Source organism: Amblyomma americanum, chromosome 10 (genome assembly GCF_052857255.1).
Source record: "Amblyomma americanum isolate KBUSLIRL-KWMA chromosome 10, ASM5285725v1, whole genome shotgun sequence".
NCBI lineage: Eukaryota > Metazoa > Arthropoda > Arachnida > Ixodida > Ixodidae > Amblyomma > Amblyomma americanum.
In genome coordinates, this window is record NC_135506.1 from 111,185,010 (window position 1) to 111,329,188 (window position 144,179).

The following is a 144,179-nucleotide window of genomic DNA, read 5'->3' on the forward strand; positions in this document are numbered from 1 at the left end:
GATCATGGAGTTAAGACTGCCATAGAAAACCAATAGGAAACGATTTTGACGATGGCAAAAACGTTAACAGCAAAAAAATTCAAGCCCGCCGACGAGAGATCTGCGGATATATTGATTGTTATAGCGAAATCTTACACTTTATGAAAAATTTCGCTCATAATCTGTTTCCTGTTCAAAAATGCTTTTGTCCAGAATTTTTGGGTATGGATTTCGTTGGTTACTTCTCCGATTCTCACGATAAAATCCTGCTAAGCACGATGTAATCTCACGTTAAAAGCGTTTTCTTCGGTTTTCTGAGCACGACGAAAGTTCCGCGCGATACCGCTATTGGATGGAACATCGGGCGTTTCTCTTCATTTTCTCATGGTAGGCGATGGCATATGACGTCAGTTTCAATTGGCTCATTGATGACCCTCTCACCAATTAAGAACGCAAAAATGAAAAGTTCTGCTCATGGCTGAGGTGAGTGGTCCCGTCCGAACAATACCGACGTGGCGCTGTTTTATTACACCTACGTTATAAACTCTTGCACAAAATCAGACATCAGTACGTTTAATCTCCACATCAGGCTCTTTCGCCTCCCGGTGCTTGCAGGCTTTGTAGTGGAGTTTTCTGTTTTAGAAACGCAAGCAAATCACTGTCATTTCTCACGGCCGCAAGAATTTCAGTGGGGACTCGTGAGTACTGTTCCGTAAGGCTAAGTCGCCTATATTATTCTTACGACGTGAAATTGACATGTGGCCTCAAGCACCCTTGCCGAACATACGATATCTCCGAGCCCTAATATCAGCTTTCCGCCAACACGTGCGCTTGCGCGCGAGAAGTAGATGATATCACGGCTTTTCTTGAATCTTTAATTAGACAGACAACAGTGCATGCGCTCATCTGCCGCGGAAAAAAATCTACCAATTGTATAAGCAAGACATCTCGATCCTTTCATGAAAGCGGCGTCATTTTTGTTTTTGCATTTCATCGTGAAGCACTCAACAGTGTGGAAGCCGATACGTCAGACCGTGGTGCCTTTTGGTCAGGGTTTTTTCTTTATTTTTTGTCAAAGTAAAGCACCTTTCCAGAATTGGGAGCTTCGAGTGAAACTTAAAATTTTGTTTATTCGTTTAGGCACTCAGTATTTCTTGAATTCTTTACTGCAGGCGTATGCATGGTAAAGGCTGTTTTTAAAAGTTGATTCTCATTCTTAAGATCACGAAGTTAACTTCGCATTTCTAGTTCCACCGACTCACATGCACCATGATGTCAGGGCTCATTCCATCGCTTACGCATAGGAACGGACGCTCCAAGACCCAGTTCATTTTTACTGCAGAAACCGTGTTAGGTGTTGTTAACAACCTGGTCGCTATTGCCAAGTTTCCGGGAAAGATACAGCTGCCATCGCCAATTAAAGAGAAGACGTAATAAAAGGCTGACTTGCGACAGGTTTTTGTTTGAAAGACCCGCAGTGTACACGTGTCAATGAAATAGTCTAGACCCTAAACACGAATTAGCCTAATATATAGGAGTGAAACAGGTGTAGTGGCCTCTAGCACAATTCGTTTTAAGGGCAGGTTATTCTGCCCAAGCCCTGGAGTAGATTTCCATCACTGAAAACAAGGAATACTTCAGGTTGGCAACGGAAACGAATTTCCTCTTCAAAACATGCGAAGTTCTAGCAGTTACGAAGATTTTAACCGAGGTTTCAATATCCTCCATTAGTTAACGTCAATACCTTTGGTGCCTCGTTTAAAAGCCCACTGTCAGTGCTAACTACATAACGTTACTATGTGACCGCAGGGGTGTACTTGTCGTATGTGTTACTTTGTTGTGTACTGTGTTCTTTGCGCAAGTACATTCTTTGTTAGTACTGGTTTCAGCGCAATCCTAGCATGCGAGAGGTGTGGGGTTCGATCCCCAGCCCCGCCAGGTGCCCGCCGGTGATACAACAGGTTCAAGCTTTTCCCTGGCCTGGTGCTCGGCTCCTTTACGGTGAACTGCTTGCGAAATGGATCGTTGGCCTCCCCTTGAGTAGGCAAAAACACCCTGTTCTATGGCGCTCTTTGACCACAGATGCCCTTAATTGCGACATAAAAATTTATCACCATCATCAAGTTGCTATGCTTTGCTGTTGGAATGCGCATCCATTGCCAAGTGTAAGCAGTCCGTATAATTATAGTGATCGAAATCGGTCCCAGGACTTGGGCAGCATACCCTGCCCCTAAAAGTGAGTGCACTAGAGTAGTTTACTCCCTTTTCACTCCCATATGGAATAATTCGTGTTCAGAGCGCAAGGTAGACGCTGGTTGTCAGCCGCTGTCAACGCGTTAGAATTATAAAAATATACCATATTTCAAAAGGTGACGAAAGAATGGAATGAAACAGTAAGGTGGGAAAGAGTAGGGGTGTGCCAATAGAGCTTTATCGAAACGGAATCGAATACGTGCCGATTTTTTGTGTGGTTATTCAGTATACCTCTGCAAATATTCGTGCCAAACAAATATTGATGCGAAACAGGAAACCGCTATCGCCGACGCTAAAAGTCATGGAACTGCGGCTGTAGCTGTCGAAAGGCTCAACACTGACGTCCACTGTGCGACACGCAACACGTTCTGTTTACTAATTTTGTGACCTTCGTGCAATATGCATAGTAAAGTAACCTTTTGCTAGTGATGACGACAGCGTACAAACTAGCACCATATACCAGATGGTGAGAGGAACTAGGTTTTAAGCCATGGCCATCGAGATTGGGCATACCGCTAGGGTTTGCTTAACCTGGCTGAACCCTGTCACGTCGCGCTGTCTTGAGTACCATATGCAGAGTGTTTCACCAAAGGCTTTACAAATATATCTTTTTTAAATATAAGTTTTTTTTCACCAGTCCGTCCGTAACTGTAAGCGTTCAAGTGCTAGGTGCAAAGCATCTTTCCGTGTTCGGCCGACGGCCAAGCTTTCGTCTTCTGCATGGCCCGAGGCGGGCAAAACGTGAAGTGGGGCCTGCAAGACCAGCAATCACAGTTCAAAACTTTTCACCTGGACAACTCGGCCATTCCCTACATTTTCCACAATGAAACACGGTTACGGGCACCGCTACTACGTCGAGCGCCACCCCTATGGTGCGAGTCGAAGTGCAGACGGGACGCACACATTGCTGGGGTGGCATGTGAACCTCGCCTGATCTTTAAGGCCCACATGCAGTGCAATCCGGCCGTGCACTATGCTATGTCGGGAAGTGCTCGAACGCAGTAGTGCGGCACTTAGCCCTGCACCGCTGCCACCTTCTCGCCGTGACGTCATCGCACGCGCAGGGTCGCCGAGGACACGACCGTGGGCGGCTATCATGTCCCGAAGGGCACCGTGCTCCTCGCCAACTTCTGGGCCGTCCACCAGAGTCCGCGGCTGTGGAAGGACCCCGAGGTCTTCAACCCGTCGCGGTTCCTCAGGCCGGACGGCAGCGCTCCGACGACCAGGCCGGAACACATCATCACCTTCTCCTTGGGTGAGCACCAAAAGCGAGGACCGTAAATAGTCATAAAAACCATGAGGCAATTTTCTCGGCTCTTGATCGACTGCAGATTAGTCAGATTGTTCGCATACGTAAGGGGGCGAAATTTTACTTTAGCTAAGAGGCTTTTGACGCGAAGCGCGACGAAATTACAAGAGGATGGTATTCGTTCTGTTCTTTAGAGTGCTAGTTGTTTGTAACAATGCCACCGCTCTGGAGATCACCATCATTATCAGCCTAACTACACATACTGAAGGACAATCCCGTATGTCTCGAGTTAATCCTGTTCTGTGCCAGCCTTCGCCACCTATTTCCGCAAACTTATATAATCTCATCCGCCCACCTGGCTCTCTGCCACCCCCTACTACGCTTGCCTTCTCTTGGTATCCAGTCCCTTCCCTTAACGACCATTGGTTACCTTGCCTTCTCATTACATATGCCCTGCCTATGCCAGTTTCTTGTGCTTGATTTGATTTCGACTAGCATGTTAACTCGCTTTTGTTCCCTGACTGACTCTGTTCTCTTCCTCTCTCGCTGCATTGTCCTCGATTTAAGTTGAATACTTTCCGTTAGCCTCCACTTATCTGCCCCATAGGTGGGTATCAGTAAGATACAGCTGTTATATACTTTACTCTAGAGGGATATTGGAGATCACCCCCTTCGTATACGTCATAAAAACCTTGAGATAAATTCTCCGTTCCATAACATTATCTACACGGAGGACTTGGCATCACTCGGACTCTGCGTGTGATCAGCGGGCCTCATCGGAGGAAGTGTTCTCGCCGCGTTCGCTCACTGGTTAAAGCACTCGGCTTCTGAGCCTGTAGACACGGGTTAAATCCCAGCCGACGTAGCCGCTCGATGGAGGCGAAATGCAAAGGACGCCCGTATGCTGTGCGATGTCAGTGCATCCCCTGGTGGTCAAATTGTTCTGGAGCCCTCCGCTATAGCACCTTCTTCTTTCTTGCTCCTTTCAATACCTCCTTCCTGCCATCCTTCGCTGAGAAGTTGATGTGTCTACCGAGATGTGAGACAGTTGCTACACCATTTCTTTTCGTCAAAAACCAATTTACCGGCTCTTTTTTTTTCCTTCCTTCCTTCTTATGAACTTGAGAGGTTCAGTCTCGAAAATGTGAAAAACCTCTGTTGTCTTGAAAATGTGGAAAACCTCTGTTAAACTGACTTGTTTTTGTTCACTCTTGATTTTAAAGTTGCCACAAAACATGACAGAATACAAAGGTGACAGGATGTTGAACGCGTCATCCTGTGGAATCTTCTTCCTTGGTGTTGAGTCGTGTTGTTTTTTTGCGCCTTTAGAATCAACATTAAGGAGAAAGGTGTCACCAAAAACAAAGTCGTCACGAGACGAAGAGTGTATTTTAGTAAGTGTCGTAGTGATAGGCTGGCTGCACCAGAAACGAAGTCATGATGCCGTAAGGCATCTAGGGAGAGAGGGAGGAGTGCAAGGGCCCAGAATCTTGGCTTCTGTAAGCCGATGAGGTAGACCATGACGTCTTCCAGGGGTAGACCATGACGCTATAGGGTCTCGTTTCGGCCAAGCATTCGCAGATGTTTTGCTGCGTTGGCTCTCGTCAGTGGCATCTGGAAAATGTTGGCACTGCTGTGGGCCGATCAAGCTGCATCGTTTCCGGCAATGCCGCTGTGTCGTAGTAGCTACTGGAAGTTTATGTCATGAGCCACTACCAGTGCCTGGTGTAGTAGATGTCGCATCTCTGCTAGCATGGCGTAAAGCAGAATTGGGGCATTGTATGGCAGATATTGAATCGCAGAACACAGCCCATTTATGGGGTGTGCACCGAGGTACTGCACGTCTGCACGAAAAGCGGCCAATTGTGACCTCGCAACTCGCCGCGTAAGCCGGTGTTCCGCTGCCAAGAGCCCCGAGAAGATGGGAGTTCACAGACCCTGTTGGTAATCCTCTGCATAAAACAAAGCACTACTAATATGATGTATCGCAATGTTGTGACCGGCCCTCGAGCACCCTTAGCTGTACGTATTTCGCTGTTTGCTGAGAATGGCCACCTGAGGGCTGGATTTCTCAGAGAGCACATGTAACCACGTTCGTACTGCGCCTCTTTACAGGTAAGCGAATATGCCCTGGAGAGAGTCTGGCCACGGCTGAAGTCTTCCTCTACTTGACCATGCTCCTTCAGAAGTTTCGAATATTGCCGGAGGAGGGCAGCACTGTGAGAATCGGCTCCTACCAGCCTATGTCTGAACTGGCGAAGACGAAGCTACGCTTTGTGCCTCGCTTCGAGTAAGACAGGGAACATGTGCCATTGTATGAGGGTAACAGCAACAACAAGACAGGGAATCGGCTGGGTATGCCGCTTCTACAAATTGTCATCGTAACCTCGACCGAAATGTTTCCACGCGAGCCTAGGCACGCTGTTCACTGCGATTACTGCCGCAACATCGTGACGTCACAGGTTATTTCTGTGGTTGATGTAAATAAAACGCATGAACCCTTTTCGTCGAAAAATTGGTGTGCAAATGAGAAAATGAATGGGGCAAACGATGAATACAATTTAGCAGTTAGGTTGCAGGTACTTCTTATTATAAGAACTGTATCAGTCTTGCCGTGTTTGCCAAATACGCAAATGTTCACATGGATACATTTTGTGAAATTAGACCGACCAGTTGGGTGCAATTAGTAAGACCACTTGGACTCACCATTTGGCGAATACTGATCCAACTGAATACCCAGTTGGAACGTGACCTACCACTTAGACTACTGCTGTGCCCAACAGGCGCTCTATTTAGTCTTTCAAATAAAGCAACACTTCCGTTTGGAACCAGTTGGGTGCTCAACTGGTCCAATTGGGACCATTATGCTGTTCAATTGGAACATCATTCCAAATGACACCAGTTGGAAACCCAATTGGTCCATTGGGTGTCCATTTAGACTAACCTGTTGAAACACCGTTCCAAATAAACTAGTTGGAAACTCATTTAGTTCAACAGGAACCGGTTGGAAAGCCAACTAGTTCCAGTTGTTTTTTTTACTGGAACGGGGACCAAGCGGAGTGTGGTTGCGTGAATTTATTGATGGTAAGTAGGGCAAGAGCTGAGGAATGTATAGCAGGATACAACTTCCGTCTGCAGTAAAGCTCCGCCCACATACTCAGAAACACTGTACAGAATTCCTCCACGGCAAAAGAAAAACGTAGTCTGTTATGAAATATTTTCTTTTTACTTCAGGAAGACGTTAGCCACCATGAAAACTATAAGGTCAAGAATTTTGATGCCAGACTAACACAGTTAATCATTAAAAAGTTGATTTCGTCTTCGATTGCGATTGGTCAGCGGGACGACGCGAACCATGTCCCATTTTTACCAACTGCTGCTTTTTTTTTAAGTTGTATCCTACTGCAGCGAAACGGCACCTGCTGCGAAATGCGCCACCCGAGGGGAGGGAGATCGGTGGAGCCGCGCTTCCTGGTTCGAAGAAGCATGTCGAAAAACGAGAATGTGTTAAAAACTAAAAAGAGTGTTACCGATATGAAGTCGCTCTCATGTTTTCTACCTCAACCTATGCAGGGACCCCGGAACAGGGGGGGGGGGGGGGAGGGGGGTTCAAGAAGGGCAGGCGCCCCCCCCCCCCCCCCCAATATTTTTTCCAGAAGAGGCCGTGCATCTTTGCCGTGAATCTTTTTTTTTTTGCACCGTTTGATTGCTCGCATTCAAAACCGCCGGCACACGGCTTTATCATTTTGTTTTGTAATGCTAGATGCAACCAGAATTATCTGCCTTGATCGTGGCCACGTTCAAATGCTTCCACATTTTTGCAGATTGTTGTAGTTGCTGTTGGTTCTGTACCTCGAAGGTTCCTTGCGAGCTTTAAATTAAGAGCGGCCAAGAACTGCATGCATTCAGTTCGATGACCGCCCAGCGCACTTGTGACTATTGCCGCCGCCGAGTCATTCAGTTCTTAGTGGTGTTACGAACGGCGACAGTCAGACTGGATTAGCAACGGCGACAGCAAGACTCGCCTGCTGGCAGCCAGCACTTATACTGGGTGGCTCCGAGCAACTCGATGGTGATCGCTCCCAGGCTTGCCGCCGAGGACCACGCGAAATGGACCCAGGTGTCAGCTGGTTCCGATTTAGCAAGCGTTGCCCAGTCGGAGTGTGGGACCCCGAAGAGCGGAGGCCGGAAGGACGAGCAAGCGGACGTTATCTTCCCCAATCGCCGCGACTATCTGGGCGCTTACATGAGCCCGACAAAAGTCGGGTCGACTAGGCTGTCGGGCAGAAAATCGGTCGTCGGGCACATGTAAACGCTAAGGGGTCGAGTTAAGCGACCATCGAGTCGAGCTGGGCCAGCCCGACTGCCGGGCCCGACCTGGCTAAAAGGAGCGTGTATACGCTACCGGGTCGGCTTAGCGCCTCCTCTCTGGTCTGGCGGCGCTCGCCTTCGAGGCCACCTTTTGTGCCACCCCGCTCCGCCGTTTCCTCTTCGCGGTGGCATGTTGGGTCCCACGCGCCGGTCCTGCACTGCGCGCTGTGCGTGTGGCACGGTTTCTGTGCGGCCGCGTGGCGACTGTAATAATGGGAATGAACTGGAAATGGACTGTACATACTTGTTTCACTCGTGGCAGTAGTGTTTTGGCACTTCTGAGTGCATTTTATGCGTGATGCACTCGCTCCGACTACATGACAATCGAAAAGTTGTGACGGACTGCTGTGTTTCCAAGTCGACGGCTGCATTTGGTTTTCCTTGATAATGGTAATATGGACTATATTAGGGTCATCAAATTCCATAGTATTATGCTGCTTTTGTTGTTTTGAACGTAAGGACTGTTAGCAGCCCCAAGATTCTCGTGTATACAAGCAGCTAACGTCCACTTTTCCAACATTCTCTGAGGTGCCTTTGTCTTGTTGCTGCACCGTATGTGAAAAGTTCCACGTAGTAATGCGAAATTTCTCTTCCAACTGGTCAGTCACCTCACTGCTCTGGAGTGAAAAGCTGAGTGCACGTCTGATACCAAATGGCCATATTTTCCGAACTGCTTCCCTCAGTGGCCTGTACCGCAACAAAATAATCCTGATGGTTGCGTTTCTTTTTGAATGATGCTTACTACACGCACGTAGGCTGATGATGCGATGCGACGATATCTTCCTAATTCGCACTAAGTCGCTTTATTCGAGGACAGATTTAACTAAACAATTTGTTTTTGTTCTTTTCAAAACATGAACAAAAATCATTAAAAGCTACTGATTCACCAAGAGATCTCACAAAATCAACTCCTGATGACTACTTATTTTTAATTCCTCTGTCCCCGCCAGTCTAAACTAACACAGAGGAGCCGGAGCAACACAGACCGCCTTACTCGCTTCCGCGCAACCGTCTGCTCCAGTTGCTAAGAGGCGCTGGCTTGCTGCATCACTCAATAGCCGTCGGGCAGGGCAATAGACCTCTCATTACGGAATGGGTCTGGGCTAGCTGGAGAACCACGTTTGAGGTAAAGCGCGCAGCAAGACGCGGGCTAGTGAACACGACCGACAAGCTCTCATCCCTGCTGCTGCTGCCATCGAAACAGGCAAAAAAAAGTGATCTATAGGATATGGTTGTCCAGGAACACGCGTGACAAATTTTACTGATGTGGCTGCGCGACGTCAATGAAAAGAGTGTTTTTCCCCAGTTGTGGTTTCTTTAAAAATGATGCGAAAATGAAGGAAAATAAACCATTACTGGAGAAAAGGCCGCCTTTTGTTGGCGTCACGCAGCCACGACTTCTTTGCTTACTGACGCACAGAAGATAGGTTTGGCGCCATGATATTCATAGTGAGCTGGCGCAAGGAAGTAGAGAGATGGGGAGGGGGTTCTAATGTCTTCGTGCCATTTAGATGAAAGAAATAATAAACTGAATAAAACGCTGCGACGAGAGTTTCACATCTTCGCTTACCCACAAGAGCGCCTAAATAATACGGCTGCCTTATTGCGAGAGGTGCGGGGTTCGATCCCCAGAGCCACCACGTACCCACCGGTGATACAATGGGTACAAGCTTTCCCCTGCCTGGTGCTCGGCTTATTCATGGTGAAATGCGTGGGAGACCGGTGTTTGGCCTCATCTTGTGCAATGCAAAACTACCTTGTGCCATGACGCTCTTTGGTGAAAGCTGCCCTTGCGCCATAAAAATTCATCATCATCATCGTCATTTATTCAGAAACGTTGTATTCAGTTTGGGAAGAAGCCGCTCGGCAAATTTTGATGTGGTCTGGCAGGTTTTAACACTCGCCTGTCAGCTTTCCTGGCCTACGTTATCGGCGCAAGTGCTTCTGGTCTGGTGGGCAAAACATGCCACTTTTGACAGCGTGATGCAGGTGCGACGTGTACCGAGGTGGCTGTAATCTGCAGAAGAAAGGCCGCGACGCGCAACGAGGCGCCTCTAAATCGGGAGAAGAAAGGCGGCGAAGAACGCACGAAACTTGTAAAACTTAGGCTAAAACAGGCAATTCACCCATCGGGCCACGCCACTTTGCTTAAAGCGAGCTCGTGTTGTGTGTGCTGCACCATTAAGAGATCTAGCTATGAGGGACTGTCGTGTTCCCGGGTGTTCTGCCCGCATTATTAACGGGTACCGGCTATTTCGCATTGCTCGTGACAGCCCGCGCCGAAAAAAAAAATTGGCTATGGCAGGTCAAACCAGACGGCTGAACCAATTCAGTTGACGCCAAAGTATGCGAGGTAAGGCATGCGAAACGCATGATTTCCAGAGCAGCTTCTGCTGGGGTACAACACTCGTCGCCTGGTCTAATACACCACTTAAATTTGCATCCTCAGAATTATTGAAATTGGCAGCCGTAAAAGGCGCTTTATCGCATTGATTTCATGGCAAACGAGCTTTTCTTGGCTTTGCGAATATGCAACTGCAGCTCGAAGTAAGTTATCCTGATTGTTGCAAAAATAATTTAAATGTAGAGTATCCGTGTCAAGAGATTGCACTAGAATATGCTACGCACGTTGTAAGATTGCTATTATGAAGGAGAAGGAGGAGAGAGAGACTTCAGTGAAACAGCGCAAAAGGAACGGGACAGAACAGAACCAACACACATGATCGCACATCGACTGTTCATAAGGCGCCGACTTGGTGAGCAGATTAGCTGCGAATGGTGGTATACTTTAGAGTAACTAACTCTGATTCACTATTCAAACAATCTCTGGTGCCACCCTGTCTTGGTAGAATACCGAATTTCCTGAGTTATAAGCAGCAGCTGCAGTTTTCTCTTCGAAACGGCGCGCCGCCGCAATGCGCTGAATGCAGCCGAACGGTGTCTTCACCCTGAAAGCGGTACTGACCATTAATTGGGTTGTAAAACATTTATTGCGACGAGAGCAGGTTGTAGGAGACACATAGTAGATAGCCGCTAGCCCATGGCTGGCGGCAATCTCATTGGCCCGCTCGATCGCCCGTACTTGAATGTTAGGGTTCGAGCTGACCAGTACGGCCTCCCACCGCTCGTGAGCAGGGAACTGTATCAATCCGCCGGATCATCATTTGCGCAGTTCCAGAGAATGTGGTCGTATGTGGCCCTTTCACCACATTTATGGTAGTTTGGGTCGTACTGGCCAGGGCACATGAGGGCAAGCACTGCCGGATTCAGAAGGGAGCATGTTTGCTGTCGGCGCCAGGTAACTTCCTGCGCTTTCCTTAACGATTTGTGGGGAGGGGGATATGCGCGCCTCTCCAGCCTAAAGTGATGGGTGATGTCATGAAATGAGATCAACCCGTCCCTCGTGAAATTCGGGTCTGAGGGCGCGGTCACTGCCCGGCCGAAGAAACCTCGGGCTTGCGCGTCAGCCGCCTCGTTCTCTGGATTAGACGAGTGGGCCGGAATCCAGATCAATTCAAACTTCCCTAATCGGAAGGGGGGTGTTTTGAAGATGCGGAGTGAGGTAGATGTGATGCGGCCCCTCGCGAAATTGTGAATGGCTGCTTTGAACTCGCTGAATATAATAGCACGCGTGTTCGCTATAGCTAAGGCTATTGCCGCTTCCTCCGCCGTATCGGAGGAGGTGGTTTCTATCGACGTGGCCGCCAACGGGGCGCCGTTCCCGTTCAGCGCGTGACAAGTGCAAGCGCTTTTCTCTGGGTTTGCCGGTACTCCCCTGCGTCCACGTACGCAACATTGTCGTTCCGGACGTATTTGGTGTGTAGGGCGCGAGCCCTCGCTGTGCGTCGGCCTTCGTGGTGCGCGGGGTGCATGTTCTTGGATAGGGGTTTAATCAAAAGAGCTTTCCTGATGTGCGTGGGTAACTGCGTTTTCGAGTCCCTCTCTGCGTGCTCTTCGCACGTCCTTAGTCTGCATAGGATGGCCCTTCCCGCGCTCGTACGAGTGATTTGTCCGAGCTGGGAAACGAGGTGCGCCTCGCACAGCTCCGAGAGTGTGTTGTGAACCCCAAGGGTCAGCAACCTATCCGTGGACGTACTGTGCGGGAGCCCAAGGGCCGCCTTGTAGGCCTGCCGGATTGCAGCGTCGACCTTGTTCCTTTCCGCGAGCTGCAGTTGCAGGTAAGCGGGGAGTCTTTTGCTGGAGATCCATCTGATGAGCCGCACAGCCTGATTGACCGCGACTGTGGCCATTAAGGCACCCTTCTGGGCGTTCCTCCTCCTCCTCTGGCGTCCGAGCGTGGTTCGTTTTCTGAACGCTACGGGCGGCGGCGATCTCTGTCCGACAGAAAACGGGTTCATATAAACGCGGTCGGGCCGGGCTGGGCTAGCCCGACATGTGGCGCGCCCCGACTCGACCCGCAACGTCGGGCACATGTAAACAAGGCTATGTCGGGAAACACAAGAACCTCGTTTCCGGTGGCTCGTCGGCATTGGGAGGACAGCGGCGGGCTGCCGGTCATCGTCCGCAATCTTCGCAAGCATCTCAACGGACAAACGACCCCTTTCGGCTTCTCTACCCGACCTTGCGTTCTGGCCTTGCGCGCCGGCTGTCATTTGATGAAGAACAGGTGTCAGCGGCGCGTGGGAATCTTTGGATGGCCAGTTGACGGCACCTGCCGCAGTCGGCATGACCCCGACGGCATCCTTCTCTCTCTCGGGCTCGACATGTGACGGGGGCGCGTCCATATGTGCGGTGGCGTGAGTTTGTGCGCGTGAGTGAAACTTTCAGGCCACTCCCACCCCGGCGAGGGTGTCCTCAACCTGGGGAATCTATGGACGACGAACGATACAAAACTCGACAGCGAGTGCAGTGAAAATCACCGTCCCTTCTGATCTTTCCACTTGTAAAAATGCAAATAAACCCACTGTACAGTTTCCTTCTTAACGGAGTCCGACAACGTCCTTCGGAGCCGGGACCTGCGGTGCTGAATGAGTCAGCCAACTCAAGGGCCCCTCCATCTCCAATAGTGGGCGGGAGTCAGCCCCTTGAACAGTTTCTTTTGGAAGCCTTTTCGTTGTCTTCCTGACTGCTCGAGTTTCGTCACCACAACGTGACAGTTTGCATCAACCTTTGAACAATGAAAAATAAAAATATAAAATTTATTATGTAAATTAGCATTAAATAAATAAATAACAAAATACGCCCCTCAAAAAAGTTCCGGAGTCCCTGACCATGGGGTTTGGCAACCCTCCTATCAATTTTTCTTTTTAGATTTTCTCTGATCAATGCCATGGTCAGTTACGACGGCCCAGCCAACACCAAACGTCCTGATGACGTCTTCAAATGGTCAAAACGTCCTCATCCCAATAAAGGACATTCTGAATGCTTTTTGAGTGCACCACGGCCAAATATCCTCACGGGGATGTCCTCAGTTTCTACTTTTCTGGACGACTCGAGGATGAAAATTCCTCAAATGTCCTACAAATTAACGTCTTATCTCAGGACAGTATTGTGGCATTGAACTGAGATAAAACCGGTTTTATCTCTCGCCCTCAGCTTTTATTGAAAACTGCAGTTTTATTAAAACAGATTTGTGTACAATATCGATATAAGAAAGGCAACTATTTTGACACAAAGAATTATGAGCCTTGATGAGATACCTTATATGTTTGCTTTTAAACGTGGTTTTTAAGCATGCATGCTTAAAATCGGGTTGGACTGTTTGATTTTCGCGCCACTCGTCTGCCTAAGCAGAAATGGCCGACTACCGATGGTCGGCCGATCACCGTTTTTATGTCGGCAACCGACTTTGTAGTGCAGGCGAACATTGTAACGGCGTCGAGCCATCGTTCAACGCGCGCATAGCTAGTTAAAGCCTAGCAATGAAGGTTGAGTGGACGACTTGTATCGATGGCTTGCGAATAACATTTTGAAGGATATGCCAGTACATGACGTCGATGTCGGGTCGACAAAGAAGGGTATACAAAACTGTGCCTAAATTCTATTACCACTGTTCAGCTTACAGATATAGCATGTCGTAAGGCATTTAATTACAGTTTTTTTTTACAATAAAGGGATGTAAACTTGGACGAGTAGGAAGGGATCCATTATGTCTATTTATTCATTACTTCAAACCCTGTGCAGGTCCAAACGGAGTGGGTAAAACGATAAACAAAGCAAATATAAACAATGTTAATATTATATCGACGTATCAAAGCTTGGCGAGAGGCAGTAAAGAATCAATCCAATCAGTTACAGTGCAAGCTAGGAAAAAAAAATGAAAATTTGAGTAAATTTATTCCTGCAAAATAGGGCGTCATAACATGTAAATATGCACAAAAAATAACGAGATACCTAAATATTAATAGAATTACGATGCCTAAGACAACATATCTGTAACAAACACGTCATGTGCGAGACATAAAAATATTATTTAAATGCATTGTAAAGGATTTTTGTTGCCGGCAAAAAGCGCGCAGTAAAAAATCATAGGCAACCATATGTGTTGGTTATTCTTTGTGTTGTTTTTGTGAACATAAGATCCACTGAATCGTGTTCTGCTTTGCTCATAAGCACGCTGCATGACGACCGGAAGTGATTTATTCTCAAACCTAGCCGGTAAGTATTCACCGAGCTGTATTTCCTATGTTGCTGCTAGGCAAACTGCATGTGCTTTTAGTTTTGCCTTTGTTTCGCCCGAAACGAGCTTAAACGGTCTCTGAAAGGGAGTCTCAACAAAGATGCGATGTGCGTAGGATACTAAAGGATGCCGCTTCGGAAATATTTTCCAGCAAGAATTCTTTTAGATGCGTTTTGTGGAAGCTGAATTATCTGTAGTCAAAATTTGAATTTCTGCGTCTTCGCGCCTTTACCTCTCTACTGGCCCCCTACGCGGCTGCCTAAGCGCGCGAACCCATGCTAGCAGTCCGCAGCTGGCGAAACGAACGCTACATGACGTAACAAGAGCGGATGCTGACGCAACTAGCGCGGATTCGGGCGGTAGACTGGCGCAGACTACAAACCGGTACCTACCCGCACCTGCACAAACTACACAAGATTCTCCCTACACATATGCAGACGATTGTCCGTAATGCCAGGGTAAACATACACTAGAGCATGCCACATGGACCTGTCCTAAAGTAGACTTATACCGGTTTCCATTGGGCGAATAGAAGCACTCGAAACTGCACTGAAAGTGCTCTCGCGAGTTCCAGCGCCTGCCATTGGTAGAACAGGAGCACGAGCGTCGTGTTCCATTGGCAGAGGAGGCGCGCTTTGGCGGCGCCGAGAGCAGCCGAGAGCAGCTCTCGGTGCTCCGTCGTCAACGGCGGAGTAGGTGGGAGAATGAACGAAGTCACATGACTTTTGGATGTCACTTCTGGTTTCATCCCGGGAAAGCCGTGCAAAATGGCGGATGGTGGTAGCGGTGACAGTCGGCCGGTGCAAGCAAGCGGAATATCAGTAGCTAAGCGCTGTCGTCTGGACGAAGAGTTGTTAATGCTGTTTGATGAAGACAGCAGCTGTAGCACAGATTCGAGCACAAGCTCCTCTTCGGACAGCAGCGGCGACGACGAGGATTTAGCATTGTATGAGCAGATGTTCGAGCAGCTTTTTACCTCGCCGGAGAAGCGACACAAGGTCGAGTCTTATGTGGAAAAGACGGTCGCCGCTTATTCGGACGAAGAGGTGAGTCGTTGCATCCTAGTTAGAACCTGTAATCAATAACCGACCTCTGTTTTTCCGTTTTACCTCACTAGTTTCGTAGGAATTTCCGACTGTCACGGCCGGCTGCAGATTCCCTTGCTGCTGAGTTCGCGAAATCGCCGCACTACCCTTCAAGAACTGATCGCGGAGGCCTGCCCCCAAAGTCGCCTCAAGAGCATGTGCTGTCCTTTTTGTGGTAAGATATCGAAATAAAAGTTAATAAGGTATATTGTTGAGCTAATTGGTGCATCAGTCACTTAAAACTGGCATTAGAGAAGAACCAGACACACGGAAGAAACACACAGACGTGGACTAAGCTGCTCGTTCACGTTTGTGTTTTTTCCGTGTGTCTGGTTCCTCTCTGCTGCAAGTTTTAAGTGATAACACATCGAAATTATTTACCATTTAAGAGAGAAGAGTTGTGATTTAGGATGAGTGATTGGAGGCATCTGATTACAAAAGCGTCACGGCACATCTAACCTGGCGCGAAGCATGAAATTGAATGCACTTATACACTGCGCGAGGGTTTAGCAACCGATTTCTCAAATGCTTATGATGGCTGGAAATTCCTTTTACAGGTCACTGCTCTTCTGCATGCGAAGGACTCAAGGGCTCAATCTTCCCACCTGTGAAAATAAATGGGTTTGATCACACTTTTAATTCAATGTGCCCAGTTTTTTTTTTATTTCTGTTCTTGCCTATGGTTTTTAAAGGTATTTCATGGGAAAAATACCGCATGGCTGTACTAAAGGTGCCTGATGAACACACGTGAAGCTTTTTCAGAGAACGGGGCAGATGTAAATTTTTCCTATACTTTGCCGCAATGCTTAATGGTAACATGAGATGCTAGTTTAACAATTTCGCATCAATAAAAAATTATCCCATTTCTTGCAGGTATGCTGCCAATAAATCCTGCATACGGGATGTTGCAGGCCGATTTGAGGTTGGGGAAAGCACACATCACAGGATGATGTACCGCGTTATGGCGTTTCTTCTGGACATCGCACCCCGCATCGTGACCTTCCCAGATGACTTGCAGAAGCTTGCTAATGCGTTTGAGCAGGTGACCAAAATTTTCTACTTCTAATTTGCGCCGTGCATAGGCTTTGACATTAATCAAACCAGCATGTCACTTGCCATCTATATTACCCTTTAAAGCTGTCTTTTCCTTCACGAAACACTTTCAACTCTGAATGCTTTTGTTATACTTCTGCATGCTTACGCGCTAATAATTTGATCTTTGTTGTCACTATGCTATAAAAAAAATTTTAACTATCTTTTTGTGTGTTCTGCTGCTAATGTATTGTTGAGGGCCAGGGGCTCCTCAAGCCATCCTAGAACGTTTTCCTTGGCCTCCTGTACGTACGCCCTTGTGTATGAATAAACAGTCTGGATGAATGAACTGGGCATGCATTTCATGCCTTCCTGCACATGTAACAATGTCAATGGATGTATGTTGCTACGAGGGGACTTAACATACCTAACTAAATAAAAACACGTCTATATACTACTTATAATTTGGATCTCTGTGTTCTGACCTCGTGTTACTGAGCATTAGCTGCAGTCTCTTCACACATTGCCCTAATGCCGAGATTGTTTTGCGGCATGCATGTGTATGCCAGTAAGGTTCTGGCATCCGGCAAACAATGCTTCCATGTTAGTGAGGGCCATTGTTTTAATATAACCGCGTGAACATTGGGCTTGTCGGTCATGCTGGGCAACTTGCAGGCCATCACCATTTGTAAACATGTTTAGCAGACTGTTACAACCATATAAAGCCAACAGCCGAGGAAAGCATGGGGACATGAGCTGTGCTTGAAGCTGAAATGAGAAAAAAGGGAGGAGAAAGAGAAGGGAGGAAGGCGGATGGAAAAATAACTTGCCACCGATGAGAGCTGAGGCCACAACCTCCACATTATGCATGTGTTGTACATGAATTGTGCTATTATGACGGCTATCAATATCCGTCTTCTCGTAACATTTTTTTTTCAACTTCCAGGTTTCAGGGTTTCCAGACACCATTGGCTGCATTGACGGGAGCTATATTCCTGTTAGGTGCCCTGCTGGTAAGGTGCGGTCAGTGTACGTGAATAGGCACCATTACCCATCCTTGACGCTGCAGGGGATATGTGATAACCGGAAGAGGTTCCTTGATGCCAGCACTGGTGCACCTAGTAAAATTCACGACTCCAGGATCTTTCGGCTCTCAAACATTTCGAAGAAATTGCCTCAACTCTGTGCTGGAAAATACCAAATACTTGGGGACGCTGCATACCAATCTCGAGAGTTTTTGATGACTCCCATTCGAGACTATGGAAGCCTGGGTGCCTCTGACAAGGCATTTAACACCAAACTTTCAGCTACCCGTGTGCTAATTGAAAACGCATTTGGGGAATTAAAGGGTAGATTTAGGCAGCTACAGCGTTTGGACCTCATGACTGTAGACAACATGTCAAAATTTATTCTCTCTTGTTGTGTCCTTCACAACATCTGCATCGACAACGGGGATTCATATCATAGTCCACTTCAGGACATGCGTTTGAGCTCCCAGGTTAACAATGATCAGAGCCCTACTGTAGATGAAGTCTGCAGTGGAATATCTAGAGAAGAGAGCCTTTTACGGGCACTTGCAGAAAAACGAGAAAAAATTAAGTCCAAGATTGGACTGAAGAGGAGGTACCCACAAAGCCTGTAGTGATGCAAACACAGGGCTAAACATATGTTCAGAGCAATGCTTCGTGAATACTATGCACAGAAACGTTTTGTCTTGCGCAAAATAAACACTCATAACAACATGTTCATCCAAAGTGCACTGTTTTATTGCTTGAGCCCCAAGGCCTCGCGGATGAGCTGAAGTTTATCTTCGTGCATCTTGCGCCGTTCCTGTCAGTCTTGAATGCGCTCAGCTCGCCGCTCAGCACGCCTGTTCTCTTTTTCTTCTTCTTGCTTTTCCCTGTGAGCTGTTCGCTCTGCGCTTATAGCCCTGATTTGATCCAAAAAAAAAATTGCATCTGCTGCATACGACTAGTACTGGCACGGCATTTCCTTTTCTTCACCTCTGTTGACATTTTCATAGTTTCATCATTTTCTGAATTGCTCGACAGAGTACTGGGCATTTCAGGCATAGGGGAAATTAGATCAGCTGAGCTGTCAGAGCTTGATGGTGTTGACTTGTGGGTCACTCCAAAAGAGTCCCTTTGAATTTCTGGCTCGAGACTGTCATCAATGCTTTGGATTTTTCGCATATCGTCAAATGGGACAGGATGAGGTGAAGCACCTGATTTGTTGTTGTCACTTGCCCTTTTCTTCTGCCTCATTACTGTTTTATAGCGATTTTCACACTGCTGTGGCGTTTTGTTACATCCAAGAACCTCAGCCAAATCCTGTGAAACCTGCTTGAAAAGCATCTTTTTGTTTTTAAACTTTTTGAATGGGCCCACCTGCGGAAAGTATTTGTAATAGTAATCTAATAGCAGTTTGGTTTCTCCTGGTGTCCATTCGGGAGCTGAAAAATAAATGCGGATACTTTACTAAAAGCGTCGAATTCGTCAAGAAATGCAGGCAGCAGAAGTTCGACACTAAATACAAAAACAGCGCTGAGACAGGGGACAACTGGGGAGGAGAGGCGCTGTCGCACTCCTCTTGCAGCACTGTTTTTGTATTCAAAGATGTACCAACAGCTCAACTTTCCGTTTTACAAGCTCACCTCCGCCGCCTCTTTTCACTTTTGGCGCTGGCTGCGGTCCCCTCTCGCCCACGTCCGACGCAGCGGTGTTCTCTGCAAGTGAACATAAAAGTTGCAACTGTAAAAACTGTACCGAGGTGCCTAATCTGTGCGACCTGAAATGGTAAGGTCTTTTTTTCTTCTTCAGGTTACTAAGCGCCTGATGTTTGCGACGGACGAAGCATGTCATGAGCCCTTGCCACGGGCAAAAATAAAGAGGCTTGCTTTGATTGGTCAGATGCTGCACAGCAAAACAGGCATATACAGTAATCTGAAGGCATCAACAGACAGAAGTGACGGTAAACCGCAGATGACAAAAAGCAAGAAGGTGCGGCATCATGACCAGTAATGTTACAGTACGAATATTAACGGCTGCGTTCTCGCCCGTTGTTGCATCACACGCAGCGATGTCCCCGGCCGTTATCCTAATACTCCATTCGCCGCAAAAAATGGCAATAAAAGAAATCAATTGAAATAATCCTCAAATATGCCCCCATGCATAGTAGTTATTGTCGCTTACCATCGGGTATCTCTCCAACGTTCTCAAGAGTGGCCAAGGCATCGACGACAGCTGTGGTGAGCACAAAATGATATTGACGCTGCTATCTTTCACAGCTTATTTCTGAGAGAGACGACGCTTACCTGGTGCTGCGGGTAGCGGTGATTCCTCTATCATGGTCATGAACAGCCGTTGTGCTCCTTCACCCATCGTCATGCTAAACGCAGCGACGAACGAAAGGCCGGCGCAGAATATGCTGCGTGCGCGAGACGGGATGCAGGCGGCAACGCCAGCGCGGGAAAAGTTTGGTCACGTGATTCATGGCGTCACATCCTCCTCATCGCTGCGTTGCCCCCGGAACAGCGTGAATTAGAGATGGGCAAAACGGCTCACTTCAGTGAGCGGCTCAGAACGGCTCCGCTCACTGAAGTGAGCCGGACCATTTGAACGGCTCACCCGCTCACTTGGGTCGCTCAGAAAAGAGCCGGGTCTTTTGAGCAACTCCTTTACCGCCAGTGTCAAACTTCAGGCCTGTACGTGGCTACCTTCATTGGTTATCGAAACTTAGGACGGGCTTCGAAATACGGCCGCTCTAACTTCTTTGTTTATAAAACGTACAAAAACGCAAGCAAATACATTACAAATCACAAGTCGATATTGCCTAGTTTAGCTAGAGGCTCCGTGCAGTGGCTTGTAATTCTGCAAATATACCTAGGCTTTAACACGTGGGTCGATAAGTAAGGTCTTGTAGTGTATGTTCTCTGTGTGAGAATTACCTTTTTTTACTTACAGTTAGTTCGGCCGTCTGTGTGAGATCTGCTTCTGTAACTCAGTTTGCTTTCGCTGGGTCTTCTGCCTGGTACGATTTGCGCGCCATCTGTTAGCAGTGCGAGAAAGCTGGTTTGTCGTTCAGTTAGCCGTGTCGAACCGTCCGTCAGAGCTGCTGGGTTAGAGTGCCTCGATGCGCGGCGCGCGCATCGAGGCACTAGGAACAGTGGCAGGCAAGCAAACACTCCTTGGCTTTGTATACCTGTAAACAGGGGTTAATGCCAAAGAGGAAAGCAGGAAAATGTTAGAATGTATTGCAAGCGACATTGATGAGCTAGGAGGACAGGGCGAGATAATTATATTAGGCGACATGAATGCACACATAGAAGACCTGGATGGGTACACGGATTCGACAGGAAGCATGCTGCAGGACATGTGTGACAGGCATGATTTAGTTGTATGCAACAGCACCGAGAAGTGTGAAGGGCTCATAACATGGGAGGCGGGGAGTCTGCACTCGACAATAGATTATGCACTAATGTCACAGAGGATGTATAACAGATTAGGGGTAATGAGCATAGATGAAGATGGTTCCAGAAGTCTAGGTAGTGACCACAAGCGTATCAAGTTGAGCTTCAGAAGAAAAAGCAATGTAGGACTGAATCAAGATAAACAATCAGGGGGAAATTTTGCTCAGAAAAGCAATTGGAAGTAGCAGCCAAACAAATCGAGAAAGTAATTTTTGAGGATAGTGAAACAGAATGGACTTATACCAAATTAACTCGATTACTTGAGCTAGAGCTAGCTAAGGTGCGAGTAAAGCTAAAAGGGAAAAGATGCAAACCCAAGAGTTGGTGGGATGAGGAGGTCAAGAGGGCAATAGAAAAGCGCAAGGAAGCATCCAGGGAACACAGATATTCCAAGAAGAGGGGGGAACCAAAACCCGAAGTAGACAGAAAATGGGATACCTTCATAAAGTGTAGAAGGGACGCATCCTATTTGATTAATGAGAAAATTAGAAGAAAGGGTGCCCAATGGATGTCAAAAGTAAATAAAAAGGATAGAAAAGCAGCCCAAAAATTCTGGAAACATCTAAATGCAATGAGTAATAAAACTAGGCTAGAACAAAGGTTTATTGTTACAGATGAGGGTATTCGACTAGAAGGGGATGAAGCAATAAAACACATAGGAACAAGGATGACGGAAAAATTTTCAGCAAAGCACGTGGTACATAATTTATCGAAGGAGGATAGACCGGTTACAGCAATAGCTTCACTTGAGCAAGGAGAGTGGGAAAGGGCAGAGAAGAAGGTTCCTAGTGGCACATCAACAGGACCAGATGGTATCCCGATTATGTTGATAAAGAAGTTAGGACCAAAATCCAAGCAAACATTAATACAGGTAGTGAACAAAATGATAATGGATGAGAAAGTCCCCGATGAATGGCGATTAAGTAGAATGAACATGATATATAAGGGAAAGGGGGACAAAGCAGATGTAAGTAACTCTCGCCCCATAACAGTGACGTCTGTGGTTTACAGGGTGGTGATGCAAATTATAAAGGATAGACTGCAGGCTTGGGTGGAGAACGAGGGGGTGCTAGGGGAACTACAGAATGGGTTCCGGAAACAAAGGAGGTTGGAGGACAATCTATTTTCATTGACACAGTGTATAGAAATTGCGGAAAAGGAACATAGGCCCTTATTGCTAGCATTTCTGGATATTAGGGGAGCCTATGACAACGTTACTCAGGAGCATTTGTGGGACATATTGGGCACATTGGATGTGGAAAATGGAGTAATTAATCTTTTAAAAGATATATATAGAGGTAACAGAGTGCTCATAAAATGGGAAAAAAATGTATCAGGGCCTGTAGAGATACAGCGGGGGCTTAGACAAGGATGTCCTCTGTCCCCTTTGTTGTTCATGTTGTACCTGCAAGGTTTGGAGGCCAAGCTAGAGGGGAGCGGACTAGGTTTCAACCTATCTTTTTTCAAGCAAGGGGAATTGATTAAACAGACATTACCGGGACTAATATATGCGGACGATATAGTGATAATGGCTGACAACAAGGAAGACCTGCAGAAGTTGTTAGACATATGCAGTACAGAGGGAGATAGATTAGGCTTCAAGTATAGTAAGGAAAAATCTGCAGTCATGACATTTAATGAAGAGGGCGGCGAGCATAGAATACAGGAGTTCGTGCTAAAAGTAGTGAATGAGTACAAGTATCTTGGGGTGTGGATAAATAACAGTGTTGAGTATCTGACAGAGCATGAAAAATATGTAATGAATAAAGCTAGTAGGAATGCAGCTGTTATGAAAAATAGGGCACTGTGGAATTACAATAGGTATGAGGTGGAAAGAGGGATCTGGAAAGGGGTGATGGTCCCTAGCCTGACCTTCGGGAATGCGGTCCTGTGTATGAGGCCAGATGTTCAAGCAAGGCTGGAAATTAGGCAACGGGGAGTAGGGAGGTTAGCTTTGGGAGCACATGGCAATACACAAAATCAGTGGGTACAGGGTGATATGGGATGGGCGTCTTTCGAGAGCAGAGAGGCTAGCAGTAAGATAGCATTTGAGGAACGATTGAGAAGGATGGAGGAAAAGCGGTGGGCTAGGAAAGTTTTCAGATACCTGTATATAAAGAATGTTGACACGAAATGGAGAAAGCGAACTAGAAAATTGACAAGCAAATATCTGGTCAGCAGTAAGGGGGCAAATCAGCAATTATCGGTTAAGAAAAAGGTTAAAGGAACAGAGAGAGCTTTGTGGAAAACAGGGATGCTGACGAAATCGGCACTAGAAACATACCGGACCTTTAAACAGGAAATTGTCAAAGAAAATATCTATGATAATTGTAGGGGAAGTTCTTTGTTGTTTGAGGACAGGACTGGAGTTTTGCGGACTAAGACGTATAGAGTCAGGTACCAGGAGATAGACACTTTGTGCATTGCGTGCGGAGAGGAGGAGGAAACAGCTGAACACTTGATACTTTTCTGTAAAGGGCTTCACCCTACCGTGGAAGGCAGCGGGGCTGACTTACCCAAGGCATTGGGGTTTAGGGATAGTGAAGGGAAAGTGGATTTTAAGAGGTTAGAAGTAACCAAGCGGAGATTATCTGATTGGTGGCTAAAAGCAAGACAGGAGTAAAATTTCACAAGACATGGCTAGGTGGCTTGAGCCACCGCCCGATGTAAAGGGTTCAGCCGTATCCATCCATCCTAGCTGGGTGCGATTTGCGCGCCATCTATTAGCAGTGCGAGAAAGCTGGTTGAGTGAACGGGTCGCCCGCTAGCTGAACGAGAGATCCGGATCTCCAAAGGAGCCAATCGGCTCACTGAGCCGAAGACCCGGCTCTTCAAAAGATCCGGATCTTTCGAAGAGCCGGGTCTTTGGCTCAGTGAGCCGTTTGGCTCCTTTGGAGATCCGGATCTTTTGAAGAGCCGGGTCTTTGGCTCAGTGAGCCGTTTGGCTCTTTTGGATAGCCGCTCTTCTGGTGAACCGATTCTCTCGTTCAGTGAGCCGTTTGGCTCTTTTGGAGAGTCGCTCTTTTGGTGAACTGCTTCTCTCGTGCAGTGAGCCGTGCGGCTGTTTTGGAGGGCCGCTTCTCTCTCGTTCAGTGAGCCGTTCGAAGAACCGTTCAATCAGAGCCGGGTCTTCTGGCAAAGTGCGTATTTCTGGGCGAGTTGGTTGAGATACATTCTGAGCAAAAGAGCGCTCGCAGAGCTTGTCCTCGCTTTGTGTTGTCCTGCGGTGTTGTGTCTTCCTTGTTGTCGTCCGTTGTCTGCGAGCGCTGTTTCGCTCAGAACGTGCCTTCTGGCAAATCATTGGCAAAGGATGGCGCCGTTCGTTGACAGCTGTTGTTCAAGCGGTGTCTCACGACTCCCACCGATCGTGCATCGTGAGCTGGTGCAACATTTCGAAGGTATTAGTAAAAATACCTATAACACGGTTATTCTACTAATGCACATATCGTTTTTTTTAAAGCCAAATAACTAAACTCTATAGCAGAGGTTACAGTGTAACCTGCTAGTTATTTGGCTTTCATGAAAACAAAACGATATATGCATCAGTAAAATAGCCGTGTAGTAAATTCAGGCATGGTCTCTTCCTTTTGTTAAGAGAGGAACAGGGCCTCTCCAGGCAGTGTTTGAAGATGGGGACGATTGTCGAATGCAGATGATGAAGAGAGGAAATATATCTACATAAATGTACAAATCCAGCTCTGACGGAACAGACAGTTCGCCGTTCGGCACGGATCACTACGCGGGACTACGGTCCTATGGATCAGTGAGCCGGATCTCCAAAAGAACCGCCGCTCACTTTTACTGAGCCACGGCTCACCCGCTCTTTTAAAAGAGCGGCTCAGTAGATCCGGCTCACTCCTGAGCGACCCATCTCTAGCGTGAATGTTCCAGTCGCGAGACGTGAACGCGCGTCCCCGCTGCTCTGTCTGCTCTTGCTCGCCCAATGAAAAACGCTATTAGAGCCTAAACTAGACCACCGGAGTGTGACGCAGTGGGAGCACTTGCTAGCCAGCCAGAACGAGGAAGCGCAACGATTCCTCGTACGCCGAGCCACGCTGGCACCTGTCAAGTGCGGCATCCTGGACCGAGAATCGACCACGGCGCCCAGTGACCCGTAAGGGCCGTTGTACGATCGTTTCCGCCACGTCCGCTTCGCGAGCGGGCCTGGTGGATCCGCCTCGTTCGGCGAACGGATGGAAAGTTGGTCAACTTCAACTTTCTGGCGGACGAGCGCATCCGGCCGACGACCGGATTGCCGCTATTGGCTGCTTTTCCCGTGACGTCAGTGACGTCCGAGCCCCTCCTCCCTCCGCCTCGGTTCTGCCCTGCCGGGGCAAGATGGCCATCCGTCGACTGAACTGGGGAGCGCGGCCTGGGCAGTGGCAGCGATGTCGCGAAGCATATTATATTGTACACATCTTGATATTACCAGTGTTCAGAGCGACTGCAAACTTCGCCGCGTTCAGCAGTGGCGAGCGATAGTTCCACTAGTTGAATTCTGTAATCATCTACGTTGACGGAGTTGACAGAGCGCCTCTTCAAACCGATGCAAGACCTGTGCAGTGGCGGTGTCACGAAGTGTTTATTCCGAGCTGTTCGTGGTTTTTGCATGCGTTTGAAATTCCTGCTGCGGCTCTGCAAACCGACGCAAAACCTGTGCAGTGCAATGGCGGTGTCACGAAGTGTTTATTTCGAGCTTCAACACTCACACCATGGCGATGCCGAGGCGCAGCCTACTAGGCCTAGGTGCAGGTCGCCGAGGAACGGAAAAAAGTACCACGTGACCACGAAAAGAGGTTATTATTGGGGGGGGGGGGGGAGCTCGTACGGGAAGTAGGTAGAGAAGGGGGGGAAGCGCAGTGTGCAGGGATATCGGGGTTTGGAGAGGGGGCAGGAAAGGAGGCAAGGGAGAAGGTAGTCGGGCGCATACCGATCTGTCCCTTGGGATGCGGGAGCCCGTTTCGGCGCGCGGAGAGAGATTGTGATTATTCTCGGATGACACGGGGAGGGGTGGTTAGCGCAGCCCGGTAATTGCCTCCAGTGAAGGGGTCACCACAACTGGGCTTTGCTAGGGAGAGGGGATGAACGAATAGGTGAGGGGAGGCGGATCTGGGGCGGGAGGGGGCACCGGGTTTGGGCAGGGCAGGCCGGGAAGCGACACGGCAAGTGGGTCGTTGCAACACCCGGGCAGGACGGCGCTCACACGCGCCAGCGAAGAGCGATCCCCGGTGCAGACGGCGGCGAAGTGCTCGGCCGGTCCGAACGAGTCCGGGATGGGGGGTCAGCCGTGCTTCCTGCCGTCCTCAGTTGGCACGGGCGGCAGTGTCCCACCTCGGGAGCCGAACGGCTAGTGCCGCACACAGGGCACCCACACCGACGCACGCGAGCACCAAGTCACCACCATAGGCGTCACACCACCAGATAGCGAGCCAGGTTTCCTTGGGGCCGGGCACAGGAGAAGCGCGGGCGCCCATCAGCGCGCACGACTTGGTTCGGAGCGCGCACTGCGCTCGTGGGGAGTCAGCCGCGCTATACCGGAGAGGTCAACCGAGCGGCGGCGGTGGGAGGGGCCTCCGAGCAGCGCGGACGCCTCGGAGCACGCCGCGGCGCAGCCAATCAGGGAAGGGCAGCGGGTGGTGCGGTGAATGCTGGAAATCGCCGGTTTTGGGCCACGCAAGCGGCGACACGGGAACAGGTGACGGCGGAAGAGAGCGGATGGACCCAGGGTTATGTCCAGGGGGTCAGCTGTGCGCTCCGGCACCGCCGGCACCCTCAGCGCACACAGGCGCACGCACCTCACAGGGGGACCACTCCAATGCAGCCGGACCCGCTACGCCACAGCCGTCACCCAAACGAGCAGTGCCAGTGTTGCCAGATTGGGCTATTTATAGCCAAATTGGGCTACTTAAAATATTTCCTGGCTGCTTTTTAGATAATTTGGCGTTGCGGCTATTTTTGGGCTATACGCTCCCAGAACATTTGAATGGCAAAAAAAAAACGTGTTTTGGGAAGTGCGCTACGTTTTATTAGTAGCTGCTGCAGCTTTTTCGCGGTTTGCTTGCATTCTTTGCTTCCCGTGGCGTGTTTCCATGGTGACTGTCGCGGCATTTGTTGGCTAGGGATTCTGCGTACGGCGCTTTTAGCCAAAGCCGCTTTCCGGCTCGCTTGCTTGAAAGTGAAAGTTGAAACTATAGTCAGTGCTGTGGCATGTTGCAAGTTGCGCGTCCGCGCCGTAAGTGTCGCCACGGTCGGAACGATTGCAGCGATCCTGGTATCTGGCGGCTCATGTGTTCTAGGTTTCCATAATGGAATTTATTAATTTTGATTTTTAGAACGATTGTCACTGATATTGCAATGCCCAAGATGCCTAAAATCACTTTTGTACATCGATTGTCACTACTGATGTTTCCTTTAATAAACTGTTCTTTGGAGAAAACTATTTACGTTTTTGGTACTCGAGCGAGCGCCCTAAGCAGCTGCTAATCAGCCGCGCTGGCCGCGCCGCTCGCCACCATGCACCGTGCTGCCTCAACAGACACATCGAAATGCAAAAGCGGGTAAGCAGATGTCGTAAGTACTTAGGAAATCAAGCGGGAATGCAGCGCGGGAGCAGCAAGTCACCAGTATTTACGAAGCTTGCATCGAGCTAGCGGCCGCCAGCACCACGAACGCGCGAGCAACCGCCCGCAACCAGCCGGGTAAACAAACGCCGCCATATTGGATTTTTCTGGATTGGCTTGGCTGAGCTTGTTTCAAAAAGTTTTGAGCAATTTATGCCTTTACCGCCAACTCCCAGGCACCGCCACCGTCGCATTTCAAAATCGTCCCCATTGGCTCTACGGGAATGTCACACCCTTGCTATAGTGCCTAGTGAAACCATGCATGCTTGACAGCTGCTGCTGTTGTGCTCGCTCTGTGTGTTTGTCTCGCCTCTTCACCTGTTTACAATGGGGAAGTGGGCAAAATACCCGAGGAAATACCAGAAAGAATGGGAACCGAATCCAGATTTCAAAGGTAGGTATCTGCTATTAGCTGATTTATAGTTTACGACAGATTTATGGCATAAATTCACAGTTTACTATTTTTTAAATAGACTGGATCATGCCTTCGAGACAGGAGGGCAACGGAGACGCCATCGACATGGTATACTGCAAAGCATGCAAGTGCAAGCTGAGGCCGCACGTGCAGGACCTCAAGGTCCATGTTACGAGGCACAAGCACATTCAAAACATGAAATCGATGAAGCTTGCGGCTGCAACCAGGCCCATCGAGTCGCACTTCAAGCCCGGGCCTTCGAAACCAACATCAACTCAGTTGAAGATTGCAGAGCTGCGCCTGGCAGCGCATGTCGCCGTGCATAGCTCGCTGTGCTCTGCGGATCACTTGGCTCCGCTGTTGGCGAGTACGTTTCCCGAGTCAAATGTCGCGGTCGGAGTAACGCTAGGACGCACCAAGTGCACGCCTCTGGTCTCAAAGGTTCTTGGACCTACCTTCCGCGAGATGCTACTTGAAGACATCGGAGAGCAGCCCTACTCACTTATCATCGACGAGAGCACGGACATTTCATGCGAAAAAGAGATGGGCGTTGTCGTTCGGTACTTTTCTATGAAAGCAGATGATTTTCAAACCAGGTTTTTGGGACTGATTCGTATCACTGATGCGTCTGCTAACGGCATGTTTGCGGAACTCAAATCTTTCCTTGAGTTATGCAACCTAGATTTAACTAAATGTGTTGGCATTGGTACGGACGGTGCCAGTGTGATGTGCGGCCGGCACCACTCGTTATACTCTCTGCTAAAAGAGGAAAACCCAAAACTGATTCTTGCGAAGTGTACTTGCCATTCCCTCCACTTAGCCTGCAGTGAAGCAACCGCTGCTCTTCCTGCTAACATTGAGTTTCTTGTGCGGGAGTTCTATAATTGGTTTTCATGTTCACCAAAACGACGAGAGCAGTATCGCCTTATCTACTCTGCTATCAATGAGACTGACCCAATCAGGTTGGTCAGCATAGCGAACACGAGGTGGCTGAGTGTTGCTGCAGCTGTGAATCGCATTATCGACCAGTGGACGGAGCTGCGGTTGCATTTTCAGCTAGCTCAAAGCACAGAGCGGTGTTATACAGCACGACTACTGCACGAGATGTTTCGAGACGAAAAAAATTATCTGTACATGCTTTTCATTCAGCCCATCATCTCGGAATTCGACAGAGTCAATAGGCTATTTCAATCGGAAAATCCTGATCCAGTTAAGCTTTTTGAAGATTTAGATATGCATGTCAGGTCGATGCTGTTTAGAGTGGTCCTGAAGGAGCATGCTTGTCCAACAGCAGATTGGGAGAAGCACTTGCTACACGTACGTGCGTGTAACTACGGAACCGTTTTCTCTGACGCCTTTCACAAGAGCTCGCTTTCAGACGGCGAGAAGGATCAGATGCTGGACCGCTGTCGTGTGTACCTTGTGGCGTGTATCAAATCACTGCTCAAAAGGCTGCCTGACAACCTAGAGCTACTCCAGAACTTCAAACTGTTGAGGCCCAGATGCATTCGTGACACGCCGTTTCGTACATTTCAAAGAGTCATTTCCATTGTTGCAGCACCGAATAGCACATCAACCCTTGAAAACGAGTACGGAACTTTGTAGTCGATGCTCCCGTCTCTCGCACTGAGTGACAATGTGAGTGAATTCTGGCGAGCGGTCACGAAACTCACTAACAGTGCAGGCGAACCTCTCTTTCCTAACTTGTCGGCAGTTGCCTTCGCACTTCTGTGCTTGCCAGTGTCAAACGCCGCTGTAGAGAGAGTTTTCAGTCAGGTCACCGTAACTAAAACAGACCACCGAAACAAATTAAGCGTGCGTACTTTGGAAATGATACTCCATGTGCGATGTGGCTTAAAGGAGTACGGGTGCTGCAACAATTTTGAACCAAGCCCGCGTTTCTTGGAGAAGTTTAACAGTGCTGTCATGTACGAGTAGTGATGTGAATGAATGAAGGGCATAAACTGGTGTGCGGTAATCTGAAACATGTTCCTTGAGTCGCCATGTGTCAACGCGGGTAAGATTTTTATAGCCTAGTCAACTCGTTTTTTTACAAATGCGATATGTTTCGCATTCTGCTGCTTCACTTGTTCTAGTCAACCGTAGGTATTTTTAGTCACAAGTTTATTGTTTTCTGTTCGAATTTTTAGTTCCGAATAAAAAAACTTCCTCTCACTTTCCGATGGGCCATGTTGGCTACATTTTGGCTACTAACTCTCTTGGCCTGGTTGTGTGGTTGGCTATTTTTGGGCTACAATTTTTCTATACTTTGGCTACGGCCCTTCGCGCCATCTGGCAACACTGACGAGCACACACACACCGTTCATCTCCGCGGCGATGAGTTCATCGCCTTGAAGAACCGCGCACCGCTTTCCGTCGCGATGACTACAGGCGGGGGCGGAGGTCGCACGCGCCGATGAACCTCAGCAGGTGTCGAAGCGCGGCAGTCTGGCCTCCGGGAGGCGCTGCCGGGAAGAGAACATCGTTCAGCGCACTGCAGGGCAGACCCAGGTCCCTGTAGCCCTGCTGTAGCTCTAGGCGCTCGCGGAAGGAAGCCGGGCACACGCACAGTATATGTTCGAGCGTGTCGGCGCTCCCGCAAAGCGCGCACAGTGCCCCCGGGGGATCGCGGTGGCGATCGGAGGTCCATCCAGAGCCGGTGCGCAGCCGAAAGAGCAGGGCGTAATCGGCCCTGACAAACCGCCTGGTGTCGACGGTCGTCATCGCCGAGGCCACGCGGGGGTCTGGGTGCTGCCGCGTCACGAAGCGTCGCAGTGCCAGCCTCGCGCTATCATACGAGGTCGCGATGCGCGAGAGCGGGACTGTTGGGTGCAGTGCCGCCAGCACGTCTGCCGCGAGGGAGATGGCCGCGAGTTCCGCCGTCAATGACGAGGCCGGTGTGTTGAGGCACCTGGCGGACCGCAGGCAGCGTGGGGGCGACGCACGCCGCTCCCGCGGCCTCTTCCCTCACGGACCCGTCCGTGTAGACAATGGTGTGGCCGGCGAATTCCATCTGCACTTTTCCCGCCACCTCCTGGCGCAGGGCGCAATGCGGGGTGCTGCGCTTGGATCTCACTCCCGGCAGCACTGTGTCGATACGGGGCGGCCGGTACTGGTGCGGCGGCGGGAAGCGGGGCGGCGGGCCCAAGAGCCGGTAGAACTGACGGAGAGCCGCCCCCATGTGGCTGCGGGATTGCGCCTTGAGATGGGCGAGCAAATCTCCACATGCGCCGGATCGCTGCATGCGCTCGACGTGGTTGAGCGCAGCTCGCAGCGAGACCGCGGCCACGAGCGCGTCTCTGCGTACGTGGCCGCCGATGGGGAGCTCCTCGGCAGGCCGTAAACCTGCCGGACGGCACCGCGATGCTCTCTGTCCACTGCGCCCTGGAGAGGCCGACGAGGGGGAGCGCATACAAGGCCTTGGTCGTCGCCACCGCCTCGTAGATGCGGAGGCAGAAGGCGGGAGAGCAGCCGCTGCCCTGGGCGAGAAAGCGCCGAGCCAGGGAGGCGACGAAGGCCGACCGGCTGCGCAGCTCCTTCACGGAAGGTCCCCACGTCAGCCTTGCGTCAATCGTGAGACCCAGGTATCGCACGGACCTGCGCCACGGGAGCGGGGTGCCATCCAGGTGGAGCGGAAGCGTCCAGCGCCGTGCCGAGGAAGTGGGATGCATCATGAGCGCCTCGCTCTTTTGCGGCGACAAGGGTGAGTCCGATGCACCGCAGGTGAGCGGCGATCGCGCCAAGTGTCCGCTGCACCTGGCCGCGGCGAGCGGGCGTCCGCGCGAACACCGCGATGTCATCCGCGTACACAGCGACGCGCACTCGCTTCCACGCACGGGGAGGGACGCACTGGGGGAGTTGTGCGAGGACAAGATTGAAGAGAAACGGGCTCAATACACTGCCCTGCGGCACACCGCACGGCACGGAGTGTCGGGAGCCGGTGGTCTGCCCCACACGCACGCACAGGTAGCGGTCCCGCAGGAAGGCCTGCAGGAACTGGAGCAGGTGTCCACTGATGCCCAGGGCGTCGAGTATAGCCCAGTGGAGCAGGCAGTCGCAGGCGCTCTTTATATCTAGCAGCACCAGGAATGCTGCCTCTCCGAGGGCTCGGGCCTGTTCGAGTGTGGCCACCACATCGGAGAGGCAGTCCGCGGTGCTGCGCATGTGGCGGAAGCCGCTCTGCTGCGGGGGGAGCGTGCCGCACGCATCCGCGACCCACTTGAGACGGCAGAGCGCCGTCGACTTCACCGCGGCCGAGGGGAGCGATATCGGGCGGTACGATGTGAGCAGCTTCTTCTGCCTGCCCCGCTTGAGGACTGGGATGACCACGGCCGTTCGCCACGTGTCCGGGAGGGCCCACACTGCGTTGGAGGCTGCGAGGAGAGTCTGGCGCTGCGTCCAAGTTGCGCAGCATCTGGTACGTCCTCCCTCGGTGCGCTGAGAGGGCAGGCTGCAGCTCTTGCATGGTGAGAGCGTCCTCGCGAGAATCTGCCCTCGTACCTTTTCGGAGATGGGCCGCGCAGGTGGTGCCTCGGGAATGAACCGGAGCGCCAGGCGCTCAGCCAGCTCCTCGGTCGTGATGCCCAGGTGGATGGCCACGGCGAGGACAGGGTGTCTCGGCAGGCCTGGGTTCAGGAGTGCCCGTACAATGCGCCAAGCTCTGCCCTGGTTCCCGGTGTCCCCGAGGGCGCAGCAGAGTGACGCCCAGCTCTGCCGGCGGCGGCGACGCGACGGCAGACCGCGTCAATTCGGTTATACGCCGTTTTGTCCGCTGGGCGCCGCGTGCGGATCATGCGTCGCTGGGCGCGTCGGCGAGCGGCGCGCAGGTTGAGCAGTTGAATGTCAGGCACAGGCGCCGACCGGCACCACGCACACTGTCGACGACGCCTTCGCGCACTGCACAAGACACTCAAGGAAGTCCGCGCCCTCTGGGATCGCCGCGCACCTCTCGCGGAACACCTCCCATCGGGTCACCACGTAGGTTCGCGTGCGGGGGCGATGCTGGCGGTGCGCTCGCGCCGGCTAGGTTGCCATCAGCCGGAGAAGGCTATTGGACAGATGGATATGCCGGGCGCGCCTATCGGCATGCTGGGACCATCCGCCTCGCTCGCAAGCGCCTACGTGCTCTCATGTTTCCAACAGCTTTTTAGGCATGCCTGTAGGCTATCTCACCAGAATTTTTCAAGTGAATGGTACGTAATAGTTGCCCCATTATTATTGCCTGTCTGAAGAAAATGGCGACCGATTTAGTGTGGTTCGATCAAGTGGAAGTTAGGTGCCTCCGCGACAAAAATTAATCCGTTATTAAAAATTTTCTTCCTACTTAAACAATAAGTAAACACAAGGAAAAATTATAAGCCCTAGAATTTGCATACCTGGCTTGTTTATTACATAGTCAATAATTGAAAAGCTGGTTTCGCGTACTGCCGTGATTGGCCAGCGGAGTAATGCAGGACGCTGCAGACTACCGCGTACCGTGGCCCAGTGCTACCAACTTTTTTTAAAGTTGCATCTTACTAAAGAATATTTGGCTATGATTCGGAAATACCTAGTACCTGGTGTCACTGGGGGGTGTCACCGATTTAGTTATGAACACAAAATAAAGTTATCAAAGAGATCCACCCTGAGTCTGCATTCATGACAAGCACAATCAAGCATAATAAGTGTTCGTATATAATGTAATTCATGATCCTGATTGTCATGTAAGTAAATATGTAGCCAAAAGTACATGTCTTAAAGCACTCAGGCCGCGCAGAACCGGCACAACGGTTTCCTAAGATGAGAGATTTCGCATGCGATGGTTGGGCAGGGGTATTTTAACAGTCGGGCTGGTATCGGGCTTACTCTGGAGGTAAGCCTCCAACCAAGACCAGGCCAGTGGTGCTCCGACTTGATCCCAAGCGCGGTTGCTAATTGGCGGTGTGTTGGGCCAAGGTCGGCAATCAGTATTGGCCCAAGGTTGGGTCACCGATGTCGGGCCGAGCATTTTTTGGTCGTGCTGTGATGTTGGCCTGACTTCATGCCGAGGTTGTTTCGTCTGTTGGGTGAATTACTTTTCCATTCGGGTGGCAAAATTTACCGTGGAGCGGGCTCTCAAGGTCGCCGAGGACCAAGGGCTCCTGACCACCTAGCACAGATTCAAGACCACCCATACCGGCTCCGCAGGCTGACAAAATAAATGTTTTCCTCCTCCTCAGCTGCAGTTAGTATTATAGCCGTCACTGTGTGAAAAGATTGCATAAAAAACAACCTGTAGGCACCAACAAATGCGGTGAACGAACAATGCACTGTTTCTGAGCATGGCGAAACTTTCGCAAAATGTGTTGGTCAGAATCCAAGACAAAAGAAGAAAGAGAGCTGTTTTACAACCTCTGTGCACTTTTCTCGCAATAATTAAGCAAATAATAGCGCACGTTCTCTGGGCTAAATTATCTTCTGGCGTCTTGAAAACAGGCAAGAATTCCCTCAGAGAAAATTTGAGGATGTCCTGAGGGCATATTGAGACCGCGGATAACAGGACTAGATGAGGGCTTTTTTGAGGATTAATGTAGGAAATCCTCAGGACAACACAATGTCCTCAAACATTAATGCCCAGGACGTCGTGAGGATGTTGTTGTGTTGTCTAGGGATACTTTTGATTGATTCTGACCAAGCCAGGTGAAAACTCCTCAAGAACATCGCCTCAAAGAAAACAGATCGCCACATGTCGCGTGCACAATATTAGCGCTTAACCCATGCTGTCCGCACAGCGTTTTGGCTAGGGCGCCTCGATGCGCACCCGCATCTAGGCACCCTAGTTTTGACATGTCAATCGCGCCTCAAACTCCTAGAAAAACTTTACCACAGTACCAAACATTGGAACCGCAAAGCGGCATTTTAGCCTCAAGTTTTTACTCCACTTGCTACTCTCCGTAGTCCGTAATCCGTTCATTTAGGGAGTTGAGTTCACGGCCGGTGTCGAACGGTAATCAGGCACGGCCGGTATTGAGGAAAGCGCGCGTTCTTTCGTACGGCCTCCGCACTGAGCGAGCGCACAATGCGGGGTCATATATGCGAGCCGCGCTCTCCGCCGCCGCTAGAGGCGCGGTGACCCTACCGTTGGTGGGCCACTCGCATCTGTGGCGGCTGGTGGTGCGCGCCCAGTTTCGCACTTACGAGCGCTGGTTAACGGCCATCTGCGCCTCGGAAAAAAAAGCATAGACACAACACAGGCATGTACGTTATGGAGATGGAACTACATCGGATAATTGTCAAATAGGACAGGCTGTTAAAAATTACCGACAAGTCACCCTCCCATTTCAGGAATGAAAACGAGTATAGGGCAGGTATTGCGAGGATTAATGCACGATTTATACCATGATCAATTTTGCCTCGTGGTAATCACTTGTCGCGCATACTCAGTAGTGGCTAACAACAGCTGATGGTTCTAGCCAAAGTAAACAAGCTCTATAAGTGCGCACGCAAGAATATAGGTGGTTGTTCACTCAAATCGGACGAAATCTTGGGCTCTTAGTGAGCCATATACGTATATGACCTTTCCAAAACAGTATGTAGCGTTGATACCTTCAAATAGTACCGACGGATGCCTAAGTAAAGCAGTAATTTTGCTACATAACGTATTTGGTGCAGCAGATAAGCCCGTAAATAATTTCTTAAAGTGGGCGAGTTCCATAGGCTCATGATGTCAGGTCAGTGATGTCACATTCAAGTTTCAGAAAAGGAAACAGGTACAGTGGAGATATTGCAGGGATAGTTTGGTTAAACCCACGATTCGCACTCTGGTAAATTTATTTCGCACGGTTATGAAAGCGTACTGCAGATGGTGGTTCATGGCGCGCAGTGGATGTAAGCACGCGATAATTGGTCGATGGACACTCATCATGGCGAAATTTTAGGTTCCTCTCCAGCTGAATCACATGTACGGCCTTTCTCAAAATGTATGCGGTGTCGGAAGCTATTAACAGTGAATGCGGTAGGAAGCAATGAATTCAAGTTGCATATTTGGCGCAGGTAAGATTGGCACGTAAAATGCTTGTAGGCAGAGGTGGACAATCTCATGAGGTTTCGACCTCATCAGGTCAACCTCAAAATGACCTCAACCTCACGTCGTGAGGTGAGGTCGGCGACGGCTCGAATTTTTGTGAGGTCAGCAAATCAGACCTCAACCTCACGCGTGAGTTTGAGGTTGAGTGAGGTCGTCATTCAGTGAGGTCGAAGTTTTGAGGTCGAGACATTCTGCAGTTGCCACGTCTTACTCCGACGAGTGCCGCTTCCGAAGCGGTGTTGCAGCGCATCACCGCAGTGCTCATGCAATAACGCTTGCTGTCCAGTTTCCCCTCTTTGGACAACCGGACGCTACAGTTCCCTCTTAGCTTCCGGTGCTGTGCCGTAATGTCCGCGCAGTCCGAGCCTACAGGAGGACGCACGCCTCTGGTCTTCCCGGAAGGAGTGTTACTATCACAGCACGCCACTCTCCCTCCCCCTTGTCCCGCTGGCGTAGCACCTGTAGCTGCCTGCCGGTCGGCTCGAACTCCCGGGAGCGCGCAAAGCCCGTAACTCACATTGACCCGCGGTAGCTTTGTTTGATGCAGCAAACAAATAAGTTCAGTCCAACAAACACGCAATGAATTCGTCGCAGCGCGGATGCCCCAAGCAAGACTGCTTCGTGTCCATGCTCGTTGACGGCGCTGACGTCATGGCTCTTGCCTTGGAGTCGAATAAAGGGGATCCTGCTGTACATTCCAAGCCGACTTAACAGAAACTGGAGTAGTCGGCACAGGCGAGAGAATGTGATTCAAGTGGTTCCTAACAAGGACACCTGCTGATTTGATTAAAAAAGCACGAAGACAGAAAAATGGCGGCGCCGCCACGCTGTCACGTGGTGCGGAGCAGCTGCGGCGGCGCGGCGCCGTGGCTGATCCCGTGGTTCGTCACGTGGTTGGTCACGTGACCAAGTACTACTCAGCCAGCTGTAGCTATCGCGTCACTCCAGGTTCAACCAGGGCTAAACCACCGCCATTTTTTTTTCTTTTCTACGTATGGGATTAGTTTGGTTGGCGGCCTGCCTTGCAGACGACCAGGCACTACACGTTATCTTTCCTTTAACTATTTTGCAGAGACCCATCGTTCACCTTAAACGGCTTCGCAGAATGCTCGCGCGGTGCTCGTGGGTAGAAAACGTCGAGGGTGCTGGCATACCATTGATTAGTTCAGTTTTGAAAAAAAACAAGCGCTTGACTTAAAGCAGCTTGTCTTAGACTGGTTGACGAAATGGTACCCAGAATTCTTATGAGGCGTATGAGTACTTAGGCGTTTTTTTTTTCCACGGGGCGGGGGGGTAGGAAAAAGATGTCTCTGCGGGGAAATTTGAGCGGAGAGTCATGGTGCTCTTGAGAGAGAGAGAGCGGTTCACGCTGGCCGCTCTAGGCCATGCGATTTTAATAGTTGGTACAGTTTTGGAAGACGTATACTCTAGCCCTTTCTTTCAAAATGCCGCGGGTTGACCGAGTCATCGGAGAATTCCCAGGATTTCGAAACCATTACCATCGCCACCTGTAGGGAAGCGGCGGAAACGGGGAGGGTCTTGACCTCCCAGGAACATCAACATCATCGTCCTTAATTATTAGCTGCAGCTATTCCTATTTTCCCGCACAATAATTGTCTTCGGTTGCAGGGTAATGTACAATATTTAAACAATATTTTGGAAACATTAAATTTGGTATATCAGACTTCCCCGGGCTCATAAGGATACACTGTTAGCATCACCATCATCGCCATCATCTAGAGAGTCAAAGGCACGTGCCGTTGCATGATCTTTGCAGTATGTCATACATGAGAACTGGCGCGTTTACCTGCTGAACAATCCGAATGCCATTAATGTGGACCGGGTTGTGGGCACTCTTTGTAATCCGTCATGCGCGCATGTGTAGTAATGTGGGATCCATATGGATCTTGAAATGGGGGTGGATGGGTCCTGGTATGACGAGAAATTACATCGTTGTCACGTGAGTAGGTGTGATGTCATATGACAGCGTCGTCACGTGACTAGGTTTGATGGCACACTACATCGCTGTCACGTGACCTGGTATGACGTCGCACTCACATGATGCCATCACTAATTATACTAATCAGTATTAGCATTACCTAATTATATTAATCAGTATTAATTGTGCGACGTCATCATCGTCGTCGCGTGACTCGTCGGCTCTTGACGTCACATGATGCCGTTTCTTGTGGGCACTCTTTTGCGGGTATGACCTTGAAAGTGAGCCATCTAATGCTTTCCTCGCTTCTACAGAGAGATAAATACAACGTGCCTCTGTTGGTGTACTACAGTCGCAGCTTGTTAAGTGTTTTCGAAGGAAACATACAGAGGACTGAAAAGAGCATTCTCGCTATGCCGGATAGAGCTGGAAAATCTAAATATACCGATATGCGTCTGCATAACCGTCGCGCAACGTTTCGCTGAAGCTGCCGCAATCGAGCAACGCTGAAAACGCGCCGCTCCCACGCCGAGTCCCGTCGATTCGTGCGGTTTACGCCAGCGGCAGCGATGGGCGACAGCGGCGTCATCGCGCGACGTATCGCGAAGGAATAGACAGTTTTAGCTGTGCGTACGCAAGTGCTTGCGTACGCAAAGAGCTACGGCGCTGCGTGCGTTACGCTGTCCGCTCTGACCGTGCCGTAGCGTCCCTCAGGCGCACGTGGCGCCATCTAGTGACAAGGCGTCAAACCACATCAACGCTCAGTTGAAGAAATTAAATCCGTGATTACTAATAACTAATGTGAGTGCATTGGGAGCCTTTTTTTGTTCCAAGAAGAAAAACTATGCAAACCGAAGAAAATGCAAGATCTGGCTAAAAGCTAGAAAACTGCTTCGCCAGGTGTCGTTGCTACGAGGGAGATAGATTAGGCTTCAAGTATAGTAAGGAAAAATCTGCAGTCATGACATTTAATGAAGAGGGCGGCGAGCATAGAATACAGGAGTTCGTGCTAAAGGTAGTGAATGAGTACAAGTATCTTGGGGTGTGGATAAATAACAGTGTTGAGTATCTGACAGAGCATGAAAAATATGTAATGAATAAAGCTAGTAGGAATGCAGCTGTCATGAAAAATAGGGCACTGTGGAATTACAATAGGTATGAGGTGGTAAGAGGGATCTGGAAAGGGGTGATGGTCCCTAGCCTGACCTTCGGGAATGCGGTCCTGTGTATGAGGCCAGATGTTCAAGCAAGGCTGGAAATTAGGCAACGGGGAGTAGGGAGGTTAGCTTTGGGAGCACATGGCAATACACCAAATCAGGCGGTACAGGGTGATATGGGATGGGCGTCTTTCGAGAGCAGAGAGGCTAGCAGTAAGATAGCATTTGAGGAACGATTGAGAAGGATGGAGGAAAAGTGGTGGGCTAGGAAAGTTTTCAGATACCTGTATATAAAGAATGTTGACCCGAAATGGAGAAAGCGAACTAGAAAATTGACAAGCAAATATCTGGACAGCAGTAAGGGGGCAAATCAGCAATTATCGGTTAAGAAAAAGGTTAAAGGAACAGAGAGAGCTTTGTGGAAAACAGGGATGCTGACGAAATCGGCACTAGAAACATACCGGACCTTTAAACAGGAAATTGTCAAAGAAAATATCTATGATAATTGTAGGGGAAGTTCTTTGTTGTTTGAGGCCAGGACTGGAGTTTTGCGGACTAAGAAGTATAGAGTCAGGTACCAGGAGATAGACACTTTGTGCATTGCGTGCGGAGAGGAGGAGGAAACGGCTGAACACTTGATACTTTTCTGTAAAGGGCTTCACCCTACAGTGGAAGGCAGCGGGGCTGACTTACCCAAGGCATTGGGGTTTAGGGATAGTGAAGGGAAAGTGGATTTTAAGAGGTTAGAAGTAACCAAGCGAAGGTTATCTGATTGGTGGCTAAAAGCAAGACAAGAGTAAAATTTCACAAGACATGGCTAGGTGGCTTGAGCCACCGCCCGATGTAAAGGGTTCAGCCGTATCCATCCATCCATCCATCCATCCATGACCTTGTCAGCCTAGGGATAGTGAAGGGAAAGTGGATTTTAAGAGGTTAGAAGTAACCAAGCGAAGGTTATCTGATTGGTGGCTAAAAGCAAGACAGGAGTAAAATTTCACAAGACATGGCTAGGTGGCTTGAGCCACCGCCCGATGTAAAGGGTTCAGCCGTATCCATCCATCCGTCCATCCATATAGTTAGGCCTAGGAGCTTGAAAATCACCAAATTATCTGAAAAACAGGGGCTAGTTATCGCTTATACCGCTACGTGTGGGCAAGATTAGGCGAAATAAAAGCGAACCGCTACCATTTGAGCGAGCTATTGCGTCGAAGAATCCAGCGGCGACGTGTATTTATTCCGAAGCGGGCGACAGGGCGCCGCCATCTTGTCAAAGTTAGCGTACGCAAGCCATGCAAGCGCCGCAACGCAAACTCCGCTGGCTATCGTACGCAAGACGCAAGGCTTGCGCTTGCGTTCTGCGCATGCGCACTACCGTCCCCGCAAACTCCTCGCGTACGTCTAATATCGGCCCCGCCGCGGTGGCTCAGTGGTTAGGGCGCTCGACTACTGATCCGGAGTTCCCGGGTTCGAACCCGACCGCGGCGGCTGCGTTTTTATGGAGGAAAAACGCTAAGGCGCCCGTGTGCTGTGCGATGTCAGTGCACGTTAAAGATCCCCAGGTTGTCGAAATTATGCCGGAGCCCTCCACTACGGCACCTATTTCTCTTTCTTCTTTCACTCCCTCCTTCATACCTTCCCTTACGGCGCGGTTCAGGTGTCCAACGATATATGAGACAGATACTGCGCCATTTCCTTTCCCCCCCCAAAAAAAACCAATTATTACGTCTAATATCGCCTCATGCGGTTACCGCTTAATGCTTTCATTTGGGTTAGTTGGTTGTAGCTATGAAACATATTGACTAGCGCATACACAGAGAGGGCCCAAAGTCCTGTCATGTCTCTTACTTTGCTCCCTGTCTGTGTATGCGCTAGTCAATATGTTTCACAGCTGCGAATTAATTCCAACCGGACGGAAATCGTTCGCAAGCAGACCGCGGCAAGAGCGGCGGGCCTCTCCAGCCACAGACAGGACGAATTCGCAGTGCCGGACGGTGAAATTCGCAGCATGTGAAACGGGCCTACGACAGATCATAACCTAGATTGCTTCCTTCTAGCTTCCTTCTAGTTCATATAAAGCATGAACAGCAGCGGTGATAGAGGACAGCCTTGTCGCAGCGCCACGATCATGCTGCGGAGGCAGACAGGAAACACCCCCAGCGCGCAGGCAGTACAAAGCGCACCGCGGCCGCGGCACCGCCGCCGCTACTCGAGCCCGGCCATGAATCAGGATCTCTAACGCCGCGAAATGCCGCCAGGGTACGCGTCGTCTGCTACAGAGCTTTTTAAACTGTTTGAACGCCAGCACTAGTTCTTTACACGCGTGACACTTTGCCATGATTGATTACATGACATATCTAGCACATTAGTAGGCATTATAGCCAAATTATAACTTCGCAAATTTATTGTAGAATTCAAAGTTAGAATTCAATCCAAGCCAAAGCATGGCCAAAGCCACTGGGGCTGCTCAGCTGCTCAGATGAGCATAGCGCTACAGCTTTATTTTTGTGCTCACATGCGCCTGTTATGCTAGCGCATGAGCAAATACTCGCGTGACGTGACTGTAGGACCATTGTGCTCACGCGTCGTTGACGACACTGCACTAGGAGCGCCGACTGTCAAGCCTGCCAGCTCGAAGCGTGTGCCGCCATGGCGCTATACGTGCCCGTCCAGTCGTGGATGAAGGCTTCCGAGACCGTCAAGATCATTGGGACCGAGCAAGGCGACGGATTCACGGTGAGAGTGGCGACCAGGGTCCCGCCGTCCGCGCAGGGCGCAGTTTTTCACCAGCTTAGTTCGTTGACTCCTGCATGGCAGTTCGCCGGCGACCTGACCTGGGCGGTCTTCGCTGACTGAGCTCGATGAATGAGTGAGGCGTCCGCCCTTGCTGCGCATGAAAAAAATTTTACACTTATGCTGCGCCATGTTGTCAGTAAAACGAATGGCAGTGGAATGCAGTGGGCGCACATTCTAGAGGGAGGTTGGAATTTTCGATATTGCCTAGCAACTAGCAGTGGTTTAGTTTTCAAGTAACGTTTTATTAGCAAGCGACATCTGACGAAGCTTGCTCACATCTGTGTTGGTGGCCTGCTGAGCGAGATATGCACGCTGCTTCCGGCATCGTTTTTTTAGAAGGTTCAGGTAGTGTGGTTATCGTTTTCTTAACGTGTCATGTAGTTGACATATCAGTTACCTGTGTTAGCTCCTCTCCAAACCCCCTCCTTTCCATGGCATGTATGTTTGCTTCTTGCTTTCTACCGTTTGCGCAGTTTACAGCATTAGGCGGCGGATATTGCGTTAAGGCGGGCAGTGCGCTACCCGAACGTGTCGCTAGTGCATAACACTTCCTTGAATTCTGCCTTATGGAGCACATTGCAGTGTTCGGTATTGTGCATTGCCCTGTTTAAGTACAAATGTGACTACTTGTGAGCTGGTGGATGCTTTCCTCAATGCTAACCATATGTTCGTTTTTTTGTTCTATGTAAAGCTGTCTGTTTCACGTACAGCACTCATGATGCACCCTTATTCCATAGCCTTGTCTGTTGTTGGTTTTTGTAACAGCTGCACTGACAGTTTTGGTGCACGAAATGGGAGCGAGGTGTTCTTGATTTTGCTAGCAGTGTGGTGGGTGTGACCACTCCTGCCGTTGTTGCATGAGCTGTTTAGATGCATGCCATCAGGAGGCATGCAGATGCCCCATTCCCTGGCATTGTCATTTATTGCCGGGAGTGTGAAATCCTGGGCCTTTTGCAGAGCTCGAGTTGTTTTTGTGCAGCAAGGAGTAGGCATGCAAGGCATAGAGGCTGACTGCAAGGAAGCAAACAGCAGTTTCTGTGTGTATGCAGGGTAAATCGAGGTTGTGTTTGTGCGCCCTGTTTGCATCGTGTCTTGGGTCCCCTGTATAGTGAAGTTAAAGGCAAGGGACACAGACGTTGCTAGTATGCACTTGTTTTTCAGTCTTTGTGGGACTCCACCCAGAGTCTGACCTCTAAGGCGAATTGGTCCTGTTGTGGTACGACAGGCCTTTAAAACTTGTGCTTCTGTGTCTGAATCCTTCAACTAGTCTCTTGCTTTGTAATCACTGAGACATGCCAGATCCCCATTCTATTATTAAAAGAAGTGTGCTCGAGGTGTGTGTGCTCTGGTCGAACTTCTTTTCAACAATTAGCTGCGTCTATTTTTGCTGTCAACATCCCTATTCCTATGAAACTGCATAGGTGACATGCAGGTTGCATATTTTAATTTTTATTTGTCCATATGCCGGCAGTAATTTTCGCAACTCAGCAACCTTGAGGAAACTGAAGCTTCTCATAGCCTAGAGGTGCTGCCACCTAACTTTTTGGCGTGTGTTTTCTTATTAATGATGTATAAGACATTATTATACACGGATTACCACATGGTATTCTCCTGCAACCAGTAAATAACTTATGAGTTTTTTCATTGTGCCGTTTCAGTTTGAGCACCTGAACGATGAAAATGACGTGATAGTGTGCATATAGGTCATGTGAAACATGAATAAACTGCAATATAACCTCTGCTTCATCATTTCAATTCACTACAGTGCTAAAGCCGGCTTGCCTCAAGAGCCAGAATGAATATAGAAGCAGCAATTTATTGGCTTTTTCATGCCTCATGTCACCTCATGCCACTTTCACAAGCAAAATACGTATGTCGATGCTGGTGTTTGGACACGGATCCCAGAGGCTATGTTACACCACCATCTACTTCAAAATAGCAGCAACCGATTCTTTTTTCGGTAAGGACTTCACGAGTTTGAATTGACTGCCAGGAGAATATTTAAATAAATTTTTTTCTGTGGTAAAGGTGTCTTTTGCTGCTGGACAAAGGTAAAAAATGCTAGGAAGAGCCAGAGAATCAGTTTTTATTGGGAACAGTATTTGAAGGAAGTCGTCATCAGTGTGCTTTTAAAACAGTGGAAAAAAGTTGGAGGGGACATTTAAGCTCCGCCTTAAGAGTATGATGGGATGGCATAATGTTGTGTTAATTCTCATATATGCAGAAGGTAATTCTGTTTTGCATTCGTAGATCCCTGAGAGTCCTCGTAGTCCTCCTGGCACAGTGATGCAGCGCTCAAGCGATGTGCCACATTCCTGCGATGGCAGGTGCTCCCAGCGGTGGGCCTTGTGCGGCCCAGGTTGCTCTTCCCAAGCGACCAATCATTGATTTAACTGCCACCTGTCACGGAGGGCAGGTTGTGATGATGTCACAAGGTCACGTGACCTAGGTGGTCCACCTGCCTGATCGACTGCTCTCTGGGGACCACCTGCCACAGCCATGCCCGTGATTTTTCACTCTCAACACTGACACTGGATGGTGTTCTGGTGAATGGGGCCTTTAACGCTGTCACGTTGAAAGACCAAACAAACTAGGAACACCTAATAACACAAACAGGTCACCAAAAAGCAGGATATTTATTCATTAGTTTCCCAGGTGGAATCACTTTGTAAGAAGATTACCTTCTGGCACATGGCAGCAGTGACAGAATGACTTGTGCTGATTGCAGAGCAGCACTTGCATATTGCAGGGGTGGCACTCATATTTTGTTGGAGAACCTAAAAAGCACTGAGTGCATGCTACTTCCAGGTGGTTGAAGCTTATCTTGAGACCCTTCACTGCTGTGTACCTCCTAGCCAAGGTGTACCTTTGGTGCAAAAACATGCATGGTTGCCATCATGCCTTTGCTGGTGCAGTTGTACCGGATCCAGGTGGCCGTGTCCCCCTACTGCTGGGTGGCCAAGCACAGGTACAGCGACTTCAAGGAGCTCCATGCTAAGGTGTGTACAGCTTCATGACAACCTAATCCTTTTCCATTTTTCTTTGCAGCGCATTCGGCTTCTCATGTCTCATTTAGGGTGGCACGTAGCCCACTTTTTGTTTAATTTTTCCCTGCTTGCATTGATACTTTGTTCTTGCCTGCAACCGAGAGGTGGTGCTTTGTGGTGCTCTGGTCTGTCTTCCTGTGGTGCCATTCCCCGTGTGACCTTGTGCAAGCTTTCCCACTTGACACAGTGGACTTGCTAACCATTTGAGGGCATTTGAAAACACTGAGAAACAGACCGCGGCACCACAGAGCATTACCTCTCAGTTGTGGGCAAGAACAAGGCATTAATTCAATGACATGGTTTATGCAAAAAGCGCACCGGCGGTAAAAGACAGAGACAACGCACACAAGACAGGGCTGTCCTGTCTTGTGTCCTGTCTTGTGTGCCTTAGATAGAACAGTTACAGGACTGTCCTGTCTTGTGTGTGTTGTCTGTCTTTTAGCGCCAGTGCACTTTTTGCATAAACCATGTCATGCTACAACCAACCAGCTCAAATCAGTCTTGCATTAATTCAAGCACAGTATGCAGGCACAGCATTGTATTTTTGCATCCTTAACATGCCTGAGATACCCACTTGGCTTAGTGCAAGTAAAGTGTTGTTATCTTTAATGTTAAGCAATTTCAAGGTAGGGCTGTAACATCTGAAAAGGCAAAAAATTGTGAACCTCTTTTGACACTTTCTTGTTGTAGTTTCACATGCCTGTGATCATTTCCTACCTACCAGAATGCAGACAGGGACGGGAGGCTTTTAAAACAGCTGAAAAAAATACAAATGTAGTTGAAATAATGATGAGAATACTGACCCAAAGTTTCTCATTGCATTGAAGCTTCTCTGTGTAGCTGCAACTGCAAGTTTTCCTGTGAAATTGCATCAGCTATATGCCAGATTACACTCAGATAGCCAACAGTAAGCAGGCATTATGAGCCATGTGTCACCTTGTGCAAAGGATGTGGCCAGTACACTTGTTCACAGATTAGTACTATTGCATGCACTCTATGTCAGGCCGTTTGTGGCACATGTGTGCGCTGTGCATTTGTAAGAAGCTAACAATCACTGAAATCAGGAAAAGCATTGGGGAATGTTTTATTTAAATTTATGCTGCCATTCCGTGGGAAATTAGCAGAATAATCATTTCTTACCTGAGAGATATCTGATTGATTAGAAAGTAGAAAAAGAAGAAAAACCACATGCTGCAGGCGGGATTCAGACCCATGTGTGTTTTGTGCATCTTTTTTGTTGGTGCAGATATAGTGATGCTGGCTTCACCAAATCTAGCATGAAAAGCAAAAAAGCGAGCATTTCAGGGACCTAATGGCCCCTCACTTTCGTTTTGCGCTGTGCTCTTGCTTCATCTCTGCCCCAAGCAGCAGACTGCTCCTGCTGTTCTCTGAGCCATTTGTTATGCTCTTGCAAGTTCGCTGCTTTCTGGCCTTTCTCCAGGACTGGCCATCTCTGCTTTGTACAAACTTAAAATTGGTAACCGCGTGAGGCAATGTTTCCCTGCAGTGCAACATATGATGGTGATAGCCATCAGCTATTTCTGCCGCTCGTACCCTCGCATCAAGTGACGAGACTTGGAGACAGAGGGGTTCGTTTTTAGTGTTGCTCGGTTGCTGCGGCTTACAGGTATCTTCGGAAGTATAACTGTGCTAGTACCCAATTTTGAAACTTTAAGCAGTATAATATTTGACAAAAGCAATGATAAAAATTTCTTTGCCAGGATATATATTTGCATATCTTAAGAGACGCTGTGCAACAGCGCCGAACTACATTTGTGAGGTTACTGAGACTTGTAACAAGTGAGACATATGCTGCAACACCCTTTCCTGTTCCACTACTTCTGTCAGGCTTTTTCTTGCTGAACTGTTCCTAGGCATGGGCCATATTGAAGCGAGTGTTGACATACAGCTTCGACGCTAAAACTGCACTAAACAATTATCTTCACACACAATGTGGATCGAAAGTCATGTACCTGCAGTGCCTTCTGATATTACCAAGTCTTGTGAACCACTCCTGGGTGATGGGCAAAATCGTCTGGAAACCCACAGCTGAATGCTGGTGGCTTAATAGCTCCTTGCTGATTGTACGAAGGCATCGCGCAGCAGGCCGCCATTACTAAACACTTAGTGTAGCTTGCGCTTAATGCTTGTGCTATCCTTTCGCGACTGCTGCTTCAAGGTTTTGCATCGTAGGTCTTTGCTACATTCCTCGGGTTAAGTTTGGCAGAGCAGTGTCAATCCCGTTGTGCACCATTTTCGTGATCTCTGGCGAAGCTGACATCAAAGGAACCTCAGCCTTTTCACTGGGTGCATGCCTTGCTTTGAGCGCCTTAAAAACTGAGCACATGCAAGCTGATTTAGCTGTATGCATAAATGTTGTCAGCTTCAAAGAGATCAGATCAGGGTCAAACACATGTTTAGCAAACAAATTAGGGTACAAAGTCAAAGAGCTTCAGCGCTCCTGAATTCATCTTTTTCTAGCAAACACTACATTGTACACTACACACACTAGCGGATGTCCTGTCTTGTTCTTCGTAGTAATTGGGTAGTGTAGTGCTTGCGAGAAAAATATTAATTCAGGTAGTCATTACCATACCAACTTGCCCTAACCAAATACATTAATTGCGGGAACTTCAGTGGCTTACAGAACAAGAAAGCAAGCAAGAAGGTGCATGTGAAATATCTGTCAGTTTGATGGTTGAAGGGCAAAATAAAGAAAGACCTGAGGTCAACTTAGGAGTGGAATGGGATAGCATTCGATTTTACATTTTTCGCAGCTTCTGTTGCAAGTTCTGTGCGTGTTTATGCCACTTGCTTTGCAGTTGCCGGTCCATCGGCTGATGAAACTGCTGGCTGCAGAAGCGGATACCCACTATGATGCGATGGTGCCGACATATGCAAATACTGCATTTTTTCTGATTTTTAATTTTGATTCTCTAAGCTGCTGCCTAGAAACTAGATTGCTGACAACGTGGTGGGCAATTCGTTATGTCACAAGGTCACATGATTTCGCTCGACCAATCAGGGCAAGCTGTGATGGTGTCACATGGTCACATGACCGCTCTTGACGAATCAGCAAATTTCTTGACGCCGGACATTGGCGGGGTTTTGGCGCGATGACAACTCCAATGCTATCACATTAAAGGGATGTGAATGCACGTGACTAACCTCCTCTTTCTCATTTGCACGATCAGCTGCGTCGAGGCTTCCATGTGGACCCGCGGCTGCTGCCCCCCGGCAAGCTGTTCGGGCGCCAAGCAACCAGCTTTGTGCAGCAGCGCCAGGTAGAGCTGGAGCACTACCTAGTCACCCTGGTGCACCAGTTTGCTGATGCCCTGCCCCTGCCTCTGGCTCGCTTCCTGCACTTTGACCGATTTGTGAGTGGCAGCAGAATTTGGTTGGAACAACTACGGGGCTATTTGTGTGCCATTTCAGTGCAATAGCAATTATATGCAGGGTTTAGGGAATGCCTTGTAAACGATTCGGAAGGGAAAAGTGGCAGGAGAGAATTGAGTATTGGCCCTGTCAGAGTGGAAGATCTGACGTCATTCGAAATGAATATTGGCCTGTAATGGCATTGAATGTATGTTTAATTTTATTAGGTTCAAATCAGCTTGGGTAGCTGGCGTTCAGTCTTGAAGCAAATGTCTACTTTTATAGGAAATCCTGGCCTTAAAACATGTTATATTTAATGAAACATTTTTGCGAAAGTTGTGTGGTTTTATGTGCTTCACTGTACTGATTTCAATCATGCATTCACTTCTAGCTTTCAAGATTATTGAGCACTTCATGTTCTTTATTTCTACATGACCTTTTACTAAACTAGGTGTTACATCAAAGATTGATGTGCAAAAATAGTTTAGAACAGAGTAAAATAAAGCAAGAATCATTGCACCAATTTCAACAAAAATATGTAAAACTTTGGAAAGTAAGAAACCATGGTAGTATTCATGAAGGAATACGTTTTGAGAAAAATCCGTGAATAGGTACGAAACAGAGTACCCTGACTGCACTCAACTAGGGGTATTTTTTAGGTGAGCATTAAGTTTTTGTGATGACACAAGCAGAACCACGCACCTCCGAAATTGTAACGACTGATGTCCCAGTGGTTATAGTGCTTGGCTGCTGACCCGGAAGGCATGGGCTCAGTCCTGGCCGCAGCAATCTCATCTCGATGGAGGCGAAATGCTAGAAGCCCATGTGTTGTGCAGTGTTAGTGCTCGTTAGAAAACCCCAGGTGGTTGAAAGTATCCAGAGCCTTCCACTACGGCGTCCCATATAGCCTGAGTTGCTTTGGGACGTTAAACACCATAAACCCATCCATAAAGAAGAGGAAAGGTGGCTAACAGGGTTGGGTGTAAAAAAACTGATTGATGATACTTGCACTGAAAGGATTTTAAGCGCGTTCTGGACGGCTTCACTTCATTTCACTCCTAACCTGCTTTCTTTGTATGCATGCCTGAATGTCAAAATGGCAGCTGTGTCACAGAATAGCTGTGGCTTGGGGTTGGGCTACAGTGGCAAGAATCCCATGGTGCGCACCAGCAACATTGTGATGGGCCATTTACATGAGAGCATGAGGAGTTTGTCGGGCCATTTGGTGGTGTCGCTGTCTCATGTCATACCTGATGACATCATCACTGATGTCACATATGGTGACGTCATCAGTGACATGTGACGCGTCATTGAGACAAGTATGTTATGTCATGACTGAGTGAGCATGACTTTGCATACCACATCACCAAACTGGTAGTGGCGGGTTTATGACTCCACAGAACTGAGATTTAAGACGACGCCTCAACGGGCTCCTTGTACTTTTGCAACCCAGGTTGGACGTTGTCTAAGTGTCCACTTATTTTTCTGGTTGGGCTTTGGCTACTTCCAGCTTTGGATATGATAAATGGACAAATGAGGTGCAAACTTTTCATCAGCTTGTATCGCAACTTTTGTTAATCTAATGATTATGAATGGCAATTTTCGTCATTCTCATGGTTATCTAGGCAGTGCACTAGGAAACCTCTGGAGAGCATAACTTGCTGTCGAAGAGTGTACACAGCGGGGGTGCCTTCAAAGAGCACTAGGCCCACCCTGGTGAGCACAGTCCTGTCGGCAAAGAGCAGAACAGTGCAGTCTTCTTCGAACACATTAATCATACTGGTTTGTGTAGCTGCTTGTACCAGCCATCATTCAAAATTCAGGGCTCTGCCGATCTCTTCGGTTGAAGAGATGTTGAATACCTGATGCTTAATAGCAGTAGCCACCTTTGATTGTGATGGTGGCATATTTGAAGTATGCGGGGAGTGCCTAGAAAATATGGTTATTTGATGTGTGTGATTGGGAGGCATGCAGACTGTTGTGCCGTGTGAGGCACTCAAATGGTTATTTAAGACTGGAGGAGAAGATGTGTAGGGTGATGCCTCTTCCTGGTGTTGTGTGAAGGATGCTGGCACTGCTTGTTGTGCAGGAGGTGCGCACGGTTGTGGCTGACCTGGCGGAGCGCCTCTTTGAGACAGGCGAGCAGATCCTGGCGAGTGGGTCTCGCTTCTGCACATCCCCCCTGGAGCTGCACTGCCTCACCCAGAGGCTGAGGCTGGCCGAGCCCACCTGCCGTGAGTGTGCCGAGTAGCAGCATAGATGGGGTAATGGTGTGGAGGGTCCACAGCTGGTCACATGGTTATCAAGAAAGGAAAGCCGCCATAACTGCTGCACCCAGTGTGCCATGACTGCAGCAGTAGTAACTGGCATGCCAGCTCTTGCTTTGACGTAATGAAATGACTTCTCTGGCTGCTCTGACTCTCCGTGCACGTGTAATGCAGCCTCATGCAAATGTGTTGCTGCTTTGTGCCTTATTTACAGAAGATGGCACTGTAATGAGTACGCGCTGCAGGTTTCGTCTAGGATGGTCGACTGTTTGTATCGAGGCAGAAAGACAGTTTAGTTGTCTGCTGCGAGGCAGCTTGAAGCCGAACACGGATGAGCGAAAATATGCATGAGATGAGACTCGTAAGCTGTGTGTCGCTCTGATGAGGCAGCATTTGTGTGTCCTGGACTCTGCCACTGCTGCCACAGCTGCTGTGTGGTCTGGCGAGTGTGGCACAGTACTATAACTTGCAGGGTGTTCTTTCCTCTTGCAGACTCTGGGGACAAGCGGCGTGACCTGGGCCATGTGCTGGACTTTGTCTCCCAGCTGCAGCACCTGGAGGTGGTGGCTGAGCCGGGCTGCCTGGCCACAAGTGACCTGTCCCCCAGCGGTCTGCCCTTTGACCTGGCCCCCTTCCGCTGCCTGCAGACGCTCAGCGTGAGTGCGATGGTCCCGCTCGCTCAGCTGATGTGTGGGCTAGTTGGCATTGCAGCTGTTTGCTATGCCTGATTGCACACCAGCAAATGGTGAATGCAGCAGTGGGTTGCAATACAAAAGAATGACTTAAACGTTTTAAATTCATTATGTTACAGTAGAACGCCGCTGTTACGTTCCTCACTGCTGCGTTTTCCAGGCTGTTACGTCGTTTTCGTCCGGTCCCGGCATAGCTCCCATAGGATCCAATGTATTGGGTACCCTGCTGTTACGTTGTAGCTGTGAAAACGTTCCCGCATGATGTGTCGCAACCTGGCGCCCCGAACCCGGTGGGGCAACGCGCGCCAACCGCCATTTTGACGAGTCTTGGCGAGGCTTGGCTACAAAATTGGCTACAAGACCATGGCCTCCGAGATCACCCCCTTGCATGCACGTGGGTAATCTCGGAGGCCATAAAAAGCCGCACGCGAGTTGAAGACATTGCCACTAGATGGCCACTGCCTCGTCAGCCGAAGCGAATAAAAACTGCGGGCCCGCAGCAATCCAATCTTTCTTGTTTGTGTGGTTCAGCCCATCCGAGTCGTCCGTGTCCTCCCGTCAGCACTGCTTCGCGCGGTATGGCTTTCGCATGGACGGCGGAGAGGAAACTGCCACGGAAGCTGAAGAGACGAAAGCAGCCTCTTATGATCAAGAGCTGAGTGAAGCTTTGAATGCGCTGGGTGCCACGGGAGTCACGTATGACGACTACGTCGCCGTGGATGCGGCTGTCGTGACGTCAGAGTGTCAGAGTATCGCCGAGATCGTTGCAGACTCAGTCTCGAGTGAAGCCTCAGACTGTGATGACGACGAGGAGCACGAGCCGCATGATTCCGGGGAGTTGGCGGACCCGAGCTTTGGAGAAGCCGTCGCGGCTCTGGACCTCCTCGGCAGGTACGTCGCACCTCAAAGCGACGCTGAGAGCAATGCGGCTTTCCAGGCCATCGAGAAACGCATGGTGTTTTCCAGCGAGCGGAAAAAACGGCAATCGACCATTCTCGATTTCTTAAGACCTAAGCTCACTTGATGCTGAAATAAATTGTTTCAAGGCAAAGCTGCGCTGTTTTCATTAATTTTCGGACCTTTCCTCACTGTTGCGTTTTCCCGGCTGTTACGTTTTTTTTTTTTTTTTCGCGGTCCGGTGAAAAACGTATGAACGGGGTTCCACTGTATTAGTTATGGAACTGATGCCACATATTCAGATTTGATGTTGGTATGCACCATCTGATGCTGTTTGGTGTTTGTGAGCTTCTATAGTACAGAATTTTCACCTGAACGGGAAGCTTTGTGAATATCCGCGTAATGGCATATAATAAAATGAATATCCGCGTAATGGCATATAATAGAGTGGACTTTTCTGAATTAAAACTCGCTTAGCTCGAATTGATGTTTTGGACCTGTCAGCATGAAGGGTATTAAAAGGCTCCCCTTTAATTCAAACTGTGCGCAATTTGAACTAATTTTCAGTTGTAGTTGGATGGCAAGTTGGGCTAGTTGGGTTATGTTCATTTTAAAAAAAAAATACAGTGCGAACAGAGACGACGGACAAGATGAGGTGCACGGAGGTTCTTCCTCCGTCATCCCTGTTCACGCTGTATTTTTCTTTTATCTTGAGTTTGCTATGTAGCCCAAATCTAATGCAGTTCAATCGAGATGTATTAATTAAATGAGGGCTTAGGAATACCTGAATATATCAGTGTGCACGGTTGGACGTATTTTAGAACTGTCATTTGAGGCTGACTGAAACTGGTTAACTTGGGTATTTCACACAAGAACAAGCGTATACTTCCATGTTTTCGGGGTCCCCTTTCCCTACTCCAGCCTCCTCCTATCCATGCTGGTGTAGCGGCACTACCATCATCAGCAGTGCTGCGCCACATCGGCTCGTGACATGGGCTCGCGCTGGCTACGTGGGGCCACGTGCAGAGTGGAATAAAGCTGTTGATTCCTGGTTCCCGGCCTGTTCGCTTCGTACACGTCGCGCTTCGTTAATTTGTAGAGGACTGAGTCTCTGTCCGTCTACAGTTTGGTGAACCCGGACGTGATGGATGCAGATAACGCCGCCACGGTTGCGGCGCCCAGGCCCCAGGTTCCGGCTCATAGACCGGCTGCGGAGGACATCGCCAGCATCCACGTTCAGCTGCCATCATTTTGGCCTCGGAATCCTGCCGTATGGTTCGCGCAAGTGGAGGCTGTGTTCGATCTTCAGTGCATCACTTCACAATGCTTGAAGTTTCGCCATGTCGTGTCGGCTATCTCCCCTGAGGTAATGGACGAGTTTGATGACGTTTTGAAGATGCCCGACCCTTCCTCACCATATGATCACTTCAAGGCTACGGTCCTGGCTCGGAAAACCATCTCGGAGTGCAGCCGCCTTCAGCAGTTGCTCAGCAGTGAGGACCTTGGCGACCGTCGACCATCTCAGCTCCTCCGTCACCTGTGACAGCTGCTCGGCGACCGCCCACAGGACATTAACAGCCTGCTACTCTGTGAGCTGTTCCTTCAGCACCTGCCTCAAGACCTCGTGGTTGTCCTGGCTGCAGCAGGTGATGTTAACTTGTATAAGCTCGCGGAGTTGGCTGACCGTGTCTCGGACTACTCTGGCCCGCGTTCTGTGGCTGCAATTCCTTCCACCGCGTCGTCCACTCTCGTCGACCAGCAGTCAAGCAACGAGACTAAAATCGACCAGCTCACTAGCACCGTTGCCACACTCCTCAATTCCTCGTCGCTACCAGCATTCCTCTCACCAACGGTCGCGCCATCGTTCCAGTTCCACTCATCGATCGAGTCCAACCCGGGACCATCCCAGGACGGGTTCTGCTGGCACCACCGCAAGTTTGGCGCCGCTGCTCGACAATGCCGGCAGCCTTGCCAATGGTCGGGAAATGCGCAGGCGAGTCACTGATGGCGGCCGGTGATTCTGGCCTACATCCAACCGCCTACTACGTCACCGACAGGATCTCGGGATGCCGCTTCCTTGTGGACACCGATGCACAGGTTAGCGTCGTGCCTGCCTCCCGCCTCGATTGGCAATGCGCTGTGCAAGGGGCGCCTTTGCAGGCGGTCAACACCTCCCAGATCGCTATTGCGGACGTGCGGTTTGCCTTCCTCGAAGCAGACTTTCTCGCCAATTTTGGCCTGGCTGTCGACCTTCGATCTCATCGACTGGTGGGCCACACGACTCACTTGTCTGTGAATGGCGTCCTTGCCCCGGTGGCCACCCCCATTCTCCAAGCCGCTCCGCAGCTGCCGTCGTCTGCCTTTGCTGCGGTTCTGGCCGATTTTCCTGCTATCACGCGGCCCAGTAACCTTGAGCTTCTCGTCCGTCAGACCGTCACGCACCACATAGTCACTACAGGCCCAGCAGTGTTCTGCCGATCGCGCTGCCTTGCTGGCGACCGCCTCATCATTGCCCGCCGCAAATTCGACCATATGCTGCAATTGGGCATCATTCGGCTGTCGTCCAGCAGTTGGTCTTCGGGGCTGCATATGGCGCCGAAACGTGACCCCGGTGATTGGCGCCCCTGCGGCGACTATCATGTCCTCAACGCCCGCACTGTCCCGGATCGATATCCTCTCCCTCATATTCATGACTTTCCGGCCGACCTGCATGGCATGACCATATTTTCCAAGATTGACCTGGTGTGGAGGCCTACCTTCAGATCCCGGTGAAGCCTGCAGATATCCTTTGTGGAAATATGGGGGGACAAAGCCTTCCATCCTGCCCGCACTCCCACTCCGCGGATGGGGTTCGTGCTCGAGGGACAAAGGGAAGGGACGACAACAGCGTGAACACTCATATGCTATTTATTACACTTGCAATCAATACACAGAGTGGGCCAGCTAGCTACAAAACATCAACGAGGCATTCCTCGGAAATAGAAGGCTACATAAGAAAGACTTCTGACTTACCGGCTGGGGCAGGGGCGCGACTTCGGAGGTATCGGCGGCGAACGTTTGTATGCGCCGATAATGGCGACCGGGTTTTCCCGTGCACGCCGCATTCTTGGGGCAAAGCCATTCCCTAGCATTTGCTGGGGAAGGCGACCAGAGCGCGCGTTTGCTGCACTCGCTTCGCTGCCTGGAACCAGAAGTCCGGCGGCAAGGCACAACGGATCCCCGTGCGCCTACCGCAGAAGGTGACGAGAGCGTGCCGCTGCAACCGGTCACGACGCTGGCCGGGTCCCGAAGGGGCTCTCTCCGGTTCCGCAGAATTCCGCGTAACCTTTGAGGTGGCGCTCCCGTCGCCGTTCCCTTTCCCCCATGAGGGAGACTTCAATCCTCGCCCAGCCGGGGGCTGTCCGTCCCGACGGCCGACGATGAAGATAGGCCGCATTGAAATGGAGGGGGGAAACAGGTTCTCTGCACCTTAAGAGTGCAATTGTAATGGGTCTAAAAATTAACATGCAGAAAACCAAGGTAATGTTAAGCAGCCAAGCAAGGGAACAACAGTTCACAATTGGCAGCGAGAGCCTGGAAGTTGTGACGGAATACGTCTACTTAGGGCAGGTAGTGACAGCTGATCCGGATCATGAAATGGAGATAACTAGAAGGATAAGAATGGGGTGGAGCGCATATAGCAAGTTCTCGCTGATCATGAGTGGCAGTTTACCAATTTCCCTCAAGAGAAAAGTGTACAACAGCTTTATCTTACCGGTACTCACCTACGGAGCAGAAACGTGGAGGCTAACGAAAAGAGTTCAGCTTAAGTTAAGGACAACGCAGAGAGCCATGGAAAGAAAAATTATAGGTGTAACGTTGAGACCGGAAGCGGGCAGAGTGGGTAAGAGAACAAACACGGGTTAATGACATCCTAGTCGAAATCAGGAGAAAGAAATGGGCTTGGGCAGGGCATGTAATGTGAAGGCAAGATAACCCCTGGTCCTTAAGGGTAACGGAGTGGATTCCAAGAGAAAGTAAGCGTAGCAGGGGGCGACAGAAGGTTAGGTGGGCGGATGAGATTAAGAAGTTTGCAGGCAAAGGGGGGATGCAGCTGGCAAAGGACAGGGTTAATTGGAGACACATGGGAGAGGCCTTTGCCCTGCAGTGGGTGTAGTAAGGCTGATGATGATGTAACACTGTTTGGCCTCTTCGAGTACGTCTGTATGCCCTTTGGTCTGCGAAACGCTGCCCAGACGTTCCAACGCTTCATCAACGAGGTCACTCGTGGCCTGCGTTTTGTGTTCGCGTACCTCGATGATCTGGTTGCCAGTTCCTCGTCAGAAGAACACGCTGCACACCTGCACCTGCTCTTTTCACGCCTCGAAGAGCACGGTCTCGTCATCAATCCGGCGAAGTGCGTTTTTGGCTTCGACGCCATCGAGTTCCTTGGCCATCATGTCACAGCGCAGGGAATTCGCCCTTTGGAGAGCAAGGTTCGCGCCATCCGCGACTTTCCTCGCCACAAGTCCTTTCGCGAGTTCGTCGGCCTCCTCAACTTCCACCGACGTTTCTTGCCCTGCATTGCCCGCATTACCCTGCCTCTCACCGATCGATAGTCACCGCATGGTCCTCACACTCCTCTTTAGTGGACGTCAGCTGCAGAAACCGCCTTCCAAACCGCCAAGGACACCCTTGCTGAGGCTACTCTCCTCATGTACCCGCTGGCTGACGCCCCGTTGCATCTCATCACCGACGTCTCTCATGCAGCTGTAGGCGCCATACTGCAGCAGCTTCAGGACGATTGCTGGTGCCTGCTGGGTTTCTTCTCCCAGAAGCTCAAGCCCGCAGAAAGGCGCTACAGTACTTTCGGCCGTGAGTTGTTATCTTTCTATCTAGCCATTCGACACTTTCGTCACATCTTGGAAGGAGTCGTTTTTTATTATGTGCTCACGGACCACAAGCCCTTAACTTTTGCTTTTTGTGTAAATCAAAGCTCATACACTGTACGACAGATCTCGCACCTGAGTTTTATTTCTGAATTTGCGGTGGATATAAGACACATCGAAGGACCCGTGAACAGTGCCGGCGATGCGCTCTCCCGTGTCGCTGCTCTTGCATCAGGTGCACGTGACTTCGCAGTGCTGGCTGCCGCGTAGGCGTTCGGCAGCTTCAAGCCCTCCAGGCTAACCCTGGCTCTCTGACCTTGTCGCCTATGCCCCTGCCGTTCTGCTCGGACACCATCGTGTGCGACGTTTCCAGTGGTTCTCCACGGCATTTTGTACCCACCGCGTTCCGCCGCCAAGTCTTCGATCAGCTGCACAACGCAAGCCATCCCGGCATTCATACCAGGAGAGGAGAGCTGGCTGCACCAGCTATTCACCCATGTGTTTCTGTGCTGTTACGGTGTGAACTTGTTTCAGCATGTGTGCTGCAACACAACCAACATCTGTTGCACCTGTGCATGGGACACAAACTTCAGTTAATGCGATCATGAACCGTTGGTCATCCAGTTTCTTACTAGAAATGCCAAATATATGCACACTGTATACGGTTTCTAGCGGTTACAAAACATGGACTCTCCACCTGTTTCCCATGACAACTGCTGAGGTGATAGCTGATGTGCTGTCTGTGCAGGCAACGTGGTAGGACCAGAGGTGGGCATATGCCCTCATTTTTTACTTTTCCTCCCTCACCCTCACTTTTGAATCCATGGCCCTCCCTCACCCTCATTTTGAAAAGATATCCGGCCCTCCCTCACCATCACTTCGAAAAATTTACTGCCCCCCCTTGCCCCCACCCTCACATCATCGTCCCTCCCTCACCCTCATTAACAGTCATTTTAAAATTCGAGTTATATTTTCTAGTCTGCAACCTCTGGCGATATTACCAAGTAATAAACATACAAGACAAGCCCTCAAGGCTCCATTGGCCGAGAGGCCAGATGCTCATACTGTTGTGTATGCGTGTGGGTACGTGTGTATATAAGCTGTTTGAGCTAATATGTGAGACAAACCTGAGACAGTTAAGAGTTCAGCACTAAAATATCACTCTGAGTTTACTTCTGGCACGCACTGCATGCATACATGGGCCCTGCACTTCTAACATTTCATTGTTATGTATATTTATCTTGATTATACTGCAATCCCCACTGGGGATTTTAGCAGGGGGGATACAGATAAGTAAACGCAACGTAATAACTCAGGCAATGAACACAAGAACAAAGTAGAGTAACGTTGCTTGAAAATTTTGAAAAATAAGCATTCACAAAATTTTTAAACAATAATGGAAAGAAATGTCGACATAGATGATTTTAAAACGTGGTCATTGGTTAGGAGTAGGGGTGTGCGAATATTCGAAATTTCGAATACGAATCGAATATGTTTCATATTCGGTCCATATTCTTATTCGAGAAATGACATTCGTGACTCGAATACTCGGCAGCGATCGTATATCGCAGCGACTTTCTTAAATCTGATTGTTGCAAAAATGCCATAACTGGGAAATTTAACTGAATATGGAGCTTAAAGTTCTAGGAATACAATATAAAGGCCCTGTTCTTTCTTCTCCATCGTTTATCGCGTGGACCGATCGCATTCCGATGCCGCTAGGCTTGACCTTGTGCGCAATTCTGCAAGTGGGCTTTTCCACATACCACACGTGCTGCGAACATGGGGGACGACGCGCTTCTAACAATTGAAAAGCGAAAGCGCGTTTATTTTTTATCCTTCCGTAATATATTATCTAATTAATGCCCACACACCCATGGCATTCGTTCTGTCACCTTGAGTCTCCGAGCGTGACCGCCGCCATCTTGTTTTGGTCAACTACGCTATGCGGGAAAGCCTACTTGCGGAATTTCGCGTGAGGTTCCCGAAGGGGCGAGTCGAGGTATCACAACAGGGCAAGCGATCCTGTAAAAATCCCGCGTATTGCATGATGCACTGTAACCCATGCAACTCTTAAGTGGGCCTAACGGCAGGCGTGACAACGTTTGGAAGGCCCCTGTCACTAGATCAAAAAAATAACCTGGCCGCATAGTTTGGTTTCTGAGCTTGGCCACTCGCCCGTTGCAATGGCAACTGTCGGCCCGCGCATTCGCCAGTAGTCCAATCTCAGCACCGTGCCATTTTCAGACGCTGACTGACACGTCGCTCGTCATTTTTTTTTTCCTTTTTTAGAAGCAGTCGCGCCATTCCGACGTCAATGCGCATTCGCATCTCGCTTACGCTCGCGACGTCTTCCAGCACGCCGAAACTGTGCGCTTGTCACGGGATTACAGGTGTTTGCACGATAGAGTCGCCTCCTAAGACTACCGCATTTTCGGTATTTTTTTTTTCGGGGCCGCAGGGGATTTTATAAATCGACCTTCAAATAACCTGGGCATTTTTGTCGGCTCTTTGAACTCTGAATTAATGAGGTTTTACTAGCCATCATGTCATTTTTGTTTCCAGTCTTGTCATGTTATGGATTGCATGTTGCCTGACCACATTACAGGTTGGATACTGTTATGCAGTTCAATTAAGTAGTATACATTTTTGCGCACATCATGTTTTTTTATATGGTGCTCAGGCAGTCTAGTTTTGTGTATTTCAGTTGCAAAGGCCATACACTGTTTTGAAGAAAATATGAGCAACAATTTTTGCTTGTTTATCTTTTCTGAATTTTTTTTTTGTGCTGACCAGATATTCGATATTCGAAGCCATTTTTTCTTCATATTCGTATTCGATTCTTATTCGAAAGTTTCGATATTCACACACCTTTAGTTAGGAGATTCCATTCAGTTACTGTTCGTAAAAAGAAAGAATACTTAAGACGGTTGTTACGCGTGGTAAATGGCGTTACTGTGTGGCTATGTCTTTGCCTAGTGGTGTAACCAGATGAAAATGAAATTATTCTCGTGGATCTGTCTTATAGTCGCCTTTTAAGGAGCTATTTTAGTTGTGACACATGGTTTCTTTGCGTTAATGGGGGCAAGTCCACTTTAGTTAAGAGTTCTGTCACTGACGTACGTCCAGATCTATTTTAAATGAAGCGAGCTGCTTTTCGTTGCACCATTTCTATCTTATGAGTGTAACTTTTAGTGAAACCGGCCCAAATAGCGCATGCATAGTCTAGTATCGGCAGAATTACGGTTTTGTATGCGAGCAGTGGGACAGGAGGAGTAGAATGTCTGAAAGCTCTCCTCAGAAAGACCAACTTGTGATTGACATTAGCTGTTATGTAGTCGATGTGCTTAGTCCAAGTGGAGTCATTAGTGATCACGAGTCCAAGTTACTCTTAGTGTATCTCGAGAAAAGGTCGAGAGAAGTTTCGATAGGATGAATATTTAGGTTTCCTATCTAAAGCTGCGTCTGCTGTAGTGAGCAGTGCAGCTTTTTGGTCCAATATTCCATCTACTATCTGGCTATTTGTTTTGGCAGTAATTGATCCGCTAACAAAAAAGAAGTCAAGCATGGATTGAGGATTGCCCAGAAATATGGTATTTTCTTCTACAATTTGCAACAAGTCAAGGCAAAAGCAATGTCTAACATAGCTTCACCTTGGTGGTCATGCTTTTTAACTGAAAAATTTGACCAGTGTACTTCAGGCAAATAAAATATCCTGACAGTATAATACGATTATCGGGCTTAACATTCGTGCACAAATATTGTTTCAGTTCCCATAATACGGTAACGGTAGAGTTGGGGAGCCTGTACATTGCTCTAATAATATATCTAACATTTCCATAGTATGTTGTGCAAAAAATGCAATCTACATTGGGTACATCAGGCATTGGTAAAATTCGCAGGGGTGATTTAATCCGAATGCTGACATCTTCACCTCTACCGTCACGATCCTTTCGGTACGAACTGTAGCCAGTGGTAACGAAGTCACTATCAAACACTGTATTGTTAAGCCAAGTTTCTGTCAAAACTGCTATTTCAGGGTCATGCTAAAGCAGAAGAGCCTCCAACTCTGTTGTCTTGTTTAGGACACTTCTGCAATTAACATTTTGTGTTTTCAGGGTCTGAGGTCTCTTAGTCTGGAGTCAGTTAGATTTCTTTCTTAGTCTAAATCAAGGAGCTCTTGTTTCATCCCAACCATACAGTACGCTATTAACGCTTAGATTATCATAGGTTATGTGAATCCTCCAATGTGGAGAAGATTTGTAATAAGGGAGTAATTACTCATTGGCATCCACCCAAGTGCAGCCATACGGCTACAAAGGAAAGCTATACAGCTTTCTCAGAAACTTCGCAGTGAAAGAAAAATTCGTCCTGGCCCGGGTTATGAACCCGGGACCACCGCTTCACTGGAGCAGTCGCTCTGCCAACCCTGGACCTGGACGAATTTTTCTTTCACTGCGAAGTTTCTGAGAAAGCTGTATAGCTTTCCTTTGTAGCCGTATGGCTGCACTTGGGGGAATGCCAATGAGTAATTACTCCCTTATTATAGATTAGCTCTAAAGCTTGGCACCCTCTTTCACCTCTTCTTCAGAGCTTTTCTACTGTTGTTTCCGTATTTCCCTAACTCATTTAGAAAAGTCCTCAGCAAATGATTTTGAGCTTTTTTGGTGTTTGGATTTTGAGTTGATTTTGGTGTTTTTGAGTTAAGGCATGATCGCAATATTGAAATTTTTTCACAGAAGTCGAGGAGATTCAAAACCACTGGTGGTCGCGCCTTATTTCTTTCCTTTTTAGCCACCTTGTGGCATTTTTCGACAACACTCAGTGTTAAACCTTGTTCCGGAGAAAAACACCATCAATTACTTCGTTTTCCAGTTCCTCGCTAGTCTCCTCGCTAAGCTGTTTTATTCCATAAATGATCAGGTTATTTGTCCTGCCTCTGTTTTCTAAATCGTCTATCTGGTTCCTAATTGTACTCATCTGCTCCTGAAGTTCCGGTATTGCCAATTCCTTGTCTTTTACCTTCATGGCTAAGACATTTAGGCCCGACAACTGTTTCTCAGTGCCATCAATCCGCTGAGTTAAGCCGGAAAGTTTATTCTCAGTTGTGTTTTGAGACGCCTGCAGGCCCCCCATTGTTGAATTAATCTTGCTCTGGCCTTCTAGCAATTCCGATAGGTTTTGTTTTTCAATCTGGCCAGGATTTGTTCCAACACCTTCACAAGACAATGGATCTTTTGATAATGCAAGCACGGAAGAAAGGAAATGCTCAACACACAGTGCGCAGGGCAGCAGCACTAGAAAGCGATCGTCACTCCTGTAGCAACGTGCATGTTTGCAATCACTAACCTGGACAGCAAAGCGAAAAAGGATTGCTTAGCATGCTGCCTCGTTTGCTGCTGCCATGCCCGCTGTGCTAAAATGAACTGCTAAAATCAGTCATGACGTTATTCTGTCTGTGTACAAAAACTAATGTATGCCAAGAGTATTTAGGAAACAATCCAGTAGCGTTTACCACGATAATTACAGTAAGTGCTAAGCACAGAATGGACTGAGAACAAGGAAATTTTGTAGGTCGCTTAATTACCATTACCCGATAACATTGCGATTGCACTGGGTCTTCTGAATTTCACTGCTTCTAATCACCCACCATTTCGGGCGGTTTGCTACATGCTCGTCTGATGACGTTTCCACGCGCATGGATGGAAGGTGATGAAGACCACACTTTCAAGATACAGCATGAGAGACTGACACTTTCAACAACTTCGTGAACGCGGCTACGTGACGAAGACGACGACATTGCAAGCACAGCACGAGAGCTTGGCAGTTTGTACAGGCAGGATGCAAGGATTTCTCCCAACTGATTGTTAAAATTGAGGAAGTGTATGAACCGACCGACTTAAAACCGGAGTGGCACTCCTTCTTGGTGATGCGCTCAGCCTATACCTTGCACCTACTGCTCTGTTACTGTCCTTTTGCGATGTGTTTCGTGGGGCATCCTAAAAGCTTTGTAAATAATTTAATTAGTGTAAGTAGAATATATCTTCAATCTGATAAATGTCATGCTTAAAAAATGCTGTGGCAACGTTGTAGTGGTCTGAAGTAGTGGCCAGCGGAACTGATTTTCTAACGCCGCCGCGAGTTGGGATCCCGCTCCGCTAGATTTCATTTTTAAAAATTTTTTTAGTGTCTTTTCCCGGTGTGGTGCTGGCTTTCTGCTGCAGTGAGGCTCTTATGCAGTGGCTTAAAGTAAAACATTATTGAGGCCAATTGAAAATCAAATGGGTCGCTAATATGCAGCATTTGGGTTGAATAATGGTAATCACTAACTCCACGAATATGGAGTGAACGATTCCTGTGGTTGCCATTTTAGTGCTTTAGGGCTTCCAATCCACAGAAAAGTGGTTGTCTGTCTGTCCGAAGCCTGCTTCTAGCACGTGGGCCACCTTGGTCACGTGACGTTGTGACATCATCACAAGCTGCCCATCGGATTTTGAGCAAACTGCCCATCGTGGCAGTTCAATTTAGTGATTAGTCGCGAGAGATTCCTCAGGAACAACATAGGTCTCACAAGCCCCACAGGTGGCAGCACCTGCCATCGCAGGGCAGTGGCGTGTAGCTTAACCACTGCACCTCTGCGCTTAGAGTGGAATCAGGACTTCCAGGTATCTGTGAATGTAGAGAATGACCAATTCTACCACAGTAAAAGTCTAAACTAATGCAATAACATGCAAACTTACATGATATGACATATCAACCAAAGTAAGCATGTTCAGGCCAAGCAACAGCATAGAAAGTCGAGATAAACCATGCGAAACAGGACTAACGGTGCTAGCGCACGATAATTCATGGTCAACCCCCAAGCAAAACCACCCGCGATTTTTTTGCTTGCAGGTCTACGCCTTACTCAAACGTTGAGTGTCAATTCCCTACCATGCCTGCTAGAAATCTGGTTAATAAAATCATGCATGTGATTACGCAGTCACAGGTCTTACCAGGGACAAATAAACCAAGAGATGTTTATGTTATTTGGAGAGCAGTACAACTTTTTCTTTTTTAGCACATCGTACGATGCAAGGCGGAGCGAGTGATGATTCAGACCAAGGTGGTTAAGGTGCTGCTTTATTTTCATAGTAAGACCACAGTGATCCCCTTTGCCCACCACATTGCAGCACCGCTTTCCTCTGCCGCAGTTTTAGAGAAAATGGAATATAGAAAGAAGATATGACTGTACTGAACTACTCGCAGCGTGAATAAAAAAAATTCCAAACCAACGTCTCCAACAGGCTTCGATTTGATAGTAGAATTTCGCAAAAGCATTTTTTGCGCTGCAGCCAATTCTGTGAAACCTCAATGAGCTGAAATCGGACTTCATTCCGGCAAAGAAGGTCTAGAACTTAGGGATTCGACAGCCTTACTAGGTATAATTTCTACGTGTTTTACTCTACACTCTGATCATCTGACATACTCGGGACTGATAATGAAACTGTGATACTGGCGCTTGACTGGTGGCCACCTGCACGGCCCGGCCAGTGCCCCCTTCTTAGTGCACTATACAGGGTGTTTCACCAAATACTTTACACAATTTAAAAAAAAAAAGGGTTTTGGGTTAGAAGAGCGCTTTTTTGGATGGTGTAGTACATTACTGGGATGGATAAGCGTTTCGTGTTCGCCTCGTGTATTTCCAGAGTGCAGTCCTAAGACGTAGCGCTTTAAGATAGGAATTCAAATGGGCAGCACAGACAAAAGCGTTAGCCCGGAGTACGGTTGGAGCCACCACCCTCACCCTCAAACAGTGAATTCTGCCCTCCCTCACCCTCAGCTCATCATGTCTTCCATCCCTCGCCCTCACCTCATGTCTTTCCTTCCTCACCCTCACCTCACCATGTCTTTCCTCCCTCAGCCTCGTCCTCACGTTTTTTTATCGGCCCATCCTCCCTCACCCTTACCTCACCGAGTGAAATCCTCATGAGGCGAGGGTGAGGACGCCCATCTCTGGGTAGGACTGGTTGCTCTTCCAGTACGAATAGCAAGGTATTCAGAGTGCCGTCATTGTGTGAAGGTGGTAGTGACGCAGTGAATGATGCTGCAGCTACGCGGATGCGAGGTGCGCGGTCAGCTGTCGGGGCTGGAGGTACTACGGCCGCGACTGTGCGAGCTGGTGGTGGAGAATGCGCTGCCGCCCCTGGCTGACGTGTCGTGCGTGCTGGTTGCGGGGGACGTGTGGCAAGCGGCAACCTGGCACCATGTGCGGAGGGCACGCTTTGCCCACAATGGCCTCAAGAGTGTCGACCTGAGCGTGGTGAGTGTGACACGATGTTTCAGCTGCTTCATACCTGAAGGGACCGGGGGTTGAGGAACAGAGTAAAGCTGTGCTCGATTGTGGTGCTTGGTCTGCCATGGTTGCCATTGCATGTGAGCGTGGTGCAGACTCCTCACAATGTCTCCTCGCTGCACGATTCTCTTATGAATGCTGGCAGAACGAAAGTGGGAGTGCAGCTCTCATGGAGGCTTAACATAACATTGGCAGCCAAATAGCACCCACTGGTTGTGCATTCCTCGCACTCACCATACCTTCCTCCTTCCATGGTAACCAACTGCCTTCTGGATTGTTCCAGTGGTAACCACCCTCCTGGTATTTCTCATGGCAACCACCTACCTGTTGACTACTACTACTACTACGACCAATACTACTACTATACTACTACACTGAGAAACCCAGGAATCGGTGCTTACTTGATTTCACTGTAAAATAGGTTCTTTTCTTTCTTTCCTGCCACTTGATTTGAATTCCTAGAATCATTCTGTGGTGGCGAACGGCGGCGTTTTTTAGCTTTACGGGTCTGCCCACAGAAAACTGTTCTTGCCGTCACCGCAGTTTGCTTGTGAAAATGGCAGGGAACGGCGGCACATCTACTTAATTTTTTTTTCAGTATTTTTCTAGCGTGTAAAAGCACAGTTTTGATTTAAAGTAGCTTTTGTTAGAATGTAGTAATATTTCAATACAAGTTAATTCCAATTTTTCCTCGGTGTCCCTTAACTCTTTTCTTATCGCAGAAAATGGGCAATTTTAAGATGTGCGTAAAAAATCTATTCACCCATAAATGAAAAAATTTTGCTTTATAGCAGCATATCATAATGAAGCTACATGACATAATGAAGCTACATTAGTGACGTAAGGAAGAAAAGAAGGCAGGTTATTTTCTGCTTATGAAGAAAAAAGTTTCATGGGCTAAATTTGAGACTGACAAAAATTTGCAAAAATCTTGGTTATATTGCCAGAAAATAGTATAATCAAACATCTAGAATAGGTGTTTTGTGCACTACTTTATCAGAAACCAATATTCAGAGCTATAGGACTCTTCATAGTAATCTTTCCAAACTGAGCCAATTACTCACGTGTTGTGCTTTGGGCTACTCCATAGTGCAGTGCTGAGATAGATCCCGGGCCGTCTGGAAGGAAACTTCTCCACTACTCTAGAACGCACTTGGTACGATCAGAGGCTCAGAAAGCTCTGAATCTCATTGGCAGCAGTGAAAACGACAGTTACAGATGGGCACCTGTCAACATTCCGGGCTGGGCGGAGCAGTTGTCTCTGCTTGAGCTAAAATCAGACAAATGGACGTCATTTTTCTCACAAAATCAAGTGTCAGTGCCGTGGAATCGCGAGAACGTGGCCGTTGCTGAGCAGCATTGGCAAGAGGCGAGGACACTTCTTTGGATACCATGCTCACCATGATCGCTGTGCGTTGACAGGTTTCACTGGAAGTTTAAAATACTCCCTCATAAATCTGACCATGTCAGAAAGTGAAGTGCAGTTCTTTTGCAACATACTAGATTGTGTTACTTGTCCATAAGTGGCCTGGATCACACTGAGTGCGCCATTTTGTGTCGTTCAAATTGAACGATATGAATAGGCGCGGCAAGGAAAGAGTTGACTCTTTGTCACAAAGCTGAGCTTGGAGTGAGGGATGTTTGTCTGCGCAGCGGCTAATGGCATCGGTGGAGCAGCTGGAGTTGGCAGGCAACGAGCTGTCACAGGTGGAGAACCTCGAGTGCCTGTCGCGCCTCTCAGTGCTCGACCTGTCTGATAACCGGCTGCGCCAACTGCCCGCCCTGCACACCCGGTTGGGCAATGTCCGCTGTCTACTGCTGGCTGGCAACCAGATAGACTCCCTGGCCGGTAAGTGTGGCGCTCCCCCCCACACGTTATATTTGTAGTTGCATTATTTAGGTGTAAATATGGTACTAGCACTCGACGACTAACATATAAAAAATACACCTCAAATGCTAGAAATGCCAACGAAACCAGCTTTTGGCTTTAAATTTGATGCTGAGAAGTTGAAGTAACATATTTTTTTGTGAATTTAATTTTGGAGTGCTTGAAAAATCCTCATCGGATCTGAAAAGCAAGTTGGCATTGTTTACGTAAGCGAAGACTTGATTGGCTGAGACTTACTGGCATGCATGACGACGAGGTCATCAAAACGAGCCTGCTAATGGAGCGCAGAAATTGCTCTGTGGCACTAGCATTGAAAAGGCACAGGCTACCAAATTTAATTCCTAGATATCAATTCACTCTTTCGCATTCTCAATTCCATTCACTCTTTTGGGCTGATTTCACGTTTTGGCTTCTTGGAAGCTTTCATCTGATGTGCACAACTGTCATTACTCTAAAACCAAAGAAAGCATGCAGAGAATCTGGATGCACTTTCATTGTTAATGCAATGCTTTCATGAGCTTTTGTCCTAGTATTAAATTTATAGTAACTGAATTGGAACTTTTTTCTGAAAGATTCATTTCTGATGATTCGGACTTTGAATAACTGAAGTGAGAATGGTTGTCCTTCCTTGGCAGCGTTTACTTGAGTGGGATGCGCGGACAGCTATGCCCTTGATTTTTGCTTAGTGATAGAACATTGGCATCACACACTGGGTTTATGACTACTTCCAGAAACATGGCAGTTTTTCTAATCGCCACAAGTGTTCTGAGCCTTCCCTTGATGCAAATGCTTGGAAGAGGTACAGCCCGCTCTTTGGCTGTCACAGAACTGCTGTAAATGGGGCGTTCGGTACGTTGTCGGCAGGATTTTGCCACGCAGTCAGTGCCGTTGAACAGCGCGAATGCGCTCCCTGCACAGGGCTGTCGCGGCTATATTCCCTGGTGGAGCTGGACGTGTCACGCAACCTGGTCTCGCTGGTGTCGGAGGTGGGCCACGTGGGTGCACTGCCCTGCCTGGAGAGCGTCGACCTGCGCGGCAACCCCGTCACCCAGCTGCTCGATTATCGGCCGCACGCACTGCTCCTCTTTGGACAGAGGGCCTCCGAGGTGGGCTGTGCTGCTGCACCTCTCCCTGATGTGTAGAGGAAACTCCCCAGCTCATCTGTGCGCTTTTATTGAGCTCCCTCTTGATGTTTGAGATGGAAGTCAGTCTTTGGGCCTAGCAGCCTAGTGTAGTTTTTTGAGGTTCTGAGCCATGTTCACTGGTTTTTCCACAGCTGAAACAGTCAACTTCTAGGTCAGGAGTCGTGTGGTAATGATGACAGGCTGGCAAAGGCTTATAGCAGGCTGGTTTATCGAGCACCAAAGAAAACGATTTGCATTGCTAGCTCTGGTAACCCAGAACCACCATTGCTCATGGATGTTCTGCCAGCACGAGCAAACAGCACTGCATATTCTTAGAGGATGTGTTTATAGGTGCTTTGTTGTCAGTGTGTGTGCTCGATCCTGGATGTATCCAATTATTTTTTATATTGAACAGTAAGAACATCCCCTTGAGAATCCTGTGCAGAAAAGTAGCACTGCTGTTTGCTTTTATCGAATTCCCGTTCAGAGGAACATTGAATATATCGAACAGTGTGCCGCGCCCCTGCAAATATAGTGCTTGTCCTAACAGCCTTCCTGCAACCACTGTTCACGCACTGAACCATATCGGAAGCACATTCTTGGGCACCTGCTGGCAAAGCTAGCCATGTGGATGCATCGCAAAGTCCCGTGCCAAAGGTAGCGTGTAACGTGGGGCATGGATATCCTTCAGTCTGGCATGCATTTTTTAACACGACATCCCGGCATTCTGTGTGCAGGTTGCCATGAGGTGAGGCCAGTTTAGCTAACTAAAGGCTTGCGACGGTCCTTATATCACCTGATTCACTGCTGAAGGCACCATGTAAATTAGCTGTACCTTGATTTTAATGAAGCGTTATTGGGTTTAAAGTGTACTGGTAGCTGGGCTAGGTCTGTTATATGCGGTGGCTGGTTCCAAAGCACCGTCCACTGTGGCTTCAATGCATGCTCTAGGCTTAACGACACCAGTGAGCAGCACGCTTCCAGTATGCTGCCAAGCTGCACGCTGCTGCAGGAAGCGCAGAAAGCATGGTTTTTCAAGGTTACACATAACCTTATCTACTACCATGCTTTATATATCAAGCTACTTCACGATCCCCTCTGAGTTCAGCGTAGTATCCGGAATGAACTGTGATATGTTCTCTGCCACACCCAAGCTTGTGGCTGTAGTAGGATACAACTTAAAGAAAACAGCAGTTTTTACCACTGGGTCACAGTCCGCAGCATCCTGTATTACTCCGCTAGCCAATGACAACATAAACAAAATACTCTTTTAATGTTTGACTTTATTAAACAAGCCAGGTATCAAAATTATAGAGTTTATAAATTTTTTCTTGTGATCAGCAATTCTTGTTTAGGTAACAAGATAAATTTTAACAACGAACTACTTTTTTGTTCTGAAGGAGTTCACACTATCAATCGGGTAACCAACCCGTATATAATGCCACCAGGTGTGCCCCGGGCGGCGCCTTGAGGACAAAGAAGTGAGACGCGCGTGCTTTTGCAGCTATGACACTGCTTGACTGCTTGCGGCCTTTTTGATTCTGCAACCCGTTTGTGACATTTTGTGGTGGAGTGCGCTGGGTAAATCGCCCTGGAATATGTCGCACACCCCTGCTAACACCGAGGACGCCAGACCTCTCCCTGTAGAAACGCCAGTGCATCGGGTCAGCAGCCGAAATCTTGGACTGCCCCCTGAGCATGGGCTATTGGAGACAACCTCGCCGCCTGGCCGACTGCCTCCTGTGCTCAGGCCATTCGACTCTACCTCGGCGCCTACACCTCAATCAACCAGTCAAGCACAAGGCGCCGCGTACTACACCCTCCAGAACCCACCGCTACCAAAGTCCTTTCACGGGACTCAACTGGAGGACGTGGAAGATTGGCTCCTCCAGTTTGAATGTGTGTCGCCGCATTTAACCAATTGGATGACGCCGCCAAGCTGAGAAACATTTTCTTCATCCTGGAGGACGGTGCTCGTACGTGGTACGAAAACCGTGAGGAAACTCTTTCATCATGGCCTGAGTTGCGACGTCAACTGCTCGCCGCGTATGTCAGCGCTGATCGTCGGGAGCGAGCTAAACGAGCCCTGCAGTCCCGTATGCAAATGCCCAATGAAACGGTTACCATGTACGTCGAAGACATGACGCGGCTCATCCGACGGGCTGACCCAGCCTTGTAGGAAGCCAAAAAGCTGCGCCACCTAATGTGCGGTGTTAAAGAACAGCTTTTCGCCGGCCTCGTGCGCAGCCCCCCTAGCACTGTTGCCGAGTTTCTAGCAGATGCAGTCACGATGGAGGAGGTCCTCCGGCAGCGTTCCGCTGCGTACGACTGGCCACTCCTTGCTACTTCTGTTACGGAGTCCCGGTTTTCAACAGCAATACCGACTTTCTTCGCGACATGATCCGCGCTGTTGTCCGTGAGGAGCTAGAGAAGATTTGTGGTACGTCGCATCCAACGGCCAGCTCCCTAGTGAGCGTTATCCGCGAAGAGGTGCAGCAAGCTATCAGGCCTCCGTTACTACACGCCGAACCAGTCTATCCAGACAGACTACTGCCGCCCGACATACGCTGCAGCTGTGCGACGCCCTGCCCCAAATCCACGGACATTTCCACCGCCCAACCAGACAGAATCAATATTAGCTCCGGGCTCTCAGCGACTCAACAGCACAACCTCTGCGCCCTACTGCTCCAGTACAAAACCTCCTTCGCATCCTCCTCGAGAGTGCGGCAAACGACGATCACGAAGCATCGGATCATCAATTCCGATGAAGCTCGCTCCATACGACAGCAGCTGTACCGCATTTCCCCGAACGAACACGACAGCATCCAAACGCAGGTGAAGGAGAAGCTTACAGACGACATTGTTCAGCCCTCTAAGAGCTCGTGGTTGTTGCCCATAATGCTTGTTAAGAAGGATGGGACACTGCGTTTTTGCATTGATTACCGCAAGCTGAATGCCATAACAAAAAAGGACGTCTACCCGCTGCCCCGCATCGACGGCTCACTCGACAGTCTTCGCCGCACCAAGTATTTTTTGTCGATCAACCTAAAGAGCGGACATTGGCAGATTGAGGTTGATGAACGTGGCAGCAAAAAAACTGCCTTCATCACACCCGACGGCCTATATGAATTTTAAGTGTTGCCCTTCAGCCTTTGCCCTGCGCCGGCGACATTTCAGCGCATGATGGACACTGTCCTGGCTGGCCTCAAATGGCAAACCTGTTTAGTTTACCTAGATGACGTGGTGGTGTTCTCAGAAACCTTCGGTGTAGGGTAGGGTAGGGTAGGGTAGGGGGAATAATGCCGCCAGGTGTCCCCGGGCAGCGCCTTGAGGACAAAGAAGTGAGACGCGCGTGCTCTTGCAGCTGGGACACTGCTTGACTGCTTGCGGCCTGTGCCTAGCCCTTTTGGTTCTGCAACCTATTTGTAACCATATGTAGCTTTTATTGATTACTAAAAAGCATTTGATTTAGTGGAAACCCCTGCAGTCATGCAGGCATTGCTGAATCAGGGTGTAGAAGAGCCTTATGTGAAAATTCGTTGGAGGCACTTAGGTATCTCTTAACTGCGGGAAGGCGAAAGCCATTTGCGACTCATTGCACTGATTTGAATTTGAGCGGTAACGTCACACTGCGCATGCACAGTTGTTGCTTGGCGGCGGATCACACCACCCACCACAGTAGGCAAACTAGTTTGCTCACAGTCCAGTTGGCAGGTTGTGATCGCGTAACAAGGTCACGTGACCTAGGATGTAACGGACGGACGCAAGCATGAGCCTTTAAATGGCTTTTGCCTTAAAATACTGGAATATATCCATAACGACTGCACAGCTACCATATCCTCCATAAAGTCAGCAATAAAATTCCAATAAGGAAGGGAGTCAGGCAGAGAGACATGATCTCGCCAATGCTATTCACCGCCTGTTTAGAAAAGGTATTCCGAGGCTTGAATTGGGAAGAGTTGAGGATAAGAGTTAATGGAGAATACCCAAATAATCTGCAATTTGCTGTTGACATTGCTTTGCTGATTCACTCAGGAGGTGAATTCCAAAGCATGATCAATGAGTTGGATAGGCAGAGCAAAACAGTGGGTCTAAAAATTAACATGCTGAAAAGCAAGGTAATGTCCAACAGTCTTGCAAGGGAACAGCAGTTCACAATTGGAAACGAGGTGCTGGAAGTGACAGCTGATACGGATGATGAGAGGGAAATAACTAATAGGATAAGAATGGGGTGGAGTGCATATGGCAGGTTCTCTCAAATCATGAATGGCAATTTACCAATATCCCTCAAGAGAAAGTTATGCAACAGGTGTATCTTACCAGTACTCACCTACGGAGAAGAAACTTGCTGGCTAACGAAACGAGTTCAGCTCAAGTTAAGGACAACGCAGTTAGCTATGGAAAGAGAAATGATAGGTATGGCGTTAAGAGACTGAAAGCAGTCAGTGGGTGAGGGAACGAACATGGGTTAATGACATCCTTGTTGAGATCAAGAGAAATGGGCTTGGGCAGGGCATGTAATACGAAAGCAAGATAATCGCTGGTCTTTAGGGGTAACGGAGTGTATTCTAAGAGAAGGCAATCTTTAGTGGGTGTGGCAGAAATTTAGGTGGGCGGATGAGATTAAGAAGTTTGCGGGCATATGGTGGGCACAGCTGGCAAAGGACAGGGTTAATTGGAAGGACATGGGTGAGGCCTCTGCCCTGCAGTGAGGGTAGTCGTGCTGATGATGATGATGATGATAGGTAAGGCAGGTCGGCAATGCCAGCAAAACCTGGGCAAGCACAGCAGTCCTTTACATGTACAGAGCCAGCCGCAAAAGCATAACGTTACGCACACAATTTAGTACAATAGCAGTTCTGTGGGGAGCTGTTGGTTTGACGTTTTAGTATAACCCTCGCAGTACTTCGGAACTGATAGTAAATAAGGACATGAAAAATTAATAGTGCATAAATTGAAGCACACCTAGTAGCTGCATGTGCTAGCTGCTCTGGACAAGGATGAGGGAGGCAAACATGCAGAGATAAAATGTACAATTAAATGCAGACACGCATGCACCGAACTTTTCTGCTTTGCAGAGAGAAATTCCTTAACAACCAGTTTGTTACTATGTACTTTGATAAACTCTTTACCCTGAAACATGAATCAGGCTAGTTTTACGCTGCAAATAAAAGTGCATAGGTAAAATGTTTTTTTGTTCAGATTGTGATCACGTTTTCTTCTGGCTTGGCATCTTGTGAACTCAGCCAGTGACAATACGATGATGTGGTGGTGGTCTTGGGTAGATTGGGTAATATGCTAGGTCGTTTTGTGAGAAACCCTGCTTTAAGCAGAGCAAAAAATGTGTTAACGGAGCGAGGGAGTACAAAAACATGTGCTCCTTGCTGCAGGAAGTCGGGAAATATGATTGTCTTAAAGAATGCAGCATGCATTTGTGAACAAGACACATTCATGAACATACTGCCCCTTGTGCTCTCCAATAATGAAGTGCTGTTTCTCTGCCCAGTGGTCAAGAAAGCAAAAGGAATGCAGAAAAGAAATCTTGTCTTCCCATGGAATATTCCAAATTCTTTCTTCCCAATCTGCGGAGGTTTAAATATTCTGTTGCAGAAAATTAGGGGCCTTAGTTAATATTAAGTTTACTTGTTAGAAAGGGGACCAGTGTTTTAACTTCTTATATTATGGTCGATATGCTGCAAACGTTTGAATGAAACGTGTTTGAGTCATAGTCAAGGGCTCCAGAGATTCTTATCTGCCAAGGAGGATTTGTAACGATTCATAGAAATAAATGTGCACCCACCAAAGAACAAACAAAAGTTGCATTTCGAGGTGTCAGTATTATAAAACATCATTTTCCTTTGTTCTTTCGAGAGTACATATTAGTTTTGGTGGATTACAGTACCTGAGTAAGTTCCAGGAGAGATAGGAAAAAAAAGTCATCTGTGCACCTTTGGTTTGCTTACATGTTTCAAAAATGTCTGAAACAGGTAATCTGGCTAGAAATATGTCACTTTGCAGGCCAGCAAGCCCAAGTGCCTCCTTTCAGTGCACTTTGTTGGGTTCTCGTGCCACAGTGCATCCCTGGCAATAAAAATGCCGGGTCTGCCACCAGGCCAGCCACAGCCTTCCTTTATTCACAGTTGCACACCTCTCCTGTGCTCTAACTGCAGGCTTGTGCTGTGCGTGCACAGTTTTTGTTGGCGACAGGTGGTCATCCTTTGCCACTTCACATGTGCAGTTGTCTCCCAGTAACAGTTGAGGTGCACATGTTTGGAGACCAGGTTTAATGCATACTGGAAGCACAAGAAACATACACTCGCCAAAGAAAAAATATTTTTTCTTTGGCGAGTGTATGTTTCTTGTGCTTCCAATATGCTTCCCCCTCTCCAGACAGGATGCTGTCGAACCCTTCATCAGGTTTAACGCAGTAGCGGTAAGGCTTCCGTTCTGCAAAAATTTGGTGTCGGCGGGTGATGTGAGCGACAAAGCAGGTGGCCCACTTGGTCATGTGACCTTGTGACATCATCACAACCTGCCCATGGTGGTACCTGCCCTCCGGATTGTGAACAAACTGCCTACTTGGCAGATGGCAGTTAAATTCATGCTTGATTGCGAGAGATTGCTTGGCAAGTACAACCTAGGTCTCAGAAGGGCATCAGGGGCTCTGTATGATGCTGGCACCTGCGGGGGCAGTGGCGCATTGCTTAACCGCTGCACCACTGCATCAGGAGTGGTATGAGGACTCCGCATGACCTAACGAATGTAAAGTAGAGAATGACCATTTCGGCATACCAGGTTTTTCAGGGAAGACTAGTTAATTTTCAAAATAGGCTTATTGGGGTAAAAATATGGCTTTGTGGCATAGTATTACCAGTGTTGGCAGACACCAGAAAACCAGAGAATCATCTTAAGTAGTTAGCTGGTTGACTCATTTTTTAATAATTAACTTTTCGTTATTAGAGTTACTTGCCTAGTTGCAGTTACATTTGTAGCCGGTTGTTATTAATAGCCACACATTTGTAGCCGGTTGGTGTTAATAGCCACATCAGTTTTTAGAATTTTGAAAACATGATTGACCTCGGTGCTGTGGCTCGGCAAAATTTCGCTACATCATGCCAGAATACATGCGATTTCGAAAAGCATGCAGGCAAAGCAACCCCTCCATTGCACGCAACTAGTCAAAAAAGCCAAATTTTGTCCAGCCACAGCGCCAAGGGTAATCGTGTCTTTTAAATTCTGAAAACTGTTATGGCTGTTACTAACAACCAGCTACAAATCTCTAATTGCAACTACGCACCGAACTCTACTATTGTTATGATCTACCGGCCAAAGGCCGGCAGTTAAGTGATGAAAACGAGGCTGATTCGCGGAGCAAAAAGACAGCGCTTTTATTCCCAGCTCGGATATATATAGAGAAACGAAAAGAGAAAAAGAAGGAAAACGGGACCATTGACGTATGCGCGGTGAGGTGCAGTGGCCCCGATTGGAGTTATCTGCAGCATCCCTTTCCCCTAGTAACCGTAGTGCTCCACTGGCTTTCTGGTTCTTGAGGACCGACGTAGCTCAGGTACAGGCCCCCCGGGACGGTCGTGAGCCTCGTATTTCGGTGTCCCTAATGTCGTAGGGGCAATTCTGCAGGGCTTGATATTTCTCTGCTTCCATCTGTGTCTGATGAGCGTTTTTGGATCTGGTCGACACGGCATCGAGCGACTCTGTCCTCAGTAGCCACAGTGACTAAACGGTTACCGCTCGTCGATTTCACTTTACCTGGCGCCCACTTTTCTCGTACGCCGCAGTTGCGCACATAGACGGCATCTCCCGGGGCGAAGTACCAACTGGCGTAATCAGCCGCCGGATTCTTGGGCATTTCGTGGGTCCTGGGAGGAAAACACATATTGCCACTGACAAACGGTTGACGTGCAAAAAACAGATTTACTCAGACGTGCTGGGACGTGCCAGACAGCAGAGAGCTCGAGCGGGGAAGACGACAAAGCGCTAGCCCCTATAATGTCCAAGGTGTGCCCAGCGCCAGGTAAAACAGCTCGGCCGCGGTATGGCGCCACTGGAGGGGTCTTACTGTGGCAATATATAGTTTCGTATGCAACCGGTATCCAAGAAGATGTTCGGACAGTGAAAACCCTGAAGCTTGTGGCAAATTTGTGTAGTTACAAATGATTCTCGCTAGAGCAGTTGCCAACTTCACACCCGGCATTCTCTTCAAGATTCAGATCTTTCTTTGCTAGCAGCTGCTCCTGCACATTCTTGGATCTGATGGCGCACACAGTACGGTCCCATTCTATCTAGCATAGCTCCAAAATTGCAATTGTGTGCCATCTGCCGTATTGCCACTATGAATGCATGTACAGATTCCCCTTCTTGCTGGCAGCGATGGAAGAACTTGGAACTTTCAGAAATTTCATTTGGTACCGGGTCGTAGTAGCTGTTTAACGTCTGCACAACTTCTTTGTAGGTCAGGGCGTTAGGATTTCACTGTGCTACCTTCCCGTTCAAAATTTATATTGTTCTTGTTCCAAGCGCCGCTACCGGCAGGGTTCTTTTCTTAGCCTCGTCCTTCACATCATTCGTTTCGAAATAGGCTTCAACCTTGACTAGGTACGCCTGCCACTTATCTTTTTCATCTCCAAATTCCGGTAGCCTGTGTGCCAGGGCTGGTAGTGGGCTCCTTCTGCTTGGCTGTTGTGCTTGGGCATATATGCAGGCTTCCTTGCTGCAGCAGAATCCTCGTTGCCACTGTTGCAATCTACCAGCCAAAGCCGGCAGCTACGCGATGAAAACCAGGCCGATTTGCAGAGCAAAAAGACGACGCTTTATTCTTAGCTCGGAAATATATAGAGAGACAAAAAGAGAAAAGGAAGGAAAGCGGGACCATTGACGCATGCCCCAATTGGGGTTATCTGCAGCAACTAGTTAAAAAGTTCATTATTAAAAATTAGTCAACCAGCTTACTACATAAAACGACTCACCGGTTTTCTGGTGTCTGCCAACACTGGTAATATTATGCTAAAAATGCCATACCTCAAAAAACCTGCTTTTGAGAATTAGTTCTCTGGGAATCAGTTAGTGTTCCCTGAAACATCTATCTGGTATATGGGCATGCAGGCAGAAGCTAGGCGAAGTGATGCGAGAAGAGGATCCCAGGCCACTGAAAGAAGCCATTAACGCTATCGTATCATACCTTTCAAAATCAGAGCTGAAGTGTCCCCTCAAGTTTTTGTGTGATTGGTGAAAGGAAGGGTGCAATGTGGTCGGCCTTCTCTCTTCTTTGTGTGCATGCCCTTGTGCTCTTTCAACAGTCATGTTGGACCGACTCACCAATAAGTTTGTATCGGCAGCTTTGCGTGTAGTAGACAAATTTTTTTCTACTACTCAAAGGGTACTGCATCTTCTGAAAAAGGGCCAATTCATTTGCTGAAGTGCCTGTAGTGGTGCCCAATGGTTGCACCAGTAGGTGACCGGCTCCATACGCTGCAGGTGGTGCTGGATGGCCAGAAAGCGACCCAAAAGGAGCTGGATACCGTGAACGTGCTTCGTGCCCTGCGTGTTGCCAAGGACAGACGCTCCACCATCGAGCCGTCTTCACGGGTGAGCAACACGAGGCTTGCACGATGTTGTACTGTCGAGGGTACAGCGCCCAAACCTCTGGTTTCGCCTACCGGCTCATCTCGCAGCTCTTTAAACCATGATTTCGGCCCAAAGGGACTACATGTAATCTAGCCTAAAAGGTAACACATACCCAAGTCAGATCGCAACGAGTTTCTGAGCTGTTAATTCTTGCACATTCAGAAAATGCAGTGCTATGCCATTGTGCAATAGAGCAGATAGAAATGTGCGCTTTCGTGTTATTCCCTCAAAGTATCACTCCTATCGGCACTAGGTGGCACTACTTAGCTGAAATAGAAAAATTGCGTAAGTCATCACGGAAATCAAAATAATGTAGCTTTGACCATAGGAAAAGAAAAAAGATTAGAATGCCAAAGAATCAGAATAGGACAAAAATGTTTGTTACAAAGTGCAAATTATTAAAACAGCTACTTTAATTTAGTAGGTAAGTAAGCTGGCACTTGCCACCACCCTGTATCAAAAAGGGTGCAGATAAGGTTTGTCTATACGTCTGTGCCCTTGTACGAACAAAAGCATGTAAGCCTTGCCAGTCAGCCACAGGCAAGAAGAGTGGCCAATCAGCTGCACGAAGCCAGGCGTAGTTCGTGCTCTTGGGACTGGTCATGGAAATCCACTGTACTGTGGCAAAATGGTGGGTGGAGCAGAGAGCACATTGTCCTAATAAAAGGTCAGCATCACAAGGGAAAGAAATGCTGCACCCATTGTGTTCATTGTGAAGCTTGAAGGGACCAGTCAAGGCTGGGGGGTTCCATAGTCCATAGTGGGACCATAGTCCTCCATAAAGTCAGCAATAAAATACCAATAAGGAACGGCGCCAGGCAGGGAGACACGATCTCGCCAATGCTATTCACCGCCTGTTTAGAGGAAGTATTCCAAGGCCTGAGTTGGGAACAGCTGGGAATAAGAATTAATGGAGAATACCTAAATAATCTGTGATTCGCTGATGACCTTGCCTTTCTGAGTCACTCGGGAGGTGAACTGCAAATCATGATCAATGAGTTAGGCAGAGCAGTACGGCGGGTCTAAAAATTAACATGCAGAAAGCCAAAGTAATGTTCAACAGTCTAGCAAGGGAGCAGCAGTTCACATTTGGTAGCGAGGTGCTGCAAGTGGTAAGGGAATGCGTCTACTTAGGGCAGATAGTGACAGCTGATCTGAATCATGAGAGGGAGATAACTAGGAAGATAAGAATGGGGTGGAGTGCATATGGCAGGTTCTCTCAGATCATGAATAACAGGTTGCAAATATCCCTCGAGAGAAAAGTGTGCAACAGCTGTGTCTTGCCGCTACTCACCTATGGGGCAGAAACGTGGAGGCTAAAGAAAAGGGGTTCACCTTAGGTTAAGGACAACGCAGCGAGCTATGGAAAGAAAAATTGGAGGACCCTTCAGCTTCGTCTTTAAGAGTGAAACAGCACAGCATGTTGCCAAAGAGTCCATGGAGGCCCGACAATTTAAGGGAGGAAGGACAAGGGGGAAAATGAAATGAAAATTGGTTTAAAGGAAAGGAAATGACGCCATTACCAAACCATGGAGCTGGTGTGGTGGAGTGGTTAGGGTGCTGGTCTCGGAGTCCCTGGTTTGATTCCCCCAACTCCACCAATTTCCTACTGGGTTTTATTTTATTAATGCTTTTGGGATTTTTCGCTTCAAGAGTACATATTAGAAACAAAACTTTTTAACAGGATTAAACAAAACTGTAGAGAGTCTGCAGTACCGTATTTGTATAAACTTGGGAGCTTTTATTATGCAAAATATTTACACTTCAGAATACCAAGAACTTATAGCATGGAGGCTCCTGCATGTTGAAGTAATTCTGCTTCACTGATCCTGACATTTTGCATGCATTTAAAGCATTTCACAGAAATGGAAAAAGACAGCTGTTGCCACATAGTTTACCTATCAAATGTAGTGAACCGGCACAGTTTCTTGCAAAATAAATTTACTTTGACGGAAGCAGATTTTCAGAGCTTTTTTCGGTCCATTCAGCGATTTTTGACTTCAGGATTTGAATGTTCCTTTTTGAAGCACATATTAAGGTGGTCTTACTCTGTCACTGCTTTCTCGCTTTAAAAGTGTTGAAGGACAGGTGTTATGGGCCCAGCTCAAAATACATGGTAGGTTTAGTGCCTGCCCTGTCCCCTTAAACATGCAAGAAGGCCGGACTGAGGCAGGCACCCGCACACACATGCAACAGCACTTTTGCTTATATATTTTTCTCAGTCTAATCTGCCTGTGCATTTTAAAAAGAATTTGCACACAGAATTTGCGTGCACTTGTTGCTATCCTGCCTTTTTCGCATTAAAAAAAAATGAACATTTACGAACTTGCCCAGCTGTGTACATAAATGGCTGCATGCATTGCAGTAGAAGTTCAAGGAGAGCACCACTCCTACTTAGGCCCTATTTGGGCTGATACAGTTGAACACCATTACAATAGCCACGGATGTAACAGACAATCAAGAATTAGACATTTTTGAGCACTTGGTTGGCTGCCCTATCTCTCCCGTTAAATGCACCTCTTTTGTAATAGAGATCGTGTATATTAGACATTCCAAGTACTAAAGGACACGTTACCTTTGAATTTGATCAAGGACCTCGCTTATACAACAGCATTTTAACTTTTCTTGCGATGGTTTGCCCCAACTCTGCTCATGTTGCAAGGGTGCATTGCCACAGCTCACAAACCATGGTCGTGTCTGTGCTCAAAGGAGACAGCAAGGCGCAGTCACCCTGATGTGTTTATTACAGCTGCAAGTAATGTAGAGTGGTGTGGCTAGCTGCTGAGCATTGACAAGGGGCTCCTGAATTGCGAGTGCTACATGCTTAAGGGTTTCCAATCTACCTACCAACTATACGTGAGCTTGCAGGCATTTGCTTTTACAGAGGATGGCGGGGGGCATGCAGCGGGCTTTTTTGCTTGAAAAGAAAGCTGAAACTCGGTAAAAGTGATGCTGGCCAGTGGTTCACGCAGCCCACAAGTCATGCCGAAATGTGTCACCCTCGCTCCTGCACAGTGGCACCTGATTTTGGTGCCACGCTGATAGACGCTGCGTCCATGACTTCTGCTCCTGCCTTCGAAGCTTGGGGAAATTACGGTGGAGACCTTGGATAGCTTGCAGTACAACGCTGGGCTGTCCATTTCCCAAAGCAAAGGGGCAAACTGAAAGGATGATGGGATGATGTGAGCCTCCAAAGCCCCTCACCCACCTTATGGCTGAGGTAGCCGCAACTGCCTGTTGTCAATGCACTCGCACACCCAAAGCAGGTGTGCTCTTCATCGGCTGTGTTTCCTGTACTGCCATGTTACTGCATGGGGCTTCTTTTATTACAGTTACAATTATTGCAATTACAATTGCTGATCGTAGTTTGCTCTGCGGTATTATGCTAGAGAGAAGTCTTGCAATTTTCAATTCACGATTAGCACCCAGAAAATTTCACCACTTCACTTATATTGGAACTCTATTTATTGCAATATGTATTTCACTATTTTTGTGACTCCTGGCTACCAAGGGCTAACTGTATTTTTCTGCAGAGAATCTGTGCAAGAAGGCTTGCCAGCATGTGAAGCTACAGTGCAGTGTAAGGCATAAACTGTTCTCAGGAACACCAGGTGTGAATGAAGCGAATTAACACAGCCAGTTTTGTGCCTAATGAATTATCGTAATATGCTTACAGTCTTCTTTTGGCAGATTCTTATTCACTGAGTGACAACATCAAAGTAGGGGCAGATCCGTAAATAGAAATAAATCCGTAAATGAAAGCATGGAACCTTGCTTATAAGAGATCACTCGTGTAAGAGACAAAAGCTGCTCTCCAGTATGTGCCTGTTATGGTAACTCTAAACAAATAGGAAGTCTAGGAGCATTGTGCTCTGTTGCTGCAGCTCGAGGAAGTTGAAGCTAGTTCTGGCGTCACAGCAGTAGTAAGCCATGGCGTTCGTTCTGTAAGAGTGCACTGTAGAGGCCATCAGCTCAGGGCAGACACAGTGAGCTTTCAAAGCCCATTGGTTGTGGGTGCAATGTAAAAACTCCAGCCGGCCTAGTTCTGGGCAAAAGCTGAGCCAGCAGAGGACAGTGCTGAGGTCATTCACAGGGCACCCAACTGTAAGAGGCATTCCTGCAAGCTTCTGCATTGAGCACGAGTGCTAGGAGCTGTTGTATGGACTGGCGAAAGCAGGCTGTGGAAGGCTGATAAGCATTCCATGCAGGTACCAACGCCCTGCTCAACACCTTTGTCCGCCCATGGTTCAAGAGTGGCATTGAGCCGTGTTGATGCATAGTGGCACCCTTTCTTTGGCCTGCACCTGCGCACCACCCTGTTCGGTCGTCCACTGACTAGCCACCCTCATGAATATGAGTTGAGATTGAAAGCTGGGCGAGTTGGTGTGTGTTTGTACTTTTTGAAGCATGAAAAACACTCACAAGAAGCTTGTGCTTATTGTAGTATCACAAAAGCAGGTGGCAGGAACGCAAGTCGGGCTTCCATCGCAATCACCAAATCACAAGTTTCTCGACAGCTCTTGTGCAAGATGAAATAGAAGAGAACTTTTCATGTAATTGTTTTTTGTTGTTGTTTTTCTGCCCATCCCCTGTTTTGTGGCTGCGAGTTTCAGAAGTTAGGTGTCTTCTTTGCCGGCTTTTTTTGCCACAATGAGCAGTTGAGTGCGCTTGGTCCTGTGCCTCATTTGTCCATGCTTTTCGCGCTCCAAAATGTATGACCATATGGATATGTGTGGAAGTACTAAAGCTTCGGTAAGGCTAAAACTGCGCTTAATTGTACTTTGGTGCTTTGTTTGATACCTTCGCTTTCTTGTGAAAATGTCAATTAGCTCGTGCAAGGACGTTCTTCGAACTTGGTGGTCTATTGTTTAGTCACAGTCACTGAACTGTGAAAGTCTCGTGCTTTGTGTGAGCGCAATTCCAGACAAAATAGTGCAATAATGAGCTTCGTGCTGTGAAGTCAGAGAAAAAGCGTGCTGCCTCGGCAGCTTTCCAGACTTCCATAAAAAAAAGGCAGCGTGGAAAACCTGATGAAGACTATTGCCCTGGGGCTTTCTAAGCCTTCACACTGCATAAGTGAATGCTTTCCTCCTCAATAAATCCTCTCATCTCATTGTAATTAGTTTTTTGCGTTTTTCTCAAAATCAAAATTTTGCTAGTCTCAAATTTTGTGAGAGGTGGGGCTTTACAACTGTTCAATAGATTTTCATCACTCTTGTTTTATTTGAGTCCTATATGTGTTGGGCTTGTAATAAGAGCACAGTGCAACTAATATTTGACTTGGAACATTTCAAAATTTTATACCTATTACAAAAAGGCTGATTTCAGTTATTGACTTGAAAATTAGAACTTCCACAACTTTGTACAGAGTGAACACAAAATGATGAAACAAGTCTTATTGCAAACCTTAGCCTTCCAGGGACATGCTCATGAAAGTTTTACCTATTTCTATAAAGCAGTTCTTTTTCTATTGTTTTCATAACAATCAGACAAAGTAATTAGCATAAAATGTGATCTATACGCCAGAGAATAAATCTGACTGCATATTTGAAATCAGCATGCAAAACTACATAATTCTGGAAAGTTTCAGGTTTGTAGCTCTAGAAATAAAAATGTTTTGCTCAAGACCAGGCTCCCCCCTTAAGAAAACCAAGAGACCTTGCAGTGCATGAGGAGATTGAGCAGGCAATGAAACACAAAGATACAGGATTGATGCTTTGTGTTTCCTAACTTGTCCCCTCTTGTTTCGCACTCCCAAGTCTCTTGATCACGAAGCAGCTAGCCGAAATTAAAGCTTTGTGTAAGGGGAAAAGGTTCTGTGATGAAAATTAATGAAATTATAGTTATGAAATCTGCAGGGAACATGTGTTTTTGTGTGCAGATTCCAAGTGTGCAATTTAATTTCATGTAAAATAAGTTATACATTTATATATACTATATTGTATAAGGTTTTTGATGTGATTTTGTAAGAAATTTTGCTTCAGGAGTTTACTAAAATGCATGCCTTTGGTTTTTTGTGAAATCAGGGAATGCATTAAGAGAGAATTATGTTCTGCGTGTCACAGAACTTGAGTGATGGGTTTTGAAGTTGCCATTCAGAAACGGGAAATTGTTCTTAAGTAGCAACTTAAAAATCTTATAACTCTGGTTACCGAATGAAATGAAATGGCATATTTGGAATCTGCTAAAAAAATACATGTTCCCCGAAAATCTCATAATTAGGACTTCATTAATGAAACTTTTCAGTCTGAGACCCTCTTTCTCCCTTAAGAAAATATCAAAAGCATCAAAGATATTTTGTTGAAAAAGTTTGTTGCAGTCCATCGTTGCTGCATCATAGGCTGCCCCAGGACGATTAATGTCATGCTGACATGGATGAATCCAAAGTGATCGATCTTTTGTACTAGTTATTTGTCAGATTTGGCTTAACTGTAGAGCTTGTAAATTCAACAGTCCACCTCTGGACACTCTGCAGGGGTTTTTTTATCAGTGCACTTATTGAGCAAAAGCTTTTAAGCTTTTTGCATTGTAGTTGTATGTGGAAGTGCATCGCGGCATCTACAAAATTATGCCACCAGCAAATTTCTTTCAACTGTTGCTGTTTATACGGCCCGTGCAAAGTGTAGGGTCACCCCCTTTGGCGCTTAGTTTTACAACTTACGCCGTTTATTTATTAGTCTTTTTGAAGACCAGCATTTCATAAGTGCTTCACAATCAGTGCAATAACTATGTTGTTGGTATTCTTTAGGACATTAGTGGGCACATATTGAGGCATTGTCATGAAGGAAGCCGTTCTGTTCAGGTGAAGAGGAAAGAAATTGATAAAGTTGTTCGTATGCTCGTAAATTTCTGTTTGTTATTTTTCATGGGTGCTTTAGCCTTGTTTGGTCTTGTTGGACTGCTCTGTCAAATGCCAGACTTAAACGATTGTGCCTCCTTTGGGTGGTCTCTCTCGGAAGTGCTCGTGTTTATTGTGCTTTGGTGGCGGTGAGTGACTGGTCAATGTGCTTAAGTCCTTTGATGAGGACCACACTGGGAGCCTCGTTCTGCTTGGTTGGTGTGCCTGTGCCAGTCTTCTGTTGACCTTGAGGAGCCGTGTGTCTGACTGGGTCGTGTTGCTTCTCTCCCTGCTTACCCCCCCGTTGCCAAGGGTTGCATCAGCGGCACTGCTCAGCCCCCAGGCCAAGGTACTCTCCCATCTGCATTCGCCGGGGTCAGTCCAGCTGAAGCTGTGACTCAGGGACGCGCGGGGCTTTTGCTGTCTCCCCTTTGGCCTCATCCAATGCTGTGTCGGCCGCTGGCTCTCCTCAGAAAAAAAGCTGTGAGTGTAGGTGGCGCAGCCAGATCACAGCGGGCCTCTTCGAATCAGTTTTCATGGCACGGCAGAGTTGGTTCGGACTGGACTGAAGGAGAGACATGCACATACGGGACAGACACTAGCAACAAATAGGGTACAAGCAGGATGGGAAGTATTTCGATTACAATTTGTGTGGCATGGGCTGTACTCGTGTTTGTTTCACGAGTCAAGTATGTTCTGATGGTGCTCTCATGCAAGATTTATCATCCAGTGCTCTCTGGAAACCTGCTAAGACTTGCTTTTTGTTACAGCTGTACAAACCTTACTTGCCTGTTAGTAACAGCATATGCATAGTTTTTTTTTTTTTCTTGAAGCCAACAGGGCTCCAAGTTCCCATTCAGCTAAAATGCATGTGTCAAGTTCCAGCGTTGTGTGCATCTTCATGCACATCTTAAGAAATGGTGTGTGCTTCCTGTGAGGTGTTGGTAGTCACCTTTAAAGCACTGGATAAAGGACACTGTCTGATGCTTCCCACAATTTTTTTGCAAAACTGTTCAGAGGGTGCAGCCTCCTCTTGGTACTAGTTTGCAGCAGACAAGCAAGACTTTTCAGCTAGTGCACATTTCACCTTTTTGTGCAAAACTTGTTTGTTTGAGCACAACAAACGATAGTTTGAAGGTGCAATCATACAAGGCAGAAGTCTTCTCTGTACTTGTGTTTGAGAACCTGAAGGAAGGATGGTCACATGTTGAGCCACGTTGACTTAGAGTGCCCGGGCTTTGATTTTTCCAGGTGTGTGCACTGGGCATGATTTGTCATTAAAATCATTTTGGGCTGGTATGATTTGAAGAGGAAATGGCAGGTTTTTAGAAACTTTCCACGTGGCATCAGTAGCACATGGATCTTGAATCGGCATACTGTCAGTAGCACTCCAGGGATACGAAACTCATGAGACAGAGTTTAGATTTTCGCATTGGCCAAGTTACTCACCACGAGACCTTAAACTGGAATAGGGAACAAGGAATGGAAGGATATGTCGAGCAGTAGCTTTCAACTGAAGCTCTACTTGGATACTACAGATGATTAAGCATGTGCATCTCCTTAACCCCTAGTGGACTTGGACGACCTAGGCTCGTCATAAGCCGGCTGTCATTTCCAGCTCATGACGAATCCAGCTTGTCGTGCATTCTTTGGCACTTTATGTTCGATTTAAGGTAAGTAGGGCTCATCCGAAGCAGTTCTTTTTTTTTTTGTATGCCGGCAGATGGCAGCACAGGTACTGAATAAACATCTTGGTACCATTAAAAAAAAATGTTTGTTAGGTGGTTAACTGCCAATAAGCTGGACAATGTGGCCAAAGGCAAAAAGGAGGCAAAGTACGGTCAAATTCAAAGTTGAGTTGAGGCCTCTTGTGAAAAATAGGGAAAATTTCTTAGTTTCTCAAAAGAAAGCTGAAAGCTTGGCAGGGGAACAAAGCAGCGTATTGTATGGGAGTTGCAGCTGAAAGCTCAGTACTGAAGGCGCCCATTACCTAAGCACAGCATTGGAGGTGCCGAAAACAGTTTTTGAAAAGAATGTTTCAGTGCAAGCAGGTTGCCAGAGAGTAATGTTTCGTAGAACAGCCTTTATCTCTCACCATGCACATTGGGTTTCTATACATCCTTATGTTCTTCCTGACGTCTTTGAGGCTTCCTCCACACTTCAATGCTTGTTACATGCTATCCGTGCTTTCTTTCCTTGTTTCAATTGCCTTCTACTCATCAATTTTAGTTGTCCTGCCATTTGTACCTGTGGGGCTTTGGTCTGTGCCAGGGGTGGCCAAACTGTGGCTGGCGAGCCTCATGCGGCTCTTCACGGGCCTGTGTGCAGCTTGCGACTCTGGCACCTGTACCCCCACCTCCCATTTCTGCTTGCTTCTACTGACAGCTTCCCTTATGTTGTAGAAGAGGTGCTTGCTTCACGAACGGGGCATCGAAATGCAGAAGCACAGTGAGCAATTGCTGCATGAGTGGGATTCACCGTTACCACCAGCTTTGTTGCAAGAAATAAAAATTGCCACGCCCCTCTTTATATTGCGGTTCCTCACTAAAAAGATTTTCTTTTATGGCACTTTGCATATGCCTGTGGGGCCACCTCTGGTCTATGCGATGCCCACACACAGCCAGGGGGACTCGTAGCTTCCCACTCTACTCCTTGCGAGGGACACCGTGGTGGGTTTTCCAACTGGCATGGGAATTTCATTGCCAAACTTCTTATGTGTACACAAGAGCCACGCAGTTGTTGCTAAACCTCGTGTGACCAGGGCAAAAAAGAGATGGGTTGCAGGCACTGCAGTGCAGTGCACTGTCTCCTAGCGAAGGAGAGGAGGGGCTCCCTCTTGTGGGGTGAGGAAATGCTTTGGAGGGCGCTATGCCAGCTCCATCAGCACGGTCTGCACGTGTGGCAGTACGAGCTGACCTGTGGCATCACATGTCCAAGGTGGCAGCCCGCAAGGACAGGTTGCACGTCTAGGCCTAAACGCGCAAACGGGGTGGTGAAGTTCAAAGGATCCCAACAAATTGTCTGTATGATAAAGCTGTCGTAGGCTCGGGTTACCTTATAAGAGCTTCTGTTTTGTGGGAGGGCTTGTTAGCAGCCTGCCTAGCTATACTACCTGCTGCTACAGTTGTTCTCACTGTGTGGTTATATTGACAAGGCTGCTATGGCATGGTAAGGTCGACTTCCTCAGTTAAAGCAGAATATCTAATCTCAAACGGGATCTTAAACTGCAGCACTTTTTAAAGCAAAAGCTTTACTACCCCCCCCACTCCCCCGTAGCTTTTTCGCTGTGTGCGCGCATTTGACCTTGAACCGAAGAGAAACCACGTGTGACGTCACTCAGCCGCCACCCCCGCCAAAACCGAGCGCTTGCCTCTGTTTCTATAGGCTGTCTTCATTCATTGTCCTTGGCATTGACAACATTCTAGACTCGGATGATTTTGAGGAAAGGAAGGGCACATAACTGGCTCCATGGGTTAGTGGACACCTCAGTCGCGCTTTGAGGTATGTGGTGGTATTGAGAGAGAGATGTGGGCTGCGTGCTCTTGCAGCACTGCAGTGATAGGCCACAGCGCTCATTGGGTGAACAACCTCTCTCAATCAACCATTAATTTAACTGCCACCTCCCAGGGTAGCAGGGTGTGCGTGCTGCCTATCCAGTTTGCGGAACGCATTCAACTTCACAGATGCCAAGCCGTGTCTACTTGCCCAATACACCAGAGCTTTCGCTCTCTATCCGGGTTCAGCATTAGCATAGTCTTTAATGTTTTTTCTGGTCACGAAACTTTGGCCAAAGTTTCGTATACCGCTAGTGGCGCAGCTATCGGAGAGGGGGCACGAATGGCTGCGTGAGCACTGTTCGCAGCTGCTGTTTTCAGGCCAACATGCTCACATTCGCTTGGTATTTCTGCTTTCAGCAGATCGGTATTTGGGCTTAGCATGGACATTACTTTACTGCTTATCACCTGAATGCTTGGCTGCAACATTGAGACACTAAAAACACTGTGCGATGCCGGCGGCCGCTAGTAAACCTCGCTAGCGGCTGTTTTCTGAAAAACAATTAACGCGTTTACTTTCTCTCATTGCTTTTTATACAACAGTGATTTTTGCACATGGGTTCCGCCTGCACATTCCTTTTCACTGCAACTTGCCTCCACTGTCACTGTCGAAGATTTAGCATAACGTGTCTGTGTTGCGGCTGTCTTGGCCGAGTTCTTGCTTTCATCGAAGTGCATAAGACTGCTCATGTCTGGCACTTGCCTTGTGAGAAATACTGCAATCTGACTAATGCTGAAAACAAGGTGTTATGACGGCATTTGAAGAACCAAAGTGCGCGCTACAGAGTGATCACATGACGAATGCACCGGCAATTTGATGGTGCTATCTCAAGTGTTTTTTTGCTGACACTTTCGATGTGGCAAAGCCAGCTGCTGAAGAATCTTGCTACAAAAGCCATTTATTTACACTTTGTCCCGCTGTAATAATGGAGGCACTGGCGAGTGCAAGGAAATTTTGAAATTTTTTTGTTCAGTGCTCATGTGCTGGCTTTGCGCTGCCAAAAAGAGACAAGCTGTGAGTGGCCATGCAATAAACCAAAAATGAGCAATGACAGGAAGCACGAAGCAGCATGTACAAAATAAAAAGCGGTATTGGTTTAACGTAGTTAAACAGTTAGACGGGTGAGCACATGTTTAGCCTTGTTGGCTCATGGTTTAGATTTTCTTGGTCGTCATCACGTCAGGCGAGGATATTAGACTCAGGTTAAGCTCTGATTGAGGTTAAGCTGATCTGATCTGTTCGTTGCACAGGTGTTGATGAAGACGATGATGTGCAATGTGCAGCGCGGGAGAGTATTGCACGAGGCATGACCGGCTGTGGCGATGATAGCATAGTGCTCTCATGCAGTGGCCAGCAAAGCTGATCTGTTCGCGCCGCCGCGGGTTGGAAACCCAGTCGCGGCAATGTTAATTTTTTTCTGCACCTTCGAAGTCGGGCATGCCACAAAATTCTTAGTTGTGTTTGACCCCGTAAAGTAGTGCTTTTGCACCAAAAGCCATACGCACATTGAAGAGTACAGCTTTGGCTAAAATGCAACATCATCACAGATTCTTGCTCAAGTACACTGGTAGGCCTTCGAATATCCGTGGGACGGCGCCACGCCTCAGTTTCAGCTTCTCTCATTGCAGCGACACTGCTTCTCTGTTGACCACAAACTCGTCAGGCTGAATTAAATCCGTGGGGCCAAATGCCTCTCGCAAACACGGACATGCTTGGAGTCGAAGCTAAATCCACCTCTTTCCTGTCGGGGTATCGGCCACTTCTAATTTTACGCTGCTCGGCATCACTCTCTCTGCGAAGCCCTTTCCTGCGTACCTCTGCAGCCGGAGCAGACACCTGTCACACAGCAAGTACCCGGCATCGCAGGCTTGCGCTTCATGTGCACTGTATTTGTTTGTGAACAAAGGCAAAATCAGAAGAGAAAATAGTTGCTGCCACACTGCCGGCATGCTGCTATAGTTGCTGCCACACGTGAGCAACAGGGCATACAGATGCCCTCTTGCTCACATCGTTGCCCCCACGGGACTCTTAGCGCCACCTTGTGGAAGGTGCAGTCAATATATGAAGCTCTCTCATAGCTTTATGGAGAAGTTTCATGACCATAAAAGCATTGAAAGACTATGACATTAGTTAAACCGCAGCTAATTTTTTTCTTTGCTGCTAACATGTTTACCTGCTCCTGCTTGGCGACTTTTCCCTCTCTTTTGTCATACTTACCGCACTTCCACAGCTCATGATGTTGGCATGGGCGCATGTTATGAAGCCCGTTCCATTTTAGTTTCCTTCTTCAGGCTTTTTGGTGCCCGGTGCCTCTTTTTACATCTTCAGAAACTTTGCATGAGGGTTAGATAATTTTTCACTGCAAATTCTACCAGCAGTTCTCCCATACCATTTCTGAAATCCACCCCGTTTCTTCATACTGCCTGTTCACACACCAGCCTGCTTACCCATTAGTAGAGTGTGCCTGCTCGCATGAGTGACATGCCCAATTTGTGTCCGGGCTGAAATGCTGGCAGCTGGTTGGCTTTTACTCCACCACTCAACCATGGGCAAGCAGGGTGCTTTGATTCATTTCACCTTGGCCCCAAGCTCCTGCTGTTCTCAGCACGCAAAAGAGCATAGCATTGTGGCGAAACCTTGCACCTGAAAGCAGCTGCTCGTCCATCTGTGGGTTGGTGTCGGCAGCCTTGGATGTATATGAGCCATGAAGGCCCAAGGACGTTCATTTCTTGTTTGCAGCAACAGGGGCTGCTGACACTTGTGTCATTTAGAAACACCGGAAAATTTCTCTGTTGCTAGGAGCATTTGAAAAAGATCCTCAAAATCCTTCATTCAAAGACACAGGAAGAGGGCAGAGTGGGTCAGGGAACAAACGGAAGTTAATGGCATCCTAGTCAAAATCAGGAAGAAGAAATGGGCATGGGGAGGGCATGTAATGCGAAGGCAAGATAACTGTTGGTTGTTAAAAGTAATTTACTGGATTCCAAAAGAAGACAAGTGTAACGGGGAGTGGCAGAAGGTTAGGTGGGCAGATGAGATTAAGCTGGATAACATGGCTACAGCTGGCACAGAAGAGGGTTCATTGGAAAGATATAGGAGGGGTCTTCGCCCTGCAGTGGGCGTCGTCAGGCTGATGGTGGTGATGATGTTCTCTGCCCTTTGCTTCGTGTTTCATGCTTTGCACTGGTTTTCCGACATGCCGCTTCCAGTCGAGTGCTATGGATAGTTCAGACACTAGCACAACGGTCCTTGCTAAGGTGGCTGCAGCACTTGCTTTTTGGACAGCTGACAAAGAATTGGGGAGCTCTGGGCCTGTTCGCTGGAGCAATTTTGCACGTGGTTCAAATTCTCTTCACAGTGCAACTATTGAGCCAAGTGTGTGCCTAACCTTAGGCAGGTTTCCCATTTTTTTAGTGGGAAACACAGCAGGCTTTGTAGATGTGAGAACCTCTCAGATCACTGCTAATCCACATTGCTTCACCTCACTGTGCAACACGTTAACAAAAATTTTAAGGGTGTTGTTCAGTGGGAAATTTGTAGCGTAGGTAATAATCGTTTCGTACCCAAAATATAACTGATTAGGATGACAGTTGCCTCTATATCTCAGTTGGTAGAAACCATGCGAGACATAGAGGGAGCATGAGTACAGATGCAGAGAGCATGCAGTAAATTAGATAGCCTGGGACAGCTAGGGACAAATCCTGTTTTTTGTTTTGGCCATGGAGTAAATTTACTTTTTGTAGCTTGAGCTACACTGGCCAAGGTTGAGCAGTTTTGCGTGGCTCCTGGAGAGCCGTGCTGCGCATGCGCGAGGAGCAGTGATGTCACATGGCGCACAGCTGGAGCCGCCGCTGCCGCGCGCTCCGCCGCCACTGCGTGTGCCTTGCCGGTCATAACCGCGGCAGATGCACTGGCACCGGCGCGCACGTGCCCAGCTGTGCGCCTCCGTTGTGCAGTAGCCAAGTCTGACGCTGCGCCGGAGCCACTTGATGGCGCTTCTCATTTTGTGCGCATGTGCAGAGGTATCAGTGGGGCGTTTGCCAGTGTGGTATAGCCATGGAGAAGGAGAGCGAAATTGCTGCTCAGCGGCTCAGCGCAGCTCACGCTACGTACATCCTGGCATAGCTGAGCTAAGCCACTGCTACTTTTTGAGTAAACAATGCAGCGAAAAGGGTCGTGTTGTTGTCCTAGCCATGTGTTGCAAATATTTGGCACTTCGTACTAAACTGTTGAGCAAGTAAAATTCTTCCAGCAAACAGGCCCTGGTTTCCCCATGATGTAGCTTGTCTTGCCTGCATCCTTGTGTTCCTTTTGACCGGTGCAAAAAGTGCTTCAGCTGCTCTCTGGACAGAGGCAAAGCTAATTGAGTGAGATCATTACGGGTAACTTTTTGGGCAGCTTGATGTTGAGCAGACTGACTGGCATGCTGTGATATGTCTCTCTAAACTGGCCTATTTTCACTTGGAACACTGCCTCTTCTAATAGCTCATTGCCCCCCAAACCCTGTACCTCACCAGGCTATGCACATGCTACTTCTCAATTCATGCTCATTTTGTGACATTTTCCAAGTGTGTCACCCTAACAATGAGCCACAGGTGCATAGTTGGTGCTCTCTCTTGGCTCATTCATTACTCCTCTTGATAGATGTGACAATTGGCATGCGTGTATGTTAGGAGGTCTCCCTAAATTCATGATTGCCAGCAAACTAACATATGCTGACAGGATACACAGAGGCGGGAAAAACTCTTTGCTAGACAGAGCAATTGCTCAAGCGTCAAGTTGGGCTTGTTGGCACTAGTTTCCTAAATTAATGGTTACTAGTAGATTAGTAAGTTACAAATTATTAATTTATGAAGCCAATGCCAACTGGCCCAGCCAGACGGGTTGACGATTACTCTGTCCTGTCTCAGTGTGCCATGTCCGCATCTCCTTTAATCCACTAGCAGTTGTGAATTTAGGAAACTAGTATTGACTAGCATAACTGAATGCTTTAACAGTTGTCAGCGGGTCTTTTCGAAATGGCAGGACATCCTAGAATGCACTCTTTGGGGTGCACACTCTATTCCCTGCAGGTACCGCTCGCGCGGAGCTGATGGGAAGCACAACTGCCGAGCCGCCGGCCGACCAGTTCCGGGAGCGGGTGGCCGCCCTGCGTAGTCTCGGTGGCAACGACTGGCTCTGCCTACTCAACCGCATGCACCGGCTCCAGGTAAAGGGGGGGGGGGGTCTCTAAACAGAAAGGAGTAAAAAGGGAGTAAGCTGTCACCTAGTTTACTCCCATATAGGTGCACTCATGTTTAAGAGTGTAGGTTGCGAGTTCAGTCTGTGGCCACATTTAGACAGGGCCCATGAACACCTGCACAGCTCGGTTTCTCGTTTCACACTGAGGAGCCTGCTGTGCACTCTGCCTCTCAGGTCACTGTGTTGCTCTGGAAATTGCTGGAGATTAAGCAGTTGTCTTCTCCGTCCTTAGAAGAAAAACGGCGGAGCTCTCTGGCTTGCGAGAAAATGCTACCTTTGGAGCCACGTTATAATTTACCAAGGGAGACGTTAAGCATGAGGGTGATCGTTGCAAAGGATTGGCCAGGTACCCAGAATGCCTTGACTTTTGCAGCAGTGACTATATCTGTGTGTGAGTGAATAAACTTTAATCAAGAAAAGGAGCCCCGCATGGAGCGTCTACAGCTTTCAGACGTTGGTGAGTGGCAACACCACAGCTTACTAAACATCTGCAAGGACATCCCCGCAAGGGGATGATGGTGAACAGTGCATCACCGAGCACCCGCGCTTAGCCGTGAGTGGCATCGCCGTGTACGGGAAAAATGGTGTCCTGGTGGGGTTGAGCCGGTGCCGAGCGTTTGGACCTCTAAGGCCCCTCGGCGGAGGCAACACACCACTTTGGTCCCACGTTCCTGTAGACGGCACCTCCGGCCTGACCCGACCGGGAGGAATGGGCAGTCGCCCTTTCCTATCCTCCCCTCCATCTTTCACTTTGCTATCTCTTTCCCACAACTCTCCTATCCCCTACTCCTTGGTTTTCCCCTTTTTCTGGCGGCGAGGGTTAACCTTGTGTGACCAACTACCCTGGGTTGCGTCATATTTGGTTATAGTTGAGGTGTACAGCTGGCGTGGGCAGAACTTGCTTTCAAGTTCCTGTCCCATCCCCTTGTTACGTACACTCCGTGGTGGGTGGCTGGCACCATAATAATAATAATAATAATAATAATAATAATAATAATAATAATAATAATAATAATAATAATAATAATAACTTTAATTGCTCTTTTCAGTACAAATGTGGGCCTGACAAAGCCTCGGAAGGCTTGACTGGCAGTGCCGCCAAATTTTTTTATGGCTCCCCAACTTTCAAAACCAGATCGCTCTCTCAAAAGAGGGCGGAACGAGGCAGATAACTTCTTTCAAAAAAGAAAAGTAACTTTCCCCAAATATTATGTGATCCACAGTGAACAACAAGATAAACAGGCAAGAATAATATCCCCCTTCCTTGTGTCAAAGTGCTTGACTGAAAACTTAGGCATTGGCTATAAGCTGTCAAAAATGGCCAGCGGCAACTTATAGCTCGAACTGTGTGACAATGTCCAACACTCTAAGCTCTCCAACCTAATGTCCATAGGGGAAATCCCGGTCTCCGTGACTCCTCATCGCTCACTTAACACTGTCCGAGGCGTAATATCGGAAAATGATTTTGTTCACATAAATGAAAAAGAAATGCTCGAAGGGCTCATCGACCAAGACGTCATAGATGTCCACCGAATCAAAATCCGGAAGGACAACAAGGAAATAGACACAAAACACATGATCCTGACATTCAACACCAGCACCCTGCCCGACACAATCGACGTGGGATATTTGAAAATCAATGTAAGACCATACATACCAAACCCTCACAGATGTTTCAACTGCCAAAGGTTCGGCCACGGCTCACAGAGCTGCCGCGGTCGCAAAACTTGCGCAAAATGTGCCTCGAATGATCACCAGTCTGATGTATGTGACGCAGCCCCGCGCTGTGCAAACTGTGAAGGAGAACATGCTGCATACTCCAGGGCGTGTCCGTCCTGGAAGAAAGAAAAAGAGATAATCACCATAAAGACAAAAGAAAACATCTCATTTAAAGAAGCGAGAAGGCGTTTTGCGCTTACGAACACATTCTCTTTCACAGCAAAACAAAACTTTGCTGATGTGGTGCGCAGGGGCGTAGCACCACACAGCACTCCGGCACCTGCCAAGGCCGATCCGACCGAGCCTATGGCAGGGCCATCCACGCCTTAGGCAGGGTCAGCGAAAGCTGCCCTGTCATTGCCGAAGCAGGGACCGCCGGTCCATGGGTCGGCATCCCGCAGGACCTCCCCCTGTCGGGAGAAATCTGAAACTAACACAACCGTGGCTGCGCGGTCCTCCAGCACGTCTGTTGAGGTGATGGATACGACACCCACTCCGCCTCCATTACAGCGGCGGAACAGCTCTCTTGAGCGAAAAAAAGACAGGCCCCTCATAACGGGCCCATCACTTAAGTAAATCCTCTTTCATTTCTTCTCAAAAACACAAACATGGCTTTTTTAATTCAATGGAATTGCAGAGGACTCATGCGGAATTACAGTGACATAACACATATCTTAGGGTCAATGTTACCCATAGTTTTATGTCTTCAGGAGACCAATCTTGGTCCACAACATGTGCATATCCTGAAACATTATAAAACTTTTAGACGCGATCACGAGCAGGCAAATCGATTCTCGGGAGGCGTCGCAATTGTCGTCCAAAGCGGCGTCCCTGCTCGAGAAATCAAGCTCAATACAAAACTTGAGGCGGTTGCAGTCAGTATCGTCAGCTATAATACACTAACAATCTGTTCCGTATACATTCCTCCACATTTTACGTTAACAGTCCATGATCTAGAAGAATTGATAGATGAACTTCCAGAGCCATATCTGGTAGTTGGGGATTTTAACGCTCACTCCCCTTTTTGGGGAAGCGAGCACTGCGACTCTAGGGGGCAGACAATTGAAGATTTTATTCTCTCAAATAACATCTGTCTTTTAAATACAGGAAAAGCCACTTATTATTGCCCAAGCTCGGCAAAAATGAGCTTCCTCGATTTAGCTTTCGCATCACCATCGCTTTTTAACGATTTTAAATGTTATGTTTTAAGTGACCCTCTGGGAAGTGGTCACCTACCTATTATAATCAGCCTCTCATCGTCTACTGCAGTCATCCCCACAAGACCACGGCGCTGGAAACTTCACCTCGCCGACTGGTCACTTTTTGCAGCTAATGCCACACTAGGAAAAGAATTTTGTGAAGACCTCACTATAGACGAAATTAACGAAAGGTTTACTACATGCATAATATCGGCCGCTACACTAGCCATACCACAAACAGGACTCGTACACAAAAAACATAAAGTATGGTGGACGCAAGGATGCACATTAGCAAAAAAACAACAAAATAAAGCTTGGGGCTCTCTGCGTTGGTATCCAACAGCGGAGAACTTGATTGCCTTTAAGAGGGCCAAGGCCAGAGCGCGATTCATTCGGAGAAATGCCGAGAAATCCTCATGGCAGAAATATGTGTCCTCAAAAAAGATGTGGGAAAAAGTTCGTAGATTCAGCAGTGACCATACCTCTTTCACACTTCCTCTATTGACTACACCCAGGACACAAACATCATCAGAAGAACAGGCCAACATACTAGGTGAGCATTTTTCTGAAGTTTCCAGTTCGTCCAATTACACAAACACGTTCCAGAAGCACAAAACAATAGCAGAAAAACAAAAACTTCCATTTGCAGCAGGTATGCACGAGGACTACAATCAACCCATCACACTCCAAGAATTGATTAGGGTATTATCTTCTGGTAAAAAGACAGCAACAGGCCCAGATAATGTGCATTACGCTATGCTCGCCCATCTCTCTGAGGCTGCCGTGCAGGCATTGTTGAAATTCTTTAACAAAATATGGACAACTGGGAATATACCTGAGGAGTGGAAGAAAGCAATAATAGTACCTTTTCTGAAACCCGGAAAACAACCAACAAGTCCTAACAATTACAGACCGATAGCCCTCACCAGCTGCATTGCTAAATCTTTCGAAAGCATAATAAGCATTAGACTGACCTTCACACTTGAATCTCGTCGACTCTTAGATGTACGTCAATGTGGATTTAAGAAAGCTTGCTCGACCACTGATCACCTTGTGCGCCTAGAAAACACCATCCGAGAGGTATTCATCCACAAACAGCACTGTATCGGGGTCTTCTTCGATTTGGAAAAGGCCTATGATACCACGTGGAAGTTCGGCATCCTCCATGACATAGCAGAGCTAGGGATCCGCGGCAGGATGCTGAACTGCTTGAACGACTTCCTGACCAACCGCACATTCAGAGTCCGTCTAGGAGCAACTCTGTCAATGTCATTCACCCAAGAGAATTGCGTACCCCAGGGATGCATTTTAAGTATGACACTCTTCATAGTAAAAATGAATTCTTTGGCCAAAGTAATACCCAAGTCCGTAATGTATTCAGTTTATGTAGATGACCTACAGATAGCATGCACTTCTTCCAGCATACTGTCCTGCGAGAGACAAATACAAATCACACTAAATAAACTGGCTGCTTGGGCAGAGAAAAATGGATTCAAATTCTCTCCTCAAAAAACAGTAGCTGTTCTTCATTACGACGAGGCCTACAGGTCGATCCCAATCTGTGCTTGAATCAAACTACACTGCCAGTCAAACAGGAACATAAATTTTTAGGCGTCACTTTTGATAAGAAACTTACATTTCTACCACACATTAACAACCTTAAAAAGAAAGCATCCCAAGCCCTCAATGTATTAAAGGTACTCTCGCAAAAACGGTGGGGGTCCGATAAAGCATGCTTCTTACAAATATACCGCTCTTTGGTGCGCTCCAAGCTGGACTACGGGTGCATAATATATGGTTTAGCAAGAGCATCCTACTTGAAACGACTGGACCCTGTGAAACAACTGCACCTATCAACTGGAGCATATAGAGCATCCCCGGTAAATAGTCTTTATGTTGAAGTTAATGAGCCCACACTAGAGGATAGAAGAGTCACACTTACATGCAAGTACATCCTAAAAACCCGTTCTCTTTCTAAACATCTCTGCTATCCCATTGTTACCAAGTTCCCATCTAGAAGATTATTCAATAATAAACCACATTTTATCAGGCCACTAATAATGCTCTTTGAAGATAAATGTGAAGAGTTTGGAGTGTTGGATGCCCTACCGAATATTGCACAAAGACATGACTATCTGCCACCATGGTACATCAGGCCACTAATAATGCTCTTTGAAGATAAATGTGAAGAGTTTGGAGTGTTGGATGCCCTACCGAATATTGCACAAAGACATGACTATCTGCCACCATGGTACAGCCTCCCTACGGTGTGTGACTTCACACTGACACACGTAAACAAAGAGCAAATGCCACACGAGCACATACTGCAAGAGTTCTTTGCCTTACAAGAAAAATATGACACCTACACTGAATTTTACACTGATGGCTGAAAAACAGTCATGTCGGAAGTGCAGTAATTCAAGGAAAAAATGAAAAAAAAAAAATACGATTCCAACAGTATGCATCGGTATTTACTGCGGAGTGTTATGCCATCCTCGTAGCCGTAGAACAAATAGTAAAACAAAACAAAAAATAGGATCATTTACACCGATTCACTGAGTATGCTCCAAGCGCTGCACCCTACAAATGCTGCTGAACCCATAATAGGAAAATCTCCGCAGGGGGGCGTCTGCAACTTGCAGGCGTTGGTGAGTGGCGACACCACGGGTTCCCGAGCATCCGCAGGGACTTCCCCGCAGGGGATGATGGTGAACAGTGCATCACCACGGACCTGAGCACCCGCGCCTCGCCGTGCGTGGCATCGCCGTGTCCGGGGAAAAGGGGATCCTGGTGGTTGAGCCGATGCCGAGCGTTTGGACCTTTAAGGCTCCTCGGCGGAGGCAACACACCACTTTGGCCCCAGCTTCCTGTAGACGGCACCTCCGGCCTGACCCGACCGGGGGAAATCGGCAGTCTCCTTTTCCTGTCCTCCTCTACATCTTTTACTTTCCTGTCTTCTTTCTGACTACTATCCTGTCTCCTCGTCGTTTCTTGGTTTTTTCATTTCTTCATGGGTGGCTAGGGTTAACCTTGTGTGGCAAACTACCCTGGGTTTCGTCATATTTGGTTATAGTTGAGGTGTACAGCTGGCGTGGGCAGGACTTGCGTGCATGTTGCAGTCCCGTCCCCTTGTTGGGCTCCGTGGTGGGTGGCTGGCACCGTGGCTGAAAAACTAAATTTTTTTACGGCTCCCCTCCATTCCCAACCTGATCGCTCTCTAAAAAGAGGGTGGAACGATGAAGATTTTTTTCAAAAAAGAAAAGTGTCATTCCCAAAATTTCATGTCATTCACAGCAAAGCTGAAGAACAACAAGCAAGACTGATTACCCCATTCTTGGTAGCAAAGTGCCTGACAGATACCTTGGGGTTTGGGTACAAGGTATCAAAAATGGCTAGTGGCGACTTACTGCTTGACATACATGACACTATCCAGCACCCGAAACTTGCAAACATTGTATCGGTAGGGGAGATTCCTGTCTCCATCACGTCACACCGATCTTTGAACACAGTCCGAGGCGTCATATCAGAAATTGATTTTGTTCACCTCTCTGAAAAAGAAATGCTTGAAGGCCTTGCCGACCAAGATGTCATAAATGTTCAGCGGATAAAGATCCGGAAGGATAACAAGGAAATAGATACGAAACACATGATCCTCACTTTCAACACCAGCACACTACCTGAAACATTGAAGTCTGGTACCTGAAAATAAATGTAAGGCCATATATACCCAACCCATGCAGATGTTTCAGTTGCCAGAGGTTCGGCCATGGCTCAGGGTTGTCGTGGCCGCAAAATTTGCACGAAATGCTCCTCGAAGGACCACCAGTCAGATGAATGTGTTGCTGCCCCGCGGTGCACAAATTGTGAGGGAGACTATGCTGCATACTGCAGGGCTTGTCCGTCCTGGAAAAAAGAAAAAGAAATAATTACTCTGAAAACCACTGAAAGCATTTCTTTCAAGGAAGCGAGAAGGCGATACGGCGAAACAAACCGATTCTCCTTCACTGCGAAAACAACCTTTGCCGATGTGGTGCGTGGGTGCGGCGCATCACACCAGGCTTCGGCACGTGTCCAGGCCGCACGCAGTGGGCCTATGGCAGGGCCATCCACGCCCCCTGGAGGAGTAACTGGTACTACTCCGCCAACCCCAAAGCAGGCTGCGCAGACCCCCGGGTCAGCGGGCCTCAAGACCTCTTCCCACAGGTCGAGGTCTAACTCAAAAGTCAGCGTGCATCCTGCACGGTCGTCCAGCGCCTCTGCTGAGGCGATGGACATGACCCAGGACAGCCCCGTGCCGTCCACATCGGACGGACGGTAGAGGTCTTTGGATCGCTCTAAAAAATGTGAGGCTCCGAGTCAAGGGGCCAAATCAAAGTTAATCTAATTTTATCTGCACACATGCACACAACATTAAGATGGCTTTCATAAAACACTGGAACTGCAGAGGTCTCGTAAATAACTATAACGACATAAAAGACATATTAAACACAATTTCTCCTATTGCTTTATGTGTGCAGGAAACCAATCGAGGCCCTCAGCACACAAAGGTGCTAAAGAAGTATACTGTCTTCCGCCGTGACCGAGAGGGGGCGAGCAGACTCTCGGGAGGCGTAGGAATCATTGTGCAACCTGGCGTAGCAGCTAGCGAGATCAAACTCAAAACTAGGTTCGAAGCCGTAGCAGCCACCGTGGTTGGTTACAAAACCATTACAATTTGTAGCGTATATCTTAAACCACATCTCGAAGTAAGACAGCATGAATTAGAGGGCCTTTTACAACAGTTACCAGAGAAATACTTTCCAGTTGGCGATTTTAATGCACACTCTTGTTTCTGGGGCAGTGAGAAAACCGATAGCAGAGGTCAGGTTATTGAGGATTTTATACTATCCAACAATATTTGTTTATTGAACACCGGTAAGCCTACTTATTGCTCCCCTAGTTCAGGAAAAATGAGTGCTTTAGATTTGTCTTTTAGCTCTCCTTCAGTTTTTAACGATTTTAAATGGGATGTCTTAGACAACCCGTACGGAAGCGATCATCTCCCTGTTAAACTCTGCCTGTCATCCCTGCCATCATTCACCCAGACAAAACCACGGTGTTGGAAGCTCAATTTAGCAGACTGGCAGCTGTTTAGAACAGCAGCCACATTAGAAAATATTACGTTAGAAAATCTTAATGTAAATGCAATAAATGAAAAGTTCACAAATTGCATTCTTTCTGCCGCACGCTTGGCTATCCCACAATCTTCAGGAATAGTACAACGCAACCATAAAATGTGGTGGACACGAGATTGCAAAGAAGGAAAAAAACAACAATATAAAGCTTGGGGTATATTTCGCCGATACCCCACACAGGAGAATCTTATAAACTTTGAAAAAGCAAGAGCAAAAGCGCGGTACATACGTCGAAATGCCGAAAAATCATCCTGGCAGCGTTTCATTTCCTCGATAGACAGCCAAGTCTCTTCGAAAAAAATGTGGGCGGCAGTACACAAAATGGATGGTCGCTACTCTCCATTCACAGTTCATCTTCTGACCGCCCCTGGTGTACAGACAAATATAAAAGAACAAGCAGACATATTAGGCGAACATTTTTCCACTGTATCTAGTTCCTCTAACTATACAGAATCATTTTTAAAATATAAAGACACAGCCGAAAAAGAAAGACTGCCGATAAAGGGCAGTGCTCACAAAGCATATAATAGCCCATTTACACTACAAGAAATTAACAGTGTACTTTCTTCGCATAAACAAACTGCACCAGGACCAGATGAAGTCCATTACGAAATGCTTGCCCACTTGTCCGAACATGCTGTAGACTCGCTTCTGAAATTTTTTAACAAAATATGGTTACCAGGAGAGATTCCAGAGGCATGGAAAAAAGCCACAATTGTACCGTTGTTGAAGCCGGGAAAAGTGCCTACCTCCCCTGGCAATTACAGACCTATAGCCCTAACAAGCGTACTTGCCAAATCTTTCGAAAGCGTCCTTAACATTAGATTAATGTTTATATTACAATCCCGTGATCTTCTTAACATCCATCAGTGTGGGTTTAAAAAGGCGTGCTCTACAACCGACCATCTAGTCCGCCTAGAGAACACAGTCCGAGAAGCATTTATACAGAAGCAACACTGCCTTGCAGTCTTTTTCGATTTAGAGAAAGCCTATGACACCACATGGAGGTTTGGCATACTGCGGGACCTTGGAGACCTCGGAATCCATGGTAGAATGCTAAAATGCTTGAGTGACTTTTTGACCAACCATTCATTTCAAGTACGCCTGGGTGCCACTCTTTCTAAAGCTTTCATTCAAGAGAACGGCGTGCCTCAGGGGTGCATTTTAAGTACCACGCTTTTTATAGTAAAAATGAATTCCCTAGCAAGAATAATCCCAAAGTCTATCATGTATTCTGTCTACGTCGACGATCTCCAGATTGCTTGCACATCCTCTAGCATTTCATCGTGTGAGAGGCAAATACAGATGACAGTAAATAAACTAACAACATGGGCAGACAGAAACGGTTTCAAGTTTTCCACGCAAAAGTCAGTAGCTGTTCTTTTTTCGCTTAGAAGAGGACTGCACACTGATTCCTCCCTGTATTTAAATGAAGTCCCACTACCAATTAAAGATGAGCACAAATTTCTAGGAATGACAAAAAGCCCACATTCCTACCACACATAAACATACTCAAAAAGAAAGCTTCTAAATCTCTGAATATACTAAAAGTACTTTCACGAAAACATAGGGGTTCCGATAGGACTTGTCTTTTACGGATTCATCGCTCTGTAGTACGTTCTACATTAGATTACGGATGCATAGTTTATGGATCAGCGAGGCAATCGTACCTTAAACGGCTAGACCCAGTACACAGTTTAGACTTGCGTCTTTCTACCGGCGCATGCAGGACGTCACCGATAAACAGTCTTTATGTGGAAGCCAACGAGCCGTCGCTTACAGAGAGAAGAACCATGCTCACTTGCTCGTACGTTTTAAAAATCCGTTCACTACCTAAACATATGTCACCAAATAGTCACAAAGTGCCGATCTAGAACACTATTTAACAACAAACCATTAGCTATAAGGCCACTTCTCCTGCGTTTTGAAGATATGTGCAAAAACCTCGGCGTAATGGATGCATTACCTGGCGTTGCTCGAAGACGTGGTCCACTGCCTCCATGGTTCAATTTTCCTGCACTGTGTGACCTCACTGTTGCACATTTCCGTAAAAAGCGAACTCCACAGCAACATATATTACAAGAATTCCGTGCCCTTGAAGAAAAATACAGTAGTTTTACAGAATTTTATACGGATGGATCAAAAACAGATAGTTGCGTAGGAAGCGCAGTGGTGCGAGGAAATTCGGAGCAAATAGTAAGACTACCAGTGTTCCTCCATCTTCACCGCGGAGTGCTACGCGGTATGGATGACCATAGAAAAAATACTAAGTGAGAACCTCAAAAATGCTGTTATTTACACAGACTCCTTAAGTGTACTTAGAGCTCTCCATTCTAAAAACGCAAGCTCCCCTCTGCTTGGTGACATCATACACAACATAGTAACTGCCACAGCTCAAGGACAAAATATAAAACTGTGCTGGGTCCCGAGTCATGTGGGAATAAAAGGCAATGAGAGAGCAGATGTGTGCTGGTAAAGCTCGTGGCAAGGAAATAAAGAAAGTAAATATGCCGTTTAATGATTGCATGAAATTAGTAGCAAGGAAACTAAGAAAAAAATGGCAGTCGGCTTGGAACAATGAGCTCAAAAACAAACTACACTTGGTAAAACCAGTTTTAGGTGAATTTAAGTCGTGTGTGCACCAAGAACGTTTCAAGGAAGTGATCTTATGCCGTCTCCGAATAGGCCACACGCACCTTATGCACAACTTCCTACTAACAAAACAAGACAAACCCGTTTTCCAACAATGTGGAGATGAACTCACGGTTAAGCACATTTTATTCTCTTGTGTGGAACTGGAAGAAATAAGAAAAACGTATTTTACTGAATTTTATAATGAATGCATTCCTTTTCATCCCGCACTGCTTTTAGGAGATTTAATTGTTAATATATCATGTGTTTTTAGCTTTCTTAACGAAACAGGATTTCTCAGGAGTCTCTAAATTTTTACCCACTGGTTTGTTTGAATTTATTTCACCTCAGCCAATTTCTCAGGCCTGAGAAGAAAGCTGAGGCTTTTATTTTGATTGGTTGGGAGCCTCGATGTCCTTCTGCAGCCAAGGAAGGCTACTGAGGTTACCCGGCCCTCTTTAAAGCTTTTACTTGTAGCCATTCATAAAATTTGTGTATGTGTTCACTGGGTAATATTAATGTTTGAGGGCCACTAGAGCAAGGATTATTCTTGCATTTCTATAATATTCAACAAGACTTTTCCTATACCTTGTTCTTGGCGCATGATGGCCTCAGTTGCCTATGTGCCATAAAACACAACACAACACAACACATAATAGGAAAAATCAAACATAACATAGTTAAAATCACAAAGCAAAAACATAACATTATACTCTGCTGGATCCTTAGCCATGTTGGAATTTTAGGTAATGAGAGAGCAGATGCTTGTGCAGCGCAAGCTGGTCATTTAAAACAAGTTGACATACCACAGAGGGATTTTTCTAATTTACTGCACAGTAAACTCAGGCATAAGTGGCAGGTTGCGTGGGAAGAACAGACAAACAACAAACTACACACTAATAAACCCGTTTTGGGAGAGTGGAGATCATCTAAACATCAGGAACATTTTACAGAAGTTATTTTGTGTCGACTACGCATTGGACACACACACCTTACACACAACTTCCTATTGACCAAAAAAGACAAACCTCTCTGCGAAATGTGTGGCGATGAACTCACGGTAAACCACATTTTAATTGTATGCACAAAACTGGAACAACTGAGGAAAAAATATTTCACAACATTCTACAATGAATACATCCCACTACACCCCATGTTACTTTTGGGTGATCAAGCACTGGTTGATTTTTCAAGCATTTTTAAGTTTCTCAGAGAAGCCAATGTTTTAAACAAACTTTAGATATAAAAAGCGTAACCTTTAACAAAAGCTCTAACCGTGTGCTTGGCGCATCATAGCCTCAGTTGCTTTTGCGCCATTAAAACCAATATAACTAACTAACCTAACAAGAAAAGGAAAGACACTAGCCAAGAATCTAAGTCACGATTTCAAGTTTTGGATCCAGACATATGGCCTATTGCACCACTCTGACAGATGTGTACTCTAAAATAGGGAGCCAAAAGTTACTAGGCAGCAGGTTTTTGCTTCTCAACCATATAACAAAGCCGTTAAGGCACCCCTAAAGATCAAAAGGTGTCAAAACGTGAGGAAAAGGGCTCCCCTTACTTTTCAGATTCATAGCTTATGGGCTGCCATAACTTCTTCGCTGTGCGGCCAAGGAACAAACCTCCTTTGCCCAGTTACTTTTGGCAAAGACTATACCATGTCAGCAGTGGCATGTCACTGCTTTTTTGCATTGCTGCCGTTATGTTGGCAGAAGCTAACGGCATGCAATTAAAAAGTGTCGTGTCACCAAATTTGTTCCTGCATTTAGTGAGAGTTGTGTGTTTTGCCGTGTATGTGCATATCAGCAACTACTGGCATGGGTGAACACTTGTTGTTTGACATGGGGCAAAACCAGCTCGGTTTTGAGCACTGGAACACCACCAGAAGAGGTAAAAGCCAAATGGGCCATGAGTGCGAAGAAATTGTGCGTGCATAGTGTGAAGCTGGTGCAGTTACTACAGTGGTTACCCTGCATACATAAGACAGAAAAGTTTTTATAGGACCTTCACAGCAACCTCCCAGACATGCGAGTGGCACTGAAAACTCGTCATGGTGTGCGCTTATCAGTTGGGATGGCAAGTTTCATTGCTGTCGTAGAAGGGACAGCCTGCAATTTCCAGAAGGGTTGAACCTTGCCCTTGCATTGACCTATGCAGTCGTTTGATGGTGTTGAGTTTTTTCACTTTTCAAGCCAACAGCCAGTTACATTGGTCCCTTTGGGATGAGATGCATTCCTGTGAGGAAAAAGTGTGCCTTTTTCCTCTATGTATGTCTCACTGAGATGGCTCATGCAGCCAGCGGCTCAAGCCCCTCCTAGCCACCCTGAGGAGGCTTCTTCCCACTGCGCGGACAAGGGCGAATCGCCAGCTGTTGGCTGGAGCGAAGTGGCCCTTCCTGACTGGCTCCTGCGTATGGGCCTCCAGCAGCCCAGCTTCCAGGACCAGCTGCAGGCACAGGCCAAGGGCCATGCCCCCGAGTGGGTAATGTGGTGCGTCTGCATTGAGGCGCAAGCCACGAGTGTCGTCTGCACAGTGGCCAATGGTGCGGGGCTCAGCCTGCTCGAACTGGAGTGTGTGCTTGGTGCCGGTGGAGCGGTGGTGCCACAGTTTGGCCGCTGCACGACTATTGCACCCTGTGAGATGGTCCACCTCCTCAGGGGTCCACACCGGTGCTACCTGGAACTTCGGATGGGCTCTGCACCCAACAGCACTTTCCTCTTGCTGCCTGCATCGGTCGAAGACACGGACGACCTGGTGCGACGGTTTGCTGCTACGTTTGGCCTCGAGTGCCAGGACAAGTTTACACCACAGCATGTAGAGTGTGTAGCTGCAGGCACATTGTCTGCCGTGCGGTTCTGCGGGCGTGTCCTCTTGAATGACGTGGGTGTGGGCATTGTGCACTACGCACTCGTCGCACGCAAGGAGATAGTGATTGTGGTAGAAAATGTGTTTAGCGCATTGCGGCCGTTTGAAGTGAAACGGACGTGGGACGTCGCACTGCCCGTGGTGGACGTGCAGCTTCCAGAGCACTGGCCATCTGCAGTGGACTCTGTGGACGAGTTCAAGAAGTGCGGCTTTGGCGTAGCAATCAGCTTTGAAGGAGGAGAGAAGTTTGTGGCTAGGTTTCAGGCGAGGGACTCGCGGAGCCAGTTTCTTGAGGCCTTTCTAGCTGCCAGGAACTCATGACGGTGCTGTGTCCTCAAGGCTTGCCAAGCTCAGATGTGTTGCTCGCAGCTGGCCTGCTGTAGTTTGTGTTCCTGGACCTATGCAGGATGGTGAAATGAATGTGATTTCTTGCGCAGAAATACACGCGTAAACTGTTCTGTTATGAGAAAAATTGTGGCATGCTTTTGGTGAACTGCTGTGACGGCTCCTTTGACAAGCCATGAAAGGAGACAGTCTTGGTGTTCGTGTTGTTGGTACCTGAAATTTGGAACGGCTTTTGATACTAAGCTCAATTTTGGATGAGCACTATGTTATGTAGTTTGCCTCAGAAACGTGCTGTGTTCCGCCTATGCAGCTGTCCAGACCGTTGTTCTTTGTTAATACTGAGGTGAATATTTTGACATGCACGGAAGTGTCAATCACCGGAGGCTACAAAGACTGGTCGCTGCAGCTGTGTGTCATAGCATGTCTGTGCAGCATGCACTGAAGTTGGTATGGCGGCCAAATTTACAGGGGAAAAACTTGTTAGTCAAAACTTGAGAGAAGTTGTCCAGACAACAGGGGGACCAGGATGAGGTCTGTTGGTCATCGAGTCTTGGATTATTTGTGTTGAAATACTGCTGCATCAGCGTTGTCATGCCAGTTGTTTTTCATACAGACTTGCAGGTAGCATTTGAAAAGATCATTAAAGAAATGTTCAACTTATTAAAAGTTGTTGCGTGATTGCCATAGTAGTGAGAAACCACTTATATGCAGCTTGACAATGGAATTGCGGATTGTTCAGCTGCACATGTGGCGCAGAAGTTAATATATTCAGTTTGTGGCCTTGCGTCATTCTGTCTTCATAAACACTGGCCTCTAGACATGATGTTTATGTACCATTTCACATAGTTGTTGCATCCACTCTTGAAGATGAGTTTTAGCAATGCAAGCATAACAACATGCTTGAAGGTTTGTTGTAGTCGGCTATGCTGCATAAAATTTTGCATCCTTTGCAGCAAATCAAAAAACAAATCTTGTGACTTGTAGGCAGGGAAAGGGTGAAGTGGCATTTTGAAGTTGAGCACTGAATAGTATGTAGGTTTCATACCGCTGTGGCAGCAATGGCTTGGTAGAAACAAGGTGCAAACATGCCTGCAAACATTTTGTGGCACAGTAGAAAACACGAAATGGTCCCAACTAATTGAGAGAACTCCTCTATTATTTTGTAGTTAGGACATGTAAAATTTGTTCGGTTCTTGGAAATTAAGGTATGTTGGCTATGCACTGGCTGCATGCACATTTGTTTCCAAGGCCACATTTCTCTGACATTTGTTGCATATAGTTTTAAATTAAAAGCAGTTAACTGGATTTGTTTACTGCAGTTTAAATTAAAATAGAGAAAAACTGTGCACTTTGAGGAAGTATGAGAAGCCTAAAGAGCAGATCTGTGCTTGTGGCTAGGTTCACGTTTGCTTTCAACTGCTTGCTGTGCCTACAATGTTCAATTGGCTGCTTGAGAACATATGACCTCTTTTTTTTTTTTTTTCAAAGTTAGCTTTGCTGCAGCAGCCATTCGGGGTGGAACAGTACAAGTGGGGAGTTAGAATCTATCCTTTATAACGAAAGTAAAAGCACTGTAAAGAGTGGTGCAGAGCAAAGCATGGCATGTGTGCTGCCTTGCAATTCCGTTCCCTTGAGGGCACAGCTCCATGATGGATGGATGGGTGGGTGGGTGGGTGGATGGATCGATGGGCAGTGATGATGATCTTAAGCTTTACTCAACCATGAGCTAGACAGCATCACCCAACAGTAGGAGGCATTTTATAAGAATGGATGATGCCACCATTAGAAGCAGCAATCACAGCTTCTGTGGCCAATTTATTAAGTGGCACTGTCATAGAAGACGGCAATCTGAATCCCTCTTGCTCGTTTGTTTTAACGCGAGAGCTTTAATACCCCCATGCCAGAAATAATTGTCCGGCGTCGGTGGCATCAGTTTGAAGCCATGCAGCCAAAGCGGCCGGCCGCTCTGGCAGCCTAGGTGGGCCACCTAGGTCACTTGACCTACCTGCCCACTGGATTGTGAGAAAACTGACCACCGTGGCAGTTAAATTAATAACTGGCTGTGAAGGCTGCTCAGGAAGAGCAACTTGCATTGCATAAGCCCACCGCTGCGCCAGAAGTGGTATCCCAGGGATCTATGAATATAAAGTTGAGAATGACAAATTCCACATATATCGAAATTGACCCATTAACACTGTCGCATCATACCCTTATGGCCAAGCTTAAGTGTCCTCTCCTTTACTTAATCTACCTCAGATGTGCTTTAGTATTTAGGCCATGTAAGGAGGTGCCCTGCAGTCCTCTAGAAGCTGTAGGGTGAACTGCTCATGCTGGTGGCATGCAACGAATATGCAGCCCGTAGCTGTGGAGCAAATGTCTTGAAACTGCATTTGCACTTAGAACTGCAGTGCAGGGAAACTGATATGTGCAAGAAAAGAAAAAAGTGTAATCCATGTCACACTGCACGTGATAATGCAGGGTGTATGGCACACACCACACATGTCCAGCAGTCATCTCACATCCAGAGACCAGTAAAATAAAGTTACACTTGTTGGCACATGTGAAGGCTTCATACAATGCTTTTGTTGTGCTTAAAAAAAAAGGCCCTTATTTAAATATGGAGTGATTTGCAAGAAGCATGTTACCGCTTGTGCATTCAACTCAATATTACAACCTGTTTTTCCTGCATACCTGCAGCTGTGTGCAGAGGAAATGCTTGTATAATGTAGTGTGCAACAGGCAACATAAGCTTAGAATGTCTACATGCACAGGGCTGCTTGTTGGGAGCTCTAATTACAAGGGCCTTAATCTTTTCCCTTCACTTTTGTGCATAATGAGCTTGCAGCTTCTTCTCGGAGCATGCTATACCTATTGTTGGATACAACTTAAGTCTGCACTGAAGCTCCATTCAGGACTGCCATGCATAATTCCTCCAGAACGAAAAAGTTGTGCGTACTTTTCTTGTTAAGTGTACAAAAAAAAAATAAGCTCTAGAATTTTGATTCCTGGCTAGTTGAATAGAGATGAGCATTAAAAAGCTGATCCCGCTTACTGTTGCGATTGGCCAGCAGAGTAATACAGGATGCCGCGCAGCATGACCCAATCTTACCAAATGCTGTTTCCTTAAGTTGTATCCTACTATAGCAATGATTTGTGTTTCAGATCACTTTAGCATGCATTTTTCAAATACAGTGTCTTTTTGCACCATCTAGTGAAGGTAGTAATTAATAATTATAAACACAGTGAGCTTAGTAGCATCTTCTCCACCAATTTCATCGAAAAAGAAGGCCTATGATACCACGTGGAGGTTCGGCATCCTCCGTGACCTAGCAGAGCTAGGTATCCTGGCTAACCACACAGAGTCCGCCTAGGAGCAACTCTCTCCATGACCTTCACCCAAGAGAATGGCGCACCCCAGGAGTATATTCTAAGCATGACACTGTTCACTGTAAAAATGATTTCTTTACCTTAAATAATCCCCAAGTCCATAATGTATTAAGTTAATGTAGAAGACCTACAAAGAATATGCGCTTCCTCCAGCATATTTGCCTATGAAGGACAAATACAAACGACACTAAACTGGCTGCTTGAGCAAAGAGAAATGGATTCAAGTTTTCGCCTCAAAAAACAGTAGCTGTTATTATGTCATTGCGACGAGGTCTACAGGTTGATCCTTATCTATACCAGAAGCAAACTGCACTACCAACTAAACAAGAACACAAATTTTTGGGTGCCAATTTCGACAAACTCACATTTCCATCACACATCAACCTTAAAAAGAAAGGTCCTCAATGTCCTCAATGTGCTTTCCCTAAACGGTGGGGGTCTTATAGAGCCTGCCTTTTGCAAATCTATCGTTCTCTGGTGCACTCTTAAGCTAAACTACGGGTGGGTAGTATATGGTGCAGCAATAGCATTCTGCTTGAAACAGTCGGACCCTGTTCATAATCTTGGTTTGCACCTATCATCCGGACTTCTGGAGCATACAGAACATCCCAATAACCAGCCTTTATGTTGAAGCTAAAGAGCCTTGTCAGGAACATCCTTGCCATCCCATTGTCAGCAAGTGCCCATTCAAAAGATATTTCAACAACAAACCACGTTTTTTCAGGCCGTTAGTACTGCACTTTGAAGATAAATGTGAAGAGTTGGGCATACCAGATGCTCTACTTAACGTAGCACCAAGACAGGACTATTTACTTCCATGATACTGCCTCCCCACAGTATGCGACTTCAGACTGACACATTTGCACAAAAACCAAAATCACAGGAACAAATAAGAATTCTTCGCAGTGCAAGAAAACACCTACATTGCATTTTACACTGATGGCTCAAAAACAAATTCATGTTGGAAGTGCAGTGGTTCAGGAAAAGAGCAAAAAACGATGCGACTGCTGCAGTGTGCGTTGGTTTTTACTGCAGAGTTTTATACCATCTCTGTGGCTCTAGAGCAAATAGAGGAAACAATTAAACGACGCTGGCTGCGTTCATGATGTGTTGATGAACCGAACAAACTTTTCTCAGGTTATGTACATGTGCTTTCTGAGAAAAGGAAATGGTCCTGCAGCTGTGTCACTTCTCGGTGGACACCTCACTCATGCCATGAGGGAAGGGAGGAGGTTGGGAGTGAAAAAAGAAAGGTGCCCTGTAGTGGAGGGCTCTGGAACAATTTCGTTCACCTCAGATCCTTCATGTGCACTGACATCGCACAGCATATGGGCACCTTTTGCGTTTTCGCCTGCATCGAAATGCAGCCACATTAGGTGCAGCACACGCTTTGTTCTTGGTTGCCAATCTTCGCAGCTCACTTTTCTGGCAGAATGGGAATAAATACTCCGGCTATCACACTATGCAATGCGACAAAGCTGCGTTAGCAATACTGGTTGTACATTTCACTCCTATACCGATGGCCTTCAGCATGACTTTTTCTTTGGCTCTTAGGTGGGAGATGCATTTTTTCCAGTGAGTGCCTTTTCCAGAGGGTGCAGGCTTCACACACACCGACCACAGATTTTTTGGCGGAAAGTGGATTGTACTGCCAACACAACATTAAATCAGAAAAGGAGCCAGATTTTAATCCAATAGCATTATACGGCTCATCCGCAATGAAACCTGGCGCCAGTGTTCACCAGCAGCAGTGGTCCCAGAAATCCCAGATGATGTCATCATGGGAGCCCAGGAAAGAATGCGAAGCGAGCACGCAATCCATGGGCCACAAAACAGAGTTGCTTATTGGCAAACAAAAGTTAACCTTTACTCCATTTCATTTGCAACATAGTCAAAGCTAGCGTTCTTGTTTATGCTGCCTACATCCACAATCAAATAGTAGCGGGTTCCTCGCAGGCAGCGAAAAGTAGCGAGTTCTTTGCATTTATGTCTATTACGACACATTTGTCATGACCGATTAAATGCATTGTTACTGCGGACGACATACTGTTGCTTTCTTGTGCTTTGGAACTCGGCCACAAAACAAGAATGGAGTAACACAACTCCCTTTATTTTTGAAGCGAAAGCTCTACACCTCGGGGTACAACTTCCGATGCGAATAAGACAATGACCTTCAGTGCCTCATAAGAACTTAACTGCGCGGTGGCATGACCCAAGCTATGGTAGCATGACCATGTGATATGATTGTGACCACTGGGTACCAGACCTTGACATCTGATTCAAACATGGGCACCACATCGACAATGACCTTCAATGCCTCACAAGGTCAAACCACTTATATGCATGGTGGTATGGCCCAAGCTAGAGTCACTAAATAAAGACTTTAGTGACTAGCCCAAGCTATGGTAGCATGACCACGTGATTATGCAACTTTGACCACTGGGTACCAGGCCTTTGGTTAGAGATAGTGGGCATCGCATGGTTACGTAGTCAGGCAAAGCTGGCTGGTGTATAAAATCCCACATCCCGTGGCTGTACTCTCACAGTAGCTATGGATGAGGAGTGCGCTGCTCCGTCTAGGGCTACGTTGTATCGGTGATGTCAAGCTTAGTTGAGCCACAGGAACATGGTGATGAAGCCCTGCATGTGCAATAAAACATTCAAACCAAGCAAAGTGGCTCACCACGCTTCAGAAGAGCTTTCGCACATAACTAGGTTCAAACCAGGTTGCAGCCCACCCATTTTTTTTCTTGTGGGCCATTACCTTTTCACAGCATTGTAGGTGCAAGCAGAAAGGAAAAGTTAGAGGAAATAAATGCCTCATTCAAAACATCCGAATAGTCTGCAGTGACCATGATTTTTCTGTATTTGCAGTCCTGTACCTGCTGCAGTGCTCTGCTCATGAGCCGGATCCAGGTTCAATGCCGGCTGCAACACTACTTGCTTGCAAACACCGCACATTTTAAACAAATTTAAACTACACTGGGCATTACATTCACTTCTCTAATGCAGGTCACCCTGAATGGCAACACTGGCAGTACCAAGAAAGGGAATTAAGCTCCCCAATACTGCTCCAGGAACAAAGTGAATGGTTTTGAAAAAGGCGGTGTATGAACGCCTTCCTAAAGTTGGCGCATACAGAGGCAGACTTGGTGGTTACCATCTGCATGTTCCTGTGCACTTAACGTTCAGCTGCCACCTCCAACCCAACGCTTCATTTTAAGGAACACAGGGCCTGAGAACTGGATGGATTTCACCTAGAAGGGCCTTCCACAGGCAAGGTGCCTGTCAAAACAGACAAGCATGAAGTGAAACACGAGACAAGCAAGGATGAGGATGGGCTTCTTTAATGGATGCTCCAGCGGATGATCCAGTGTGCAGAGGCATCCCTTGAGCAGATCGGGAGCTTGGGTCTGTCATGTATGCTCAAGGGAGCCGTCCGAAGTGGCCAAGCCATGTGACCAGTCCTTGGCAGCAGGCTTTCCAAGAACCTCCTTCCAGGACTTGGGGCGGGGCCACCAGGCCAGGTCCGGCTTACTTGGACCTCTCACGCATCTTCCTGCGCTTGCGCTTCAACCTGCGCATACGCTTCTTGCGCCACTTGGCTCTCATGCTGGCAGGTACCTGCAACACAAAAGCTTGGTCTGAGGGGCGCACATGGTGAAGGGTCCCATTATCTCTGGACAAAACTTCGCATTGCCCTTGGAAACATATAGACCACTTTTGAATAAGTGCAAGCTACCACGAAGGTGATATGAGACAACTACCAAATTCACACTTCAAGGTTCATAGTGCGATGAAATCCAGGGTTCGACGGAAACCCGTCTGGTCGGGTATGTTCATGGCTGAAAATCTTCCAAGCGCCGACCAATCTTTCATTGTGAACAAGGCCCCTGTAAGCCAGGGCCGAAACGTCATCCTTTTTAACGATTGGTCGGCGCTTGATTTTCCGCCAAGGTTCATAGTCATGGACCCCTTTCAGCAGCTGCGAGAAATTGTTCACATCAGTACCAAGTAGCTTTTTTTTTCTGCACGCTTTGCAAGAGGCACTGCGAAGCACAGTGGACTGGGACAGTTAGAGCATTAGTCCAAAATCCAGACGTATGCACTAACAAGGACATGCGACTATCGATGCGATCTATGGCACATAAGCAACTGAGGCAACCGTGCACATAAACAGTGGGCAAAAAGTGTAGGGCTGGAAAGCATCTACACTGACACCCAAACGTGCAAAACAACTGCAGTTGGTTGGTCTGTACTGATTATGACATTAAGACAGCAGCTACATTTACAGCAGGTAGAGTATGTTCATATAATCAAACTGATTTGAAGTTTCATTAGCAGGTCTGATGTTGGACAATACCACCGCACACTTCCACATGGCAATCATGAAGTCCTTAATTGAGTGGCAGGAAAAACAGCTGTAAATTTTACACCAATGAAGCTTTCATCACAGATGAACAAGAAGCAAAAACGATGGATCAATGTAACCAGGAAAAAGTTTGATGGTGGTTTCGCTCACCACTGCTTCAAAGCTGAGAACACAAAATGAACCCCAGTTCCTGCCAACAAGAATAGTTTAAAATATCACGCGGTAATAATTTTCAAGCATTAAACCATTCGAAATGACCAGCAAGGAACTTGGATATCCGAGTCTATCATTTGGGCCAAGTAAACTTGGCATATATACAATTATTCTAGTACTATGCAAAGCAGTATGCAGGCCAGCAGATAATGGCTCGATCCCCGTGCCACTGTATTAATGGGTACAAAAATTCCCTCGGCCTGGTGCGGGCCTTTTCTGGGCGAAAATGCTCGAGAAAAAAGTTGTGGACCAAACTGCTGCATTGATGGGCGAGTGATTTGCTCCATCGTTAAACAACTTCTCTTGTGGCCTTTTTAGTAGCAAGGAGCACCAGAATCAGGTGCGAAGATGCTGCTGGACAGGATAAATTAGATCGAAGTGGGAGGGAGACCTACGTTCCTGTGACATAGCCGAGCCGATGTATTATAGCACAAATTGGGAGAAAATGAGCCCGTCATGCGACTGGTTCATCAGGTGCAAAATTTTAAACCTAATAAATGTTTAACTCTACTGATACTACCAGAACAAATATAGGGGTTATGTTGAAGGCCACGGCAACGTAATAGAAACTGGAGTTGACAACATCCTCATGGAAATCAAGTGCAGAAACACGTGGTGCTTGAGGAAAAGCAATTAGGGAAACGCGGCGGCGCCCAGCCGAGTCCTCAGGGGCGTATGAGCGACACAGTGGTTAGCACGTGGAGGGAGACCGAGGTTGGAAACACTGCCTTGGCAATTTGGGCATGGCTCTCGGCGGTAGTCCTACCAAGTGGTACGCACCACTGCACGTGGGTTGACACAAATTTCGCCCTGCAACTGCTCACGGCGTATGTTTTGCGCTTGGCATTTTAATCTGGCGTCGTTGCGTTTAAGGAACTCGTAGAAACGCGCCCCGTGCGTTTCACCTAAGTACCAATGAATGACAACTCGAACGGACACTTACTGTCCGGACAACAAATATATATCACAGGTTATGAGAAGCCGCCGACACCACCAAGCCCACTATGCACACGCGTGGCACGACGACCGCTTGTCGGCAGGCAATCCGAAATGCGCAGCACTACGAGCAGCTAACAGCACTGCGAGCGACAGCACGCCTCGCTCAGCTAACTCGTGTCTAGTTAAAACATGGAAGGGAATATTCTCATTAAGCACAGCAGACTAAAGCGTCTGGCATCCGAACAGAATGCATTGGCAATTAAAGCCTTTCTGAAAAGCCAGTTGAGTGACGGCGCTGTGTATACTGCACGCGAAAGAAATTTCGAAAACACCACTAAGAATAACCAGTCCATAAACGACATATGAAGCTTAGCTATAAATTATGATATGACTGCGACTTATGTTTATAAATCAAACCAAGATTATTGGTCGAGACTACTACGATTAAAACGGATTAACTCACCGACCGGACGATGCGGCCGCACTCCTAACGAAAGCCTGGCAAAAGAGACCGAGCGAGGGTTGCTGGGAAGGGTTTAGGAGAAGAATCTAGCCCTAGACGACAACGCTTTAACTTTGTGTCTGAGGGCGCTAGTATCGTTAATAAGAAGTTGCGTATTCGCGTTGTTTTTATTGTACTCAATGTATTATATAAAATAATTACATGTTATTTACAATTATAACAATATATTGGAGAAAAAATTTGTTTTTGTAACTTTTGGCTTGGGGTTTTTTTATTTCGGACGCCCTCGCTCTCTCAGCCGTGTTTACCGCGTAGTTCGAACTGGTTCGAAGAGTTCGGATCAGTTCTCGAGTCAACTGACACTACGCACTTAAATTTGTGCGTGTGGGGAGGTGAGGGGGGGGGGGAAGGGGTGCATGGGGTATCTGGCTGTTATACAGCCTTCTGCGGCGCTTCGGCATGCGTGTCTCCACATTCTGTTGTTCTCTTTCTTAGGACTTTATATTCGCCCCCGGCTGCGATACTCCTCATTCCATGAGTACCCAAATGGGTACCTCTGTTACCAAACTCGCAAAGCAGTCCAAAATGAAATACTAGCGTTCAGACCCGTTTTACCCGTTTGGGTACCTTGCATTTTCCAATCTGTTCAAGAGATGGCGCTGTGTGTCTGAATGAGGCTGCCCCATATGCAGTCAAAGATGGCTTCCTCCAGCCCGCACGCACGTTTTCGTCCTCGTGGTAAGTAAAGTTTTCTTGCTTCGATCTGCAACGCTCTTTTTAAACTCTGTAGCTGTGAAAACTGTGACCGCACACTAGGGGTTTTGCTGTGACATGTTTAGTACAAGTTTCGCAGCAAACATTGTTGCTACGTCTAAGATGTGGGTACCCAATTGGGTACTTGGGGACTTAGCCGCTTTATTGTAATTTGCAGGCAAGTACCTTACAGACGAAGAAATCCAGGCTCTTTTAGAGCAGAGTGATGCTGATTTGTCAGACTGTGATGATCCGGAGTGGATCGACAACTCCGCAGAAGGCTCAGACGAATCCGACGCCAAAAGCAGCAGCAGCTCTGACGACAGTGATGACGAAGTCGACCAGCCATCAACTACACATTGCTTGTGGAAAACTAAAACGTAAGAGTATTTATTTCTTTATTACTTTTTGAACAGGCATATTCAATTCACCACAGATAGCATCCTTAATTTATATAAAATTGAAAAATATTTTGATCGAAATTTGTTCCCGTTTATTTTGTCCAGGTTCACCAGTGTGAACTTCGATGGAGTAGCAGAAGACATCAGTGAACAGGAACCAAAATCGCCTTACAGTTATTTTTCTGCGTACTTCCCAGAGGACTTTTGGAATGAATGTGCGGTTCAGACTAATCTCTATTCTGTTCAAGAAAGGGGAGGTCGTTCCGTAAAGACAAATGCAAAGGAGCTCCAGACCTTTGCAGGCATTCACATTTTAATGGGTGTCTTGAAGATTCCAAGAGTACGCATGTACTGGTCCCGACTGCTGAGTGTCGAGGTGATCACGAATGCGATGCAGCGTGATAGGTTCTTTGAGCTTCGAAGCCACCTACACTTTTCTGATAGACTGTCTGTAACAGACAAAGAAAAAGCAGAAAACAGGCTTTTCCTGGTGAAGCCAATTATAGAGTTCTTCAGAAAAGCATGTCTACAGCTTCCCCGTTCTGCAGAGCTCTGCGTGGACGAGCAAATGATCCCGTTTACTGGCAGGTGTCCAATGCGACAGTGTGTCCCTAGCAAACCAAACCCTGTTGGGTTGAAGAATTTTGTGTTGGCAGCGACTGATGGCTTGGTTTTGGACTTTACAATTTATGTCGGGAAAGGAACTGTTCCAGTTGAAGACTTGAAAGAACTGGGCCTTGGAGGAGCAGTTGTGAAGCAACTGACTAACACCGTGAATCGAAACGACGTTACATTTCTCTTCACCGATAGGTACTTTACAGCAATTAAACTCGCTGACGTTTTGCTCAAGGAGAACATTTTTCTCACGGGCACAGTCATGGCTAACCGCACCAATGGCCAGGCAGCACGAATGCCAAATGACCGGTCTATGAAACGTGGAGATTCCTGCTGTAGAGTACGCAGTGACGACAAGCTTTGTGTTGTCAAATGGAAGGACAACAAATCAGTCATTTTGTTGTCATCTGCCTTCGGGACTGAGCCAGAAGGAAAATGTCGAAGGTGGTCGAAAGAAGAAAAGAAGAGAATCGACGTTGCACAACCTGACATTGTTGCCAAGTACAATCAACACATGGGCGGTGTCGACCTGATGGACCGCTATGTGGCTTACTACCGAATCCAGGTGCGCAGCAAGAAGTGGACTGTGCGCGTTTTCACTCATTTCTTAGACTTGGCTTGCTGCAATAGTTGGGTGCAGTACATGAGGGACTGCGAAAATGCTATGGTTCCCAAAAAGGATCGGCTAGATGTGCTGAACTTCAAAATTAACATAGCTAATGTACTGATAAAAGCAGACCTGTCTGATTCACGGGGGTCTCATCCAAATGCAGAAAGGGGTGAAGAAGCGACTGCACCAAAGAGAGCCAAGGTGATTCCCATACCCCCAGATGAGGTGCGCTACGACCAGACTGGACACTTCCCTGAACATACTAAGATGAAGTTCGAGATGAAGTGTCGGAATCCGCATTGCAGTGGCAAATCGCGAGTTAAGTGCAGAAAATGCGATGTGTTTCTTTGCCTTCTAAACAGAAACTGTTTTCTTGAGTTTCATACGCCCTAAGTCCCAGAGTACCCACTTGGGTACCAGCAAACTACCTACCTTCCGTTTGTATTTTTAACGCGCAACAATTTTTTTGCTTCGTTTTGCACTAATTTGTGTCCAATAAACAATTTTTACAAAAATCGTTCACGAATTGTTGTCTCAGGACTGAAGAGGATAGTTGCCCTGTACTGCAGACAACACGCCTGCGCAATTTCTTCATAATCCGTGTAAGCACTCATATGCACGCGCGCATACTCCTGTGGTAGGAGGGGTCAGATCCTTGTCACACTCGCTGGATTCGTACACGTCGCAGTGTCTGCGTGCTTTCCGGCGCTTGGCACCGCGCAGTCCTTCGAGAGCTTCGAAACACACGCCAAAGCTAGGGCGCTAAGACGCGATTTTACGCGGCGTCCGAAGTTCTCAGAACAAATAGATAAATATGTTCACACCACACGAGATGCCAGCCAGTTGCGCCGATTTTAGTCGCTGCAAATAATAATAATAAAGAAAAATATCCAGTGACTGCGCGCCGGTGCGGAATTAAGGGACACTGAGGACAGCTCCACATGATTACTGTTCTCAGTGAAAACTAGTTTTCTGGTTCCGTCTGACTTGTTCGTGTTTGTCCCGCAGCAAAATATACATTTATGGTTTGGTTCACCTGCGAGCTGCCGGTGATGGCGGCGCCTGTGTTTCACTTTTTGGTCGTTTCCAGTCGATCGTGGAGTAAAAAAAAAAAAACTCAGGCGAGACCACAGAGTTTCTCAATATAACTAGAGGGAAAGCTGGCTGCACTGCACTTCATCAACCATGGAGCGACGCAGGAATGCCGGGAAGACGAGGTTCCCTACTAGGCTGGGATATTGTTGGACATGAAACGTGGATTCAGCTGTAAAAATACGGCTCTTCTCGAGGCAAACCTCGAAGAAATGCTGTGCAGGTTTCCATTCCAGCCTAACAGCGAATTTTCACTTGCGTTCATCAGCATCAGCCTAACTATGCCCACTGCAGGACAAAGGCCTTTCCAGTATCTCACCACCTAACCCTGTCATGTGCCTGCGGCGGCCACCCTATCCTCATAAATTGTTAACCTCGTCCGCCCATCTAACTTTCTGTCACCCTCCTGCTGCGCTTCCCTTCCCTACACTTAATTTTGGTGGCACGTTTTTCTTTCCCCGTAATGATGGGGAAGGCACTACTACGAATGTATCACCACGTGATATTCGCTTGCGACCGCTAAATAATTTGTCATCGAATTTTTCTGTCATGCCGTCTCGGCTTCGGATTCAACAGCCGTACAACAACTGTGACGTCAACTTGTGCTTACCGGTCACGGGAGGCATGAAAAAATGAATTATAATCGTTTCTTTTACTTTCGTTGTCATTCCGGCTCTTGAGGTAGGCTGGCTTTAGCATTTCAATGAATTAAAACGACGAAGCAGAGATTATATAACAGTTTTTTCATGCCTCACGTGACCTATAAGCACGCGCTGACGTCACAACCATCGTTCACTTGCGGAAACCGAAACAGCCCCAGGAAGAAATTTGATTATAAATTATTTAGCAGTCGTAAGCGAATATCACGTGGTAATCCATGTATGATAATGCCTTCCGCATAAATACAAAGGCAAAAAAAAACACGCGCCCAGAAGTAAGGTGTCTATCGGTTATCTTGCCTTCACATTACATGGGCTGCAGGCCAAGTCCAATTCTTCGTATTGATTTCGACTAGGATGTCGTTAACCCGTGTTTGATACCTGACCCACTCTGCCAGCTTCTGGTCTCTTAACGTTGCACCTATTATTTTTCTTTCCATAGCTCGCTGCGATGTACTTAACTTTGGTTGAACCCTCTCGTTAGCCTCCACGTCTATGCCCCATACTATAGATTTGTTGAATAAGGGGAAAATTTGAAATAATTTGTTAGCGGAAATAGGAGAGCATCGCGGTGCAACTGCTAATTTCTCGGTACCATCCATGTTTTCTGCCGAACACTAGCCAGGAAAAACACGAAACCTCGTCTTCCCGCAATTCCAGTTGTTGACAAAAGAAACTCGCATAGGCGGTATACGTGGTACAGTGGCTGCTTTCCCTCCAGGTAATATTTAGAGACTCCACGGGAGGGAGCATCCGGCGATAACCTTGAAGCTTATTCATAAGGCTCGGTTACATGAATGCGACAGAAGTCGACTCCTGTCAACTTTTTTGTGGGAAAGCCTGAGCAGGTTTTGAGAAGGAAAGGCGTTACTCGTCTTTCACTCTTTTCCTAGACGTTCTCGCACTTTCCCTCAAAAAGCGCATTGGACTAGGCTTCTATCGCATTCGTGTAAATGCAGCTATGAAAAGCAATAAGGAGAGAGTCGGTTCCTCATGACCGAACCAGCGCGGCAAACTGACTGTACACCAACTTCCTTTCTGTAGACGCACCGTGCTATACACGGTCTAGTTGTCTTTGTTTTATATACAAGCAAACATGGGTGCTGGTGGTAACACCAGCCCCAAAGAGCTTCCGGTATCGATGGCGCGGTGTTACACCCCGGCAGGCGACGCGTGTCGTACCGGTTTTGATAAGGCAGCGCAGCAAGACAAGCATTCCGCGCAGTGTTTGATAAGGCACCGGTGCCGACGACGCGCCAGCTTTGGATGCCTCTCTTTTGTCACGCATCTCTCCGGAGAACACTCGGACCGAAAGAATGGACTAGGCGACGGGTGTACATTTAATACACCCTACGTGGCACACACACTAGAACACAAAACTAACACAAAGCACAAAGACTATAAATACACACGACCCGGGCACATTGCTACTAGCGTCTACTACTAGTGTTCTACTATTAGCGGTTGGTTCGGTGTGGCTGCGGCGTTGTATGGATCCAGTAGGCGGCGTCGAGGCGGCGTTCGCCGTGCTTGGGCTGGCGTCGCTGGCGGTGTTCGACGTGCTCGGGCTGGCGTCGCTGGCCGCGTCGTACAAGCTCCAGTTCCAAGCGCCCGTGGAGATGTTGCCGGTGTTGTTGGCGTTGGGGGCACCACCCGGATGGGTTGCAACAGCGCTGGAGACACCCCTGGCCGTAGCAGGTGGTAGCGTCCTCTGTTGACTCCCCGGAACGGGCTCAGGCACGGCAGGAAGTCCACGATGCGTTGCCGTAAAACGCGAGCTCACCGGAGCAGTAGCCGGCGTCGCTCTCTTCCAGCCAAAGTGTTCCTGACCCGCCGGAGCCTGCGCTTCTCTGCTGCTCCCCACTGTGCCTCGCTCTCGCTCGCCCTTTTATAGCCTTGGTGTTAGTCCACGTATGCCTTGCCGTCGTCTTCTCTTCTCCACCAATCAGCTCTCTCCACGTCACCGTATGCTTCTCCACCAATCGTCTCTCTCCACCTCAACGAATGCTTCTTCCTCTTCTTTATTCTTCGGTTAATTCGCGTCGTCTTCTTCACACCTTTTTCCTTTAAAATAATTTAGGCTCCTTAATATATGTGACATCTTTGGATTGCAAAAAAAAAGAAAACATTTATTTCGTCACAGAAGGTAAAATGCGGATGATCCGTGCTGGGTGGCTATCAGTCCACGGCTGACAGCGACCTGAGTAGCCCATTCAATGGTCCGGGTTTGAACGCCCAGGTCTTAGCTGACCAACACGACCTCCCAAAAACAACCCAAGTTCAGCATTGAGCCTAGTGTGCCGGCGCACGAGCTGCTTGCATTGAACCGGCAGGTGGTGCGCAAGGCATGTGATGAGCAGTGTTCCTGTATACAGGAACACTAGTGATGAGCAGTGATAAGGACCCGGAACGGTGTCTACTAGATGGTGTTGACAGCCTTATACGAACTACTAGAGTACTGGGAGCGAAGGTGAAAGAAGTTTTCTTCGTGAAAGAAGTTGTTCCTTTTTTCAAAGACAATGGCTTTGTCCTTATAAAAGCTGATAAGGAGAGAGGCTTCGTCGCCCTGCCTTCAGGCACGTTTGGTGAGAAAGCCACTCAAGTAGTTGGGAAGAACTTTTTCGGAAGAAGATGAAACTATCCAAGCTAAAAACCCAAGCTTCTGAGCTGTGCAAGGACCTTGCTTTAGATAAACTTTCAAGAGCAGTTACTAACTGCAAGCGCGATAGCCTAGAAAAGTTTTTTTTTTACTGTAAAAACCCGTAATGTTGGCAATCCCTCTAAGTACATAATAATTGAAAGAGGTACATGTCAGCGTGAAATAAGCGGGTTTCTTCAAAAGTGTCTAAAGTTGGTGGTGGTGGAAGACCCGTTCTTCACTAGGAACACGGGAGACATAGTTGCTTACCTACAGGACGCTCCGTCTATAAGCTATGCCTTTTCAATTGAGATTGAAAACCAGTTCGTTTCCATACCCCACGATGCCCTGTTCTGCGCCGCCAGCTCCTGTATTAAAGATAAGGTGTAATAACCTTTCAGAACGCCTGCGGTTTAACGCTGAACAATTTCATGTATCCAGTTGAATTTTATCGTGTCGTTTAACGATCAGATCCTTGTTCAGCGCAAAGGTATTTGCATTGGTTCGTGTGTTGCACCTGCACCGGCTGACATCTTCTTGTCCAGCATTGCCTGTGATCTGGTGCGCTTTATGGACAACGAGGCAACTCTGACAATTCTTCGGTATGTTGACCACTATTTGGTGTTTCTTAAAGATCAACCCGGTGCGACGCACACTGTAACTGTGGAAGAAGTTGTACCGGTTTTCGGACGGCATGGGAAAGGTCTTACTTTTACTCGCGAGTTACCCGACCATGAAAAGCTACAGTTTTTAGATATTAACCTGACTTTAACACTAGATCGTGTGTGCTGGATGTACTCGCCACGGGCACAAAAAGATCTGTTGTCTTTCGAGTCAGCACATTCCGAGACTGTAAAACAAGCCATCGGAACGTATTGCTTGCAGGGCGCCTTGTCCAAGCTTTACGCACGCCTGGTACATGAGAGCCTCAATAATAAGGGTATCAGGATGACGGAGGCTGGGTTTCTCGTTTCAATCATTGTTGCATGTGGCAGAGAAGCTTCTGCGCAAACTGAAAGACAGGACGTGCGGGATAGTGGCCGTTGTAAGGAAATGAGGCCAGTGGTTCTACACTCTTAAAAAAAGTTAGTAAAAGGGTACTAAAAGGTAGTAAGAGCAACAGTTACTAACTCTGACTTCGTTTTACTACTTTTTCTGACTATTTACTGCCCTCTTCAAGATAAAACTAGTAAAAGCGTATAGCCCTTGCTACGTTTAACGCGATAGCGTTAAGGGCCCCGTGTCGCAGAAAAGCCGGTGTCGTCGGCGTCGGCCGTGAGTGAAAAATTCCTCCTCCTCCTCCTCGTGACGCCGAGAGCGAAAAAGCTCTCCTCCTTGCAATGTACGCCACTGCCCCAACAGATAGCGTGCGACGGCAGCGTCTCCCGCTCGTCTTGTTCGGGCGCAGTGGGGCCGTGCGGCACGCAGGAATGCCGCGGTGAGCGGCGAACAACGCAGCGCACAGCCAAAGCGCGTTCACCACGAAGCTTGCTGCCCGTTCGTTCGGCGCGGAAGCTATGCTGGCGTTCGTGGCATCGGGTTTGTCGAGAACGATGTGCCGACGGACTACGACTGCAGCTTGAGTCCCGCGCGTTTCGGCAAGGCGACTGGCAGCGCTTCTACGTGGTTTGCCGCTCCGCGCGTCCGTTTCACCGTAGGTAGCAGAGCTATTTTTCTAACGGGCTAGGCGTTGCGCCGGTTCCGTGGACTCCTGGCAGTGCTGCAACACGCTATCGCATTCCACTCTTAAAGGCGAAGCTTAAGCGTCCTCCAATTTTTTTTTTACTAACTGTGGTCGCTAGTTACTACTTAGTAGTCGTTCTTTTAGCCCTAAAATAATGTCAAAGACAAAAACTGACACTGACTGTCGTAAGAATAAACTGGTTTTGTAATCAAACATTTATGCAGGGGCGTGCGGTTAGGTAGTCTAAGCCGTTTCTGCAATCTCATCTTCATAGTTAAGGATGATATATCTTAGCTCAACAGGTAAGGGCCACTAGCCCGTAACTGAGGGGCATATTTACGGAGTATATAAGACAGGGAGTGAGTTAACTGTGCACGCGCAGTGCGCGTGTGTAACTCTTCCTGGTTTGTGCTTTTCTTGCATTCTGAGCCTTTGTGTGCGCCAGGTAAGGTTGTTCGATCCCATCACCTCGCATAACTTGCACATGTAATGTGCAATAAGCCTAAACCTAAGAGTATGATTTAGGACCAGCACGCTCTGACAGTTCTGACTGGTTTCGGGATTTAGTCAAATTGACTATGCTGCTATTTTTTTAATAAGTATGCACAAATTTAACAAGCCCCGCCAACACGCCGTACGAAGAACCTAGCAACATATGCGAGCGTTTCTATTCATTTTCTTAGTAAATACTACTACCTTCTCGTTACTAACTGCAGTTGCTATCAGGGTAGTAATATATCTGACAACCAGTTACAGCCCCAAAGTTGGTAAGTACCAGTACCTTTTTTCTAAGAGTGTACTGTATACGCGCAGGATTTCCCACAACCTGAAGAATGTGACAAAACACTGCGGTGTGCGGGTTGTTTCTTTTTCGCCCCGTGCAAGTTGGCGTCATTGTGCCTTCAGGTCATATCCGGAAGGAAGAGTAAGGCGGACTGCGTGAAGCGTCATGCCACTCGTTTCGTCAGGTGCCTGACGGGTGTTGTGAACGAGACCCCCCTCACCTTTGGCAGGGCAGACATCGGTCAGATGGGCCGTCGTTTGAATGAGCGCTTAAGAGAACACCAACTGTCTTTTAAATCAGGAACTTGATCGAATTTACCCCTGCACTGTGGCGCATGCCCGGATGCTACACGCGATAAAGCCATGCCTCCCTGTGCTGGCAGATACCAAATTTTTGAGACGTCGTGACCAGGTGGCACGTGAGTTGGCGGAGGCATTCTGTATAAGTGAGAAGGGTAAAGATCGTGTAAGTGACCCGTAAATAAATCTGCAACAGAATGAAGGCAGAATTTTGGACTACGTATGGTGTGTGTTTAAGACAGTTTGAAGCTCTAAAAGGGGCGTCGTTTTTTTTTTTCAAATACAACAGTTGTCCGTAAAGTTTCTAAAATGAGTCCATTAAAAACGCTGCGCTTTACATTGAAATCATTTGTCCAGCACCCCTTCGAAATAGTCTCTCTCGCTGTCTATACACAGCTTTCAACGCTTTTTGAGGTCTTGGAAACAGTTGGAGAACGCTTATTTTGGCAGTGCTGTCAGCTCCTTTGTCGTGGCGTCTTGAATGGCCTCCGCGCTCCCCATCCCGCGACCTTTTAGGGCTCTCTTCACACGAGGAAACAGAAAAAAGATCGCATGGGGAGAGGTCAGGCCAGTATGGCGGATGGGGAGGTACAGTAATGCTGTGCTTGGCAAGAAATTTTGTCACGCTGAGAGCAGTGTGCGGCTTAACGTTATCGTGGAGGAGGCTCCACTGTTCAGATGCCTATAAGTCACGGTGAGGGCGTCGCAGTGCATCACGTATATGTTGGAACACGCGGATATAAAACTGATTCACCGTCTCCCCTTCTGGGATGAACTCGTGGTGTATGACACCTTTGGCATCGAAAAAAACTATCAACATCGTCTTTCTTTTGGTCTTCTGTCGCCGCACCTTTCCCGATGCTGCAGAGCTTGTGGACCGCCATTCGGCGCTCTGCCTCTTTGTTTGAGGATCGCATTGAAAACACCATGTTTCGTCTTCAGCAATGATGCTGTCGACTAATGCAGCATCCTTCTTTCCCTCGGAGAGCAAATCAGAGCTCACTGATGCCCGCGTGGCCTTCTTGTCCTGTGTGAGGGAGTGCGGCACAAGTCTGGCACTCAGCTTTCGTTTCCCCAAGTTCTCGCGCAAATTTTGGTGGCATGTTGTCTTACTAACGCCGAGAGCATCTGATAGCATGCGGACTGCAATGATTCGGTAGTGCTGTATGATTTCCCTGATCCGAGCCACGTTATTTTCATTCCGTGGAGTTGAAGGGCGCCCCTGCCTTGTGTCGTCTTCCTCCGACGTTCGCCCCGAAATGAACCTCTTGTGTCACTCGATGATCCGGAGTTCCCGGGTTCGAACCCGACCGCGGCGGCTGTGTTTTTATGGAGGAAAAACGCTAAGGCGCCCGTGTGCTGTGCGATGTCAGTGCACGTTAAAGATCCCCAGGGGGTCGAAATTATTCCGGAGCCCTCCACTACGGCACCTCCCTCTTTCTTCTTTCACTCCCTCCTTTATCCCTTCCCTTACGGCGCGGTTCAGGTGTCCAACGATATATGAGACAGATACTGCGCCATTTCCTTTCCCCAAAAAAACCAATTATTATTATTATTATTATTGTGTCACTCGAAAACTTCGGCCCGCGATAACGTCTCGTTGCCGTAAGCGTCATGAAGAAGCTCATACGTCTTTGTGGCTGTCTTGCGAAGCTTCACACAGAATTTTATGTTTACACGCTGTTCGAGATGGACGTCCATTTCTCCACATTCACTCACAGTAGAAGGCGCTGACGACTAGTGACAATGTAATTTTCTACGTGTAGTGACACTAGCGGCTGCCCCAGCACTTAACATAAATAGTTCTGGTTAGCCTGAAAAGATGGCGATTCACATATGCAACAACATTTGTTTTGGGGAATCATTTGTAGAGAAGAAAATAAATCAGTCTCGGAACCTTACGGACAAAGGTTGTAAAGTAAGTCGCGAGTCTGCGCTTGTTGTGTTCCCTTCTCGTCCGTGTCTTGTCATGCGCAGTACCCCCCCCCCCTTTTTTTTTATTTACCTCGAAAGCAGGAACATGTATTAGAGATTCCGGTGGCAGCTCCGCTTTACAGTTCCACAATATATGATTGTGACTATTTCATCACATAGTGGACATTCCGAGTCGTAATCACCGGGATAGAATTTTGATGGTAAGTACGCAGTCATGAAGGATCGCTCCTGGAGTAGCCTCCAGATGGTATCCTGCTCCTTATCTAAGGTTTTGTCTGGAGGGGGGAAGATCCTCCTTTCTAGTTTAAAATGATAAATAATGTCGTGATATATGATGCCAAGCCGTCCTTCGAGAAATTCTCAGTAACTACCGCGTCCCCCGCTCGGCTGACGAATACTCGAGCTTTGATGTGCACCGCTTCGTTACCAGGGTTCCCCAAGTTAGCCGGGATTCATATCAATTCAACAGTTCTGTCGTAGTCTGTTGTTTGACTCAATACCTTCATTGCTGCCTGAAAATTTCTTCCCCTCTCATAAATGGGTATGGTGAATTTGGAGTCGTTTATTAGACTATCAGCGTTGGTGTTAATGATGGAAAGGCGATAGCCGCCTCTTCTTACGTTTCTGAGGGTCTCGTTGCTTTCCCTAGGGTAACTGCTTGCTCGAAAAACGCGCCCGCTTCAAGCAGGAAGGGGTCTGGGACTAAAATCACAGTGTTGCCAGAACAAAAACATTCCATGTCCACGCCTTGGCGCGCGCTAAAAAATGCCAACACCAAAACAGTATAGACTGATTCGAAGAGCGAAAAACGGGTAAGGGAACGGTTTCATCAGCACTTGGCTTGCGAAGGCCGGCCACATATGACGTAACGCCGTAACGATCCCTTCTGAGCATAGCGTCATCAGTGACTAGGAATATAGTTCTTAGGAACATAGCGCTAAAAAGACAAGGACGACACGACAGATGGAACTGGCTCTATCTTTCAACTTTTACCTGCCCAGGCCTCCTATCTCGGTCTCATGTCTGACCTACCTAAGCCTCCTCACAGTGAGGTATGACTGAACGCTCCTTCAGAATGAGAATGCAGGGTGGTTGCTTGCGTTCGTCTTCAGTACCTGCTCAAAGCGAAGAATTCTCAGCATTTTAACGAATTTTCACAGCCTCGCTGTAAAGCTTGTATAACTTGGGCGGTGATATGCTCGACTGGGTTGGTTCTCGAGTAGTTTTCTAGGATGATCGTACTTGGTACACTGCACGGCATTGGACAGACCCGGAAGTTTGGGCCGGAAAAAGCGCTTTCTTGTCGTGCCTGGGCCGGGTCTGGGCTCGAATTTGCAGGCCTGTGCAGGGCTCGGATCCGTAAATTGATGGACTGAGTACGGCTTTTGACTCATTAGTACAAGGCTACGTAGACTTGGGGCGTTCTAGTCGCGACACAGATGAAACAGGACCATTGTGCTAGGTGGGAAAAAACAGGAGGGGACACGTGAGCTGCGCCTGAGCGGTATGCCGCGATAGCGTTAATGAGTTAATGTCCATATCTGCCCAAGGTCCTTCTCCACCTAACATTCACAGATCCCTGGGAGTCCTTACACCACTCCTGGCGCAGTTGTAAAGCGGTTAAGCGAGGCGCCATTGCCCCCTTCGATGGCAGGTGCTGCTACCGGGGTGGGGGGGGGGGAGGAGGCCCACGTTCCTCTTCCTGAGCAACCTCTCGCGACCAATTAACCATGCCCAACCAACAAGCCTAGACAAAAGGATTTTTCAACGGGAAAAATTTATGAACGCAATTTCTTCATGTGGTAAAAGAATTCAATATAACAGTTCACTGATCTCACTTGAGCTGGCTTGAATTTCGTTGCTTTGCTATGGTCAAGAGCGTTTTCCGTTGGTTTTCAGAGGAAGTCTTAACTGCTCGATGCGAGCGATGGAAAAGCTTTAAAGGAAATATTTTACTACGCGTCGGAAGACTGGACTATTACGTTTAATATTTTCGTAACAGTAGCTTACAACATCTCAATATTAGAATTTCCGTCCAAGAATGCTGGTCGTGTTAACTGTTACTACTGGTGCTCCGGCTGGAGGCTTCAAATGGTAGCCAACTGCGACGCCGGACAATTTTTTCCAACATGGTGATACTGACGCTCTCGCGTTAAAAAATAACTCTACTCATATTTACATATTTCGGCGTCTGCATATTTGCATTTTCCGCACGTCAAGTGAGGCAACAATACTGATTTTTTAGTGCATCCCTATCACTACATCAAACGCCTCATATAACCTTATGGTGGCAGGTTCGAATAGTTTAAGCTAGAAAGAACACATTTCTCAACACCACACAAACAACTACTTTTTTTCAGACGCCACACACTGGAGAAGAATAGTAAATAATACGTTTCCTAACAATCAGATATTATACGAAATTAATCCTGAAAATAACCATGTTACCGTCGTTGGTGCGGAGCAACCCTGATGCTCTATCATACCTCCTATAAATGCCAGGAGAAACCAGACAAAACGTTCTGATCCATAGCGCAGCGACAAAACAGGGGACACACACAAGCGCTTAACTTCCACTAAGGCTTTATTTGGGGCACACAGAATTTATACATTAAGAAAAGAACGATACCTGTCAGATTTACAAGATAATTTGTGAACAAAAGCTTAAAAAGCACATGCAACACATTTCACCGGTTGGCATACTGCTCCGAGTCCAAAAATGTCATGTCTTTCTTTGTCAGCGACAATGACGGACCGTTGACGCCCCTTTCTGGTCCAGCTCTTTCGATTGCGGCAGCCTCGATAACTTCCCTTGTTAATCTATCCGCATTTCTGCCAATCACCTCGCATTCTTTAAAACCAGGCTTGCATTTATGAGTACGACAGTGCCGTGCCAAATTGCCAGAACCGCCATCCCTAACTTCCCTATGGTGCTCACTTAACCGCTCATTAAGGCATCTGCCTCACTGCGCAATGTACGGCTTGCCGCATGAAAGCGGGATACTGTAGACTATTTTCTCAGTGCACTGCACGAAAGGGTTTCTATGCCGAATAGTGCAACTATTCTGAAGCCTGCTGTCAGGACAGGTGGCCTTGCAAATGCGGGACAATTTTTCTGGTGCAGACATATGCACCTTCCCTCCCACTTTTGTGATACCTTCTTGAGGAAGTGTGCCAGCTTGTGGATATATGGCACCACCACTAACTTGCTGCCCCCTTCACCATCAGTTCGTCTTCTTGGCCTTTTCGTGCTAATGCAAGCTCTCAGAGACCGAGACTAATAAGTGTCTCGGGAATCCTGCTGCTCTGAGGCGGTCCACCTGCTTGTACAAACTACTTTTCATCAAGCATGCGCAGGATTTGCTAACTGCATTTGAAAAGCACGTCTTCACGACTCCTCTATTGACCAGCCTCGTATGCGCAGACGAAAAGGGTAATAGGGGCTTCTCAGCTCTGGGCTCATACATCTAACAAACCTGCTGTCCAGTAACCAGATTTAGGTCAAGAAACCGAATAGTACCCTCAACCGGAAGCTCGTGGGTGACCTTCAGGAGGTGCAGACACTCAGAGAAGGTATAAATAGCGGTTGCGGCTGTTACAGAAACATCTCTATCGCTCTTACGAAGGACCACTAGATAGTCATCAACAAATCTAAATGTCCGAATGACAATAGCAACAACCAGTTTATTTTGCAGTCGCCTGTCTATATAGCAAGGTAAAGATCATTGAGTGCAGGAGTAATGCACGAGCCGATGCATACTCCATCCTTTTGCAGAAATACCTCCTGATTCCAGCGAACAAAGGTCGACTTCAGATACAGAGAAAATAAACTCAAGAACCCGTAAACAGACACACCTGATTCATTCTGAAAAGCAACAGCACCAAAGCGATGAATGCAGTCTTTGATACATTCTAAAAGCTGCCGAGGTGGCAGGGAGTAATATAGACCCTTCACATCTATTGAACAAAATTCCACATCTTGCTCTTCAAGTTCTTTTAGAAACAAAACCACTTGTTCTGAGCTTCTAATCAGAAAAGGATCATCAACGCTCAAAAGTTTGAGATGTCGTTGCAGAAATAGCCTTACCTCCTTCTGCCACGTGGCTCGTTCAGATAGGATGACGCGGAACGGTGCATTAGGCTTGTGCGTCTTCACTGAAAAAAAAAAAAAACGTCTCGAGACCGAGTTTATCCGCCTTTTGGACTGCAAGCGCAAGCCTAGAAATAAAAGCTGTAAACATAACCTTTTTACTTGTGCTTTTACCTTTCCCAAAGACGCGCATTGCTGCTGATTAAAAACTGAATCAACTGCCTCACGCGCCTTCTTACGGCACAAATCCCATGGAAAAACCGCAAAGCAACCTTCTTTGTCAGTTGGAAGGGCGCAAAGGCTATTGTCCTTTAGAAACGAGATGGCCCTTCTCACCGGAACGGGGGTACTCGTGGGCCTCCGCTTGGTGAGCACTTCCACACCCTTGATATTTCACCATTCTCAGAGGAGGGTGCACGGCTGCACACATATTTCACGAATGACAGGAGCTCAGGCGCACTCTTCTCGGTTGCACTGCGTACTTGGGTCCGAGCTTGAGGGTTCGTTGCACAAATTCCGGGACCTCGACGTTCCCAAAGATGTGGAACTTTGCACCCTAGTCCGGTTCCCTGATCTTTTTGACAGCACGCAGGTTGCGCAAGCTGTTTGTCCACAGTTTTTCGGCTGTCCAGTCTATGAGGTTGCAGTACTCTGTCCACTGCCGACGTCTGTCCCAAGGCTTCGTGTGCTGCTGGATAACTTGAGCGTGGAGAGCATCGCTGTGAAGTCTGCCTTGCCTTTGCCACTGCGATCGTGTGATCTTGCATACCCGGTTCGCGTGGTGGATAGACAGAGGAACGGAACCAAACGAAGCCTGGATGGCTTGGTTAAGTGGTTAAGTGAGCGGTTAAGTGAGCACCAAAGAGAAGTTAGGGATGGCGATTCCAGCAATTTGGCAGGGCACTGTCGTGCTCATAAATGCAAGCCTGGTTTTAAAGAATGCGAGGTGATTGGCAGAAATGCGGATAGATTAAGAAGGGAAGTTATTGAGGCTGCTGCAATCGAAAGAGCTTGACCAGAAATGTGCGTCAGAAGTCCGTCATTGCCGCTGACAAAGATATGGCATTTTTGTACTCCGAGCAGTATGCCAACCGGTGAAATGAGTTGCATGTGCTTTTTAAGCTTTTGTTCACAAATTATCTTGCCTAATCTGACGATTATCGTTCTTTTCTTTATGTATAAATTCTGTCTGCACCAAAAACGGCCTTAGTGGCAGTTTAGCGCTTGTGTGTGTCCCTTGTTTTGTTGCTGCGCTATGGATCATAACGTATGCCCACTAGCCTGAACCATCACCTTGTTAAGTAATACAAAATGTTCACAGCTCCATGCCCGACAAAAGTGCAGTGGGAGGCGGCGCTGACCAGCGACAACCTTGACCGGCAAGCCCGGACCATTCAGCTAGCCCACAAGTCATATTCCGCCAGCACTGCCCGGGACTAGGGACACCAACCACAGTACTCCTGCAAATTCTTCTTTTGGATAAATTTTTTTTCTCTCTCTTTCTTGCATGACTTATTGTTGTAGTTTCAGTATTCATCCACTAAACAAAGAGCATTTCTTTTGAGTCACGAAAACTACCTCGTCTTTCGATAAAAACGCTTCTCGGTGTCGATGAGTCGGCCACTTCTGGATGTCGCGGAGGAACTGCAGTGGAGATATTGATTTAAGAAAATTGAGAATTCCGCACGAGCGATTGCGCTCCGACGCGCAACTTAACACTAGAAAAGGGCAAGGGGAAATATAAAGGATAAGATAGCTGTCAAAGTGAACAGAAGAGAGGTGAAAAAAAAAGAAAGTTCAGGTGAATAGCAACCTCTGCCTCCCGATTCTTGGCCGATCACCACTGTGGGTATATGCCATCTTTTCTAAGGCTAACAACAACAACTGCAGAAAAAGAGGAAGATTACAAGAGCGGCACGCTCAAAGCTGAGGTGGAAGAAGAGCAAGAAGAGGCCAATCCCCCCATGTGAGTATGTGCCACGTTTTAAGAGGAAAAAGACGATGAAGAAGAATAAGGAAGGTGGGGACAGCCACGACCACCATGGGCGGTGAGTACGGCCATCAAATTCGCGGTTGCCGTCACGTATTGAGAAGCTGGCTTATTATGAGTGACGACAAAAGCCTCCGGCCTGATCTCCTTGACCCAGTAGCCGAAGGATCGCCCCTAACTTGACCCAAGCGTATACCACTGTGCTTACTCCTAGACGAAGCCGCACAGCGAAGCTTCTGCAGGAACATGCAGTTTTTGCTAAAGCCTTATGTTAAAAAACAAGCTTCCCTCGAACCTCGTTTCTTGTTTCGTAGTGGGAGGGGATTTCATAAATGAAGGAGGTGTTTGTTCATGCTTAATTCGCAATCAGAGTGTACGAAGGTAACTTTTGTAAGTTCCACTTTACACCGCTATTACCGAAGGTGTGACAATAAATAAAAAAATAAAGCACTATGACCAAATATTTATTGCGTGATTATTAGGCGAATTTAAGCAAAGCTAATCTAAACATGGTGCATTCTTCAGTTGAAAATGCTGCAGATAACTTTATTTCTCAGCCCGAAGCGGATCCGCGCTTTTCTTGTTTGCCAGCAGCTACGAAGACAGAGCCATTTGCTAAGCGGCCTTAACTTGAGCTAGTTAAATTGCACTGGTAAGCCGTGCGTTCCCGGTTGGGTTGGAGCACATAATCCTGCTACCCCAGAGGCATCCTGTCGTGTAATGCTTTCATGGAGACGATTTTTCCTTCCACGGTAAACCTTTCTAGGTTTCTTGCACATGCGATTATGTGGACATAATAATCCCGGCATGGATATGAGTTTTTTTTATTCCTCTGTGTACATATAGCATGCTCCTTACAGTAAAACGTAGCTGCGAGTAGCCCTCACTGCTCTCCTTCGCGCCTGCACATTATTTTAGTGTTTCGTGTCGTGATGCTGGACGGCTTCTTTAATGGCGGAAGCGGTGCGCTGAAAGGGACCCGCAAGTTATTTTGATCATCCCATATTCTAATGCAACTGATCTGCACAGGTGCTCTTTCTAAGTCTTCCAGTCAAATTTAAACGTTCTACATAGAGTCCATAATTTCGTCAAAATTTTTTAAATACTTGTTCCTCACAACCGATTAGGGCGCCACCTCCCCGCGAGCTCTTATCCGCTTCGACCCCGAAGCATGAATGGGCAGTCAAGGCGAGTCTTCTCATTGGATATGCTGATATGACGTGGGCGGGATGAGGCGCGGCGGGATGCTGTCCCGACCTGTTTTTTTTACTTTTTTTTTTCTGGCGCGTCGGCGAGTATGAGGGTGGAGTGAAGGAGCATCATTTTTAATCGCCGATATCGCTAGTGGTAATGAAACTAGACTTAAAATTTTTGCGGTGCGGTGACAACTGACAGAATACCGATCACTCGTGCGCTTTCCTTAACCTCAGTAAATGCCATTCCATGGTCCCCCTAATAAAAGGCACATAATACATGTTACTTGACAAGTTGGATTAGGATGTGGTGAAACCATTAGGGGGACCGTGCTCTGCTCACGCATGTATTTAAAGGGCGGTACTCAAGTAAGACGCCGCTGGAGAGCGAAAGCAGCTCGCCTATGGCAGGCGAACCGAGCTGCTGCCAAGCGTCGTTTCCTTTGCCACCGCCACAGCCGAGTGTGGCGGTGAACGTCGTGATCTTGTTCCGTCGGCCTGGCGCATCACACTGAGATGAAATGAAAATATTGCAGGGATAATTTTTTTAGATAGGTAAGGAGACAAATAAAATGAGACAGGAGGAGCCCTTCTGAAAACTTGTCATGTGCTGACGACTACCGACTAGAAGAAAAAAAAAGGTGCAGTTTAACCTTTAGGTACTGTTCGGCGTTCTTGAATATGAATCTCCCCTGAGAGCGAATTCAAGAACAAGCACGAATGTTCATATACTATAATCTCTCTTATGCCTAATGTATAAGGTTTCAGCCATCCATGTGGTCTCTGTATCGGCAAAGTTTTTTTAGTATGGCTAAAATATACTTGAGCCCGACTCAAAAAATCTGTCTCCGTTGTTTTTCAGATTTTGAGGGCACCTCCTTCGTTGAGGGTAAGTAAAAGAGCAATCGTTTTCAGCTGTTCGCTGTGCATTATTACTGCTCCTGAACAGACTAACAAATGACGGCCTGAAGGACGAGTTGGTGCTTGATGAAATGAACGGCGGCGCAACAAGGACACTAACAAGTGGTGTCTCTTTCTTGTTAGACTCCTTGCTGCGCCGCCGTTCATTTCAAGATTCACAAATATACGCGAGCGCGGTGCCTTCTAATGCGAGCGAGAACACAAGGCTCGGACTGTTTAGCACATCTGGAAATTAAGAGAATATACCGGTATTCAATTGGGTTCGCTGCGGCTGAAATCTCCTCAGACGCTAGCTTCTTAACAGGGGAGTCTGTTCTGCACAACTGTAAAGAACGATAGTATGTGTTTCGAGGAGACAACCTGTGAATTGGTGTAGGTACTGAGGTTGCTATTCCTAAAAGACATGCCCCAAGAAATGTATGAATGGATTTGTTTGAAAGTAAAAATATTTTTCCAATAGTTGTTGAATAAAATATTAATGAGCTTAGAAGCATTTGGTTGTAGGCCAGTTGGTGGCACATCGCGAGATGCAAAACCGCAAAACAGTACGTGACTGAGGCAGGCGTGAACACGGAGCAGTAATGAGCAACGATTATTGAGAATTAAAGGTTGCTGTTCGGTCCACAACGGATACTTTCTATACTGCCCAAACAAAAAAAACTATATATATATATATATATATATATATATATATATATATATATATATATATATATATATATATATATATATATATATATATATATATGATCCTCGCGCTTGCCCATGCAAATCGTGTTTATTTTCATTTCTGCCGTGTGTGCCCTACCTGCGCTGCTGTTAATAATGAATATAATTATATCTTCCATGATCCAAGATTTTTCCCTTTATGCATAAAAAAGCTGCTTGAAAACGGGCGATGAAGGCGGATTCTGATGCGCCGGAAGTAGCCAGGGTATGCGCAATGCCCAGCCAGAAGGGCAGAATCAAAGACGCCAAAACGGCAGGCAACCACAGGAACTGGCTATTGCTCGAGTGCGGCTACTTCCTTCTATGAGCCGTACTAGAATGCTCTACACTTTTTTTAAGCAATGCATTTCATGTTTTCACCTGCACTCGGTGACAAAGCATGATTGAAGGGGTACAGACACAAGATTTGAAACGGAAACGAAAGATATGATTTTTTTGTGGGCATGAGCAGATGCCTTCTATCAAGTTTCAGTTGAAGGCGTTCTGTGGAACGTAATATGATATGATTTTTAATGTTTTCGGTGGAGGGCGTCTGCATTTTTACTATGCATAGAGCGACGTCAAGGTGAACTTGCCCACATTATTCTGACGTCACCGAATCCAGTGGTTGTTCATGTGAAGAACAAGCACTTATCGGTGACGCCGACGTCACGGAGTGTGATAGTCCAGGCTGACCCAGTCTACCCTAACGTCGAGAAGCACTGCCTGCGACGTCTACGTCACTAGGGGAGTGATAGTCCAGGTTGGGTTGTCTATCCTAACGTCAACGTGCACTTGCTGGGAATTCCGAGGTCACCAGTGCGGTAGTCCAGGTTGGCTCAAACCTATCCTAATGTGTCAAGCTGCACTTGCCGGTGACGCCGACATCACCAGGAGTGTTATAGGCCACATTGGCCAGTCTATCCTAACGTCAAGGTGCACTTCAGCGAAGTCAGGTTGGCCGGTCTATCCTAACGTCAAGGTGCACTTCATCAGGTTGGCCGGTATATCCTAACGTCAAGGTGCGCTTCAACGAGGTCAGGTTCGCCGGTCTATCCTAACGTCAAGGTACGCTTCAGCGAGCTCATGTTGGCCGGTCTATCCTAACGTCAAGGTGCACTTCAGCCAGGTCAGGTTAGCCAGTCTATCCTAACGTAAACGTGCACTTCAGCGAAGTCAGGTTGGCCGGTCTATCCTATAGTCAAGGTGCAGTTCAGCGAGGTCCGGTTGGCCAGCCTATCGTAACGTCAAGGTGCACTTCAGCAAGGATAGTTTGGCAGGTCTATCCTAACGTCAAAGTGCACTTTCGCGAGGCCACGTTAGCCGGTCTATCCTAACGTCAATGTGCACTTCAGTGAGGTCAGGTTGGCCAGTCTATCCTAACGTCAAGGTGCACTTCAGCGAGGTCAGGTTGGCCAGTCTATCCCAACGTCAAGGTTCACTTCAGCGATGTGAGGCTGGCCAGTTTATCCTAACGTCAAGGTGCACTTCAGCGAGATAAGGTTGGCCAGTCTATCCTAATGTCAAGGTGCACTTCAGCGAGGTCAGGTTGGCCAGTATATCCTAACGTCAAGGCGTAATTCAGCGAGGTCAGGTTGACCAGTGTATCCTAACGTCAAGGTGCACTTAAGCGAAGTCAAGTTGGCTGGCCTATCCTAACTTCAAGGTGCACTTCGGTGAGGTAAGGTTGGCCTGTCTATCCTAACGTCAATGTTCACTTCAGCGAGGTCTGGTTTCCCAGTCTATCCTAACGTCAAGGTGCACTTCAGCGAGATAAGGTTATCCTAACGTCAAGGCGCACTTCAGTGAGGTCAGGTTGGCTGGTCTATCCTAACGTCAAGGTGCACTTCAGCGAGGTGAGGCTGGCCAGTATATCCTAACGTCAAGGTGCACTTCAGCGAGGTCAGGTTGGCCAGTTTATTCTAACGTCAAGGTTCAGTTCAGTGAGGTAAGGTTGGCCAGTCTATCCTAACGTCAAGGTGCACGTCAGCGAGGTCAGTTTGGGCGGTCTATTCTAACGTGAAGGTGCACTTCAGCGAGGTCAGGTTGGCCAGTCTATCCTAACGTCAAGGTGCACTTCAGCGAGGTCAGGTTGGCCAGTCTATCCTAACGTCAAGGTTTAGTTCAGTGAGGTAAGGTTGGCCAGTCTATCCTAAAGTCACTTCAGCGAGGTCAGATTGGTACGTCTATCTTAACGTGAAGGTGCACTTCAGCGCTTGCGCCAATTGACACTGAAAATTCCTATACAAAATTGTTTCTAATTAATTGTTCGTGCTCTGAACTGGTGTTTCGAGCTCATTTTCATGATTGCTAGGCCCGTAGGTATCTTTCAAGACAAAAACACCCATAAACTTTTATATTTGGGAGGCTGCTTTGGAAAGTGTACACTCGCACAACTGGGCCAAAAGTAGCGAGTTCATCGGACTCCTATCGCAAGTGATGTGCGATTGTCAGTTAGTGATTTCGTAGCGATTATCAATTATGTTTATCATGTGACATGGCACAAGTGACACTAAGGTTGAGTTTCACTTGTGTGACCCAACTCTGAATTTTCCCGGGAAACACAGGTAGTACCGGTTTTAAAAATATAAACATCCCTAACAAAGGCTTCGACTGTAGTTCACTACACAGCAGCATCGGTCAGATAATTAAGTCTGTTAATTACCCTACATGAAAGCAAGGCTAAACGAGGGCGAAAGAAAGCGCGAGAACGAATGTGTATTGATGGCGGTGAGATTTCTCGTAAGACAGAATTTCACATTATGCTTGCACCTTGATGTCAGCCGTAGTGAGAGTAATAACTTTAAAATCTCGACTGCCTTCTTGTGTTTTATTCGGGACCGTAACATGTTATTCAGCAATTGCGAAGAGTTTCAAACGGGGAATCCTGCGGCCAAAACTGCAAACATTCGGTGTACCTTTCCCAGTTCTTCTACCGAATGCTCTACTAGCCTATATCTACGTAAGCTTAATTGAGTACTGTTCTACCTGGCGTTTTCCTCCCACAAGATGATGTCGTCTAAATGAGATATCATCAGTTTAGCCTTATCGTTCGCTCTCTAATTTTGAGAGAACAATCCGCGTGTACTCACGTATATATATAATTTTACACCTACAGGATTCGTGTTCACCAATCGTATCCACCGAGCGTATTTCGTTGCCTTCCTTTCCTTATATTGGCCCCATGCAAACAATATGTATTCTTTCCTCACTGCAGTAATGTGTTCGGGTGCTGCAGGTATTGTCAATAAATAAATCAACAAATATCATTTGCGGACTTTTTGAGCCAGGTAAATTCCGCTAAAACTGGGCGGTGCATATTTACCATGACTTGCATAGTGTGTTACGATACGCGACTGTTGCAATGAAGTGTGTCTCATCGTATGAAATTTTCTATAGAGTGGCTTTTTGGTCTCGACCTAAATATGATACTCCGCAGTTTCATGTGCATTAAAAGAGCAAATAGCCTGTCCCTGTAGTACGTCTGACAGTAAAAAAAGTTATCTCACTTCTATTTCTTAAATTTTGTTACTTTCATGTGCTAGGTGCAGCTTCGGAAGATCGAAAGTGTCGCTTTCAGCAGACTTTTATTATATTTTTCAAATAGCCAGTACGTTCGAGCAATGTAAGTACATGCACAGGCATTTCTTTCTTGTGTCGTCTTTTTTTTTTACGGTAACTGAGTTGCAAGAGTAACGCGAAAGAATTCGCTGTGCGTGCCTTTCCAAGCGCGCCCACATTCTTTCTTCTCGTTTTGTGGACACGTGGTAGGTCACACTACTGATCACGTAGTTTTGGGTAGACCAATGCGACTACCAAAGTCTTTTCTATGTCATTCGCTTCTGTAAAACTCGGATGTACCTACATACTTTAGTGTGTCACCGCTGAGACTAAAACGATGGAACCGTAAAGTGGCTTGCAGCGACAAGTTAGCAGCTATGCATGCGCTACATGCTAATTAAGCTTCTCGTTGAAATAAGTACGAGTTTCATCAGGCTGGCCTATGGACACCATGTCGTTTGGCCTCTCCGATAATGGGGTGCTAGTGGTGGATTTACGCCCTTCGTTGCTTTAAATTACGAAAAGGATAATACGGAACATATCATCATATAAACACACAAGTTTATAAAGCCGCCTCACTTGCCTTGTACGATTGAACATTACAGCAAGAAAACATTGTAAATGCGGTGTTCTGAGCAGTCAGCACTTTCCCACGTAACAAAATCTCGGTGCATTTAGCAAAGGAGTAAGAATGGACCCTAAGTACTTCTTCGCGGACTATTTAATGCGTTCTCAGCTTGGATTGCGACACCAACAACTACGTGCCACGCAACGCGCCAGACCCACACAAACGCTGACTACCAACTCTTCAATGAAAAGACTCATTCGAAAGTGAGCGATGTGTCTGGCATTCAACAAAGGATCTGAACTAGAGGAAGTTTGCACTGCCGCTCTCAGAATGCCTGTGCTTCATTAGGTTTAATCAAACTTACCTTCCAAGATAGCAAAAATAAAATCTCTGAAGGCAGCAATCGCAATGAGGGATTGTTGAAACTTTGCAAAGCCGGATCGAAATGCGTAACCATTCCTTCTGTTACCTTGTCGGATAAGCATGTGGCGTGTTTTACAGGATATCGGCGATGCAGGCGAGTTGGTTTTTTGTCTTTTTCACAGCGCAGTTCTTAAGCGCCCATTGGTGAGTTTAGCGGCGTTCCTTACCGTCGCTGTCGGCGTAACCGGGCGCCGAACGAAACGCAAACACATGCTTGGAGGAAAAAAAAAGCTAGGAGCGAGCGTGACGTCATATTCTTGAAGCCTTGTCATAAAAAATATAATGGAAAGCATCATGGGAAATAGGCCCTCACCTGACCCGGCATCGGCAGCTCTTAAGACCCAACTCGATGGACACATCCTACGCGTACCGGCGGAGCGCCTACGCGCACGCGCGTACGCTGGATCCTGTCTGCGCATGCGCGCGTGTTGCGTAGATATCTGTGCTTGGCAGATATTTTCGGCCATGGCGGTGCGCTGGCGCACGCGCTGGAAGTGGCTCGCTGGTTTGTGGCCAATAAGAAGGCACAGTTCTCGCAATGTCCGGAATGAGCCTCCGCAGCGCGCCGACTGATTTCTTTTTCTCAACGAGCTGCGACATAGCCCCCTGCGCAAACATGTCGCACCTAATAAGTAATGAAAAACTCATCGCTGCTGTTGAAAGGCGCCGCTCTCTGTGGCTTGCCAGCCACAAACAGCATAAAAATAACCTGGTTACGGCAGCGTCCTGGAAGGAAATGGCGGCGGAAATAATCCCGGGAACTCCATGTGAAGGTAAGTAGGCACATTGCTCATGATGAGCACTTCATGATTAAAATGTGCTTGAAACTTCTCGTGCTTCAATCACGCAGAGAACGTTTACCACAAACAGAAGCGGTGGAAATCCCTCCGCGGTAATTTCCGCCGGATTTTCACGGCGGACCAGGACGCCAAAAAGAGCGGTGCCGGCGCCGAGGACACGGAGGCGAGCGACTTCATTTGGGCGTATTACAAACAAATGATGTTTCTATGGGACACCATAACCACCAGGCCGTAAGTTCACGGATATTTTTTGTTGCCATTACGAAATTTTCGAGAAACGGAACACGTGCAGTGCCGTGGTCATGCCGTAGCAGCGATCGGGGCATGCGTGAAACAGGCGCTGTTAGACTAGACACGCTTGCAAGGCATTTGTGCAAAATGCGATTACATCCGACGCTAACGCGATCGTATTACCACTTCAACTGCGCCTACTAAGAATGCCTGAATTTTTCGTATTTGATGCAAGATGTGTTGCAAGGAAATGCTTCGTGCATGTTATGTGCGGCAAAGCTGCCGCGAGCTTGCCATTGTCGATCACTCCAGGATACAACTGCGACGTGAAGTGTACTGAAAGTGTGCCTGACGCAACCCTCAGGCTGCTGCTGCGGTGGCTGAGAGTTGAGCCGATCTCGTGCTTGGCAAACAGAAGGCTTACCCGTCGGTCCACGACAGTGAGTTAATTGGAGGTGTATGAAAATCGTGCACCTGAGAGGCACTTGAAGCTGATATGCTCTCATTTGCTCGGCACTTCGGGAGCAATCGTATGCGAAGAGAAAGGCGGGCGAAATATCATCTGCTGTACATCATGTGTTGATTAATGACTTTTTTTCATGGAAGCATCTGGCATTGTTGTCTTATATCTTAGCGTATAAGGGCGCTTATATTACAGGTGCAGGTCTGTTACTGTTTAGTCGCATTCTTCTATTGAGTGCCTGTTTCCTTACTATCTATGAGGAATAGAATCCAAAAGACATTATGCTTCTTTTGATGTTGTACATGCAGTTGTGTTCCGAATCTATCACTGCGAAGCAGGTTGTTAAGACGAGTAGTTGTGTGGTTTCCGTGCAATCAAACTGTGAAAGTGCTCGAAACGTGTTTAAATGTTTGCTTCCTGACCACCAGTCATGCTTCTTTCACAACTCTCTTACCTACATTTTTATTTTTGTTGTCTTGTTTAGAAATATTCCTGCACCTCTCTTATCATCTTGGCAACTTTTATGCATAGCACCATGAGGTACTAGTGAGAAATGGGGGATCATTGCTTAGGCCACAAATTGCACGAAAAGTGTGAGGGCAGCTTTCTAAGTCGGTACATCATAACCTTCCGAGGA

The 144,179-nt window shown here is 47.5% G+C and overlaps 3 protein-coding genes and 2 long non-coding RNA genes across 5 annotated transcripts in view; 3 read left to right on the forward strand and 2 right to left on the reverse strand.

Moving 5' to 3' along the window:
• LOC144106598 (cytochrome P450 2J4-like) overlaps positions 1 to 6,043 on the forward strand; it is a 35,428-nt gene extending 29,385 nt beyond the window's left edge. Inside the window, exons 8-9 of the mRNA XM_077639445.1 lie at positions 3,297 to 3,487; positions 5,597 to 6,043. Of these exons, the coding sequence (XP_077495571.1) occupies positions 3,297 to 3,487; positions 5,597 to 5,775 (370 nt within the window). The 3' untranslated portion in view covers positions 5,776 to 6,043. The remainder of the gene's footprint in view (positions 1 to 3,296; positions 3,488 to 5,596) is intronic.
• Positions 6,044 to 18,463: 12,420 nt separating this feature from the next.
• On the reverse strand, positions 18,464 to 20,070 carry LOC144106933 (uncharacterized). Its single transcript, XM_077639895.1, has 4 exons — positions 19,923 to 20,070; positions 19,801 to 19,851; positions 19,263 to 19,334; positions 18,464 to 19,061 (listed from the first exon to the last, which is right to left on the reverse strand). Exons 1-4 carry the CDS (start codon positions 19,993 to 19,995, stop codon positions 18,532 to 18,534), a joined length of 726 nt encoding a protein of 241 aa, XP_077496021.1. The 5' UTR covers positions 19,996 to 20,070; the 3' UTR covers positions 18,464 to 18,531.
• A 21,618-nt stretch (positions 20,071 to 41,688) lies between these two features.
• On the forward strand, positions 41,689 to 108,416 carry LOC144107685 (nischarin-like). The gene is made up of 12 exons (XM_077640806.1): positions 41,689 to 41,985; positions 44,961 to 45,044; positions 48,287 to 48,469; positions 50,557 to 50,701; positions 51,227 to 51,390; positions 65,284 to 65,493; positions 67,180 to 67,375; positions 68,333 to 68,520; positions 78,031 to 78,141; positions 85,331 to 85,367; positions 93,646 to 93,782; positions 106,836 to 108,416. The coding sequence occupies exons 1-12, from the start codon at positions 41,899 to 41,901 to the stop codon at positions 107,724 to 107,726; spliced, it is 2,433 nt and encodes an 810-aa protein (XP_077496932.1). The 5' UTR covers positions 41,689 to 41,898; the 3' UTR covers positions 107,727 to 108,416.
• Positions 108,417 to 114,466: 6,050 nt separating this feature from the next.
• LOC144108774 (uncharacterized) lies at positions 114,467 to 117,247 on the reverse strand. The gene is made up of 2 exons (XR_013309499.1): positions 117,125 to 117,247; positions 114,467 to 114,761 (listed from the first exon to the last, which is right to left on the reverse strand). It is a non-coding gene; the product is annotated as an uncharacterized LOC144108774 (long non-coding RNA).
• Positions 117,248 to 142,796: 25,549 nt separating this feature from the next.
• LOC144106316 (uncharacterized) overlaps positions 142,797 to 144,179 on the forward strand; it is a 2,401-nt gene continuing 1,018 nt past the window's right edge. Inside the window, exon 1 of the long non-coding RNA XR_013308971.1 lies at positions 142,797 to 143,079. This is a non-coding gene — a long non-coding RNA (uncharacterized LOC144106316). The remainder of the gene's footprint in view (positions 143,080 to 144,179) is intronic.

Bases quoted from the DNA above. Each gene is read 5' to 3' on its own strand.
- LOC144106933 (XM_077639895.1), bottom strand. From the start codon at position 19,995: ATGACGATGGGTGAAGGAGCACAACGGCTGTTCATGACCATGATAGAG. The intron at 19,852-19,922 runs GTAAGCGTCGTC...TGCTCACCACAG, and splicing joins ACCGCTACCCGCAGCACCAG to CTGTCGTCGATGCCTTGGCC. The intron at 19,062-19,262 runs GTGAGCTTGTAA...TTTATTTTTCAG, and splicing joins AGTGAAAAGAGGCGGCGGAG to CTCCCGAATGGACACCAGGA.
- LOC144107685 (XM_077640806.1), top strand. From the start codon at position 41,899: ATGGCGCTATACGTGCCCGTCCAGTCGTGGATGAAGGCTTCCGAGACC. The intron at 50,702-51,226 runs GTGAGTGTGCCG...TTCCTCTTGCAG, and splicing joins GCTGGCCGAGCCCACCTGCC to ACTCTGGGGACAAGCGGCGT. The intron at 51,391-65,283 runs GTGAGTGCGATG...ATGATGCTGCAG, and splicing joins GCTGCCTGCAGACGCTCAGC to CTACGCGGATGCGAGGTGCG.